The following is a 144,179-nucleotide window of genomic DNA, read 5'->3' as shown; positions in this document are numbered from 1 at the left end:
AGCAGTTTAATTGTATTTATTTCCAGCCATATTGTTTCTCCACAGTGCACTCGTTTCCTTTTGTATGTATTTACTGACCACTGCCATATTGTTTCTCCACAGTGCACTCGTTTCATTTTGTATGTATTTACTAACCACTAATAATGTAAACAACAAGTGCATTGACACTGCCACCTGCATATAAATATTTAACTATTACGATCTGACTGATTGCTGCTGTGTCTTCAATTATTCCACAGCTTACATCATAAAGTACATTTCAACTTCTCATTTCCTCCAGTACCTCCATACTTTGCTTTTTAAAACAGCTAATATTCTCATGCTAGTGGCACAGTACTAAAAGCATTAATTTTATATTGCTTTAAAAATTAAATTATAATTTTTAGTACAGCTAATAACTCACATTAGGCACAAGGCTGATGCAATTATTCACACAGCTTTGATAATGCACCTAGAAAAAGGGAATTCATAAACGCTCAGCTATGCTTTACTATGTACCAGTAATTCTTATTACATATACTGCTGCATTTTCTTTAAATATTGCTTACAAATTAGTATAACAAATACTAAAGCAAATGTTTTATTACTCTATAACAAATATTAAAGCAAACGTTTTGTTACTCTCAAACAAAAATGTGTTCTATAATATCATAATTACACCAAACTCCTGTTTATACTATATGGTTTTGTTGCCTTTTTGTTGTACAGATTCAAAATGATAATTGCAGAGTTAGTGATACATAAGATATGAGCTATTGTGTTTAAGTCCAAATGAGGCAATTTTTTTAAGGGATGTAAATACCTCTAAGTATGTGAACACAAAAATTAGCATTACAATCTGCCACACAAATACTAATCGCACATGTATCATCATCTATCATAACTGTTCTCTTCTGCAGTTTACTTTAGGCACCTAGTGAGCACACTGTTGCAACCTCTATGTACTATAGCTGAAGACAGCTACCCTTCGTTTACTACAGATAACATGACCCTTCAAGGCCAACTAGCGTTCAAAGTTAGAAGTAAAAAAATCAATTCAACACTTTGTATAATACGCCATAACAAAATTAGTATTAGTATGCTTCATAGAGCACAAGACTAACGCAATTATTCATACAGCTCTAATGATGCACTTCAAACACAAACTGACGTACTTATTCACACAGCTTTAATAATGCACCTCAGGCACACAGCTGAAGTAATTAATAACACAGCTCTAATGATGCACCTCAGGCACAACGCTAACATAGTTATTCACACAGCTCTAATGATGCACCTCAGGCACAGGGCTGATGCACTTATTCAGACAGCTCTGATGATCCACTTCAAGCATGGAGCTCACACAGTTATTCACACAGCTCTGATTATACACCTTCAGCACATGCTAACAACTGTTATTATTCACACAACTCTTATGATGCACCTAAGGCACGGACAACGCAATTATTATTCACACAATTCTAATGATGCACCTCAAGCACAGGCTCAGAGCTCTAATAACAATGCCAATAGCTCTACCTTTAATGCTGCCAATACTATTGCATTCCTCTACTTTATACTATCCACACCATACAATTCTATACTATTTCATTTACTGTACTCACACTTTACTTCACTCCATCACACTCCATATGCCACAACTCTACTATGCAGCACTTTGCTCTATAACACTGTATTGTCAAGCACAGGGCTGATGCAGTTATTCACACAGCTCTGATGATGCACCTCAAGCATGGAACTAACACAGTTATTCACACAGCTCTGATGATACACCTCAAGAACATGCTAACAGATGTTATTATTGACACAACTCTAATGATGCACTTTAAACACACACAATGCAGTTATCATTTACACAGCTCTAATGATGCATCTCAAGCACAAGCTCTCAACTGTTATTATTTACACAGCTCTAATGATGCACTTCAAGCACAAGCTCACAGCTGTTATTATTCACACAGCTCAAATAATGCACCTCAAACAGAAGCTCACAGCTGTTATTATTCACATAGCTCTGTTGCACTCTCTAATACTGTTTACTAATAACTCTTTCCTACTCACTATTGACTTTTCACTCAACTACTTACTGGGTGTGTAGATACTAATGCAATTGATCTTGCAGATACACGTAATGAAGCTATTAGCGCTGTAAATAACAATGCCATTTATTTGTAACTTTCGAACAAAAAAATAATGAGCAATGCCAATACTCTACCTTTAATGCTGCCAACACTATTGCATTTCTCTACTGTATGCTACTCCACACCATAAAATTCCATACTGTGTCATTTACTCTACTCTATTGTATCATACTTCACTCTATAACACTTTACTTCACTACATCACACTCCATATGCCACAACTCTACTATGCAGCACTTTGATCTATAATACTGTATTGCACTCTGCCCAACTCTGCTTTATGTACTATTACACTATAAAAGGCCACAAACTCAATTCCACTTCACTTTATGTTACTCTGCTCTATCACACTAAAAGCATCCTACAGCACTCCAACTTACACCAATATACTTAAAATTAAAAAACCTGCATTTATCTCATACCACTTCCTTCAACTTTACAACACTCTACTACACAAAACCTGATGCCTTTCTAATCTACTTAACTCTATAATATACTTCGCTATATAGCATTTCAATAAACGCGACTCTACTCTACCATCCTTAACAATACTACAATCAACTCTCCTATATACTAAAGAACAAGGAGTACCCTTAGTGAGCATGTCCCCTCAAACATTCATACACTCACACTGTGAAACATACTTAATAGCAAATTGGCATAGCTTATCAATATAAAACTATAAAACTATATAAAACTAGCAATAAAGTATACAAGGCACACTATTTTATTTTTCAAGCACTCTCTCGTATACTCTCTCTCTTGCTCTATCTCTATTACAAACAGTCACAAATGCAGTTACTGTCAATAAGATCTTTTTATACTATTACTCTTTTACTCACTCTTTTACTCTTTGTCTACATAGCAATCTCTCTGCAATACTACACTAGTACTCTCTTTTCTCTGTATATTACACTTCCTCACTCACATTCTTTTTCTCACACTCTCTCGCATTCTTTTTTTTATACACTTTAGTGTAAATGCATTCCAAAGTATATTATAGACTATATGCCTCCTCTCAACTTTATCTTACTAACATCATAAATTCCTTGTGAACTACATCATTATAAAGATATACACACACTATCAGTTCTATCATAATGCTATATATAAATTGTAAAATCGATGAATGTAGTACTATACATGCTCTATAAACTCATAAATGTATAACTAAACATGCACTCAAGTTCTATCATTGCACTAGCTATGCACTGTAAGCTCTTTCTAAATAGCAACTCTACATGCACTCTTACCTACATCATTATACACTGTATACATATTCTCTAATGCTTCATCTAAAATGTTGCACACATACTACATGCATTACCATTCTGCTGAATTAATATTGCTTCTAATAAAACAATTTTCCAAGCATAGCTATGTATACTAGGTACTGTGCTAACAAATTGAAATTCATGATTTTTCACACCTGCAACATAATTCATAAAATAACATCCCAGTTTATTACTAATGTTATCAGCTTCACGTTTTAGCTATATTACTCTATGATGAATGTACTATCTGCTGCATTGCCAATGTTTTGCTAAAATTTGATTGCAGTTCATGTTAGATTCACACTATGCAATAAAGCATCAGTGTCATTGCTCACTTATTCAATAAGCAGCCACAAAAATTACATATACTTAAATTACATACACTCTCAGCTTATTAAAATTCTCTAATACTTAGCTCTTACCTATACTATTATACCTTTGACCCCAATATGTTAGTCAAATTCACAATAAATGTGCATGGTTATGAATTAGTATTATTTATAATAATATAATTTTGCAAGCATTCTTTCCACTACAACGCCAATTCGTTGCACTATCTTTGTAGACATGCATGTTTTACTGTATGTTGCTGTATAACAACACATTGTATAAATGCATATATAAACAAAAAATTTATAAAACATTAATTTGTCTTACAGGTTCTTCAAAAAGAAGAAGGTACCAGCAAGGTAAAAATATTATGTTCAAATAAATTAATGTCATTTACAAGTCATTGTATATATACATACTTGCATTGCTTTAACTATTTTATGTTAGCCATACTATACAACACACAATACTAGTAACAAATTACTTGTAATGCATATATAACACAACATTAATTCAACACACACATACATATATGCATTAACACTTACAAAATTACAGATACAAAAACATTTAATACACGAAACAAGTACAATTAAGGAGTAATATTAAATATAGTATCTTATAAAAACATGTAAAAATGCATAACATCGTACAAGCTCAATACCATCAAGGACATGAAACTTTTCAACAACTTCAAGAGGTAAACAATGCTTACCAAACAGTATGTCTGCTATTATTCACAACAGTGATAAACTAGCATATATATGGGATGCAGAAGATTTGCATTATATAATGGACCTTGGAGATGCATTATATATACAAATGCATTCTATTAATAAACAAGATTTTATGCATCCTGATGATCTACCGAAATATATCACTCATGGAAATAATATCTATTCAATTACAGTTGGACAACCCAACTATGGTAACATATTTAAACATTTCAATTTATCATATCCAAACTTACAAGAAGCATTACATTTATCAATAGCACATTCTGGAGTCCTACTTTGCATGGATGTTTATTTTGTTTCTATATTTAAAAATGAAGATAGCTATATTATTTTTGATTCACATAGTCGAGATAATATTGGGATGCCACATCCTAATAGTACATGTGTAGTACTAAAAAAAAAACTTTTCAAGATGTAATCCATTATATTAACAGTTTATCAAATTGCATAAAAGTAATTAATGCAGTAGATGTACAATTTGAATTAACGCCAATCAATGTTAAAAAAAATACAAAAAAATCATTCCAAAAAGCTTTACAAATCGAGCAGAAAAAAACACAAAAAAGACAACTTTTTTTGTACATAGCACAAACATTTGTGTACAGACAAATAGCAATGTAGCAAAAGTGAAGATGCATCAACATCTAAGTTACAAAACAGACAGACTCATACTAGTACACATACACAAGTAGCAACTTCATTATTAAAAGCAATACCTGAAATTATTACACAAACAAAAACACATAAAAAAGAAAAATGCAAATAAAATAAATTGTGAACATCCTAAAAAAATTAAAAGTAGCACAGTATTAGAAAAAAGTACCATACAAACTACAAACACAGATAAGAGAACATATGCAAGTGTAGTTAGCCAAAATTTACCATTTACTGAAAACTTGCACAATGTTATAAAATGTGACCAGAGAGTAGAAAAAAAATAATAATAAACGGAATCTAATTATAAAAAAGGCTTTAGCAACAAATGCAATAACAGATATTAGCAATGATAACGGCAAGAATCATATTAAACAAAGTCATAAAGATAATGCAATACAAAATTCTGCAGTACATAAATTAGATGCTAGTGAAACGAACATTCTTAATAATGACTACAAAGATGATGACAAATTAATAGAGGTAAATCTTAGCATTATAAATACACAATTTGAAGAAAAAGAAATAAATAGCATATATATTTGCAATCTTGTATTTGCTAATCTTTATAGTAAAACTACAAATATAAAAAAATGGACTATACAAGATATACATTATATAATGCAACTTGGCAAAAAATGTATATGGACATGAAAACTTTCTATCCTGAACAAAACATAAACATTGAAGATATACCTAATTACCTCGAATACAATAATACAATATATTCAATTCAGCTTCAAAAGCAACTGATACATAACATGTTGCACAATAACACTTTAGAAGTAAACATAACATTAGCCTTAAAAAATGCATTAGCTATACATGAGGCTGTCATAATATCTTTAGATGAAATTCTGATTGTTATTACTAAAACTAATGACAACTATTTTATTTACTATTCATATACAACACCAACTAAGGAGAAATCACATAATGATTGCACAGCAATAGTTATACACACTATAAAAAAAATGCATATTTCATGCGATATATAACAATGCTTGCAAATAAAATGCTACCCCTTAATAATAATTCAATAATACTGAAAATTATACCTATCACTGTAACTGCAATTCTTAAAACTTCATTTAAAAAAGCTCAAAAAAGACTAGCTGCAAAAAAAACGTAAAGACACTTAAACGAATGCATATACATTATAGTTCAGAATTAGCCACTCCAACTATAGCTCTTATGCCTGCAAATATTAAAAAAATATTAATAATATAGAAAGTGATAGCAATGTACAACAAACAAACATCACTAACAGTAGCATAATGCCTAATATTATAATTAATAACTCTCAAACAAAAGCACCTATTAAAGCAAAAGAAAACATAAATGATACTTGCATTGAGAATATTAATACAGATGCTACACAAAATATCAATGCTAATATATTATTAGAAATACCTGTAATAGATGACTTCCATAATCAAATACAGTATGGCCCAGAATATATATGTACTATTTGTAACCAAATGTGGCATAAGCAAACAGTTAGAAATATCTGTAATATTATTCAAAACAAAACTTTTAGGTTATGTAACATTAGTAATCATCAAACAGATTATATATGTAATACATGCAATCAATACATAAGTAAAAATAAAATACCACCATGTTCAGTTTATAATGGAATGAGTTTTCATGATATACCACCTGAACTATATTTGTATGATTTAGAAGAAAGATTAATATCTCCAAGAATACCTTTCTTGCAAATTAGTACACTGCCATGTGGATTTCAGAAAGCATTAACAGGTGTTGTTGTTAATGTCCCAGCTGATGTTATGACAACTATTACAATATTACCAAGAAAAATAAGTGATAGTATGACCATACCAATTAAATTAAAGAGAAGGTTACGCTATAAATCATACACACATTATGAAAATGTAAGACCTAACATAGTAAAAAATGCAGCTTCATAGTTAGCTTGCAATAGTGATTTGTTTAAAGAATATGGAGTAACAGTAAATATAGATTGGAAATATACTCCATACCAAACAACTAATAATACAAATACTTATGAGGCTAATAATAGTTCAAGTAGTACAGATGACATACCTGTAGGCAATTTAGATACATTATTAACAAATGAAACAATAACAGCAGATAACATCAATGTCTTAAATTTAGCACCTGCTGAACATAACAAACCACGTGGATTATATGAAGATAAAGATTCAGAGTATTTAGCATTCCCAACAATTTTTTGTTAAAACGTAGAGCAGCTAATGAAGATAGACATGTACCAGTACATTATAGTACAATATGTAAATGTGAATTAAGAAGTTATGACAAAAGAGTAGCTAATAGTATATCAAATATGTTTTTCAAATTGAAAAAATTGCAAATTAAACAAATACAAGACAAAATATTTATATCACTCAGAAAACATTTTTACTAACGGTAAAGTTATTACAGTAAAATATATAAAAGATAACTTGCAAAGCATACTGCAATACAATGAAGGATACAAAATATTAAAAACAATACGAAGTTCTCCTCTATACTGGGAAAACTGCAAAAGGGATTTGTTTGCAATGATAAGACAATTAGGTATCCCAACTTTTTTTTTACTTTATCTGCAGCAGAAACAAAATGGTATCATTTAATTAATATACTATTACGTATAAAAAATAAAAAGGAATGCACCAAAGAAGAATTCAAAAGTATGTCTTGGGAAACAAAATGCAGTTTAATTCAGCAAGACATGGGCACGACACTTTGATTATCAAGTAAGGAAATTATTCAACTGTATTTTATTGCACAAAACTAATCCAATAGGTAAAATAGCAGATTACTTTTATAGAGTTGAATTTCAACAAAGAGGATCACCACATATACATGCATTGCTATGGATTGATAATGCACCACAGTATAACATAGACAAAGATGACAAAGTTATAAGTTTTATTAACAAACACATAACATGTCACAAGTCAGAAGACACTTCTTTAGAATGTTTACTTCTATTACAAAAACACGGGCATACTAAAAATTGTCGTATTAAACATAAAAGAACATGCAAATATCAATACCCAAAATATCCTATGTCATGTACTATGATATTAAAGCCATTAGAATTAGATGAAAAAGATACTATCTTAAAGAAACACATAGATATCATTAATTCTACAATGACCACAGAACATTTTCAAAGTTACACATATGAAGAGTTTTTACAGAATATGCAATTAACAGAAGAACAATATATAAAATGCATACGCTTACAAATAAACAAAACAACTGTTGTTTTAGAAAGAACACCAGCTGAATGTTTTATCAATCATTACAATAGAACAATTTTACAAGCATGGCAAGCTAACATAGATATACAGTATGTCCTAGATGCATATGCTTGTGCTGTATATATTGTATCATATATTTGTAAATCACAGCGTGGGCTAGGCAAAATAATAGCACAAGCTGCAAAGGAAGTTTCCCAAAATGTAAACATTAAAGAACAATTAAAGCACATTGGCAATACATTTTTAAATTGCAGAGAAATTAGTGCCCAAGAAGCTGCTTATCTTATATTGCAAATGCCACTAAGGAAAGGTTCTAGATCATTTGTATTTATCAATACAAGTATACCAGACAAAAGAACATACTTAATGAAAGACATAAAGACTATAAATATGATGCCAGAAACATCAACAGAAGTACAATTTGACAATATAATTAATATGTATAGCAAGCGTACAATAACATTAGAACAATGTACTTTAGCTGATTATGCATCTAAATATGATACAACACTAAAAACTAAAAAAAAAAGTTAAAAGCAGCTATGATGATTTACTTTTAGAAACTAATTTTTATAGCTCAGATGATGAAGAACTTCCAATAGGTGAATTAGTTAATAGTAAAACCAGCAAAATATACACTCCATGTAAAAAAACAAAATAATACGCTATCGCAGATTTGAAAAAGTTAATGCCCTGAAAATTATTACAGAGAATTGCTAATGCTTTATTACCCATGGAGAAAAGATAGTAATATAATTTCAGAAAAAATACATACTATGAAAGATACTTAGAAGTACAAACAGAAGCCGATAACAACTATTACTTATATAATAAGCAACATATAAGGCATACTGATGAAGAAACACATAATGATGACAATATGCTAACACTACCAGCTTCACCTATAGCAGCGATATCAATAGATGACAAAGAAATTAATACACAAGATTATCAACAAGATACACAATATGACCTAGCATTAGATTTAGGAATTAGAAGTATAATAGAAGAATTATTAATAAACAATCTACTTTCGCAAGAAGAATACAATAATATTAGGCAAAATTTAACATCTGAACAACTAAATTTTGTATATCACCATTTGAATTGGCTGAAAACACAAACAACAGCTTTTTTTACATTTTGTACTGGCGGTGCAGGAGTAGGTACAAGTTTTCTTATTACTGCACTTTATCAAACTTTGCTAAGGTACTTCAATACTAAAGCAGGAGAAACACAGATCAGCAATAAAAAACAACAAATGCAATGCCCCCCTCACTGAACATTGGCACAACAGCAAACATAAGGCAGAAGACCTGAGATGGTGTGTCATAGAAAAGATAGAACTGTCAAAACGAGGAGGCAACATTGAGAATAAAAGAAAAATAAGAGAACAATTCTACATGTGCAAATTTAAAACCTTTACACATGGACTGAATAACCGAGAAGAATGGGAAAGAATGTATAAATAAACTGAAACATGTAGGTTCCCACGAAAAACCAGATTGTTTAAATAGTTCTTCTCGAGAAACATTAAGAGTGATTTACTATAATGTAGAAGTTAATCACCGAAGGAAGTATAAACTGATCTGTAATAGTAAAAAATTAGGCACAACCAATACTGTAGGCTTTAACTCGGAAACCCGCCCAAGATGGCGACCAAAATAAATGACACTGTAGACATTCAGATCCAACATAGCACTAGATATAGGTTGGCTGAATTGGAACTAAGAATAATAAATACTAACAAGAATTAGGTTTCGAGAATATGATATCCCTCGGATAGGAAATAAAAACGACAGGTGTTTTCTTATGTGTTAAGTAAAAATCAACACGCGTCACAGGAATCTTCGGTAAAAGGCTCACTAAGAGTATGCCTCAATAAATACAAGTTCCCAATATGCATACGATGTATGTAGTAATATTTGTTGAGATAAGCGCATCTTCCCCCATGAAGTGAGATATATGACATCAGTATGTTTACACCACTCTAAGATGGCCGACAGGTTCTCAACATTATACAGCACGTGGTTAATTAAGGATAACCATGGACCGGACTTGAACGCTTAAAAAACAGGAAGCGAGTTAGACGGGTTACCGAACAAGATCCGCAAGAGACGAAAACAAGGAGGGACCAGGTGAGAATGGGTCGCGCCTAGGGCTTTTTGTCATAAGGAAGGAATCCTTGTAACGAGAAAGGGTGGAAAACTATAGAGTATAGTTGATAAGAAGGACCACGCATTTTAGTCCCTAGAAATGCTAAGGGTGGGAGGCACCGGGAATGCTGAGATATTCTGCCGTGAAACCACACTTAAAGGCTAAACTCTTCCTCCTGTTGTAAACATGGCCCGCTCTTTTGTAACATGAACTCCTATATGAGAACAGCCACGGAGAAGGGTACTAATTGTTTTAATTGCTTCTATTCACATAATGACGTGGGAGTAATAAATAAGAAGCATAAGCCCACGATAAATAGTACACCACAACAATCACGTTAAATCAGTGGATTAGAACACAACAACGATAAGAAAGAGGCTCAGTATAAATAAAACCTTAACAAAAATGTCAGTAAGATAGTGCAATAATAGAGGCAATTCAGTAAATATTTTAAGTCGAATAACAATACTCCTGAATCTGGTGTGCAATCATAGGAGTTCTGTAAACTTGTAGTATTAATGCCGCCAAGATGTTTAGAGAAAAAATAGAACTAAGATGGTTAATGAGGAAAATGTAGCATGTTCCTAAACTCAATATCTTGTTTCATGTAGTTACACGCTGAAAGTGGGAAGATTGAAGTACTCCCTGGCGAGAGCACACGAGAAAGGAATGTAATAACCTTAAACTCATCAGGAGATGCCATATTGAAAATCCTTTTAATTCTGGTAAGGAAAGATAACGCTACAATTAAGCAGGAGTATAGTATGAATATCAGAATATAAGAATAGTACCTTAAATAGACCTTATGTTTTTCACAAATAGGTCCAGCCAGAACACAAGCATGGCTATTCCACATTTTTCGTCCCTGCAACTCAACAGGGGAAGGGGCGTCCATCGGGAGGCCTACTTATTTGGATCAGGATAGATCTGAATTGTGAAGTTACTGTTAAACATATCCCCACCAATGACATACTTCACATAACTGTTAAAAGGCATTCCGACGGAAATGTCTTGGAACTCTTCTGTGTTTATGCCAGAGGTCTACCAGGGGGTCAATCTTCACCCATACTAGAGCTGTTAGACAATAGGCTATCCTCCCTCCCCTCTAAATCCTCAGTATTGGTGGGAGGTGATTTTAATTGCACTTTTGAGCCCCTTGATGAGGAGGACCACTTGGGTTCTCATAATAAATTAGGGAACCAGTTCATCCCATCCTTATCACTGGCCCCAATTAAGAAGTGGTCTGCCAGAGCTATTCAGCTAAACGCCCTGGTGTCTGCCCACGACCTATGGGCCTTAAATGGCCGCACTACATCAGACCGTATGGGCGCTATGACCTTTAATCGAATAGGCTGCCCGTCACGGATTGATTATATCCTTTTAGATGTTTGGTCATGGGCTAATCTTGTTGATATGGAGGTCTGTCAGAGGATTGATAGTGACCACAATCCCCTTTGTATGGGTATGTTCTGGGGTGACAATATTGGCAATAATGCCTTAAATGGGCTGATCACTAAAGAATTAGTTCCCTCTAACTGTAACCGCAGGCTTAAATGGAACGTGGTAAGGTGTGATGAAGGGACACTTGACAACATCAAAGTTTTAGTTCTGGCTGCTTCGAGTGCCTTGGCATCAGCTCACCAAACTTCTCTCCAGTCCCGGGGATCCACGTTAGCAGCTAAGTATAAGAATTTAATAGGGGAGATTAGTATGTTCTTTTCTAAAAAAAACAAGGGATGTCCACTGATTAAACACACCCAAAGGAAGGGTAACCTTTGGTATACTGTCTCTTGTAGGGAAAAAAGAAAAGCCATCTCCTAGGCTATAAAAAATAAGGATATACTAGCTGCCAAAACAGCAAGACAAGATTATCGCATTAGCATTGCGAAAGCCAAAAAAGATTGGGAAGAGGAACATTGGCAGGCATTAAAGGAAGCGGCTCATGGGAAAAACGCCACTGTATTCTGGAAACTGATAAATATTCTTGACAGACGTGGTGCTGAGCCCATCCCAAATCATATAACTGAGTGCCAATGGCACTCTCATTTTTCTAAATTATATGGCGAAGGCAGCCTGGACGTTGTGCCAGCCCTTCCAGCACTAGATACTGGCTGTTTGGCTCAACAAAATAGTGACACCATAGATGTGTTGTTTACGCCCCGTGAAGTTCAGGAAGCTATTCATAAAATAACACCTGGCAAGGCACCCGGCCCGGATGGAATTCCGGGGGATCTACTGTTGCATAACCCCACGGTTTGGGCCGATTTAATTGTAAACATTATGAATCTTATCCAGTCTGGCCACCAAGTACCTGACTCGTGGAAAGGCGCCAAAGTCGTCACTATTTTTAAAAAGGGTGAGAGAGAGGACCCTGCCAACTACAGACCAATTAGTTTAATTGATGTCATTCAAAAAGTAGTTGGTAGGGTCATTATAAATCGGATTGAGTGCTGGCTTATGGAAGATAACATCTTGTCCCACTTCCAGGCAGGATTCAGAGGTAATGTAGGAGCAATCGATCAAGTTTTTAGATTTTGTGCAGTTTTTTGGAAAACAGTGTCAATAGCCAGAGGGAGTCTTTACCTGGCTTTTATAGATTTAAAAACTGCTTTTGATGTAATACCCCGTGCCAAATTATGGGACGTTTTATTGGACATGGGTTTCCCATCCTATTTGCTACAATTTATTATCAAACTTCACGAGGGTACCTATGCTAGGATTCGATGGGGGACGCAGGGACAACTCACAAAGAGTATCCCTGTTAACAGAGGGGTGCGGCAGGGGTGCGTGATGGCCCCCACTTTGTTCTCCCACTTCATAAATGGGGTGGTGAAACATCTGCAAGAGATACCGGCAGATGCCCCCATCATAGCCGGGGAGAAAACGCCATCGCTCCTCTTTGCCGACGACACCCTTCTGTTATCAAAAACCCCCAAGGGCCTCCAAACTCTCCTTGACCAGTTTAGTGTTTTTTGTCAGGAACGGGGACTTACAATAAACACTGCAAAAACCAAACTAATGGTCATGACCGCCAAGAGAAACCACAGGAATATACACCTGACTTTGAATGGATCTCTCCTTGAGGTGGTCGAAGAGTTTGATTACCTTGGTGTTAGAATTAATAATAATATGAAATGGGAACCCCATATAAGTAAAATGATTTTAAACCTTAAAAGAGTTTCCGGCACTATTTTAAAAAAACAGCGTCTCTCAGTGAGCAGGCCAATTGCCCCTGCCTTGTCAGTTTATGAGGGAAAAGCAATAGCCTCAGCGGTTTATGGCTCAGAAATATGGGGCATCGAGAACACCAATAATCATGTCCTAACTGAGAATAAGTTGATGAGGGACTTGGTTTCACTACCAACTTCTACCCCATTAAAACCATTATTTGCAGATCTGGGTAGGAGGTCCATTCTGGACATTGTTCAGCTTCGTCCCCTCCTATATTGGGTACGTTTGAGGAGGACTCCCGAATTAGCTAATTATGCTTTAGTGTTGGATGAAATGTTAAAACTAAACACTTCAGGTAAAATCAAGTGGCTAAATGTCTTAAAACAACTTGTAGCTAGCGTGGGTTTAAGCGATGCATGGGCCTCCCAATCACCTCCACCAAAACAAATGGTAAAAAATGTATACTGGGACTGGATTGAGGCCAAGGCTTTACAGAACCCAAATTGGGGACAATTAACTGAGAACTTTTTGACCCATAAGTGTAATATAAAGCTAGAATTGTTTTTGGATTTTATCCAGATTCCTCGGGATAGGACACTTTATCTGAAATTTAGACATGGAACATTGCCCCTTAAAAATTTCACGTCTAGATGGAGTAGAAGGAGGGAAGAGGATACAAAGTGCCCAGGCTGTACAAATCCTGAAGAATCACTAGGCCACTTCTTTTTTGCCTGTAAAGCATAAACCCTACCTAGGAACAAATGGCTAAAACCTGTATTAAAGAATCTTGGAGTCAGGGATCACAAATCAGCATTACGTATCCTCATCTCCAACACCTCTTGTATGGTTACTATTTGTGGGGTTGCAAAGTTTCTATCATGTGCCTGGATCATTAGGTTAAAGTTGTTAAATAATGTTTCTTCAGTCAACATTCCCACATGATTTGTATATGTATCCTTTTAAATGATGAAATGGTTTTTATATTTATGTGTGTATTGTATGTTTGTACTTTTTATGATACATGTGTCGAATAAAAGTATAATGACTGACTGACTGTAAATATTTTAGGTCGAATAACAATACTCCTGAATCTGGTGTGCAATCATAGGAGTTCTGTAAACTTGTAGTATTAATGCCGCCAAGATGTTTAGAGAAAAAATAGAACTAAGTTGGTTAATGAGGAAAATGTAGCATGTTCCTAAACTCAATATCTTGTTTGATGTAGTTACACGCTGAAAGTGGGAAGATTGAAGTACTCCCTGGCGAGAGCACACGAGAAAGGAATGTAATAACCTTAAACTCATCAGGAGATGCCATATTGAAAATCATTTTAATTCTGGTAAGGAAAGATAACGCTACAATTAAGCAGGAGTATAGTATGAATATCAGAATATAAGAATAGTACCCTAAATAGACCTTATGTTTTTCACAAATAGGTGCCCACTTGTATTTTTAAGAATAAATACACCAAATATGCGTATTGAGACTACTAGTCAACATAGAAATTATCGTTTATCTGAGATTCATCATATCTCTACTAGTAAGTATTGAGAATAGAAGCACAGTGAGCTTGAATGGAATAAGACCATAAGACTCCATAATTATAATGCATCTGTCTGTAATCAATACAGGAGCATAACAACCATCTGGAATCAGCGCCTTAATTTATTACGAGGCTTATTACTCATACTGATGAAAGGCAACCAATAAGGTAGGTGTTTACCCCATGGATGAATGATGTTGACTCCAGTGACAACTATGATAGGTTAATAGTTGCCGCAAATGGGCAACAATATGTATGAATGAGAGGATGTATGCAAGACAACGGGAACACAAAATGAGCACAGGGAAAGGTTCGAATGTAAGACCTATAGAAGATAATGTAACTTTGGAATGAAGGTATACAAATTTACAAGACAGAAAAGGAGTAGTTTTGTATTTACAAGCAATTTCTGTATGCGATAGGATAATTTTTAATAGTATGCAGACAACCAGTGCATTGATTGATAACACATATGGTCTTATTAATTCTGTAAACGTATGCCGAGTACAAAGTATGACTTTATTTATTTTTTAATAATTGCTTTTACAGAACTGTTTTTAAATTGTCCTGAGGAAGGTGGTGCGCACAGCAAAGATCCACCGAAATGCGTCGACTTGGATTTGAATGTACTGTTCGTTGTAAATCCTTTTTAAAAAAGAACTTTTGGTTTTCCTGAAAGTGTTACAAACATAAAAATGCACGGGTACAAATAAGAGTATGCGGATATATACATGAAATACTTGCTAAAAGGAATACATATATGTGTATGTTTTTAACTGAAATTTTTTATATATGGAATTGTTTTTATAAATAATAAAAATCTGTTGTCATAACACATAACTTACCGGCTACGTAGTATATATGATTTTAGACTGTAAGTGCTTTTTGTTGTTCCATTGAAGTCTGAAATAACTGATTGTTTGCATGTCATTTACATTATAATTAGATCCGTAGAAGGGATAGGCCATAGGATTTCTAGTCCTATAGCTAAATGAGGACATAAGGAACTCAAGGGAAGGGGGGGCGTGGCTAAGCGCGCGATGTGAGCAGACGCGCCCGGGCTGAGCTCCGAGTGAAGCTCCCCTACCACGGGCCATTTCTCCTCCATTATCGGCAGTGGCGAGCCCAAACTTGCAACGAGTGCACCCGGGAGCCTCATCCGCCGCCAGGGCGATTTTCAGGCGGATTGGAGCGACGGACCCTCCGACCGGCCACAACCCCGGCACCTACCCGCCCTGGGCTCACTTCCGGCCGGCGGACCCAACTACTAGAGGCCGGGGATCCGGGCCTACGAGGTAGGCCGCGAAGCGTGCATCCTCCCCTGCACACCCTGGAGCGGGGAACAAGATTGTGCCACAGCGCCTGGTGTCCCCGGCAACCCCACCACTCGGGGGCCCCGGAGGCTGACGGCGGTCACGACACCCTGGCCAACCGCGAGCTGTGACGCCAGCCCACCTCTGCCTGACGAAGCTGGGAACACCCAACCGGGCCCCCACTGACATTATTGCCCCCCTGGGCCCCGGCGACCACCAACGGAGGCTGTGAGGTCCTGTTTCCTGGGCCCCTGTCCCTACCCTCCGCCCTGCAGCAGCCGCTAACCGGCGACGGACCTGGCGACACTCAGGGACCCAGCCCACGCGGCACACAGAACGCGACCACAACTAAACAGCCACACCGGCGGCCGGCCCTACACAGAGGAGACTACCCTGTGCCAGCGTGAGCGAGGAATCAGTGTGGCCCTGCACTCATCACCACTGCTAGTCCCGAACTGAACCACTCGGAGCCCCACACAGCGCTAGGCGGTGTCCAGAGTCGCCTAGCCAAGCGTACCCTTCCAGGCCCGAGAGGCGGACACGACCGGAGAGACCACGCGGCCCGGCCTAGCGGACCAACACGTGGCGCTGCCAGGGGGGCGGTCCGCCATTGAGACACTTACAGTGACGGCCAGCGGCACATGAGGGCTCCCACATCAGTCGAGACGCCGCCATCTCGCCCTCCCCTGACGGTGTCATAGAGCAGGATCCTGAGGGCCTGGCAGCATAACGGTCCCCCCCCGCCAACCGCGCACCGCCCGTTACGAGTGGAACAGAGCGCCTAACCTTGTGGCCATCACGCACAGGACTCAACAGTGTTCATTGCGGGGGCCTACCCACCCGGCTGCCTTGCAGCGTCGACCAGCCCCATGTCAGGGGGGACCAGAGCGAAGACCGGCACCGGCGGGACACTGAACAAAGGGAAGATGGTGAAGAACTCTGAGGCTGACCAGACTGCCTCCAAATTGGACACTATGCTGGCGGCCATGGAGCACCTGGAGGAATCCATGCAGCTGACCCGTACATCGCTGGAGACCAAGATCGATAAGGTGGCGGTGGACCTGACGCATCTCCGAGCGGACCACAAGAAATTGTCCGAACGCACCACGGCCCTGGAACAAACGATGACGGAGACCTCGCCCAAGCTGGCACAGACGGACAAGCACGTACGTGACCTGCTCAACCGGGTGGAGTTCCTCGAGGACAGGGCGGAGGATGCGGAGGAACGGGCCAGGAGAAACAATGTACGCATAGTAGGCCTGCCGGAACGATGGGAGCGGAGGGAGACAGCGGAGCACATGGAGGCCTGGCTCCGAGAACTATTGCCAGAGGGCACACTTTCACCGCATTTTGTAGTGGAAAGAGCGCACAGAGTACCGTCCCGTCCACCCCCGGAGGGCTCCAACCCGAGACCAATGCTTATGCGGGTACTAAACTACCGTGATCGTGACGCCATCCTTCGCGAAACACGGAAACTATCGGATATAAAGGTGGACAACGCCAAGGTGATGTTCTTCCCCGACTACACAGTGCAGGTCCAACGACAACGTCAATCGTTCTTAGCGGTGAAACAACGCCTCAGACGTCTGGCTCTCAAGTACTCACTACTGTTCCCGGCACGCCTCCGAGTGGTGGCACAGGACAAGACCCACTTCTTTGATACTCCTGAGGCAGCGGAGACCTGGTTGGATTCTGGGGTAGATACGGGTCACGGGTCCGCACCGACGGAGCAACGCAGGAACCGAGGCACCCGCAGACGAAGACACCGGCGCACCTCGAGGGCCGGATCACCAGCCGCGGACACCGAGATAGGCCCCACACCGGAGCAAATTCAGAATGAACAGCAAGAGGCCCTCCGGATAGCAGCTGAGATCAGTGGATCACAGTCACCCATCCTGATCTCCAACGCAAGCCCGCGATCACGCGGGAGCGAAGACGACGAATATTTGTACGGACTGCCAGATGATCTGAATACAGAGGGCCTACCAGATGTCACACCCCAAATGGCGGACCTGATAGCATAGCAACCCTCCTCACCCTAGCCCTGGCTGGGCCACTGCAACTGGCGACACTCAGCAGTTTGTACCCTACCATGGTTGACCCACTTGGAGACCCCCACCGGCACTTCTAGAGACCCCGGTGGCCACAGCCGGTTCTATCCCCGGGGCCTGTGCTCTGCTTCCGACCCCCCCCACCTCCCGGATGGGCCATGTGCTGCCACTGCCGCTGGGAAGGGGGGACGGAGCCGTTCCACTCGAGTAACATCGGAAACACTGTGTTGGAGGGGTGGACGGACCCCTAGAGGTGAGTGCCCCCCCGGGGGTAAAGCAGATAAGGTCCCCCTGGAACTAAACATCCGAGTCATGTGACATTAGACACTCTGGCCCTGCTTGAGGGCACTGCCATTGACTTCTGCTGCCATTTGGCCCACTGCCCGTGGAGGGGAGCCACCACGGCTCCCTTGGCCTAGTGAACTACTTTGTTTTACCTACGTGACGTACTTTGTCATCCCCCCACTGAACTCACAGATTGATTGAGCTCGTTGGAGCGTTTGGGCGACGACTTGTTTTGTTGTTGCCCTTTTGGTATTATGGTTCTGTTCCTGTTCTTTTTGAGACTAGTGTCGGCACTGCAGTGTTACAGTGCGCATTCCTGGGTCTGTGTGGGATGGCGAGTGGGAAAAATGGCCATTGATAACTGCTGCTGTGCGTGTGTGGGCGGGGCGGGCTGGGGGTTGGGGGGGCGAGTGCTTGGGCGAGATGGATACTGTGATGTCTACGGTTAAATTTTGTACTTGGAATGTCAGGGGCATGCACACACCCTCGCGTAGATACCAGGTGTACTCCTATCTTAAAAGACATCAGATACAGATTGCACTACTACAGGAGACCCACCTGGTCGCCACTGAGGTAGCCACACTTCGCCGTAGGTGGAGGGGGAAAATATTCGCCACGACCTTTTCAGCGTTTGCACGAGGGACTCTGATCTGGGTACGGCCGGGGGTTTCCTTTGCACTGACACACAGCAGCGTTGACACTGAGGGGCGCTATGTTTTCATACAGGGCAGACTAGACGGGCAACAGATTGTTATAGCCTCCATCTACGCACCTAATGTCGAACAGGGAAAATTTCTAACACGATTATCGGCAGTGATTGCACTTTGGCCTGATGTACCCCTGCTGCTGGGTGGGGATTACAACAGTGTGCTAGATGTCTCCCTTGACCGCTCGTCCCCCCCGACGATGATCGCCCCTGCGCAAGCAACCTCCAGGGCCCTACTTGATTGGGCGGCGCAGTGGAACCTACAAGATGCCTGGCGAGTCAGAAACCCCACCGCCCGGATGTATTCCTACTACTCTGGGGCCCATTTGTTGCACGTCAGACTAGATAGATATATGATGTCCCGCGACCTGATCCCTTCCGTGACAGACACTGATTATCTGGGGCGGACACACTCAGACCACAACCCACACACTCTAGTTTATGGATGGAGGCGACCACGCCCTCCTGTACCCACATGGCGCCTACAACCGGATCTCCTTCTCGACACCCCATTCCGAGAGGAGATATCTAGGAGGGTGATACAGTACTTTGAGGACAATAGCGACTCGACCTCGTCCCCGAAAATTGAGTGGGACGCCTTCAAGGCAATGATCAGGGGGAGCTGCCTCGGAGTACAGGCGGGCCTACGGGGACAGGTGGAGAGAGACCTGATACGGGTGGAATAGGCGCTACTAGACAAAGAACGGGAGGCGGCGGAGGGCGAGGACTCCCGGCTGGCCTCGGCCAGGGTGGATCACGCTCTATTGATGGAGAGGCTGAAGAACATTAATTTCGCGGCGCACTCCGCACGCACCCATAACGCAGGTGATAATGCTGGCAGGCTCTTGTCGTGGCTGATACGACAGGACACCCAGTCCATGTCGGTGCTGTCGATCCGTACGACTCAGGGTGTTGAAGTCTACACCCAGAAACAGATACACGAAGCGTTCACGTCACATTACAGGTCCTTATACAGCTCACGGCTGCGGGCCACCGTGGTGGAGATCACGGACTATCTGGCGACACTACAACTTCCGACAGCCACTCCTGCCCACCAGACGGAGCTCGGTGCTGCGCTTACCAGCGAGGAACTACGGGAGGTGATTTTTTCCCTCTCCAATGGCAAGGCACCGGGCCCTGACGGGCTCCCGGCTGAATTCTACAAGGCCTACTCATTGGTGTTAATACCGGAACTGTTGAAGGTGTATAAGGCGGCATCGGAAGATGCTGAACTCCCAGCGTCCTTGAATGAAGCCAACGTGATCTCCCTGCTAAAACCAGGTAGAGAGGCAACCGAGCTCGGCTCGTACAGACCATTAGCGCTCCTCAACACCGATTACAAAATCTTAGCAGTGACATTGGCCCGGAGGCTTGCACCACTAGTCCCCATGCTGGTACACTCTGACCAGAATGGCTTTGTGCCCTCCCGGAGCACGTCTTACAATCTGCGCCGCTTTTTCAGAGTCCAACGGTATGCGACTCCCACCTGGCCACGTTCAGGATGCATAATACTTGATCTGGAAAAAGCGTTTGACTCGGTGGAATGGCCCTATCTCCTCCGAGTCCTCGAGAAGTACGAGCTGGGCGACGCCTATGTCCAGATGGTGGGGCTCCTCTACCAGGCACCCGAGGTACGAGTCCGGACTGGGCGATTGTTCTCTGACAGGATTCGGATTGGGAGGGGCACCAGGCAGGGCTGTCCCCTCTCCCCCCTATTATTTGCCCTTGTGATGGAGCCATTGGCAGAACTGCTCCGTGCCTCCGGCGACACCTGGGGTATCCCGCTGGCAGATGGCATCCACTCGGTGTCTCTGTATGCCGACGACTTGTTGTTATATATCAGGGACCTCGCCCATATACCCGCGGCAATCACGGATATCTTTCAAACGTTCGGAGACATGTCAGGACTCTGCGTTAACTGGGTTAAATCGGGAGCTTATGCGTTCAGGGACACGATGCCACAATGTGATGTGCGCATGATGGGAGAGACGCTCCGATGGCACCCGACGGTATTCAGGTATCTAGGGATCCTCATATATCGGGACCCTATAGATCTCCTGGAGGGCAACCTCGTGAGAGCCATATCCTCGCTATCGGCCCAGGTCACGTTCTGGAACTCCCTCCCATTGAATGTGCCGGCCCGAGTGGCGCTAACCAAGATGATAATGCTCCCCCGGCTCCTCTACTTTTATGCTAACCTACCAGTGTATGTACCGGCACGCATATTCAAGGGGTTGGAAGCCCTCACCAGGCGCCTCATCTGGAATAAAGGGCGCCCCCGAGTAGCATTGAGGACCCTCTACGCGGCCTCAGACTCTGGTGGCTTGGCAGTTCCCAATCAGGAACTTTATTATTTAGCGGCCCAGCTACAATGGGTTGCCTACTGGCTGAGTGGTAAGAACCTGATGGATACGGCCACGATCGACACTACCCTGTCCCCCGTACAAGTGCTGACACTCTTCCACCCCCTGACGCGGGGCCGACCCCCCGTTCAGATCCATGTGGCAGTCGCGAGGCAGTGCTATGTGCGGAGCCTCAGACTCACCAACAGTACGGTACCCTATGCCCCGAACCTGCCTCTACTGGGGACCCACCTGGGTACTGGCGCGCTGTCTTCAACCGAGCTACGCAGCTGGACTGCGACAGACTTGGACGAACTAGGCGGCCTGTATAGTGACGGAGAGCTGTTGCCTTTCGAGACCTTGGCCGCAGACACCGGCCTGCCAGTGGGCCAATTTCTGGCGCACGCCAGGCTTCTCCGCGGGCTAACGAAGGCATGGGGTGACTTGGCCCACGAGCCGTCCACACATATGCTAATCCAGTATCTGCATGTGATGGGCGACGGTTCCCATATAGTGCATTGGTTGGCACAAGCGCTACACAGTCATACTCAATTCTCCTCCCAAAGGCTGAGAGAGAAGTGGACGACCGACCGGGTTAGTGTCTGGTCAGACAAACAGTGGGCTGCGGTATTGGCAGGCGCCAGAAATATTCCACGCAACGCGGGATTTAAGATCATCCAATATTACATAATACACCGCGCGTATTTGTCCCCAGACAAACTGAATCGCTACTTCGGACTCACGTCGTCGGCGTGCCCCAGGTGCGGCCTCCAGAACTCAGACTTCCTACACGCACTCTGGAGTTGCGCCCAACTCACCTTGTACTGGTCGGCGGTCGCTGACACATTGACGGCGGCCACGGGCGATACCCTCCCCAAGACGTGGGAAGCATGCCTACTGGGGCTCTACAAGAGAACCAAACAGACCAAACTAAGGGCACGTTTCTGGGACCTAGGACTCATCACAGCTAAGCGGCTCATCACGAAACGATGGAAGAGTGCCACCCCCCGCCCCCTGTTGACTGGCGCCGCTCTTTTGACAACTGGGCTTGCGCGGAGAGTGTGTCTCTACACAGGGAGGAGACCGCGGGCCTCCGGAAGTACCCGATTGCCCAAGACTGGGACGCTGCCCTGACCGCGTACCACCGGGCGTGCACCCGGGTCGGTATAGGGTAACCGCTCCGACGCGGAACCGTGAGGGTCTTGTCGTCTACCGTCTGGTTGTGGAGCGAGCCCCCCCCTCCCTTCCCTCCCCCGGCCACCGAGGTCCTGCCCAGCGGGAGGAGCCCCCTGTCGTTTCTCCCCCCCCCCCGCGACCGCAGCAGCCATACATACTCAGCCGCCCCCGCCCCCACACGGCCCACATAGGGTGCAACACACACAGCTAGGATCACTGATACATTACTGTACACGCACATGCTAGTCCGACTGTTGTTTAAATGTTTCTCCCTCCCCCCATCTTTTACTTCCCTGTTGTGTTTCCTGGTTGGCAGCGTGATTGTTTCTACTGTACCCATGATGATGTCCGATTTCCCCTCCCCGTTTACTCTTCACACAATGCCTGTTGGACACTGCCAAGATCAGGAGACTGTAACCCAGCGACCCATGTAACAGTGTGGGATGTGATCCTGCCTTTGACTACTTCTGTGCCGACCAGGAAAAGCGGCCTAAGACAATGGTTGTTGGCTTACGAGACCACCTTGGTCCTTTTGCAGTGCTGCGGGCTACGAGCACCGCAACCCGAGACTTTTTCTGGCACTGCCGTTTGCGGACTAATGCATCTCCCCTGGCTACTGTTTATTTCCACTTATGTATGACTGACATGTCAAAGCATGCTACTAGCTGGGTAACGTTTGTAGTAATTGTTCTTTTTTATGACATTGTGTGATCAACTGCCTTATTACCTGTGAAACTAAATAAAGTTTGGGACCATTGGTCTTAAAAAAAAAAAAAAAAAATAAGGAACTCAAGGGAACTCTCTTTATTTGTTTGTCTCTACGCACCCTGTTCCCTTGACACGTAAGGGTTACTCTCCTTTGATTTACACTGAAAAAACAAACAACAGCTTTTTTACATTTTGTACTGGCGGTGCAGGAGTAGGTAAAAGTTTTCTTATTACTGCACTTTATCAAACTTTGCTAAGGTACTTCAATACTAAAGCAGGAGAAAATCCTGACAATATTTATGTTTTACTTACAGCACCAACAGGAAAAGCAGCACATAATATAGATGGACAAACATTACAAAGTACATTTAAAATACCAGTCTCTCAAACGTTAACATATAAACAATTAACACATGAAAACAGAGGTGCACTACAAAGTAAACTAATGCATTTAAAGGTATTGATAATAGATGAAATGTCTATGGTAGGTACAAATATTTTCACCTTTATCACAATAGAATGCAAGAAATAAAAGCATCAAACAAGCCTTTTGGAGGAATATCTATATTAGCTATTGGAGACTTTTACCAATTAAAACCAGTATTTGGTACATATATATTTGAAAACTCAAAGAACATGTATGGACCATTGAGTACAAACTTATGGCAAACACATTTTAAATTATATGAACTCACAAAAATAATGAGACAAATAAATGATTTGCCATTTGCAGAAATGCTTAATAGACTAAGAATAGGTGAACATACAAATGAAGATGTAAAACAATTAAAAGCTCGCCAAATAGAACCTGACTCAAGTATAATACAATCCATACCCTATATAATGGGTACAAACAAAGAAGTTAATGAAATAAATAATAATGTTTTAACGCAACACATAAAACACTATCCAATGTATACAGCAGTAGCAATAGATACAGTAGCAGCAGACCTAAGTAAAGAAGTAAAAGAAACAATAATAGAAAGATTACCTACAAACTCAACACAAACAATGGGCTTGCAAAAGATATTACATATTGCCATTAACTTACGTTATGATCTAACTTCGAATATTAATGTTAATGATGGTTTAACTAATGGTGCAACAGGAATAGTTGAATATGTAGATAATACAAATGATATTCCAATTGTTATTTGGATACATTTTGACAATCACAAAATAGGTACACAGACAAGACAACAAAACAAGCACCTATACCATACAAATATTTCTCATACATGGACACCAATATTACCAATTTCTCGACATTTTCAATATAGCAAAAAGTTTATAACTATAATACGAAAACAATTTCCATTACGACAATCATCTGCACGCACTACACATAGAACACAAAGTGAAACAATAGAACCATTATATATACATTTTAATAACAACAAAACACATCACTTACATTATGTAGCAATTAGCAGAGCAAAATCTTTAAAAAACATATACATAAAAAATTTCAATGAATGAAAATAAAATAGTAACACATCAAAAAGTACATAAAGAAATGTTCCGCTTAAAAACATATATGTTGTTAGAAATATCTATAACACAAATACAACAATATAACAAACATTTTACAATTATAGTACATAACATAAGGTCATTACAAAAAAATTTCAAACCAATGAAAGCTGATACTAATATATTAAATGCTGACATATTATGCTTAACCGAAATCAATATAACACACAAAACACCTGACAACACATATTGTATTGACCACTATAATTGTATGTTATTTGACCAATTTTTTAACAAACTTACAAAACATGGAATTGCTATATATCACAAAAAGCAACATATAATACATCCCATATTTACAACTCAACAACAAATTGACATTGTGCAAATGACACAAACAATCAACAACACAGATTTGATACTATTTATATACAAACCACCCAAAGTTGCAATACAAGTATTTTTAACAATTTTGACAACTACATTAAATGCATACCCAAATCATAAATATATCATAATGGGTGATTTAAATACTAATCTACAACAAACAACACACAATACAAAATTGCTCCTAACTTACATGAAAACACATTTTAATTGCGAACAAAAAATGACCACACCTACAACAGACTTCAACTCTTTGCTAGACCACATTTTTACAAATGTACACCTTACAAATTACGGAACATTAGAATCGTACTATAGTGATCACAAACCAATAGGGCTAGCTATTTGAATAAATGCATTAAATTGTTTGCTGTACAAATTGTTATTTTTCAATTATTATTTAGTATGTTTCTCTATTGAAGAATTAAAGAACATCATAGAAAATGATACAAAGCCATACCAAAAAGCAATACGTGTCAACATTATTAGATGTTCATCAAAGACTTATTATTGAAATGCAAAACAAGAAAATAAAGTTTTATACCATATGGCTTTTGGCAGATGAAACTGGCTGTATAAAAGCAACATGTTATAATGAAGATTACTATAATCAAACTAAAGAGCAAAATGGAATGATGATTCGAAATTATATTATCAAAAATACTATATTGTTATTAACAAAACAAACAAAGATTGCAAGGATGCCACCACTTACAATTTCGTCAGCTGTTATCCAGGAGGCTGAATACATTTTACAGCCACCAGCACCACCAGTATCTCCAATAAAGGCTGCACGAGGAGCTACTGTGAAGACACTACTGAGTGTGTCAGGGACAGTAACAGAGGTAAGCTGCATTCAATTACTTTTTTTTAACTGCAAACATTTGCCTATCTTTCTCTATTACCTCAAAGAAATGAAAATTTTAAAAATGTATAGCTATAACTAATTGTCTCTAATAAGGATGCACTTTACAATGTTTTCATATATGGATTTTAGCACACAACTTGTAAATTACAATGCCCAAATTCATGGATCTATTTTATAATGTTTACTATAGCCTGTAAAACAATGTTTTGGTAAACATTAACTCAACATCCTATAAGATACGGAAAACCGCAATTAATTACCAATATGAAGTAAGTAAAGCACTTTATATGTCTACCTATATACAAAATATTGCTAAATACAATGGAACTTACCTATAAGTAGCATTTACCTGTTTCAAACAACTACTTCTACAACAAAAGAAAATTGTACAATGCTACTTAAAACAAGTAATTGCTATAATCATATTTTTTAAAACACTATCTTATAAAATAAGCATTTTTTGCATTTTTGCCATATTTTATGCTACTCCCAAAAATTGCCTCAATCTTGACCGCCAACTACCCTTTTTTTCACACAGCTTATACTACTCCAAAAAAAACCATCTCAATCTTACCCCCAGCTTCCCTTGTATGCCTCAAAAAGAACTACAACTAATATATTACATGTTAACAACTAAACAACAAAGTATAATAGTTGTCTTTTTTTTGCATAGTACATTTATATTATTGCACACAACTAAATTAATTGCTATACATTCGCTTTTGTAGCTGTTGTGATTTCCTCAATTATTATTTCTTAACCTCATAGCTGCTATTACACATTTCTCCCCAGTGCTGCGCTGTCCATTAGAACTAGTGCTGAATGGACGTTCAATGGTCGTGCGCAGCACTGGGGAGGTAGCGCTGCTGACGACCATTGGCCGTCAGCAGCACTTAAGGGGTTAACTTACCATCTGCTTGTTATACTACTACAAGTCTTGCAGTAAAAAAAAAATATAAACAGCTTACACCATTGCAACTACTGACATTCCAACAATTAAACAACAATATAAGGTAAGTAAAGCCGTTTATTTATTTTATTATTTGCAAAAATGCCTAACTATACACAACTTGTAACTTACAATGCCCATGTTCATGGAACTATTTTATAATGGTTACTATAGCCTGTAAAACAATGTTTTGGTAAACATTAACAGAACATCCTATAAGATACGGAAAACAGCAATTAATTACCAATATGAAGTAAGTAAAGCGCTTTATATATCTACCTATATACAAAATATTGCTAAATACAATGCAGCTTACCTATAAGTAGCATTTACCCGTTTCAAAAAACGACTTGTACAACAAAAGCAAATTGTACAATGCTACTTAAAACGAGTAATTGCTATAATCATTTTTTTAAACACTACCTTATAAAATAAGCAATTTTTGCATTTTCCCATATATCTCTACTCCCCAAAATTGCCTCAATCTTTACCCCAACTTCCCTTTTTTTCACACAGCTTATACTACTCCAAAAAAAATCTCAATCTTTCCCCCAGCTTCCCTTTTATGTCTCAAAAAGAACTACAACTAATATATTACATGTTAACAACTAAACAACAAAGTATAATAGTTGTCTTTCTTTTGCATGGTGCATTTATATTATTGCACACAACTAAATTAATTGCTATACATTCGCTTTTTTAGCTGTTGTCATTTCCTCAATTATTATTTCTTAACTTACCATCTGCTTCTTATACTACTACAAGTCTTGCAGTAAAAAAATATATAAACAGCTTACACCATTGCAACTACTAACATACCAACAATTAAACAACAATATAAGGTAAGTAAAGCAGTTTATTTATTTTATTGATTGCAAAAATGCCTAACTATACATAACTTGTAACTTACAATGCCCATATTCATGGAACTATTTTATAATGGTTACTATAGCCTGTAAAACAATGTTTTGGTAAACATTAACACGACATCCTATAAGATACGGAAAACAGCAATTAATTACCAATATGAAGTAAGTAAAGCGCTTTATATATCTACCTATATACAAAATATTGCTAAATACGAATCCTGTGAAGGGTTGGGGGAAAAACATGGCGGCCGGCTAGGTAGCGGGTCGCGGGTGTAAGGAGAGTGGCGGTGCTGCTGAAAGTGCTGGGCGTTCGGTGCTGGTAGTTATTTTTTGAAGCTCTTACCTTGGTGCTGCTGAGCTGCTTCTTTGTCCTGTTGGAGGCTTAACAGCCCTGCTGAAGCTCGGCTGCGGCTCCGATATCTTGTTTGTCTGGCCGCCATGTATTGCTCCCGCTAGGAGGCAGCGGGAAAGAGGGACGGTGAGCTGTTCGGAGCTTTCGGCCGACCGCGGTCGCGGACAGCCTGTCGAGTGTTGGGCAGCAGTGGTTTCGCCGGGGCTCGGTTCCGGCTCGGTTACTACGTTATCGTGCTTGTTTGTTCTGCCGCCGAGCACCGGCAGCCGCTGCAGAGGTCCCGAGGAGAGGAAGAGCCGTAAACTGCTCGGCACGGTTCGGCTCTGCAAGCTGTGTTGTTTTCTTGTTCAGCTAGTTACTGGTTGTGGCTGGCAGATTAATGGCCATTGTTTAGAAAAACAGCCACAGTAACGTTACCCCTGTAACGGGGGCTTGGAAAGACAGGAGTAGCAGTTTGTAGCTGCTTGGTTATTTGATTTTCAGCGGTGGCGGAGGACTTGCTTGGAGGTATCAGATGTACTGGAGGCACTGGGAGGAGGTATGGACCTACGGAGCACACTGTTTGATAATCTGGATGTGGTTTATTCTGTGACTACAGCGTTTCTCTAAAGAAGTACTGTGACCGGGGGGTGAGGAATTGGGCACCAGCCAGCAGGCAGTGGAGGAAGGGATGTGACTGGGTTCTCACTTTTCTCTCCCTGCTGTTTAGTACGTATCTCATATTCTTTTTGTTATTGCCGTTGTGATCCAGTGGTTCAGACCCTCTGCCCCGTGTCGCATGGCAGAGGCTGAGGGATCTGCACAGCTTTGGGAGGAGCTGGATGAAGATGAAAGCGTCACATCTACACGGACTGCTACTTGGAGAAGAGCAGCATTAGAGCTGAATAGAGGTCGGCGAGCCGTGGCCAGGTCTTCTCCGAGAGGAGTTGGTGGGCGAGGGAGAGGTGTGGAATCCCTGGAAGGGCTGTCACTTAAGTTAGCTGACACTAGGAAGTTGGCAGGCAAGACGGGGGCACCTGAAAAGGAGCTCGAGGTGGAACAGAAAGCAGGTAGTGGGAAGAATAAAGTAACAAATAGTGTAGAGCCCTCCCGGTACCCGTTAAGAAGCATTAAGAAAGTAGAGTTGGGGATTTCCTCAGATAAGCTGAAGAATTCGCAGAAGGAGGTTGACCGGGGAGAGGAGAATAGAGTGGAGCCAGTTATAAAAAGGAGCTGGAAAAAGAGGCTTAATCACCAGTTAGTAACGACACCTTCCCTCACTACTTTCTTTAAACCTGTTCCAAAAATTCTGGTTTTAAAACCGCAAGACACTCAAAATAATCAGCTAAAATCCCAACTAGACTCAGAAGAGGATTTTAGTTTAGTAAATAACTTAGAGAATATTGCAGCTCAAGACTGGTCACGACATACAACTCCCAATAGATTTCAGGTCTTCACTATGGAGGATGAAGGAGAGCTGGTGCAAGTAGCTGGCACGGACAACCTGGATATGTTAATACAGTCAAGCGTAGTCTCAGCAGCGGATAGAATTGATATCTCACCGCAGTTAAGTGTGGGATTAACTGCTGGAGCAAGCTCACAGGGTGAGGTAGCGGGAGGGGGTGTTGATTTAATCTACACAGACTCAGAGAAGAGTCATGTGGATCCTGAACTTGATACCTAGGATCTCTCGGTAGTGGCGCTTCTCAGGAAGCTGGAGAAGGATATTCATGAGGGGTTTGAGGCGTCGAATAGAAGTTTTGAAGACTCAAAGAAAAATCAGGAGAGTATTAGAGCCTCTTGCAGCCAACTTGAGACTAAGTTTGATATTTTGAGTGCCCGCACAGAAGTCCTGGAGTCAGAAGTAAAAGTGATGCGGGAGAGGGTCTTTGATAATCACAAGGAGATTGTGGCTATTAAGTCTAAAGAACGTGAGACAGAAGATAGGGTCGAAAGGCTAGAAAATATGCAGAGGAGGAATAATCTGAAAATCTTAAAATTACATGAAGGAAAGGAGGGGTCGGATATCAAGACTTATATAGTACACTTGTTAAAAACAGAGTTAGAGTTGGAAGAGTCAGAAGAAATTTTACCTAAAGATATACAGAGGATTCACAGAGATCCCTTCCAGTTGAATCCGAACCGCTCCAAACCTAGGAAGATCCTGGTTAATTTTTTGACCTACAACTAAGCCTGTGGAGCTAAGGTTCCTTACATGGAATGTTAATGGTTTGCGAGTGAAGTCTAGGAGGCAGCTGATTTTTTAGTATCTTGAAGAGTCCCCGGCACATGTGATAATTTTACAGGAGACGCACCTGTCTGCAAGTGAGAGTAGGGATATCTTTTCTTCTCAGCAGTGGATTTCTAATGCTTTCTATACTCCTCAAGAGATCGTGACAAAAGGTGTCGCAATATTGGTTAGAAAGGGGGTTAATATCTCTATGGAAGATAAGGTGGCGGATAAGAGTGGAAGATGGGCAATAGTGAAATTGAGGGTGGCCGGGAACAGCTAGTAGTGGTGGGTTATTATGGGCCAAATGTAGATGATGAAACCCCTCTGGATGAGTTAGCTGCAGAACTGCTGGATTTCTCTGGTAAAATAATCATGGCGGTAGATTTCAATGTTGTGTTAGATCATAAATTAGATAGGTCAAATAATAGCAGGGCAGTAGTAAATAGCAAGATGGCAGCTAGGATAAAACTTCTTACTGCTCAGCAGGGTCTTTGTGATATTTGCAGAATAAAAGCAGGGCAGAAGGTAGGGTACACTTTCCATAATAAGAAATATAACCATAAGTCCTGTATAGACTATTTTTTGGTTGATGTAAGATTGAAGGATGAGGTTGCAGAAGTGGAACATCTGGGGGCGCACCTCTCTGACCATTCGGCTGTGGCCTTGAAGTTAATACTAGGAGCGGAGGGTTCGACTTCAACTTGGCGGCTGGATCGGACAGTCCTCTTAGATATGGAATATGTAGGTATCTTGAGGAGTGAGATAAAAGCATTTTTTGAGGTTAATGAGGGTTAAGCTAAAGCGGAAGTTGTTTGGGACACCTGTAAGGCTTTTTTGAGAGGGAGGTTGGGAGCACAGGGCGCCAAGAGGAGAAGATTATACCGGAGGAAAGTTTTGGATTTGGAGATGGAAATTCGCACATGGGAGGAGGCAGGTGTAGGTTCAGGGGGGGAACACTGGGTGAGGAGGAGGTAAAGAACAAGCTGTTTGAGTTAAAGCTAGAATTAACATCTATATTGTCACAAAGAGTTAAGGAAAAATGGGAGGCTAGTCAGTTAGCGCATTTTTCCTATGGTGAAAGGTGCAGTAAACTGTTAGCTTGGAAAGCTAAAAAGGACTTGCTTCGGAATCAAATTAAGGGGGTTAAGACTTCAGTTACGGGGTCTCTGATTACTGATTACCGCAGCATCTAACGACATCACTCCCTCCCAAGACCTCTGCGATGCGTTATCCTCCTTCTTCTACAACAAAATTGCCGACATTCACAACAGCTTCGAGAATACTCCCGGCGAACAACCCTCCCCACCCCCCTCAGATCCTACACCGCCAACTAACAACCTCAGCACCTGGAACCCAATCACCACCGAAGACACCATCTGCCTAATGAACTCAATCCACTCTGGCTCGCCAACCGACCCCTGCCCCCACCACATCTTCAACAAAGCTGACTCCATCATCGCACCCCATCTCCGTGATGTCATCAACTGCTCGTTCAACTCTGCCACCTTCCCAGAAAGCTGGAAACACGCCGAACTCAGCGCCCTCTTGAAGAAACCCACAGAAGACCCCTCTGAACTTAAAAACTACCGACCCATATCCCTCCTCCCCTTCCCCGCCAAAATCATCGAGAAAGCCGTCAACAGCCAACTCGCCGCCTTCCTTGAATCCAACAACTCCCTCGACCCCTCACAGTCCGGCTTCCGAGCCAAACACAGCACCGAAACCGCCCTCATCGCAGCTACAGACGACATCCGAACGCTACTGGACAACGGAGAAACAGTGGCCCTCATCCTACTCGACTTCTCCGCCGCCTTCGACACAGTCTGCCACAGCACCCTTATACAACGCCTCAGCAACATCGGCATACAAGGAAAAGCCTTGGACTGGATCATCTCATTCCTCGCTGGGAGAACTCAAAGAGTCCGACTTCCCCCATTCAACTCAGAGGCCACTGAAGTCATCTGTGGAGTACCACAAGGATCATCACTCAGTCCCACCCTCTTCAACGTTTACATGAGTCCACTCGCCTCCATCGCGCGTCAACACAACCTTAACATCATCTCCTATGCCGACGACACCCAGTTAATCCTTTCCCTCACCAAAGCCCCTAACACCGCCAAAACCAATCTTCACGAAGGCATGAAAGAAGTAGCCGAATTGATGAAACATAGCCGCCTAAAACTCAACTGGGACAAAACGGAGGTGCTCATCCTAGGATCCTCCCCCTCTGCCTGGGATGACTCTTGGTGGCCTTCCGCTCTGGGCACAGCACCCACACCCACAAACCATGCACGCAACCTGGGCTTCATCCTAGACTCCTCTCTCTCGATGTCCAGACAAGTCAACGCAGTCTCATCCTCCTGCTTCAACGTACTTCGTATTCTCAAAAAGATCTTCCGCTGGATCCCCCTCGAAACAAGAAAGTCCGTCACCCACGCACTGGTCACGAGTTGAATGGATTATGGTAACACACTATACGCCGGAATCACAGCAAAACTACAGAAAAAACTCCAACGCATCCAAAACACATCAGCGAGACTCATATTGGACATCCCTCGCCAAGATCACATCACCGGACACCTAAAAGACCTCCACTGGCTTCCCGTCAACAAGAGAATTACATTCCGTCTTCTCACCCACGCACACAAGGCCCTCTACAAACTAGGACCCGAATGCCTCAACACTCGACTGTCCTTCTACACACCCACCCGCCAACTTAGATCGTCCAATCAAGCCCTCGCCGCAGTCCCGCGCATCCGAAAATCCACCATGGGTGGCAGATCCTTCTCCTTCCTGGCGGCCAAGACCTGGAACTCACTCCCCACTCACCTCCGCCTTACTCAAAACCACATCTCCTTCAGAAAAGAACTTAAAACCTGGCTATTCGAAAAAAATTGAACTCCCCTTCCCCAAGCGCCTTGAGACCCTCTGGGTGAGTAGTGCGCTATATAAATCCCTGAACTTGAACTTGAACTTGATAGTAAAGGGATAGCAGAAGCCTTCCACACATTTTTTGAGGATATATATAGGGAGGATTTACAATCGAGGCTAGAGGAGATAGAGGGATGGCTGCTGGAGGTGGAGCCCCTTGCTGAGGATTTGAAGGTGGTGTTAAATAACGACATAACGATAGAAGAGGTGGTCAAGGTCATTAAGGAGAGTAAAAGGGGGAAGGCATCAGGACCAGACGGCCTCCCGTCTGAAGTCTATAAGACCCTAGTAGAAGAATTGGCTCCGGTATTGTGTAACTTATTTAATCAAATCTTTATGGGTGGAGCAGCTATACCGAGTACATGGAATGAGGCTATTATTTCTTTGCTACTTAAACCTGGCAAATCCCCTAGATCGTTAGATTCGTATAGACCTATATCACTCCTTAACTGTGATTATAAGTTCTTCACAAAGATTCTCACTGATAGGTTAAGTCTAGTGATTCCTAAGTTGATAGATCAAGATCAAAAAGGCTTCATTAGGGGTCGTTATCTAAAAGAACTAACTTTTGCTCTTATTGGCAATATAGATATGGCAGTCATAAACGATCTTCCCTTGGCGGTAATCGCTTTAGATGCCGCCAAGGCTTTTGATCGAGTTAATTTTGTTTTCTTAAAAACTCTTTTACAACATCTTAATTTGGGAAAGAGATTTACTGACTCTATCTTTTCTCTCTATGACTCTCCGACATCCAGGGTTCTGGTTAATGGATTATTAACTCCACCAGTGCAAATTATGCGCGGTACGAGACAAGGGTGTCCTCTGTCACCACTACTGTTTAATTTATACATAGAACCACTGGCTTGCAGAATAAGGAGCTCAAACAGGATTCCGCTTTTTGGGGTGGCAAATTGGTAAAAAAAAATAGGCCTCTATGCAGATGATATTGTTATTTTCTTCTCAAATTTGCATGCCCTATATTTACAACAAGGGGTGGTGAGGGACAGAGTCTCTGAATTAAGCAGAAAGCTCTCACCCAGTCAAGAGATCAGGGCTAGATCCAACACCGTTTCTTAGCTCACTGCACCATCCCAGTTTCAGAACCTGGCTGTATGCAAATTAGTCTGTTCCTGTCCCAGTGCATGATGGGAACAGGGCAAACCAAACTACAAAAGCCAATTCTTACACTGGGAAGGAAACAAGCTCCCGGGGACCGGTTTCTGGCATTACAGCCGTCTTCGGCCCGGTTTGCTTGAATCCTGATGGTGCAATGAGCAAGGGTCTCACATCTGAAAATACCCTTCCACGCTTAGGGTGGACAAAAATATTTACAACAAGGGGTGGTGAGGGACAGAGTCTCTGAATTAAGCAGAAAGCTCTCACCCAGTCAAGAGATCAGGGCTAGATCCAACACCGTTTTTTTTAGCTCACTGCACCATCCCAGTTTCAGAACATGGCTGTATGCAAATTAGTCTGTTCCTGTCCCAGTGCATGATGGGAACAGGGCAAACCAAACTACAAAAGCCAATTCTTACACTGGGAAGGAAACAAGCTCCCGGGGACCGGTTTCTGGCATTACTGCCGTCTTCGGCCCGGTTTGCTTGAATCCTGATGGTGCAATGAGCAAGGGTCTCACATCTGAGAATACCCTTCCACGCTTAGGGTGGACAAAAATATTTACAACAAGGGGTGGTGAGGGACAGAGTCTCTGAATTAAGCAGAAAGCTCTCACCCAGTCAAGAGATCAGGGCTAGATCCACCACAGTTTTTTAGCTCACTGCACCATCCCAGTTTCAGAACCTGGCTGTATGCAAATTAGTCTGTTCCTGTCCCAGTGCATGATGGGAACAGGGCAAACCAAACTACAAAAGCCAATTCTTACACTGGGAAGGAAACAAGCTCCCGGGGCCCGGTTTCTGGCATTACAGCCGTCTTCGGCCCGGTTTGCTTGAATCCTGATGGTGCAATGAGCAAGGGTCTCACATCTGAGAATACCCTTCCACGCTTAGGGTGGACAAAAATATTTACAACAAGGGGTGGTGAGGGACAGAGACTCTGAATTAAGCAGAAAGCTCTCACCCAGTCAAGAGATCAGGGCTAGATCCAACACCGTTTTTTAGCTCACTGCACCATCCCAGTTTCAGAACCTGGCTGTGTACAAATTAGTCTGTTCCTGTCCCAGTGCATGATGGGAACAGGGCAAACCAAACTACAAAAGCCAATTCTTACACTGGGAAGGAAACAAGCTCCCGGGGACCGGTTTCTGGCATTACAGCCGTCTTCGGCCCGGTTTGCTTGAATCCTGATGGTGCAATGAGCAAGGGTCTCACATCTGAGAATACCCTTCCACGCTTAGGGTGGACAAAAATATTTACAACAAGGGGTGGTGAGGGACAGAGTCTCTGAATTAAGCAGAAAGCTCTCACCCAGTCAAGAGATCAGGGCTAGATCCAACACCGTTTTTTAGCTCACTGCACCATCCCAGTTTCAGAACCTGGCTGTATGCAAATTAGTCTGTTCCTGTCCCAGTGCATGATGGGAACAGGGCAAACCAAACTACAAAAGCCAATTCTTACACTGGGAAGGAAACAAGTTCCTGGGGACCGGTTTCTGGCATTACAGCCGTCTTCGGCCCGGTTTGCTTGAATCCTGATGGTGCAATGAGCAAGGGTCTCACATCTGAGAATACCCTTCCACGCTTAGGGTGGACAAAAATATTTACAACAAGGGGTGGTGAGGGACAGAGTCTCTGAATTAAGCAGAAAGCTCTCACCCAGTCAAGAGATCAGGGCTAGATCCAACACCGTGTTTTAGCTCACTGCACCATCCCAGTTTCAGAACCTGGCTGTATGCAAATTAGTCTGTTCCTGTCCCAGTGCATGATGGGAACAGGGCAAACCAAACTACAAAAGCCAATTCTTACACTGGGAAGGAAACAAGCTCCCGGGGACCGGTTTCTGGCATTACAGCCGTCTTCGGCCCGGTTTGCTTGAATCCTGATGGTGCAATGAGCAAGGGTCTCACATCTGAGAATACCCTTCCACGCTTAGGGTGGACAAAAATATTTACAACAAGGGGTGGTGAGGGACAGAGTCTCTGAATTAAGCAGAAAGCTCTCACCCAGTCAAGAGATCAGGGCTAGATCCACCACAGTTTTTTAGCTCACTGCACCATCCCAGTTTCAGAACCTGGCTGTATGCAAATTAGTCTGTTCCTGTCCCAGTGCATGATGGGAACAGGGCAAACCAAACTACAAAAGCCAATTCTTACACTGGGAAGGAAACAAGCTCCCGGGGCCCGGTTTCTGGCATTACAGCCGTCTTCGGCCCGGTTTGCTTGAATCCTGATGGTGCAATGAGCAAGGGTCTCACATCTGAGAATACCCTTCCACCTTAGGGTGGACAAAAATATTTACAACAAGGGGTGGTGAGGGACAGAGTCTCTGAATTAAGCAGAAAGCTCTCACCCAGTCAAGAGATCAGGGCTAGATCCAACACCGTTTTTTAGCTCACTGCACCATCCCAGTTTCAGAACCTGGCTGTGTACAAATTAGTCTGTTCCTGTCCCAGTGCATGATGGGAACAGGGCAAACCAAACTACAAAAGCCAATTCTTACACTGGGAAGGAAACAAGCTCCCGGGGACCAGTTTCTGGCATTACAGCCGTCTTCGGCCCGGTTTGCTTGAATCCTGATGGTGCAATGAGCAAGGGTCTCACATCTGAGAATACCCTTCCACGCTTAGGGTGGACAAAAATATTTACAACAAGGGGTGGTGAGGGACAGAGTCACTGAATTAAGCAGAAAGCCCTCACCCAGTCAAGAGATCAGGGCTAGATCCAACACCGTTTTTTAGCTCACTGCACCATCCCAGTTTCAGAACCTGGCTGTATGCAAATTAGTCTGTTCCTGTCCCAGTGCATGATGGGAACAGGGCAAACCAAACTACAAAAGCCAATTCTTACACTGGGAAGGAAACAAGCTCCCGGGGACCGGTTTCTGGCATTACAGCCGTCTTCGGCCCGGTTTGCTTGAATCCTGATGGTGCAATGAGCAAGGGTCTCACATCTGAGAATACCCTTCCACGCTTAGGGTGGACAAAAATATTTACAACAAGGGGTGGTGAGGGACAGAGTCTCTGAATTAAGCAGAAAGCTCTCACCCAGTCAAGAGATCAGGGCTAGATCCAACACCGTTTTTTAGCTCACTGCACCATCCCAGTTTCAGAACCTGGCTGTATGCAAATTAGTCTGTTCCTGTCCCAGTGCATGATGGGAACAGGGCAAACCAAACTACAAAAGCCAATTCTTACACTGGGAAGGAAACAAGCTCCCGGGGACCGGTTTCTGGCATTACAGCCGTCTTCGGCCCGGTTTGCTTGAATCCTGATGGTGCAATGAGCAAGGGTCTCACATCTGAGAATACCCTTCCACGCTTAGGGTGGACAAAAATATTTACAACAAGGGGTGGTGAGGGACAGAGTCTCTGAATTAAGCAGAAAGCTCTCACCCAGTCAAGAGATCAGGGCTAGATCCAACACCGTTTTTTAGCTCACTGCACCATCCCAGTTTCAGAACCTGGCTGTATGCAAATTAGTCTGTTCCTGTCCCAGTGCATGATGGGAACAGGGCAAACCAAACTACAAAAGCCAATTCTTACACTGGGAAGGAAATAAGCTCCCGGGGACCGGTTTCTGGCATTACAGCCGTCTTCGGCCCGGTTTGCTTGAATCCTGATGGTGCAATGAGCAAGGGTCTCACATCTGAGAATACCCTTCCACGCTTAGGGTGGACAAAAATATTTACAACAAGGGGTGGTGAGGGACAGAGTCTCTGAATTAAGCAGAAAGCTCTCACCCAGTCAAGAGATCAGGGCTAGATCCAACACCGTTTTTTAGCTCACTGCACCATCCCAGTTTCAGAACCTGGCTTTATGCAAATTAGTCTGTTCCTGTCCCAGTGCATGATGGGAACAGGGCAAACCAAACTACAAAAGCCAATTCTTACACTGGGAAGGAAACAAGCTCCCGAGGAACGGTTTCTGGCATTACAGCCGTCTTCGGCCCGGTTTGCTTGAATCCTGATGGTGCAATGAGCAAGGGTCTCACATCTGAGAATACCCTTCCACGCTTAGGGTGGACAAAAATATTTACAACAAGGGGTGGTGAGGGACAGAGTCTCTGAATTAAGCAGAAAGCTCTCACCCAGTCAAGAGATCAGGGCTAGATCCAACACCGTTTTTTAGCTCACTGCACCATCCCAGTTTCAGAACCTGGCTGTATGCAAATTAGTCTGTTCCTGTCCCAGTGCATGATGGGAACAGGGCAAACCAAACTACAAAAGCCAATTCTTACACTGGGAAGGAAACAAGCTCCCTGCCACTATAGGTGTGGCAGGGTATACTCAGACATGAGTCCCTTTCTCACTGCTCCATCAGGATTCAAGCAAGCCGGGCCGAAGAAGGCTGAAATGCCAGAAACCGGTCCCCGGTAGCTTGTCTCCTTTCTGGTGAAGAATTGGCTTGGTAGTTTAGTCTGCCCTGTTCCCATGATGCACTGGGCCAGGGTCAGACTGATTTGCATATAGCCAGGTTCTGAGCTGGGATGGGGCAGTGAGGTAAATAACGGTGATGGATCAAGCCCTGATCTTTGGACTGGGTAAGAGTGGTCTGTTTAACTCAGACACTCTGTTCATCACCATCCCCTTTTCTAAATCGTTTTTGGCCACTATAGGTGTGGCAGGGTATACTCAGACATGAGTCCCTTTCTCACTGCTCCATCAGGATTCAAGCAAGCCGGGCCGAAGAAGGCTGAAATGCCAGAAACCGGTCCCCGGTAGCTTGTCTCCTTTCTGGTGAAGAATTGGCTTGGTAGTTTAGTCTGCCCTGTTCCCATGATGCACTGGGCCAGGGACAGACTGATTTGCATATAGCCAGGTTCTGAGCTGGGATGGGGCAGTGAGATAAATAACGGTGATGGATCAAGCCCTGATCTTTGGACTGGGTAAGAGTGGTCTGTTTAACTCAGACACTCTGTTCATCACCACCCCCTTTTCTAAATCGTTTTTGGCCACTATAGGTGTGGCAGGGTATACTCAGACATGAGTCCCTTTCTCACTGCTCCATCAGGATTCAAGCAAGCCGGGCCGAAGAAGGCTGAAATGCCAGAAACCGGTCCCCGGTAGCTTGTCTCCTTTCTGGTGAAGAATTGGCTACGTAGTTTAGTCTGCCCTGTTCCCATGATGCACTGGGCCAGGGACAGACTGATTTGCATATAGCCAGGTTCTGAGCTGGGATGGGGCAGTGAGATAAATAACGGTGATGGATCAAGCCCTGATCTTTGGACTGGGTAAGAGTGGTCTGTTTAACTCAGACACTCTGTTCATCACCACCCCCTTTTCTAAATCGTCTTTGGATGCCCTGACAGGTATCACTAAGGACTTTGGAGCTGTCTCTGGTTACACGATCAACCAGGAAAAAACTGAGATTATGGCTTGGAACTTGCCCACAGAGGGGTTAGTCACTAAGGCGGATATGAGATACCTGGGGGTGAGGGTTACTCATAATATTGCGGATTTGGCGAAAACAAATTTCTTTAGAGTTAAACAAGAAGTTTCGGCCATGCTTAAAGGATGGATGAATTTACCTTTGTCGTTATATGGCAGAACCAATTTAGTGAAGATGATGATCCTGCCAAAGGTAACTTTTCTGTTTGAGGTTATTCCGCTTGGATTTCGAAAGGAGTGGTTAGCCAAACTCCAGAGCGAGATAGCTTCTTTTATTTGGGCATCAAAGGGGTCACGACTTTTGTGGAAAAAAATAAGGAGGCTTTGTAAAGGAGGATTGGCTGCCCCGGACTTGCAAATTTATGCATGGGCTTTTGGGTTGAAAAATTGTAGGATGCTATTGGGTACCCGCTTTCAGTCACCAATAGGAGATATATTTGGTGTGATGTTAAAGAATGGTGGTTATACAGACTTTGGTTTTTTGTATAAGTTCTCAGATCCTAGGTTTTTAAAAAAGGTTAGGTTGAAAGTTCTATATGATTTGGCAGAGATGTGGTACAAGATTAGGAAATTCTTAAAGATACCATATTTGAGTTGTATGGCTCCAATATGGGACCCACCAGGTTCTCCGCCTTGGACAAAGGATTTATTGGCAATTCCATTAAAGAGAGAGGGTTCAGTTCGGAGATGGAATGACCTGTTTCAGGAGGGGAATTTGTTGGCATGGAGTGAATGCCAACAAAGGTGGGGGCAAGTCTTCTCAAAGTATAAATACTTACAGATTCAGAGCTGGGTGAAGGGCTTCGAAAATCGAATTGGAATACAGAATGACTTTGAGGCAAAACTGGCGATGGAGGGGTCTTTTAAGAAGGAAGTGGCCTTGTGGTATTGGTCAATGTTGGAGATGGAAGATGGCCCCTTCTTACTTCCGGAGGTCCTGTGGGAGCAAAGCTTGCCAAAGATTGCAACGGAAAACCAATGGCAAGTATCTATGGCTATACTATACAGAGTGGTTAAACCTGCGAATTTAAGGAGAAACCTTCTGTTCACAATCCACAGGGCCTACTGGACTCCGTGCAGATTGACGAAACTTAAATCAAGTGGAGTGGTGGAGTGCGCAAAATGTAAGACCCCCAACACCGATGACCTCCATATGTTTGTCTTTTGCTTGGAGATAAGAGGCTTTTGGCAAGATGTGAGTAACTGTTTATCTCAAGCTCTGAACCTGCAAATAGAGGTAAGCCCCGAACTTATAATTACTGGGAGGAATGACCTAGAGGAAGATAGAATTAATGACAATGTGAAATTGATTTTTTATGCTATACTACTGGCACGTAGAGAACTTTGTAAGTTGTGGGTCTCTCCCCTCTTTCCAAATGATTTGGACTGGATAAAGTCAATGAGATATACAGCCAAACTAGATATGTTGAATCACACCAAAAAAAAACTAGCATTTTTGGTACCCTTTCTTCTACGTTTTGGGTGATTGGTATGTGGGAAATTTTTAATTGTTTATCGAACAAAGCAACATCAATCCTATGATTAAGCCCCACGCCTATCTCGCTAGTATTTGGGTTGACACTCAGGCTCCAGGAATGAGGATGAGATGGGCACACCGGATGGGTCAAATGGAATCAAGGGTTTGGATAATACGCTGGCCGGACTCTGTGGAGGTGAGCCCGATGCCTCTTCCTCGACATACTAGCGTATGAGATACAAAAAACCCAGCAGGTGGAACAGTTAGTAAACTGGGTGGCGAGTTGGCAAATGAGGATAAAAAAGAAAAAAATATATATATATATATTGCTAAATACAATGCAACTTACCTATAAGTAGCATTTACCTGTTTCAAAGAACTACTTGTACAACAAAAGAAAATTGTACAATGCTACTTAAAACAAGTAATGCTATAATAATTTTTTTTTAAACACTACCTTACAAAATAAGCAGTTTTTGCATTTTCCCCATATTTTATGCTACTCCATAAAAATGCCTCAATCTTTACCCCAACTTCCCTTTTATTCACACAGCTTATACTACTCCAAAAAAAAACATATCAATCTTTCCCCCAGCTTCCCTTTTATGTCTCAAAAAGAACTACAACTAATATATTACATGTTTACAACTAAGCAACAAAGTATAATAGTTGTCTTTCTTTTGCATGGTGCATTTATATTATTGCACACAACTAAATTAATTGATATACATTCGCTTTTTTAGCTGTTGGGATTTCCTCAATTATTATTTCTTAACTTACCATCTGCTTCTTATACTACTACAAGTCTTGCAGTAAACAAAAATACATAAACAGCTTACACCATTGCAACTACTCACATTCCAACAATTAAAAAACAATATAAGGCAAGTAAAGCAGTTTATTTATTTTATTATTTGCAAAAATGCCTAACTATAATGTCACTCATGTACAAACAGCATTTATATATACAACTACTTGTAAGCAACTTTTCATTGTTCTCTTATATGCTAAACTAATAACTATCAATTTGATTATTTTATTACTATGATTTTATTAAAGCAAATTAAGAGCGCTTTCTTTAATATGTTTTTACAAAAAGTAACCATTTTTCTATAAAACATACAAAGAACATTCTGTTTTTGCCTGAATACAACTATGTACAAGAACAGCAACCAATCACAATTTTATGTACAACAGGTAGAAGCTACAAAAAATATATTCGTCAACGGACAAGAAACAAAGATTAAGAGTATAACAATTAATGATGCTACCGACTCTGTGAAAGTTAGTCTCTGGAGAGAAGCAACAGATTTTGCTTTACAAATTGGAAAATATGTACAGATAACACATCTGACTGTACATGAATTCAACGGAGAAAAAATACTGAATACAACTAGACACACTACAGTACAAGTAAGTAATAATTTGAGAATATGTCATACTGCCAAAAAAAAAAAAAATGCTTTAACTTAAAACACTTTCTCTATAGGTCATACAGCCACCAAAGGAAAACATTACCGTAACATTGTATGGAATCGAGAAAACATACCAAGAAAAAAGCACAATGACAGTGCAAATAGAAACAAGTAAAAATGTTCAATCGATGGACATAAACAATATAACTTTGATGGACTTCTTAGACATTGAAACAGAAACAGAAGACTTCGAAGATGCACTAATGCTGCATTTACCAATAACACTAAATGTATTGTTTTGCAATGGATGTATCACAGACATAATTAAGCAAATATAACAACCTAAAAAAAAATGTGTGTACTGCAAAAAGTGCGTATTTCAAAAAGAAGAAATGCAAACACATAATGTTCTTTTTTGTTTCATGCTGTTGTATATTTCATATTTTGTATCACAATGCTAAAGCACAACTATATTTGCTTTACTCTACGTTACGTATTTAGGATTGTACACATTATTAAAAGTACTGCACATTAAAATTTTTGACTTTACAAGCAATGTCCTGAGAAAATGTATATTGGACAAAACAAAAACACTATTGGAATGTTTATTTGCATAACTTTCTTACATAAAATGCTTTATATACAGAACAAATTGCATTGATCTATATTTATGTTATTACTTGCTATAACAACAACAATGTATATACAATTGTTTATATTATTTACAAGAAAAAAAGTAAACGCCGCATATGTAAAAAAAAGGTTTTACACGCCATGTTTGTGAGTTACTACATTATATAGTATTGCCAATTGCATGTACATATAGTAAATTTTTGCTGTACATCATTAAAATATGTACCATTTCTACAGACCAATATTTCTACTGTTTCTTTTATACAAATAATATTGTCACATTAATACAATATATATTGCATTACAAATGCTATAGGTGTCACATTTGCGAAAGTTAAAATTATTAACATTGTAAATGACAAAGCTATTAATTTCACTATTTTCAAAACCAACACATAAATACCAAATTTGTCATTTACAATACCAATAGCTCAAACTTTCCTAATGCGAGACCTATTGCATTGCAAATGCTTGTTATCTCAAGTTGGTGATTTCTATTTCTGTAGATGCTTACAAACAACAAGAGAGAAAGGGAGAGTCGCGGACACTCTTAGTCCCCAAACTATAATATGTATCAACAACAGAAGAGTGTTCTTGTTCTGGTTAACCCTCACTCACCGTCGGTGAGTGAGGGCTTTCCTAACAAACCTATTGGGCTTTGTTGTTTTCTTGTGCTCTGTGCTTCTTTCCACCTTAACCAGAACAAGAACACTCTTCTGTTGTTGATACATATTTCTGTAGATGGTCAGCAGCTGCTTTGTTTTGAGTCCCTCAATGTGCCCGTATATTCTACTAGAGTGAAGTAGCACTTTGTAGTATTTCGTTTCACTCCATGCCTGTATAAATGTTTAACAATGGGATGAGCATATTTTGCTCCACTTTCTTTGATAGCCCTTTCAGGTACTGTACTCATGCACTTAAGGATATGCTATGGGAAGTTGTTTATTTGTATAGTGCATTCCTAAACAAACATCTATTTATTCCCAGGAGATAAAAACTACAAATATTTTGTACATTTTTTTGAGTTAAATATACATTTTTACTTTTCCCTATACTTTACCATATGGAGTCTTGACAGAAGGCCTGCGATCTCTGTATGGTGAAGTTTAGGGAAAAGTAAAAAAGTTTATTTAACTTTGAAAAAGTTTGTAAAAATATGTTTATGTTAAATATAATTGTAAATTATTTTCTATATTTATTTCCATTCATTCATTACCTTAATTCTGCTTACACATGTAAAACCATAAATGCACACATTAAAAACAGTACAATTAAAATAAAAAAAACAAGAGTCTCATGTCTCAATGTCCACTCCCAGTGGGTAAACATAAACATTTAAATGTAGCAGCACAGACTCTTTAAACCTGAAAGCAAAAACCTTCTTAATGGTCCTCCATGTTGAAGGTTATAAGAACCTGGTGCCACCCTCACATGTTCAAGTCAATTCATTTCAGGATAGGTTGGTAATAAGTCTATAAAGGTGTGAAAGAGGCATAAAACATAGGAAAGCTTAAGAAAACGCAGTCATAATAAATAAATATTAAAATAGAGCTTTGCACAGAGCCAAATATTAAAACTTTTAATACGAAAGACAAATAAAATACATGATTCTTTTCAGAATACCAACCCATAAAGAGACTAGTGCCATCACATGTTTTAAGTACAGTACATAGTTCTACCTGATCGAGCAGCAGCACAAAGATAACGAGTTACAGCAGCACATGTTGCTTCATCTGAGAGACATTGGAGGAACAGATGAGCTTTGGCAGTGTCTCAAGTTTCTAGATCTCATTAGTGGGACTCAGAAACTTTTAGTATATAATACATAAAAAGTTACAGAAGAAGAGTGAGTCATAGATTGACTGACATCATTGCCACAAGAATATTTACAACAAGGGGTGGTGAGGGACAGAGTCTCTGAATGAAGCAGAAAACTCTCACCCAGTCAAAAGATCAGGGCTAGATCCAACACCGTTTTTTAGTTCACTGCACCATCCCAGTTTCAGAACCTGGCTGTATGCAAATTAGTATGTTCCTGTCCCAGTGCATGATGGGAACAGGGCAAACCAAACTACAAAAGCCAATTCTTACACTGGGAAGGAAACAAGCTCCCGGGGACCGGTTTCTGGCATTACAGCCGTCTTCGGCCCGGTTTGCTTGAATCCTGATGGTGCAATGAGCAAGCGACTCATGTCTGAGTATACCCTTCCACGCTTAGGGTGGACAAAAATATTTACAACAAGGGGTGGTGAGGGAGAGAGTCTCTGAATGAAGCAGAAAACTCTCACCCAGTCAAAAGATCAGGGCTAGATCCAACACCGTTTTTTAGCTCACTGCACCATCCCAGTTTCAGAACCTGGCTGTATGCAAATTAGTCTGTTCCTGTCCCAGTGCATGATGGGAACAGGGCAAACCAAACTACAAAAGCCAATTCTTACACTGGGAAGGAAACAAGCTCCCGGGGACCGGTTTCTGGCATTACAGCCGTCTTCGGCCCGGTTTGCTTGAATCCTGATGGTGCAATGAGCAAGGGACTCATGTCTGAGTATACCCTTCCACGCTTAGGGTGGACAAAAATATTTACAACAAGGGGTGGTGAGGGACATAGTCTCTGAATGAAGCAGAAAACTCTCACCCAGTCAAAAGATCAGGGCTAGATCCAACACCGTTTTTTTTTTTTTTTGCACTGGGCCAGGGTCAGACTAATTTGCATATAGCCAAGTTCTGAGCTGGGATGGTGCAGTGAGCTAAAAAACGGTGATGGATCAAGCCCTGATCTGTGGACTGGGTAAGAGTGGTCTGCTTAATTCAGACACTCTGTTCATCACCACCCCCTTTTCTGAATCATTTTTGTCCACCATAAGCGTGGAAGGGTATACTCAGATGTGAGTCCCTTGCTCATTGCACCATCAGGATTCAAGCAAGCCGGGCCGAAGACGGCTGAAATGCCAGAAACCGGTCCCCGGAAGCTTGTTTCCTTCCCAGTATAAGAATTGGCTTGGTAGTTTGGTCTGCCCTGTTCCCATGATGCACTGGGCCAGGGTCAGACTAATTTGCATATAGCCAAGTTCTGAGCTGGGATGGTGCAGTGAGCTAAAAAACGGTGATGGATCAAGCCCTGATCTTTGGACTGGGTAAGAGTGGTCTGCTTAATTCAGACACTCTGTTCATCACCACCCCCTTTTCTGAATCATTTTTGTCCACCATAAGCGTGGAAGGGTATACTCAGATGTGAGTCCCTTGCTCATTGCACCATCAGGATTCAAGCAAGCCGGGCCGAAGACGGCTGAAATGCCAGAAACCGGTCCCCGGAAGGTTGTTTCCTTCCCAGTATAAGAATTGGCTTGGTAGTTTGGTCTGCCCTGTTCCCATGATGCACTGGGCCAGGGTCAGACTAATTTGCATATAGCCAAGTTCTGAGCTGGGATGGTGCAGTGAGCTAAAAAACGGTGATGGATCAAGCCCTGATCTTTGGACTGGGTAAGAGTGGTCTGCTTAATTCAGACACTCTGTTCATCACCACCCCCTTTTCTGAATCATTTTTGTCCACCATAAGCGTGGAAGGGTATACTATGATGTGAGTCCCTTGCTCATTGCACCATCAGGATTCAAGCAAGCCGGGCCGAAGACGGCTGAAATGCCAGAAACCGGTCCCCGGAAGCTTGTTTCCTTCCCAGTATAAGAATTGGCTTGGTAGTTTGGTCTGCCCTGTTCCCATGATGCACTGGGCCAGGGTCAGACTAATTTGCATATAGCCAAGTTCTGAGCTGGGATGGTGCAGTGAGCTAAAAAACGGTGATGGATCAAGCCCTGATCTTTGGACTGGGTAAGAGTGGTCTGCTTAATTCAGACACTCTGTTCATCACCACCCCCTTTTCTGAATCATTTTTGTCCACCATAAGCGTGGAAGGGTATACTATGATGTGAGTCCCTTGCTCATTGCACCATCAGGATTCAAGCAAGCCGGGCCGAAGACGGCTGAAATGCCAGAAACCGGTCCCCGGAAGCTTGTTTCCTTCCCAGTATAAGAATTGGCTTGGTAGTTTGGTCTGCCCTGTTCCCATGATGCACTGGGCCAGGGTCAGACTAATTTGCATATAGCCAAGTTCTGAGCTGGGATGGTGCAGTGAGCTAAAAAACGGTGATGGATCAAGCCCTGATCTTTGGACTGGGTAAGAGTGGTCTGCTTAATTCAGACACTCTGTTCATCACCACCCCCTTTTCTGAATCATTTTTGTCCACCATAAGCGTGGAAGGGTATACTCAGATGTGAGTCCCTTGCTCATTGCACCATCAGGATTCAAGCAAGCCGGGCCGAAGACGGCTGAAATGCCAGAAACCGGTCCCCGGAAGCTTGTTTCCTTCCCAGTATAAGAATTGGCTTGGTAGTTTGGTCTGCCCTGTTCCCATGATGCACTGGGCCAGGGTCAGACTAATTTGCATATAGCCAAGTTCTGAGCTGGGATGGTGCAGTGAGCTAAAAAACGGTGATGGATCAAGCCCTGATCTTTGGACTGGGTAAGAGTGGTCTGCTTAATTCAGACACTCTGTTCATCACCACCCCCTTTTCTGAATCATTTTTGTCCACCATAAGCGTGGAAGGGTATACTCAGATGTGAGTCCCTTGCTCATTGCACCATCAGGATTCAAGCAAGCCGGGCCGAAGACGGCTGAAATGCCAGAAACCGGTCCCCGGAAGCTTGTTTCCTTCCCAGTATAAGAATTGGCTTGGTAGTTTGGTCTGCCCTGTTCCCATGATGCACTGGGCCAGGGTCAGACTAATTTGCATGTAGCCAAGTTCTGAGCTGGGATGGTGCAGTGAGCTAAAAAACGGTGATGGATCAAGCCCTGATCTTTGGACTGGGTAAGAGTGGTCTGCTTAATTCAGACACTCTGTTCATCACCACCCCCTTTTCTGAATCATTTTTGTCCACCATAAGCGCGGAAGGGTATACTCAGATGTGAGTCCCTTGCTCATTGCACCATCAGGATTCAAGCAAGCCGGGCCGAAGACGGCTGAAATGCCAGAAACCGGTCCCCGGAAGCTTGTTTCCTTCCCAGTATAAGAATTGGCTTGGTAGTTTGGTCTGCCCTGTTCCCATGATGCACTGGGCCAGGGTCAGACTAATTTGCATATAGCCAAGTTCTGAGCTGGGATGGTGCAGTGAGCTAAAAAACGGTGATGGATCAAGCCCTGATCTTTGGACTGGGTAAGAGTGGTCTGCTTAATTCAGACACTCTGTTCATCACCACCCCCTTTTCTGAATCATTTTTGTCCACCATAAGCGTGGAAGGGTATACTCAGATGTGAGTCCCTTGCTCATTGCACCATCAGGATTCAAGCAAGCCGGGCCGAAGACGGCTGAAATGCCAGAAACCGGTCCCCGGAAGCTTGTTTCCTTCCCAGTATAAGAATTGGCTTGGTAGTTTGGTCTGCCCTGTTCCCATGATGCACTGGGCCAGGGTCAGACTAATTTGCATATAGCCAAGTTCTGAGCTGGGATGGTGCAGTGAGCTAAAAAACGGTGATGGATCAAGCCCTGATCTTTGGACTGGGTAAGAGTGGTCTGCTTAATTCAGACACTCTGTTCATCACCACCCCCTTTTCTGAATCATCATTGCCACAAGGGCATGTAATTGCGTCTAAGTTGGACGGATACCCGAACGGAAAGCAAAGTAGATACTTTACTGTGTTGGCTCTAAAGCTAAATAACAGAGAACGCCCCCGGGTCATCCCGGGTTTCCATATATAACTGTCTAATTTAGCCTCCATATTCAGGGACAGATACTTTTTAATGGTTGTTTTTGTGATTCCTCCTCAACCCTCTTATCATGCAATTGTGCTAATAACAAGGTAGATACCTGTCTTTTGTTGATAAAAGTACATGAGGCGGTATCGGAGAAAACATGTGAAAAACCAACCTCGTAAAGTCTAGTTTTAAGGTAGGCCAGCCATGGAATTGACATGCAATGTCGCAATTCAAACAGTCACTAATTATGGCCTTTGATAGCAGGGTATCCTCATTTCGCTAAATAGAAAGCCACAGTATAGGCGGTTTAATGAATATAAAGTCACTCAAATAAATAAGCCCCAATTCACTGTGGCAAATACCATTATATGAGGATGCTGGGACAGCCAAGACTCTCCTACAAATGTTATGTAGCTCTGTAATAATGTACAGTCACCAAAACCCCATGCGCCTGCTCCATAAGAAGCTGTTGGGGAGCATTGCGTGGTATAGATTTGTATATATTTATCTTAAACGTAGAGCAAAATATAAAAGCTACAGCACTACTAACTTAATTTTGAATTAAACCTTTAATTAATTTAAATATATTAAAATGAATTTAAATAGTTTGACTGACGTTTAATTTAAGAAAAATTCCGACCTAAACTAAAAAATAAAAACATGTTTATATGCTTTAATAACAGATCGATCACAATCAGTCGAAAAAGGGGATCTATGGAGTTCCTATGTATCTTAGGAATCCCATAAATACATGGCATTCTAGGATCTTTGATGTTGAGATAATCAAACTCCTTTTTGCAAATGTCACGTTCGATAAGGCCTCATTGGTTAAAAGTTGAATTTTAGAGGTGATTTTAGCCAAAGGATCTCTGTGAACTTTGATGTAGAAACTGGTATCACTTAAGAGGGCAGGCATTTGGACTCATATTGGTCAGTATCTTTGACTACAATACCCCCACCCTTGTCGCAGTTCTTAACTGTGAGGGATTTATCCTTCGATAGTTTTGAGAGCGACATAGACTCGTTTTTTTCAAGGTTAGGGTGAGGTCTTGGGATGTACTTAGTGGCTGCATCTAAACGATGCAAAACAGCCTTTTCAAATATCGCCACTTCTGGACCAATCTGGTACAAGGTAGGAGTAAATGGCGATGGAGGGGAAAGTCCTGATAGATTGGTGTTATCTGATGTTGATTTATCTAGCTTAGAAAATAATTTTTTGAGACGTACCTTACTAAAGAAAGTGTGGATGTCTTGATACAGTTCAAATACATTGGCTGTTGAATTGGGTACATATGAAAGGACTTTCGACAGTAAGGTGGAACAAGAACTGTCCAAAGGGACAGATGAAAGATTGAATATAGGAATCAAGTGGCTTGTCTCCAGTATTGGCGATTGCGTGTTTGTACCAGATGTTGATTAGATTTAATTCTGACAATTGCCCCTGTAGTTGGACTGACATTGTGTTTTCTGTCTGCCTCTGCGTGTGCCTCGCTGGGCCAAAAAAGGTTGCATTTATATATTTCTAATGGTACATTAAGTCACTTTTGTCATCAGTCCACTTTTGTTTAGGCCTTACGGTATCTGTTTATGGGCAGGGTGCCTAGTGATTTTTTTTGACAATAGTAATTTTCCCTGCCCTAGGAAATTTCCATTGATTACAGGGGGTCCCTATTTTTAGCACTATATATGCTTTAAAAATTAATAAAAGTGATGGAAGAAATTATGCAGGTTGGTAACCTCAGAAACTAAGATTCATAATTACAATGCATCACGACATTCTCCACTCACATGGATCTTTTTCGCTACAAGTGACTCAGCTTCAGAATATCATAGGCGGCAGAAATATTTCAAGAAACAGTGAGACAGGTGATCCGGCCCGTTCAGAACAGCCTAAACTGCAGCTATGATATCCTGGTATTCGAACGCTCAGATGAGGAGCACAACAAGGCCCTACGAGAGGTCTACAGCCAGCTGGAACAAGCTTCCCTGAAGGATGAACAAATTTATGGAACAATGGCACCTCCCTCTGTCGTGATGCTGCCCCCAGGTCAGGCCATCAACTGAAAAATCATTTAGGAACTTCCAATCGCCCTGTACCAAACGTCTCAGCCCCTGATTATAACCAAGTTGTCGATCCATCTAAGATAGTCTTGGACCTTCCTCCCGCTGTGACCCCATACACTGTTATCCTGGCTAATGTACCTTGACTACCTGTCGGGGTAGTAGAACACTGGGATACATTAAGAAACAAATCACTATTTTGGTTAGGCTCCAAAACTAGCCCCACAGACAATCTTTTCCATAACTTTAAAATGGCCAGAAGAGTCAGCTGGTTAGGGAAGGGCCAGAAGTCTATGCCATGGGACTGTGTGATATTGACTTTTAAGTCAATAGAGCTGGTCCAGCACATTTTGTATAGGGCCGGACTGTCTCCTATTACCTTGCATGACATCAATGTGGTCCCTCTGGGTTTCTTCTATCAACCTCCTTATCCTACATGCCCATACCCATATGATAGGAATACCCAATGGGGCACACATCATATAATGTCCCAGTTCAAAACCGCTATGATCTCTTCTCCCATTTGGAGCAGGTGGATTGACTCCCTAAGAACAGAGAGGGATCGAACTCGCCGAGCAGGGTCGTCACTATAGATATGAGACCATTAGCAAAGGGAGAAAGTTATTCGGGCCCCATAAACGTTATGGCAAGTACATCTTTAATTACAGAGAATGCCTTAAATGAGAACTATAGGAACGATATTCATCTGCCAATAACCAGCATAGCCGTTGAACCTGCAGGTAAAAGTTCAATCCCAGGTGCCCCTTCTGTGCATAGCTTAGATAATGGCCTAATAGCGTCCCTCAAAGCGCCCGTTGTTACAGTACCGGGTACAAGCGCGAGGGATGCAAAGGAAAACTCTAAACACTGCGCTTGTAACGCCCTGTTTTGGAAGGCTTAGACATACTCAGAACTAAACGCCGAGCGCTTGGGATCTACCTAGGACTCACTTGGGAGTCTATCTACACCGGAAGCCGATGGGCACATTTAATTCACCCTAGAAACTGCGATTTAATCTTCCAGCTGGTCGATTGAAGGGGCTGTCTAGTTAGATAACGGGACCAAACTAACCTCCATGAGAACCAAAGAAGCAGAGACCTTGAGCCTGCAACACCTGGTTTAACATACTAATCAGGCCCGCCTTATGCAAAAGGTATTCATTTCCTAATTCCGTGAACAAGAGTGAAAACATTACCACCTTGTCCCCTACCTCCATTAGGGCTTGTGCTACTCTTCTGGCTGCCCACAATTGTAGTCCTGATGAAGACTCGCATGGCCACGGTCTAATTTGCCTTAAGGCCTCAAGAGGAGTCGAAACGCCAACGCTGTATAATCTCTGTCCTGGATGGTGTTACACACCTTTTTGTGCAATATAAATTTGGAAGCAATGTCTCCATAAAAAAGTGTCTAGAATCTATACTACACGCCAGGTCATTTGGAAATTGTATATTGTGCGAATTTACTGCATGTATATAAAAATTTTTTTACTCTATGCTCTTTTTCTACTTTTCTATTTTAGCACTCTACATTTCAATTTTCTGCACATTCCTCTTTTGGGCAACCAAAACTTTTTATATATTGAGATAGCCATGACTGCAATGAATTAAAATTGCCCTGAATCTATAATTATTGCTGTTGCTCTTTGTTTGGTTGTATACAAACATTCATTGAATGTTTTGGGCTGATCTGTTGGACATGTCCCACAACTAAGAGAAGGTTTTGAATATTCACTTGATTTATTTATCTTGAGTAAAAAATAATTGTCTGAGACCATTGTTTTTGAATAACATTTACTACCCGGGTCTTTTTGACACTTTGGGTCACCCCATTTTCTTAATGGCCTGTTTTGGAACATTGCAGGTTTAAAACCTAAGATTGTGAACCCACAGTGGACAGAGTTTGTACTCAGGTTCGATATTTTGTGTCTGCAGGAAACATGGGCGGAAGATGCGATCCACAATAATGGGTTTAAGACCTTTCACTCGCCTGCAGCAGAATCAACGTACATGAGAGCAATGGGGGGGCTTTGCATCTATGTAGCATACCATACAAACCTGATGAACATTGCAACATTGGAAGTTGAGCTCTACTTTCACATAATTGGGGCGGACTTGGATAGGACAACTGGTCTACTGATAGTGAATTTTGCCCCACGCGAAGACCAGGCAGACGTATTGGGGGCTATATCCCTACATATTAATAAGATCCAGGCAACCTCCCTAAAGACCTTCTAATAATTTTGGGCGGAGAATTTAACATCAGTCTCTGTCAGCACTGGTGTCTGTGGTCTTGGATATAACAGTGAGACCAGTCTCCCTCACTTTAACCACTCTGGCCCCAGTGAGATTTTAAATTATATAATGCTCACAGGCGACATGGGCTTTGCAAATAACTTATGTAGTTTAACGGTTCCATTCAGCACAACGTTTAATGGGCGTGGACTTTCCTCCATTATTGATTTTATTTTAACTTCATCAAGACATGCCTCTAGAGTCACAAGTTTTCAAACTTATGACATCGCCCTAAGCGATCACTACCCGCAGAGTATTGGAGTCAAGCTGGATCGCAGACCAGGTAAAGGGAAGGACTCCTCTACTTATTGTATAAATGACGTCACTCTGATGAGACAAAATGGCTACGCACTGAGCTGGAAAAAAATAGACCTAGACTCATTTATGAATAAGGTTACATCTAACTGCAGTGAAGCAATCAACAAATGCACAGGAGAAGGCCATCCCGCGTCAGAAATAGTGGAGGGGTTTTGCGTGCTATCTGATTTTATTGGTAATTCTCTACACGTAAACTCAAAAAAGAAATCCACACAAAAAAGAAAGGGTGGTTTGATCATAGTTGCATTAGAGTTCTCTCCAATCTTAAATCTGTACTTCATAGAAAGCCTACAAATAATGAAGAAATAAAAGAAGCGAGAAGGGCATATCGACACGCTTTAAAAGCAAGGAAAAACAGCCTAAGGGAGGAATAATGGAACGACTTCTGAGCGGCATCCAAAATGAAAGACTCCTCAGCGTTCTGGAAAGCAGTCAATGGTCCATTTCTAGTTGACGCAGGGAGTGCAAGCATAGAGATAGCGGTCTCTAGGGAGGAATGGGTAGACCACTATTCCAAATGATATTCTATCCCTTCCCCTGTACCAAGAATTAGCAACTTGGCGGGGGACAGGATAAAACTCTAGATTGCTAATCACCACTCGTATCTTCAACTGGATCTTAATGAAATTGAGGAGGCGATTAGATTGAGCAAGAGTGGTAAAGCTCCAGGGCCAGATGGCATCCCTGTGGACCTCTTTAAATATAATACAGACTTCTGGGGACCTGTTTTAATCCCAGTCATCAATGCATGCATTTCATCCAGCCTTATTTCTACCTGGAGTAAATCTATTCTGGGCCCGATTTTTAAAAAGGGGGATAGGCACAATCCAGCATGCTATCGCCCTATCTCGCTCCTAGACTCCACGGTTTAAATAATTGGAAGAGTAATCCTATCTAGATTACAGGTCTGGGCAGATGACCATTCCATTATCAGCAATATCCAATATGGATTCCGAAAGGGACTGGGAACGATAGACCAGTGCTTAAATTTGAACAAATTATCACCAAATATACTAAGACCAAAAGGGGACCTCTTTACTTAGTCTTTGTGGATTTGTCCGCGGCCTTTGACTGCGTCATCCACAACAAACTCTGGCCGATTCTAGAGAAGCTGGAAATAGAACACTCTTTAATCTCCTTAATGCAAGAATTTTACATCAAGGCCAAAGCTAGGGTGCGATTTGGCATGGGGTGAGTGTCCCGACCATTTTCCTGTAGGAAGAGGAGTAAGGCAGGGCTGCGTCCTGGCACCCTTCCTACTTGGTATATTAATAACTTAGATCTGATTTTGAGAGAGGAATGCCCGGACCTCTCAAAAATAAAAGATTAAACACAGAGATTCAAAAAACCTCAGTCTTGGCACACCAAAACATTCTGACCACTTTTAAAATGCAGCCTTATTTAACATATGTAACTCTTGATTTTGAAAGATTTTTATTAAAGCGTTTTAGGATGAGCATTCTTCATAGGTTATTTAGTTTTCCAATAATTAATGACTGGTCCAGGCAGTTGTCTAATTGTCCATGTGATGACCTGTCTGCACAATCTACAATGCATGTCTTATTTTTTTGTAAATTTGATACACTTCAGAGGAAAAGGTGGATACTCCCGGTGCTCAGAACATTAGGCCTGAAACAATGTCGCCCAGCTTTCCTAGTCATGCAATCTTTGGGGGAAGAGCTCATAACCTTATCTGTTACATTGTTTTTAAAGTCTGTTTTTAATTGTAGAAAGACTATTCTTATGTAAGATCTTGTATTGTAAAATGTATTCTATAACTGTGGTTTTTCTTTTATTTATTAGTAACATGAGCTCTTGGCCCCTTATTGCTCTGTATTTTTTTTAATGTGCTCTTATGATTATTTTTTTAATCGAATAAAGCTCGATTGATTGATTGACAGACAACATCTCTTTATCATGTCTATTATAAGATTAACCACATCATGGAATTGTGGCATTGCTTAGGCTGTACACCCTCATCATTTGTCCTCCATTTGTCATCTGCCTTGCCCCCGACACTAAGAGCTCCATCCATGCTTGGAGATAAGCACTCTGTGTGGAAACTGCCAGTGCCGCTTAATCAGTTTCAACACCCTCAAAGATCTATCTGCCACAACTTAGTAGGGATCTCTGTTTCCTACGGATCTGCCTCGGAGACAGGCCACCTAATCACTGAAAATGAGCCAATGTCATTGTTTACTCCTGGGACATAGCGTGCCCTAAATTTAATATTGTGCTGCAGGTACCCTAAGACAAAGACACTCAACAGCTTTAACACTCTCACATCTCTTAGTAATGGCTTATTCCCAATGTGCACCACTGCCATATTGTCAGTGTTAAAAGCTACTCTATTATAATGGAAATATCTGCCCCATCGCACCAGTGCCTATGCCAATGGGAACATTCCAAGAAGGCAATACATCTCTCCTCCCTCAGCCATTCCTTAGACCAAAGCTCTATGCACCATCTCCCCCGCCAGTACAGACCAAACACTCACACACCCGCTGCATAACAACATTCCACTCTGCTACATCTCCTAGGTTCTGCAGTAACACAGCATTATAATGTCTCAAAAATGTAAGCCAAGGGGTCGTGGCTTGGGCAACCAACATGGCGGATGCAGCTTGATTGAGCTCTGTGCCTCTACGCCAATAATCCTCCATAATCCGGCTGAAATCCTACCTTGTGCAGTCCATCAGACATCGGTGCTATCCAGTTAATCCCGAACTGGAGGTGTGAGACAGAGGACACCGGTCGGCGTGCTGCCTGCCAGGGACGTCCGAGGCGTGATGTGGGACTATGCCCGTTGGATCCCCGACCTCCGACTTGGTGCCTGCGGCTGATTGTGGAGCCGGATCAGGCTACGGAGGTGAGGGGAGACGCCCTGACGTGCGAGCGGGCGGCGGCTGTGCCGCTCATACGGCAGGTCACCTGGGACTGCTGTGAATCCGCTGCGACAGTGGATTGCCGGACGGCGGCTGCCAGGTTCTACGCCATGGTGCCGGCTGGGTGGGTGCCCAGTTGGATCCTGGAAAGTGGCGGAGCCTGCCTGGCCTAGCGTCAGCCAGGGGCGGTCCGCCCTGACGAACACTGAAGAGCGGGTGGCGCTTCACGCCGGCCCTGCAGGTTTCTCCTGGGCTGGTTCGCCCCACCTCTGGGGCATGCCTGGGTACAGCTTCTTGACTGGGGGATATATTGCTTGGCTTCAGTGGGGGTGGACGGTAGCTACGCACTGGCCGTAGACAGTAAAGATCCTCCGGGCCTCAGGCCCCTCCCCAGCCATAGTGTGTGTGGATGAAACACCGTTGGGTTTGAATTGCAGTGGTGGTGGGGCCGCCCCTCCCCAGTAGACCCCTGAATCCCCCCCCCCCCCGTTTTGAGGGCATACCTGGCGGACTTAGCCTGGACCCCAAGCTGGGCAAGTTGTACATCCTCCGTTAGGACTACATGAAGAGAGGGGGCCCTGCATTTGTGCTCAAGAGTAAGGGGCTGGGCCCACATCGAACGGCTTGGTGGGGGCACGTGGCGGACTGGTAGTCCAGCGAGTCTGGTCCTAGTAGGGAGGCCTACTTGACTGGCTGCTGAGGCGGCAGCCTGTGGTGTCCCCTATGTGGCAGCTGGCAAGACACATTGGCGACACCTGGTAACCTGCAGCGATCCTCCTTCTAGAGCAGGGCAACCCCCCTGGCAGCGGACTTCCTGAGACCTCTGACCGACCATACCACGGTGGGAAACCAAGGGCTAGGATAAGCCAAGCGGGGCAGGCGCCAAACAGAGCACTCTCAACCACGACACCCAGGGCCCCTGTGGAGGGGCGCGAGTGGGACCGTGCCAGACAATGCGGCGCTCCTGGCAGCTATCACAGAGGCAAGAGATATGCTCGGCGCTAAAATCAGTGCAGTGGGATCTGAGGTCTCCTTCCTGCGCCAGGATCTTCAAAAGGCGGTAATTCGCTTCACGGAGGTGGAGACGCGAGTCTCATCAATGGAAGACACCAAGACACCATGACTACCCTGCAGAAAGAAGTCAATAGGTTGACAGTAGTGTCACATGAGCTGGCATGTCGGGTGAAGGAGGGCGAGGGCCGAGCCAGGCACAACAATCTCCTTTTCGTGGGCTTCCCAGAGGGCTGCGAGGGCACCTGCATGAATCGCTCCCTCACCCAGTGGCTCAGAGATCTCCTACAGGAGGACATGCTATCCCCCTGTTTAGTTGTAGAGAGAGCCCACTGGGCGTTGAAAAAGAAACTGCCCCCTGGGGAAAGCCCATGGCCAGTCATTGCTAAACTGCTTAACTACGCAGACCGAGAAGCCGAACTGCAGTCCGCCAGGACACAAAAGGACAAACTTATATATGAGTCCCGGCATATAATGATCTTTCCAGACTACACCAGCCTCGTACAACAACAACACCAATCCTTCAAGGCGGGAAAGCAGAGGCTACAAGATCTTAATATTCAGTATATGCTCCTCTACCCTGCCAGACTACGTGTCATTTTTAATTCTAAGTCTCTCTTTTTCGACACGCCCAGAGCGGTCTTTGCGTGGACGGATGAACATACTCACCTGAAGCCTCATACTCCGCTGCCGCAGGAGTCAGATTCCTTCCATGGCTCGCAGAGGAATAGACGTAGACGGACAAAATCAAAGCGGTGACACAGGTCTGGTTCTGACCGGCGCTCCTCCAGTCCTGAACGCACATCCTGAACTGCATCAGCCCACGGGGCTCGTTGTTCTCAGATTTCTATTGATAGCCCGATACCTGAAACATCCTGTTTAATGGACAATCAAGCCACAAAGCTGCACAGAGCCAAGACATTAGTACCCCATGTTGAAGTTCTATGGGAAGATGGGGAACCATTGGCGGAGGGACTCTGGGCTCCACTGTTGGGGGCTGAGGGTGTCTCTCACTGCAAGAGATGCTTCTTGTTCATAGCAGTATCGGGGAAGGGGGGATAGGGTGTTCACAGGGATTTGTTTAGTTAGATTAGCATTGGTTTTCGCTTGAGCGCAGGCACATGATCCACATCCCAATATTCTAGGTTCCCTGAGCGCGTGTACAGAGGATAGATGTCTAGTCAGGCTAACATTGCTTCACTTGGGGATCGGACTGTGGTATCCTGGAATGTCAGGGAGCTACTCAATAAAATAAAGAGGGGCGCCATTCTTCGTCAGGCCAAGCGTCACAGAGCCGATAACATTCTCCTACAAGAGACACACTTGTTGGGCACCAAGGCTCCCTGTCTGGTGAGGTTCGGATGTCCCTTGATATACCATGCGGGGTTCACTAGGCGTTCCGGGGGGACTGCTGTTCTTATTCATCGTTGTGTCCCCTTTGTGCACACAAAGAATTAGATAGATCCAGGAGGACGATACATTATAATATCATGCACAATATACGGGGAACATGTGAACATTGGTAGTGTACTACGCCCCCCCCCTTTAGGGAATACGTTCATTGACAAAATTTCTCACCTTTGGTGCGAACTCCCAGATGGACTGACCATTCTGGGGGGAAACTGGAATGATGTCATGTCATCATTAGATAGAAAGCAGGGGTCCAACACAGGTCCCTCATTAGATAACTCAGAATTATGTCTGCTCGCGACCACACTGGGATGGTCTGGAGCGAATACCACCCCAACGATCTGAGCTACACTTACATGTCTGCAGTTCACGGCTCCTTGTCCCAGTTGGACTACATGTTCATGCCGTATAGCCACATTCATAGATTCTCTCAAGTTTCCCACCTCCCAAGGGGGCTATTGGATCACTCTCTGGTCCACACACGCTCCCAAAAACCTCCCTTTAGGTGGCGTATGTCCCCATGGCACCTCTGCAACCCAGACTACCAGGAAACCCTCACTAGGGCAATCCAGGAATATCTTGACATTAACTTTGCATCAGACCCGTCCAAAGCTATCCCATGGGATGCCCTGAAGCCTTCAGTCCGAGGGGTCGACATCAGCTATCGTTCAAATGAGAAACGCAAACATTCCTCCCATTGGGCTAAATTAGATGCCCCCAATATATCCCTAGAAGCACAATATGTGCAGGAACCCAGCCCCCCCCCTCTGTTTCAGCTTGCTTCATATGCAACAGCAGATACAACAACACCTCACGGGGGAGGCAAAAGAAATCTGGTTGGCGTCGCAACATCGTATTTACCAATGGGGGGACAAATCCACCAAAATTCATAGACTATATCAAGTAGGGAGGTCCCAGGCCACTATCCCAATTATTCGAGGCACGGATAGGGATCTGCATTCATCTCCAGGGGCGGTTGTTAGGGAATATCGGAGCTGCTCATCGCGGAGTTCCTTAGAAATATCCCTCCTCATAAACTTATGGACCAGATGCAAGATCACCTAGACGCCCCTATTCCCATGGACGAATTAAGCGTGGCACTTGTAGCGATGTGTCCCGGGCGGGCTCCAGGCCCCAATGGATTCCCCATGGAGTTTATTCGGCCTCACATGTCCACATTGGGCCCTCACCTGCTAGAGGCAATACATGGTGCCTTTGAACAAACCCTGTTATCTCAGGATTGGAGGCATGCAGAGTTTATCCTCTTCCTTAAGCCTGGCCGCCCACCGAAGGGTCCATCCTCATATCGCCCCATTTCCCTTATCAACTTCGAGCTTGGGCAAAATCTTGGCCAATCGCCTGTTGGCTTGTATACAAGCCCTGATTCATCCAGATCAAACTGACTTTATGCCGCCACAACATTAATCAGGTCCAGAACGCCATGGCTATGGCCCCTGAGCTAGGGCACCCGGCAGCCATATTATTAGCCGATATCGAAAAAGCGTTCGATTATCTCAACTGGGTGTACCTTTCCTAGGTTCTCGAAGCAGTCAATTTCAGTCCGTGTTTTTTGGCATATGTCTGTCTATTATACACAAATCTCACTGCCTCAGTCAACATGGCAGGACATCGTTCATATTTTTACGTCACCCTACCCAAAAACCTCTTGGGTACACAATATTAATCCACTAGTCGCCAGCCTTCGAGATGAGACAGCAATATGGTCCTATCACAGTACGGATGCGCAGCGATTTTTAAGATGGTCTTGTTACCTTGAGTACTGTACCAGTTACAGAACTTCCCATAATATATACCACGATCATGGTTTGTACAAGTAAACACCATCCATGATAAATTCCTATGGAATGGTGGAGCGATTCGTATGGCACTACAAACTTGCGCCCAATCAACGTATTGTGGCGGCATTACTGCCGCAGATATAAATTCATATCACGCTGCCTCACAATTATTGATTATAAATGAATGGGGGTATAACTCACCAACAGACCCGGCGTTTGCTTTGGAGCATGCAGCGATGGAGGGAGTTCCCCTACTTTGTCTGTTATATAGTGCACAAAACCTAAACTTCTTACCCCACGCCATTAGAACCGTAGTCCGGCTCTAGAGATGCACAGTAAGACAGATGGGCTGGTGTTGGTCCCTGACCCAAGCGACTCCCCTGTGGTATGGTACCTACCTGCGCCAGGGGACGGCTCTGGCGGGCTTTTGTAGGTGGGACCTAGTAGGTATATCTACACTCGGAGATGTTATGCAGGGCTCCACTCTAAAGGCCTTCCGCCAGTTACAGGTGGAATTTCAGCTGCATAAGATGCAATTTCATAAATACCTTCAGTTATGTCACGCTCTTACCCCATTGATCCGTTCTCTAGACACCCTGCCTGAATCCATCCCCTCGAAGGCCGCCTCCTCATGGGAGACCTGGGTGCTCATAAAATCAGTCAGATCTACCAGACCTTAAAAACACATGCCAGAACCACGCTGCATAAAACTAGAAAGGCGTGGCAGGATGACATACCAGAGTTGACAGATGATGATTGGGTCGAAGCATTAGCTAGCCCTCGGGGAGCGGCCATATCTTGTTGATACCGCTTCATCCAATATAAATACACACGTCGTGTATACTATACACACGTTCGCCATTGGAAGATGGGAGACATCAAATCCCCCCCAGTGTTTAGACTGCAGAAGGGAAGAAAGATCATTCATACACACAGTGTGGAGCTGCACCGCACTGCAGACCTTCTGGCGCAAAGTCTCAACCTGCCTGGGTAGGATACTCTCTTGGGATCTTCTGTTCGACCCAAAACGATTTATTTTGCACAGTACCAACGGGATAGGAGGGAATCTGTATAAACAGCACCTTCTCTTCTTGGCCCTCACAATTGCCAAGTGTGACATTGCCCAGTTATGAAAAGGGGCCTCTCCCCCGACATTAGGGAAATGGAGGAAGGGCCTAGACAGTTTAATGAGCGCAGAGATTGCAGTATTCCAGGCACGAGGCTGCCCCAGAAGCATAGGAAAATATGGTCTCGATGGGCAACATACGGGGGAATAGATTTACCCGCCCTTCCTTCTCAGACCCCCGAACGAATGATAACGTCCACGATCCGAGACAACATCATATACATCGTAACTAATCACCGCTCATACACGTACCTAGTTGTATTTCCTAAGATACACGAGTATTGGATCTGTTTGCGCCAAACTGTTTTTGTTGTAATGTATATACGTTCAGCATTAATATGACATATATGTCTGGTACACCCAAATTATTTTTGTCCTGCTTTCGTATACGTTGGGCTGCGGCCTAGAATGCACCATGGAAAGTCAATAAAATATGTTGTGAAAAAAAAAATGTAAGCCATACTCTCAGATCTGCTTTAACATCTGCTGTAAGTGGTACTCTGCGATGAGATAAACTGCTCTGATAAGGCTAAGCCACATCTCTTGCGAAACATCCTGCCCATTCTCACCACTTAACACATAAAATTCAGATGTCACAACAGTACTTCTATTGTCCTCACCTCGATCTTCCTTCTCCTTAGGGCCTTAACTAACAATTTTACCAATGTCTCCAATGTGTTCTGTGGCAACCTTGCCTTGGTGGCAGCGTAATCAATTTCATACACCAGACATGAAATCACTGTTGCTGGCCCAATCTTCACCAGTTGATTATTCTTCACGTTAATGCTCAAGGAATGAAATCTTCGACCATCTATATAGTATACCATATAGTTGATCTTATTGATGTAGTTCACTGACTCATTGTCAGTGAAATTGCTCTCCCACCCTCGCAGCTCCACCATTAAGTGAGGTGCCCCTGCCCCTGCACTCTTCAGTGTTGGTGATCGAGGCCCTCCTCCACCCGCAGGTTTCCCTGCGCCTCATCCCTGGTGGTCCAGTGGACCTCTGTCTCCTTTCTTTCTTTCTGCTCCTTCACTCGTTTTTCTCCCCTTTCTATCTTTCACCTTTCTGCACCTCTGCTCTTTTGCGCCTTATTTCTGCCCATTCTCCCTTTCTCTCCCTCTGCTCCTTCACTCGTTTTCAATCGTTTTTTCCCCCTTTTATCTTACACCTTTCTGCACCTCTGCTCTTTTGTGCCTTATTTCTGCCCATTTTCCCTTTCTCTCCCTCAGCTCCTTCACTCGTTTTTTTACCCTTTCTATCTTTTACCTTTCTGCTCTTTTCTGCATCTCTGCTCTTTTGTGCCTTATTTCTGCTTATTTTCCCTTTTTTATTTATCCCTTCTTTCCTCCCTTTACCTTTCCCCGCCGCTGCTGCCCCCGCGGCCCCTCCCCCCCCAGCACGACCGGCCCAATCCAGCTCCCCTCCCCGCCACCCAGCTGTCCAGCCCTCCCCGACCCCTACTTAATGGCGGCCACTGCGGGGACAGGCGAGCAAGACCACTGACTCATTGTCAGTGAAATTGCTCTCCCACCCTCGCAGCTCCACCATTAAGTGAGGTGCCCCTGCCCCTGCACTCTTCAGTGTTGGTGATCGAGGCCCTCCTCCACCCGCAGGTTTCCCTGCGCCTCATCCCTGGTGGTCCAGTGGACCTCTGTCTCCTTTCTTTCTTTCTGCTCCTTCACTCGTTTTTCTCCCCTTTCTATCTTTCACCTTTCTGCACCTCTGCTCTTTTGCGCCTTATTTCTGCCCATTCTCCCTTTCTCTCCCTCTGCTCCTTCACTCGTTTTTTCCCCTTTTTATCTTTCACCTTTCTGCACCTCTGCTCTTTTGTGCCTTATTTCTGCCCATTTTCCCTTCCTCTCCCTCTGCTCCTTCACTCGTTTTCACTCGTTTTTTACCCTTTCTATCTTTCACCTTTCTGCTCTTTTCTGCATCTCTGCTCTTTTGTGCCTTATTTCAGCTTATTTTCCCTTTTTTTTTCTTTATCCCTTCTTTCCTCCCTTTACCTTTCCCCGCCGCTGCTACCCCCGCGGCCCCTCCCCCCCAGCACGACCGGCCCAATCCAGCTCCCCTCCCCGCCTCCCAGCTGTCCAGCCCTCCCCGACCCCTACTTAATGGCGGCCACTGCGCGGCCGCGGGCTCGCCGCTGGTGCACCGAAGGCGCGTCAAAGGCAAGCACGTCTGCGCCCGTCTGCGACCCGTCCGCAACCAGCACCAGGAACCCTGGACCTCCGCCCGCCAACGCTACGACCCAGCAGCACTCCACGCACTCAACCCAGGCTGCAACAACAACTGCAAGCTAGCATCACCAGCCGACACCCATGGACCCTTCAGCTGTCACCGCTGCCGGCACACCTGCAGCACCGCCAGGAACACGGATCCAGCACAACCCGCCCACAAGAACACAACCGAACCGAAGACCCTGCAATGCATCCTCCTCAACGTCCGATCCCTCCACAAACACACAACAGAAATCTGGGACCTCCTCGACAGCACCACCCCAGACGTAGCATTCTTCACCGAAACCTGGACCAACACCACCTCGGGACCGGACATCGCCATCGCCATCCCACAAGGATACAAGATCTCCAGGAAGGACCGCCCCATCCACCCAGGAGGAGGAATCGCCATCGTCCACAAATCCAGCCTCCGCCTGAGCACACTCCCTGACGAGTCCACAGAACTGATGGAACACCTTCACTTCAAGATACTGGCCAGCCCCACCGCCGCCCTCCGAGGAACCCTCATCTACCGACCCCCTGGACCCCGCGGACCCTTCGCCAACTCGATCACGGACATTATCTCCCCGCAGGCCATCGCATCCACCAACTACACCCTGCTGGGAGACCTCAACTTCCACCTCGACAATCAACTGGACCCCAACACCACATCCCTCCTGGACAACCACCACAACATTGGACTCCGCCAGATCGTGACCGAGCCCACGCACTCAGCAGGACACACCCTCGACCCCCTCTTCACTACAGGAAACTCCATCACCTTCAGCCACACCACCAAACTCCCATGGACGACCATCGTTGCATCCACTTCACCTTCAGAACACCCACCATCCACAGACACCAGCACCTGCTTCCACAAAGAAACTGGACCAAAATCACCGATGACCAGCTCACCTCCTCACTCAACAACTCCACCCCAACCATCGCGGAAAACGACGACCCCAACACCGCAGCCCGAACCCTGCATAGATGGATCTCGGACAGCTGGATCTCGGACAGCACCAACAAGAAAAAAATACCCGTGCCAAGAAAGCCAGATGGTTTACCACTGAACTTCGAGAGTCCAGGCGCACATGCCGCCGCCTTGAAAAGGCCTGGAGAAACACCAAATCCATAGAAGCCCACAACAACTTCAGAGCCGCCACCAACGCCCACCATCAACTCATCAGAGAAACGAGGAAAAAAGCGATTGAAGACAGAATCTCCACCCACGCACACAACAGCAAGGAACTCTTCAGCATCATCAAGGAGTTCGCCCAACCCACCAGCGAGTCTACCGACATCCCTCCCTCACAAGACCTCTGCGACAAACTCAGCATCTTTTTCCACCACAAAATCAAGAGCATCTACGACAACTTCGACGAAGACAACCAACACACTGAACCCTCACCAACCACCCCCGACACCCGGAAACCAGCGATTGATGACTGGACAGCCCTCATCACCGAAGACACACTCAAGACAATGAAGTCAATCCACTCAGGGGCCCCCACGGACCCCTGCCCCCACCACATCTTCAACAGAGCCGCCAACACCATCGCACCCATGCTCCTCCAAACCATTAACCGCTCCCTGGCGACCGCCTCGTTCCCCGACGACTGGAAACACGCCAAGGTCAACCCCCTCCTAAAGAAACCCTCAGCGGACCCCACCGACCTCAAAAACTACAGACCCATCTCCCTGCTCCCGTTCCCAGCGAAAGTCATCGAGAAAGCCATCAACAGCCAACTCGCCACATTCATTGAAGAACACAACATCCTCGACTCCTCCCAATCCGGCTTCAGAAAAAACCACAGTACGGAAACCGCCCTCCTCGCCGCACAGACGACATCCGCACCTTACTGGACAAAGGAGAAACAGTAGCCCTCATCCTCCTCGACCTATCAGCGGCATTCGACACAGTCTCCCACCGCACCCTAATATGCAGACTCTACGATGCAGGAATCCAGGACAAGGCCCTCGACTGGATCTGCTCCTTCCTCTCCGGCAGGACGCAGCGGGTCAGACTCCCCCTTTCCTCTCGGACCCCACACCGATCACCTGCGGAGTCCCCCAGGGCTCCTCCCTCAGCCCGACGCTCTTCAACGTCTACATGGCTTCACTTGCCCCCATTGTCAGAACCTACGGACTCAACATCGTGTCATATGCAGACGACACCCAGCTCATCCTCTCCCTATCCAACGAGCCCAACACCGCCAGACGCAACTTTCGAGAAGGCATGGAAGCCGTCGCCAAATGGATGAAAAACAGCTGCCTTCAACTAAACACCAACAAAACAGAAGTACTCATCATGGGCCCAAACCCCCACTACTGGAGCGACACCTGGTGGCCCACTGCCCTCGGAAACCCGCCAACCCCCACAGACCACGCACGCAACCTGGGAATCATCCTTGACTCCGAGCTCAAAATGGACCGCCAGATCAACTCTGTCTCATCTTCCTGCTTCCACACCCTCCGCCTCCTTCGTAAGACCTTCAAATGGATCCCCCTCGAACACCGAAAGACAGTCACTCACGCCCTGGTCACCATAAGACTCGACTACCGCAACGCACTCTACGCCGGAATAAACAAAAACCTCATCCGCAAGCTACAGAACATCCAGAACGCCGCCGCAAGACTGGTCCTCAACCTGCCAAAACACTGCCACATCTCCCAGCACCTGCGCACACTCCACTGGCTCCCCGTCGAGGCGAGAATCACCTTTAAGATGCTCACCCACGCACACAAGGCCCTCCACGGCACCGGACCAGCATACCTGAACAGCCGACTCAAATTCCACGCACCCCAAAGGACCCTACGATCAGCCCAGCTTTCCTACGCCGTGGTCCCCCGCACCAGAAAGACCAGATCGGGAGGCCGCTCCTTCTCCTTCCTCGCGACCAAAGCATGGAACGCCCTTCCGCTCCACCTCAGACAGACAACATCGCTCCCCATCTTCGCAAGAAACCTCAAAACCTGGCTCTTCGACAGACCCCCTCCTTGATGGAATGGAACCTGCATCCCCCCACCCCTAGCGCCTTGAGACCCTTACGGGTGAGTAGTCGCGCTTTAACAAACTCCTGATTGATTGATTGATATATACAGAAAGGGCTTTTAAACTTTAGATTCAAATTGTGTTTATATATTCCCTGTTTAGTAACCACTGGTACGGAATCCTGTAGAAGGCCTAGCCGAAACGCGTTGGTTTTCACCATATGTCACCAGTTTCTGCATATTTGGACTTTAATACATGTCATCAATTTTGTTGTAAATAATTGTGTAAATACATCACTGTCAGACTATAAATCATCAATCATATTGAATCATTAATTATGCTAGCAGAGCAAGAGAATTATCATGATTATTGAATTGATTTCCTGAAGAAAAATACATTTCTGGCTTAAATCTACTTCATTAATCATATATATATATATATATATATATATATGTATATATATATATATATATATATATATATATATATATACATATACATATATATATACATACATATATATATACATATATATATATATATATATACATATATATATATATACATATATATATATATATATATATATATATATATATATATATATATATATATATATATGGTTCAATTCTAATTATATTGCTGGGACTGTATATTTATTCTCTATTCGTGAAGTCTATATGTAAAATAAAAAAATATTTTTTTACCTAAAAACATAAAAAGAATAACTCAAAATAAAATATTCATTCTAATGACACAGTTGTTATGATATCTATAATTGTATTATGTGCATGTATATCTATAATTTAGAAGCCCTTCGATAGTAAATAGCACCGTGCCCGGTGTCTTTTGTCTTCCCAAATAGTGTATTTCCCTGGTAGGGTTTTATCCTTTTTCAGGGGTCCGTTCTTTTTCCAGAAAGCCCATCTTCACCGGTGCCAGCAGTGTCCTTATTTCATCCATCAGAACCTGAAGACCTTCTAGCGCTCACTGACAATCATTTTACTCCACTGATTCCACAGAAGCCACATTATCCAAGTATTCGGTTATAGACCTCCAACCAGAAGCATTTGTAAAGAGCCATTGTAAAAATCTGCTCAACGTTTCAAACAATGAACAAGGCACTGAATATTCCATGAGTACTGCTTTGTTTCCATAAAACTGTTCTTCAAATCGTATGCCATCAACTCAAAATCATCTGGGTGAACTGGAAGCAAGCAGAATGCTAATTTTATGTTGCACTTCACCACTATGCCTTCACTAAATCAATGGCCTCATCAACCGATAATATACAGATGTGAACTCTTGTGAAATATTTATGCATGATTCCTCTGGCCATGACAAAGGTCTAATCAATCTAAACTGGCCTTTCTGTTTCTAAGGAACAACACCAATTAAGGATATCATTAATCAGTCCAGTAGACAGTGCAACCAAGAATTCAAGACCTTCACTTTAACTGGCATATGAGGTTTTCCCCATTTTCCATTGACCACCCTTAACTCTCCCTCTTTGCACATGACCTAGTCCATCATGAGTTCCCAGAAATCCTGATCCCCATCCTTGACCAGAGCACTGGGTAAGCAGCTGTTATGATGCACATCTAGAAAACCCAGGCTTAAACATACAAAACTCTTTATTGCAAAAGTCTGTTATAGGCCCAACAAACCCCTCCCAGTGCATTTTGGCCCTTGTCAGCCACTCTCACTACGCCTTGGGTGGGATGACCCTGAAAGTGGCAATAAAATAAAGGCAGGCTGCTAGCCGTATAAGCCTTGGGTGCTGGCCTCGCCTCATAGGTGCCATTCACTGCAACCAAAGGTCTGTGTCTAGTCTCCCTACTTACCTTCTGCATCCTCTGCAAAGCAAGCTCTAAATTCCTCATCATACCTGACTCAAGCTAGGTCACCAAAAGTGATCTGTGCTTTCCTGGTCACTTCAATGTATTTAAACAGTGCTCCTGGTATTTGCTCCAGAAAGATTTCACAATATACACTAGCATATATAACAAATGCAGTCATCTTGTTTTCTATGATAATGGACACCCACAGTCTACTGGACAACTCCTATTCCTTCGCCTTTAAACCTTCCTTCACCACAACCTCTCAATGCAATAATTAAAATACTTTCACATTTACCCCTTTCAAATGGTTTTTTAGTGGACACCATTAAATGGGCTACAAAGGTTTGGTTCTACCCATAAATGGCATCTTCTTATGCTTTATCGCTGTACTCTTCGTATTCTCCAAAGTTTTACCCTCCTTCTCCTTCATTTCTTTACTTACCAGAACTTCCTCCTCTGTAGCAATGTCTTTGTCTATAACATACCAGCCTTTCTTCAACTAGCCCTTGAACTTATCTTCTTCACACTTAACACCCAAACCAATTGAGCATCACTGGTAAGTCCAGTTTCTTCACAGTTAGTCTACCTGGATTCAGTATTGGGGCCATAACCAAAGCCATCTGTCCATGAAAAGTCTTCCTTCGATTAGGTCTATTTTGCGTCAGCAGCTCCTTCTGCGATTGCAGGGGCTGTAAAACAACAACTGTGCCGCCACTATTAACTTCTGTAGGCCGCCCACGGCCCAAAACTCACTCAGATCACCAGCATCATTCCTCCTGCACAACATCATTGCTTTGCCTTCTCACTGGCTAAAAAATCTTTCAGAAAATGTCCTCTTCCTCTCTGTGTCATTTGATTAGCCATCCCGCTCATGCTTGACACTTCGCCATTCCCCACGCCCCATCAGAAAATCTTGGACAAGCAGAAATCTTAGATGTTTTGGCCTTTTTGAGAGAGGCCACAAGAGACCCACTTCCTGCTCATTCAGCACAGTCCATCACTGCTGTCTGGCAGGACGCATATGACCAAACCCTCTCTTTGTGCCGTTGTAAAGAAGCCACACGAGTCTACATGGAGTTCACCACTGCACTGTCTGTATTTCACCATCCTCCAGGCCCCTGCTTTTAATACACCTCACACTTGAGAGCCTATCTGCCTCTTCTGCCACTCCCCACACACCAATTTAGCATTTTCTGCCCCCAAAGCAGCATCTTGTCCTCTTCTTGTCACACCTACCCATGTACCCTCTAACTGATCCTACTACTCTCCGCTCTCCCTAAATTGCTTGTCCCCTTGACCTTCTTTCCTGCTGGCCCGCCTCTATTGTTGCTTTCCATCACAGTATCAGCTCCGTCCCCACAAACTGTAGCATGTCAGCCGGGTACACCTAATTAACCCCGTGCTCACCCCCATTGTCTCTTCAGGTCCTCATGTCGTCTGCCACTTTTCTGTAGATTGACCAAATCACTGCCTAGAATTCCTTCCTCTGCATCCCTTACATCTTTTAGCATCTTAGCAGCCCACCCTGCTCTTAACATCACTCTTTGTGCAGATAATACATCTCCTTTAAAACAGACCTCCCAAATAACTGCTCCTCTTCTGTCACAGCGCTCCACACACCAGTTTTACCCACCCATTGCAGCAGCAGATAAGTATTCATTGCTCCCTTATTCACTGCAGCCCTGCCAGTCAAGCCAGATGCCTGCACCGCTACTGCCTCTGCCACAACCTTAAAGTCCCCAGGTGTGGGAACTGCTCCTTTGCGTCCCACCATCCCAGCTTTCTCCGCAGCAGCCCTAATATCCTGACGAGGTCTCTCGCTCTGCGTGACCCAGGCTTCATTGTGCTTGGTTGCTTCCTCCGGCCCGGTTTCTTTTCCTAAAAACTTCATTTTGGATTTGGATTGCAGCAGTGACCCCCTCGGCTGACCTTCCCGCTAGTCGGGCCCTCTCTGGCACCAACATCTGCTCCAGGTTGCCGGGCATCATTAGGTCTTAGTTATTTGCACCCATGAGCACCAACAAGGCCTCAACTACTGCCTTTGTCCTTTTTTGCTTCATCGCAGCTTCGCCACACCTTTATTACACTTGATGCTTACCTAAACCCAGCAGCACTAACTTCACCATATTTACTTTAGCCTCCACGAACTGCCCAAATAACAAATTGATAAATGAACTAGCTACTTACTCCCAGTTATACCCACCAGCACATACCTTAGAAGAAAAGGGAACCCTGCACAAAAACTCCTAACCTCGCCCCCACCCAGACCACCAGCCAATCTGTGACCTCCTCAGTCCCTGGCCTACATTACTCACTAAAAAAGTCTATGGGAGATCTCCTACCGTCATCTCCAGCCATGTCCCCATTGTTACACAATAGGAGGGGATGACCTTAAGATTATGTGGTTCCATTCTGACTCGTAGGGTCAGAGGGTACCCTTAACTGACAATGAATACAAACGTTTCCCATATGGCACATTTCTCATGTAAAGGTGTGCCTTCTGTATTAGACCAGAAAATTATGTCGTCCACATGAATGACAAGAATTTATTTCAAGACATCACAAAACAATATTGATAGCATTTTGGATTGCGGTAACACACGATACTCAAACAAACCATAATTAATGCAACGAGCTTTTTTTCTACTTCTCGTCTTCTTTTATATGGATGGGATTATATAAACAGCTCTTGTCTAGCTTTGTTTAAACTCTGATTATTACGGCTTAGTTGTCATCAAAAGTTCGCAATTCTCCACCATTATTTGTATTGAAAGAAAGCAGAGAAGCCACTGGCGATGACGAATGAAGAACTTGCAGGGGCAGGGTGAAACACAATGGCACATTGTACAAAATCATTGAACCAGTTGTATGGGTAATGATAATTTAGGTTTCTCCTTTTACCTTGATTAAAACATATACAAATCACCTAAGAGATATGGATGATTCAGAATGAGAAGAGGAGTTGCTATACCCACAGGCGCTAGCCCTCAGGGCAGGACCTAAATTAATACAGTTAAAGATCCTACACTTTGCATACTACATACATACCAGGATGACAAAATAGGAAAACTGGTGCTGGATTTCTGTGTCAGAGGATACAATCAAACAGGTGATTTTCTGTAATTGGCTTGACTCTGCCCACAGACATGGGGATTTTAGGCAGCGGTTGGGCCAATAGCTGAATGGTATGACCGGAAATAAACGGATATTAATTATCAAGCTGGAAGCATAGATAGGGCTTCTATTTAGCCGGCTAATTCCTTTGCCAAGACATGACAAACTGCTGGATAAGTTGGGACTGATGACTGGGTGGGTTTTTTAGCCAGGATGATTGGAGTTTCTGGGTCTCCAAGTCTGTCAGAATGTTGCTCCAATATGGGGTGGTGTATGTAGGCTGAAATATCCATGCACGAGGGGAGATGATACCCTAAGAAATGTGGAAACAAAATGAATCTATGAATGATTTATATAAATGTGCCACAGAGTATGCGATATTTATGTGTCCCCAGTATCCCCGGTAGGGAATGCTTATGGGGAGCACCATGAAAAATTGAGTGAGATTCCTCTCTGCTCCTCCCCCCACGACATGGGACAAGCTAGGATAATTGACCACTTTCACGTTCTCTTTGCTAAGGACTGAAAAAATCTGAACAAATCTAGAGGTGGAAAATGTCTCTGAAGGAAATGTGTGCATGTTGATGAATTATGTGCATTGTTTGGCGTTAAAAGGTTAACAGTATCAAAAAGAAATGTGAAAAATAATTTAAAAAAAATGTTTTAAACAGTAACTGAGATGTGAGTCGCCAACTAAGGCAATCCTAGAAGCCATACTGGGAAGCATGATTCTAATGAAAGATATGCATTCTGAATGATCATTCGGAAAAACGAAGTGAGAGGACATAGTACGGCCTGGAGTGGACTTCAAGTAGGTGCAGAGCCATTCAATGCCCTTACAAGCTCAATACAGCATCCTGGACAATCAGTATCTGCAATTTTTAGGCATATTTGATTTCCATAGAATTACTATAAGCTCCTGAATCATTTAAGATAATCAAGTTATGACTTTCTGATTATATTATTGCATTTCATGTGAACCACTATGTATTGTGTTAGCCCAGAGTCTAATATGTTGCTCTCAACAATTGATTCTAAGCACCGTCTACAGCACTCACTATGAGAGATCTCGTTGGAACACCATTTGAGATTGTTCAGAAAAACATGCATTTGATTCAACATATTTCTTTGCATGTCTCTAATAAATTCTTAAAAGAAAGTGCGACTCCAACACAGTGTTGTGCTATCTGTCTTGCTGCACCACTTCTCTATTCCCTGTTGCTTTGGAGCATGATGGTTCATTTCATGCAGCCTGCGGGGTCTCACATTTCATACAATGGAAAGCAAGGGGACATTTGAAGCTAGCTTTAGCAATTTTTTCCCCATTGTTGAAATTTCCTTCTGATGGTTGGTTTTAGATAAACTCCTCCTTTCTCTGTTTTTGTCAGGAGAGGCAGATTAATTTTTGCACACAGAAAGAAAAGAGGGGAAATTATGTGAGAGCAATGCAGCAGTTTTAAGGCTTGAAAAGTCTCTTTAAATTTCTGCTCTACCATAAGCAGGGTCTTATTCTCTCACAAGTCTCTGTTTCATTGTACAGGATCAGGATGCGTCCCATTGTGTTCCTAATGGGCAACCAAAGGCAGAGACCCAGGCCTCTCCTTAGTTCCTGGCTTGTATCAGAGATGGCCTTCGTAACTATGAGGGTCTCTTAGTGTCCCTCATAGTCCAGAACAGGCATAGACCCCAATACCCTAGTTCCCCTTTAGCACTTGAACAGGATGAGAACTTTGAGACTGTGACAGTCTATTAGTTTTTTTTTTAATAACACAATTTTATTGGCATTGAAATGACAAAAAGCAACACCAAGCTACAAAAGCATAACATTTAGGAATACGTTAGGACATTTGACATCTCGCCACAATGTGATCATATTCAAGTTATACACACTGCATCTCAGGCCTCTTTTTTACTTTGATAGTCCCCCAATGGCAGCCCACTTTCATTGTCAGGGCAAGGAGAATCTTTGATTGTGCACTTCCGAAGAATCACAACGGAGCTAAACCAATCTTTTCACTCCACCATAAAAGGCTGAGGTATGGGAAGGCTCTCATTGCAGTCTATAAAATTATGTTTTTTTGTATGAATTATGAAATGTCAGCAGCCCCTGATCCAGAGTGTTTGCATCTTTATCGGAAACCACACTCATGGGACACCTAGAGTGATCACAGCATCCTGTGGCAGAGGAGGAGTAGCAAGTATTCCCCTGCATCCAGATATGCAATCATTTGAAGAAGTACAAACGCCATTGGTGTGGAATCCACGAATGACACTAATGAATCGCTTACCCCATCCGACGAGAGAGATGTAAAATCAGAGGCGCAGAAAGCCTGGGACAGGAAAGATAGTGGAAGCTTCTAAGGCCGGCTCAGGGACATGGGAGATGATAAGACGTTGCTTCCTACAGGATCCAGAATGCTCTAACCAGCAGAGAGCAAAAACTAAACAACTAGCACTCGGAGTCATCCCATGACCATCACCAAGGGGAGCAGGGTTAACCTGGGTTGGTTATGCAGTAGACTCTAGAGCATTAATGACTGTCTAACTTGCCATTAGCATTTGGTGCTGCAAAAAAGTTAATTTTAATCTTTTGTGCACAGAAACCAAGAACGCTCCATCTACAAGATTTTCACCAGTACAACCAATACGAGCAAACATCTTTACACTAAAGAGACACAAATCTACAGATTTCCAAGGTAAGAAATTCTCTTCTTCATAAATGCGTACTATCTTACTGGACCCACATACTGGTGGCCTTAGGCAACTGTGCAAGACAAGGATCTGAAGTTCAATCATATACGCAGAACTTATATAGTTTCATTTCTTTGTAACAAAATTTCTTCTCAGGCCTCATGTCCTTTGAGGTTATGGAAAAATTATCACAACTTCTTATTATTGGGACTCACAGCTAGGAGTGTCATATTTAGGTACACCTAGAAGGCTTTGTGGATGGATCCTCTTACACAATCTGGTTTATTCTAGTTAATTACTTAAAAATATGCTTGCTGTGAGTGTTTCCTCTCTTCTTTTATTTTAGGTGCAGGTGTAGATATTTTGAATCAATACTTCCATAGACAATAAGCAAATCTGGGTTTGATTATAACATTTTTAAGTGAATACACCAGGACTCAATTCATTTATGGTTTCCACTACACTAGTGGTTAATAATATTATTGGAATAACCAGATTTGTTTGGGCTTTCCCAGTTTGTGTTAAACAGGTCTTACCTGTTTTATGTACACAACTTCAGTTTAAGCAAGGATCTACTTTTTATACATTGTGTGTATTCTTGTCAAGATATGATGACAAGAAGGACTTCAATATGGAGTCCTTTTAGGTTAAGATAATGCTCTGTATTGCAAGTTGAAGAACACCAGCTCATTCAGACTTCAAATGATTGTGCTCAGTTGCCAGCACTGTGCCCTTGGTCCGAGACTTCAACTGTTGTAGTAAAGACACCAAACAAAAACCTAAAACAGACATGATGTCATTATTAATAAGTTTGACACTGTGGCAAACCTTCTTAAACAATCCGCAGAGCTATTGTGGTGTTCGGATTTATTTTCTGGTGTTAATAAACAATCACTGTAACACAGCATTTTTATGTGCGTCAAATTAATATGTTTTTATTCCCATGGGTTGCTTTATATGATATTAAGGTGATACTTGTTAGTTGGGGCTTGTTCTAGAATACACTGCATGCGTTCTCTGGTGACTTCTGAGGTGCCCCTTCTGACTGAATCTTTTCCCACAGTCGAGACAATGATACGGTCTTTCTCCTGAATGCGATCTTTGGTGTCTGATAAGATCGCCATTCTGAATGAAGCTTTTGTCACATTCAGTACATTGAAAAGGCCTCTCTCCAGTGTGTGTTCTTTGGTGCCTAGTGACACTTGTTTTTGCACTGAAACTTTTCATGCATTGAGTACATGAATATCGTGTCCTATTTTGCTGAGTTTCAGAACGATATGTGAGCTTTAAATAATCTGGATGACTCTCATATGTATTATAGCTATTTGGTAAGTCTTCTGCAGGGTTTCTCTGATGTGAAATGGAGAGTGAGCTGTTGTTAAAATGTGCTTCTTGTTGAGCCATTTGGTCCCCTTCCAATTCTGGTTTATTTCCAGTCCACAACTGACTTTCACAGTTTGTTTCGTTCTGAGAACTATGCACCATTTTCATTTTGCCTTTTCTTGATTGAACGTTCCTTGGTACGATTTCTTCAGTGCCTTTTCCAAAATATCTACGTTTCCTTTCTCTTTCCATGTTTTCATTATCTGTTGGAAAAGGAAAAAATAAGGCATTAGCTTTTTAAATGTGAACGCATAGAAATATACTGTTTTCATATAGAAAGACTTTGTTAGCCGAAACATGTCTGACATTGCACTTTTTGTGATCCGCCGGGCGAACAAAATTTGAAGAAAGACTATGCGGAGTGCAATTCCATTTTTATATATGACGGAAGAGTTGCCAGGTTAATACGGCCGGGCGCGGGAGTTTTACGAGCAACCCCAGCGATTGGGCTGCATGTCACTTTAACGCAGACATTGGATGAATATATATATATATATATATATATACATATTGATGGAATAACCCAACACCTAAACAATGTATTGCACGTAGGAACATTCCATCCATAAACATGGTAAAAGAAAGAATTGAACTTTCAGCATAATTACTTACTAATAGAGTGCATGCATTGTGGGACTTGTACTTTTTACGTACTGTCAGGTGACTGATATTTTAAAAAGCTCGCAACATGCACTTGCCAATTATCAGTCCTTCACTTCCTGCTGTGAACAAGGCTCCAGCCGAAACGTTAGTATTTGGAAGTTTGCTGCGCTGCCACTGCCTGAATAAAACCTAGTTTTCCAGCATTGGGCCTCACTTTCTGTTACACTGATTGGTGTCTTTTGATGGGTTACTCCGAGGCCATTTCTCCGTGAGGCCGCCTTGAAGGGTCGGGGGCTCCTGATTTGGGGAATCTTTGTGTGGGTTTGAAACGAGGAGCATGACCCACCCACGCACCAAGCCTACTTAGGAAAGCTAAAGGAGTAAAAAACATGTCTGCGTGGTGGAAAGGATTCGCGAGGGATGACTTCCTTCGGCGATCTTGCTGGACTATGATGTTTGTTTCTAGCAAAATGAAAAATCCGAAATACATCGCAGAAACTGCTAATTCGCCTGACACCTTGATGGAATAACCCCACACCTGAACAATGTATTGCACGTAAGAACATTGCATTCATAAACATGGTAAAAGAAAGATTTGAACTTTCAGCATAATTACTTGCTAATAGAGTGTATGCATTGTGGGACTTGTATTTTTGATGTACTGTCAGGTGACTGATATTTTAAAAAGCACGCAACATGCACTTGCCAATTATCCGTCCTTCACTTCCTGCTGTGAACAAGGCTCCGGCCGAAACGTTAGTATTTGGAAGTTTGCTGCGCTGCCACTGCCTGAATAAAACCTAGTTTTCCAGCATTGGGCCTCACTTTCTGTTACACTGGTTGGTGTCTTTTGATGGGTTACTCCGAGCCCATTTCTCCGTGAGGCCGCCTTGAAGGGTCGGGGGCTCCAGATTCGGGGAATCTTTGGGGAATCTTTGTGTGGATATATACATATATATACAAATATATGTGTACATATATATATATTTTTTCTCTGGAGGATCACATTGTATGCAATATATATATATACATATATATATATATATATATATATCACGCTCCAATTCCTCCTCTAATACGAGAAAGATGACAGCACTCGGGGGTTACTTATGAAAAGTGCAGATTTATTGTTCCTTGCAGGCACCCTCCACAAACGCGTTTCGGCGTGCTGCCTTCGTCAGTGTGGTAACAGCGTTTTTCATTACTAGGTGGCTTTAAATAAGACATTTGCAGTTTCTAGTTTGATACATAGAAAGCGACAGAGGACAACCCCACTGTGGTTTCTGTAGGCGCCATCTTTGAATGTTAATGGGCGCAACCTGAAGTGTATATATATATATATATACACATCTCCCCTTGCTAATTCTCCACAACACAAGGCACCAAAACACCGCAAATTGTGTAGGACTCCCTTAATCTCTAAATAGAGTCTGCCCTGACGTGTTTTGGCTGTATCCTAAGCCTTGTGAACACAATGGAGTGCCATTTTTAAATCAGTTTTTAAAGTGTGTGCGTACAAAACCATTCATAGAAATTGACAACATACTAATCACAGTTTAAGTCCAACACTAAAGAAACATTTCATTGTTACAAATACTTATTGCTAATCCTACCACCGAATTTCTAATATTATTAATTATTATCTCCAAATTAATCTTAAATTGTGCAAAACTTATCGAATTTCCTATCTTATTTCCATACAAAATATAATTTAATTTCATATACATTATTTACATGTTGCAGTAAATTTTATTGAGCCATCAATGTCTGAGGCACATTTTCAATTCATTTGTTGAAAACCCTCGTTTTCAAAAATCTTTCTTCATGTATGTTGAACTTCATGAATATAGAAGTCAAACTTAGATTACAAGACATTCCATTCTAAAATTTCATAAATCTTGGACAGTGCCCTAATACCACGAATTATACATTTCCATTGTCCCATAGCTGGTACTGTAATATTTTTTGATTGACTTTCCACAGTATCACCTAAACCGTGTCATAACCACTGTAGAGAGGCAATATTTGATTGAATGTCATAAGCTATGGCCTTTTACTAAAGAAAAGTTAGGTGGGGGTTTAATGCAATCAATGTATATATCTAAATCATTGTTTTATCTTCCATATGCCTTCTGCTCACACGTTGTACAGCTTTTTAAATTCTAGCTCCTGATGCTATGGGAAAGTTGCCTAACAATATTTCTTATTTTCCATCAAAGATGTGTATGTAAATATTCTTCCGCATTGAAGCCAAATGAAATCTTGGTGTTGAGTTCTAATATATAGAGAGATTCATGTCTCTTTAACTGCTGTTCCCGATCTCATGCCCTCATGTTACTGCGGACAGAATCTATTACATAATAGTTTAACAATTTATTGTTGCTATTATGCACTTCTTGGAAGTGTCTGGCTAGTGGATATGTTTTATCTTTATTCTTTATGGCTCTGTAGTACCCTTTGTGTACGTACAGGGTGGTGCGCCATACATATGACAGTCCACATGGACATGTTAGCATATAAACTACAAAATCACTTTTACAGTGAAAAGGGCCTCCAATCTTATGCAGCTTTGTATCAAATGGGCAAAATAAATAATTTTTATTGTTTTCATAATTGAAGGCATTACATCTGTTGCATTTCTTTAAACCTGGACAGTTTTGTAACCAACTACTTTTTTTATAGCATCTCCGGACTCCTTTTTACTAACATGTCTTTTATGGATTTGGTGCTTCTAAAAGTAACCTCTGGTTTCCTTGGGAATAACGTCCCTAATACTTGGTCACTTCTTACCAAAGGCCAGTAATTTTGCATTATTCTTCTGATATTTCCTTTCTCTTTTAAGAACCTTGTGAATAATCTGAACTCTGAAATTCGTTTGTCTTTGTTTATATTGCCTCGAAATAAAACTGTTTCCCTTCTCTTCTGGTTGGCCTTTAATCTTGCTTGTGGGATCAATTCTGTTGAATAACGTCTTCCTCTAAATCGTTTATCCAATCTGGTGTGTTCCGGTTCCCTGCAATTTCCTACTACTCTCAAATGCTCCCCATGTGGTATGCTATTTATTAAGTTTCTGGGGTGAAAACTATTGGCATGCGATACCGTATTACCTGCAGTTGGTTTACTGTACATTTTGGCTTCCAATTTATTATTTTTTACATTCATAGTTATATCCAAAAAAGTTACCCTGCAATGCACAGTATTGTCATCCATTATGTCATTTCAGATGTCGCAGTGATGTTATCAACAATGTCATAGAATATGTCATGAGTGACATAATATAAGAGATAATTATCAGTGCATGGCGAGGCCGTGAGTTATAGTTACTTTAGGGCACGAGTTATAGTTACTTGAGATGAATATAACTGGTGAATTTAAGTGGTATATTTGATTTAAAACTGTTCTCTTGCCTGCTCATGGTGTCCGTGGTGCCTCTCTGCTGCCGCTGCAATCCAGCAATCTCCTGACTACCCCTGGTGGGACGAGGGTCCCAGGAGCAACGCCGCCACTGTTGCGCCATCCGCACCACTCGAGCCTTTAAACTCTGGGGTGGACTGCAATCCCCAGAGTGTACCGCTGTACTCCGCAGCTGCGGCGAGTGAGGGGGAGGCGGGGCCAACGCGCTCATAGCGCAGCCTCTCCCCCCGTGCCCGGGACGCAGCCCGGATGAAGCCCGGACCAAGGGAAGGCCCATCTGTGCCTGTCCGGGACAGTCAGAGGCCGTGCCGGGCCACCCCTCTGACAGCTCTTATAATTCGTGCTCTGCAGTGGTGCGTGCTCTGCAACGCACATTGCATTTTTGGGACTATCGTCGCTGGGGCACCGGAGTGCATGTCGCACCTTGCACCCACTCCCTGGTCCTCGCTTTTTCTTCCAGATATCCCCACGCAACGCTGGACGCGGGTAGGCCCGTCTTAGCTCGTTAGAAGAGACATACGAATGAACTGGATGAATAACATTACGTGTAAGATACAACTACTATCGGGGGGGGTCTAAACAAGATTGTAGAAATGAGTAAAAGGAAAATGAGCCAGATAACTAAAGCGGCTAATACAAATCTGAAATTAGCTGGTCATACATCACTGCTGACTTACCTATCTGGTGCCATGGGGGCCATAGAAGAACAAATAAACACAGTAGAGGAGACGATTACCAAAGGGAGGCAGGGGGTAATAACGGAAGACTTGTCGCTCCCAAGCACATTGAATCTTTCTATCCCCTCCTTAAACGAGAACCTAGGTGCACAGGGAAAAGTGAATGGGTGCATACAGGAGATTTCTGATCACGTAGAGGTGAGCGATCAAGAGGAGGATTCTGAACCACCTCCGAAACGTATTAAGAATCCGGGTGGGAGCAAGGACGTGCTAATTACGGAACTTGCAGGAAAGAGCACGATAGACCGGCCCAAATAACTATTATTTAAGAAAAGGAAATCCCCTGCACATAAATCAACTGCACATAGAAACCTGGGTAGCTCAGGAAAAGCAACATTGAACACGCAAATCGAGGGACAAACATTAGACTTAGAAAATATAGCAAAAAAAAAAATTGATGAAATGTATGCCCATATGATACGAGTACTAGGGAAATTAACTGATAGAGTGGCAAATTTAGAGGGTGTTTAATTGGAAGAAATAAAACCGCAGCAGGGGTTAAGAGTATTCAAGGCAATGGTAATTCATCTAATTTAAATACACAGAACATCATGCTGGTGAGGGGGAGGATCAAGTCGTTTGAAGTGCTACAGTCTGAGTTCCAGCTGGCGGCGACGGAATATTTCCGACACGCCCAGCTTAGCCATGCCCTCTCCCCTCACATATCGGGAGAGGAAGCGATCCCTGAGTCATCACCCCTGGAGGATCGGGTGCTGGACGGTCACATGCCGGACAGCGCTATCTCCTTGACGTACAAAAAGCTTATTAATGTGAGAGTGGATTTGCTTGAGCGACTGCGACTGCACTGGGTGAATGATGGTATTGAGATGGACGACGAGGAGTGGCAATCAGCGGTCTCCTCCCCCAGGGAGGTGGCCATATCAGCGCGACTCCGCCTTGTTCAGTTGAAGATACTACACAGGGTGTATGTAACCGGCCCCAGACTCCTACATATGGGACTTTCAACGGATGGCCTGTGTCGGAGGGGTTGTGGTATGCTTGCTACCTTCCTGCACATCATATGGGAATGTCCTGGAGTTGCCCGGTATTGGACACGAGTGCATGAGGTGATGGAAGAAGTGACTGGAGTGGCCCTACCGGCTGAGGCCCGGCGATGCCTTCTCAATGTCTGGTGTCCGAATGACTACAGTGTAGCCCAGACCCGTTGGGTCACCCTGGGCAACATGGTGGCCAAGAGGGACATCGCCCAGAAATGGGGTGCGCCTGCTCCCCCCTCGCTCAGTTTGTGGGAAGCCAATATGGACTGGTGCATGCTGCGGGAGAAGACGGTGTATATGGCCAGGGGCAAGCCTAAAATGTGGAGGTCTGTGTGGGGAGCCTGGAACTCCTATAGAGGTGATATTTGCGACCCCCCAGTAGAGATTGACCCTGATGTCCAGCTTTCCCCATAGGACCCCTTACCCGCAGTTCCAGATAGGTTATCCTGGTGTGCTACCCCCCACGTGCCTCACTGTTGTCACTGTTATTGTGTGCTGAATTGGGTGTACGGCCCTCGACCCCCTCCCGCTACACAAGTCCACTGCTTCTGTACTGTCCTCAGCTTTCCTTTCTCCTCTTTGACTCTCTTTCGTGCCTAGTGCACACCTCTTTTTCCTAGCCTTTTTTGAGGCTTTCTTATTCTTGGTTTATTTATTATTAAGTTCAATGCTATTGAAAATTAAACCTGATACTTCTGCGAACAGTATTGTACACGATTTTACTTGCTACCAAGATGCTGCCTGGCCTCCGGGATGTATGGCTGAATAGCAGTGTACTTTTTCTACAAATAAAGGTTTTCCAAAAAAAAAAAAAAAAAAAAAAAATACACAGAACATCTCAAGTGGGAATAATGGCATTAACCCTTCCGCCACCCCAGTTTTAGACCAGGTACCTAGACTGCTTCTTCAAAAAAGAAATCCCAGTGGATATGAGGAGCTAGGAAAAACCGGTCACAATATACAGGATGTGGAAAAAAACATTAACCCAGGGAGTAGTTCATGGGCCCCCAGAGACATCGATGAAACATCCATTAGCAATCTCATCGGCTGATCAATTAGACCTACCCCCGGCAGCCACACCCTACATAGTAATCCTGGCAAATGTCCCTAAGATGCTTACATCAGGGCAGGTAACATGGGAAGAACTTCGCAATAAATCATTTTACTGTTTAGGATAACATACTGGCCTAAGTGATGCATTGTTTAAAACTTTCAAAATGGCGAGACGGGTCAAGTGGGTGGGAAAAGAACATAAATCCTAGAGGGTGATTGTATAGTTTTAACATTCAGTGACCCCAGGTTAATGCGTACAATCTTGAACAGGAGAGGGAATTCATCTTTTAATTATAGTGAATTTAATGTCTTGCCATTGGGGGCTTTCTATACCCCTTCACCCATGTACCCGCAAAAAAAAAAACTAGGAACCTGTGTAATGATGCAATTAAACCATGGACCGTGCCACAACAAAATCGATTTGATTTATTAGCGTTGATGGAAGACTTAGATTGACCAAATGCAGAGTACAGGAGGAGGAGTGGGGTAAGGAGGGAGAAACGGTCATCAATAGCCGATAACAACTTGGATGCACAGGGACATGATCACCCTACTATACATGAGAAAGCGAGACAAAGTATATTGAATAAAGAAGACAGCCGGGCGGGAGGGGATATATTGGAGGTGTGTTGGACTTGGCCCTTCTGGCAGGTTCACCCCTAGACTTTTTTGCTTGTAATGGTGACCTGGTGATGGTGATTTTTGGGTTCTGCGCACTTTCACTGTGTCCCAGTGGAAAGTGCGTGCGCACTCTGAGTGCATGTGATGAGATGAATGTCTGACAAAATATCGAAATCAAAAATATCGAAATACAAAAATATCAGAACAAAAATATCGAAGTCAAAAATATAGGAATCCTATCCCTAACAAGGTAAGTACAAAAATATCGAAAAAATAATATCGTAGTACAAAAATATCGAAATTAAAAATATCGTTTTTTTTAAATGTATTAATAATAATGTAAAAATAATTATAAAATACATATAATGTTACAAATATTAAATAAAAATATTAAAACATAATTAAAAAATTAAAACTAATACATATACATTTAAAATAAATTAAAAACTTAATAATTTAATGTAATTTTATATTTTTTTATTTCATTTAATTGATTTAATTTAAATTTATTTTATTTTTACCCTGTACGACTGTAACCCAAAAACCCAAAACTGACCCTGAACCCTAAAAATATCCCTGTACCCCAAAAACACAAAACTGACCCTAAACCCTAAAAATACCCCTTTACCCAAAAACTGAAAACTGACCCTGAACCCTAAAAATACCCCTTTACCCAAAAACTGAAAACTGACCCTGAACCCTAAAAATACCCCTTTACCCATGAACTGAAAACTGACCCTGAACCCTAAAAATACCCCTGTACCCATGAACTGAAAACTGACCCTGAACCCTAAAAATACCCCTTTACCCAAAAACTGAAAACTGACCCTGAACCCTAAAAATACCCCTGTACCCATGAACTGAAAACTGACCCTGAACCCTAAAAATACCCCTGTACCCATGAACTGAAAACTGACCCTGAACCCTAAAAATACCCCTGTACCCAAAATTAATTAATATTATTTAATTACCAATTAATTATTAATTAACAATAACAATAAAGTAAATATATTAGCACATTTGCTGTAATTAATTTAATTTAATAATTAATATTATTTTGCACAATTAATTAATTAAGAATAACAATAAATTATATATAAAAAAATTACTATAATTAATGTAATTATATAATTAATAATAATTAATTACCAAGTAATTAATAATTATAAATATGTAAAAAATTATAATAATTAATTAACTAATTAATAGAAATTAATTACCAATTAATTATTAATTAAAATATGTACAAACATATATCAATTAATTAATTATTATTAAATTACTTCCCACCCTATTCCCCTATAAACCCATAACCCGCTACAGAACATATTTATCAATTAATAAATTAATTAAAAATTAATTCTCAATTAATTAATTAATATTTCCTACTAATTAATAATTAATTTAACATAATTAAATTACTTCCCACCCTATTCCCCTATAAACCCACAACCCGCTACAGTAGTAAAAGACAATATTTAATAAAATAACATTAAAAATAAATAATAAAACATAATAAATACAATATAATATACACTAAATTTATTTAAAAATTGATATTAGTAACATCAAAGTTATTAATTTCGATATTATTAACATCGATATTTACAACTTCGATATTACTGATATCATACCAATATCGATATTTAGACTGTCGATATTACTTACCTTCGATATTTTTGTATTTCGATATTTAAACTTCGATATTTTTGCATATCGATATTTAAAAATCGATATTTTGTCTGTGTACCGATGAGATAGGCCTGCCCTCCCATAGGAATGCATGGGGAATGTATGTGTCCCTGGTAGTTCCTGATGCGTGGAGTGTACAGGTTCGAATTTGATATGTGCGAACTCGTGAGAGTGAATGCTTCGCAATGATGTATGTGGCATGAGTGTGTCTTGTGTACAAATGCTACTTCTAGGAGTTGGCATATTAGTGTAAAATATGCCTGGCGTGTGATTGGCTGGAGCTGGCTGTTGAGCCTGGCTCCAGGAAGGCTGGATGGGTCTGCCCGGTGGTGAGTGTGATATTAGCATGTTGATGGCTGGGGAGGAGTGCACCTGGTCCCTGATGGGCCTGGACTTTCCCCACACAATGCTGGCTCCACCCGCTGGGGTGCGACTGATGACCCTAGCCCTGCCAGTGAATGAAATGGGTGGTTGAGCTATCAAGGGTACTTCAAAACCAGCTGCAACTGGTTTCCCCCCACCCTGCACCTACAGACAAAGGATCTATGTGTATAAAAATGGGGCTGTGTCCCCACAGATGTTGTTCTCTTCCAGGATCCTGCCTGAGGGGGCTGCTGCTATTGCTGGGCCAGAGGACCGCCACTTGGACTGTCTTCCTGTCTGGAGACCAGGTGAGCTGGCTCTGGGCCCAGCCTTGCCCCCCACCCCTGCCTTGCTACATTCCAAGGACTTTCTCTGGACTTGTGCTGTCCTCTAGCGCTGGAATTGCCTCCTAGCGCTTGGGAGTGCTTTATTTCCTGCCCTAGCGCCTGGAAGCGCTTTTATTTGACTTACAGCGCTTGGGAGCGCTGTATCTCTCTGCCGGTGCCCACCCGGCATTTGGCCGCTTAATTGCCGCCCTCGAGGGATTCCCCGGCGTGGGGATCCCCCTGTTTGGCCTATTTGCGGCGCGGGAGCTCACCCCGCTTATTTGCCGACTTTAAAGTCCCCTGGCAGGTGCCCACCCTGCCAGGGACATTGCCGCTAATTCTTTGGCCCCCACAGCGAGTGCCCACCTCGCTTTATAGCTAATTAACACGGGAGCCCACTCCGTGTTGAAATCACCGCCGCAACCCGGGAGATTCTGCCGGGCCGCCACGCTGCCTACGGCGACCCGGAAGTCCCGCCTCCCTTCTCCCAGTGCCGCGCTGCTATTGGCCGCAGCCGCGACCCGGAAGGCAGGCACAAGACGCCCAGACGAGGGCAGGACCGGCGAGTCTCCCTTCTGCTTCCCCCGGTCTGGGGAAGCCTAGGAGTGTCTCCGGGGAAGACAGAGGTTTGCCAGCGCAGGCGGGGCTCCCGTAGTGCAGGGAGAGCCCCGCAGGTAGCAGAGAGCCAACGCGACATCGGAGCCTCCGCCCTCGACCCCGGTGAGTGTGCACGGGCAGGGGGAGGCTCAGGGGGCATTTCCTTTCCGAGTCCCAGGGAAGGACTCCACCGGCGGGGGCATTCTTCTTTGTAGAGTCCAGGAGGGACTCCCAGGGCCCCACAGTGATCTTAGAGCCTGCGAGGCTCCGGGGGCAGTATTTGTCTTTTGAGTCCCCAGGAGGGGGACTCCACCAAAGAAGGCACCACTAGTGAAAGAGCCCCGAGAGGCTCAGGGCCGTTTTGTACTCAGAGCCACGAGGGCTCCAGGCGGCATTCCTCTGTTTGGTGAGCCTGAAAGGCTCAAGGGGGCATTTTTGGATTTACTGAGAGCCCACAAGGGGCTTAGGCGCCACAAGTATCTTTGAGAGCCCAGAGAGGCTCAGGGGCCATTTGTTTATTCAGAGCCTGCGAGGCTCCCACGTTGGCCCATCCTTGCTTGCACCAGTTGCCCAGCACTTTGTGGGCAGCTGTTCCGTTTAGGCCTGACATTGGGACACAGGGCGCCCTAGCCCCAACAAGGCCAGAGGGCCTAGGGACTGCCACAGGTTGTGGCTCATGTGAGTTTTGCGCAATTGCTTGTGTCTGCACCTCTGAATGTGTTTAGGCGTCATGTGTTTTCTCTTACACTTCTGAATGTTTTTATGCATCATGTGTCTTGTTCCTTACACCTCTGAATGTATGTTATGCATCATGTGTTATGTGTTTACACCCCTACAGGTATTGTGATACTTAGGTGGTTGTTCTCCTAGTACAGGTGGTGCTAGTGAGGTCCTGGTTACCAGTAGTTACTGGTTGTGTACTTTATGTTCTACTTTTGTGCTACAGTGATTTACACTCTATGTTCTAAGTGCTAATTCTACCTAGTGCTAAGTTCTAAAAGTGCTGATTCCTGACAGTGGTCCAGGTGGCCCTATCTTGTACATATCCCCTGTAAAATCTGCCCGTGCCTGTTGGCACATTGTAAAGTGTGTGTTTTATCTAATGTGTTTTGGTGTAATACAAAGGCTATTTGTATATACAACCTTGTGTGGAGTTTCTTTTGTGGTGGGCCTTGGGTGTTGTTGCTGGGGTGCGTGTGCAAATACTTAACTCACATCGCCTCCAAGTTTAGCCTTGCTGCTCGCGCCACGTTACCTAGAGGGTGAGCAGGGGTTATCTTGGCGTGTAACTCCCTTGCCCTGACTTAGGAGTGGTGGTCTCTGACTGACTTTGGCGCAAGCCCTGGCCAGCCAGGGATCCCATTTCTAACAAGGTTGTAATGGAAAGGCAATATACATATGAACACAGACTTAATAAATATGCAATCTCGAGAGAGATAGGGAGCATGTCAGGAAATAGTAGGACTGTAGCTGACTCAAGGGTAGGAAATAAGAAGCTGGAAATAAGTAAAACTTGTAAAATAGTATCTTGGAATATTGCAGGGCTCTCGTCTAAGGTGAGAAACCCCTTGTGGTTAACTTTCATAGAGGATTATTCCATAGTCTGCCTACAAGAAACTTGGGTAACCGCAGAAATACATAATAATGGTTTCCGCACCTTCCACACCCCAGCCAGTTATAGTGGGATGTGGCGTAACAAAGGGGGCTTATGTACTTATGTGTCCAATACGGCGGGGAAGATGAATGTGAAGCTTGAGAATGGGACTGAATTTTATCAGATATTGTCAGTGAGTTTGGGGGGAGAAAAGGGCACAGTTTTAAGACATTTCTATAACATCCCTAAAACCCAAATCACAAAGGTCCTAGTGGATTTATGTCAAGCACTGAGACACATACAAGAACATTTGCCAGGGGATATGTGTATTATATGGGTTGGTGATTTTAACTGTTCCTTATGTCGACATAGCCAACAGGGCATTTGCGGCCCAGGCAAAGACAAGGAAGACACATTAACCCATTTCTCCCACAAAACTATGGGGGATCTGTTGAATAAAATAACTTTCCAATTCGACTTGGGCTATGCGAACAAATTATGCACACCCCCTGTACCCTTCGAGCCCACTTTTAATGGGAATGGGTGTAATTCAGTAATTGATTTCGCCCTTATGACAAACAGGTATTCCTGTAAGGTCTGTATCTGCAAAGCATGTGAAATAGTGATGAGTGATCATTACCCGATCAGGTTGGACCTCTATGTAGAAGGGGACACACAAACTTCCAAAGAGAAAGAAACAACTTTAATTGTAAAATAAATCTCGCGAGGATAAACGGAAACACTTTAAACTGGCCTAAAGTGGACCCTGTGGTCTTCCTTGAAACCTTGGTTAATATGATAAATGTGAAAGTCCTAAAAAATGAAACTAAAAGTAAGGAAGAGGTGAGACTGGCCAGAAAAGATTACCGACTATCAATAAAAAAAAGCGAAAGACCCAACTGAAAACGGAAGCATGGCAGGCTTTGCACCAGGCATGTATAACTAAGGATAATATTGTTTTTTCAAAAGCGGTTAATGCCCTCTTTTTCGGAAATAGGGAAACTGATATTATTGATGCGGTAATTACTGAAGATAAATGGGTCAATTTTTTTAAAGAGCTTTACATGGATGAAGTTTTAAATCAGAGTGAGGGAATCGTTGCTGCAGTTGAGGGCGAAGCTAACGCACAACTCACATCCTTTCCCTTGGATATTGAAATGTCCTACGAAGAAGTCATAATGGCCATAAATGAGAGTACCGCAGGGAAAGCTCCAGGACCGGACGGCGTCCCCTTGGATGTTTACAAGTCCAACATTGAACTATGGGCCCGCTCCTAACTAATGTTTTGAATAGCTGCAATCGTTATAGGTTTATCCCGACTTGGTCAGATGCAATTGTGATCCCTATTTTCAAAAAGGGAGATAGAAACGAACCACGTTGCTATTGCCCAATCTCATTATTGGATGCACTCATGAAAGTTGCCAGGAAGGTAATCTTAAATAAATTACAACTTTGGGTAGAAGATACAGGCTTATTAGCCAAATTTCAATACGGGTTTCGGGCAGGGTTGGGAACGACCGGGCAGGGACTAAACCTAGTATTAATTATCGGTAAATATTCATTAGCAAAAAGGGGAAAGTTTTTATTGACTTTTGTTGACTTAGGCTCAGCCTTTGATTGTGTGAATCATGACAAGCTATGGAGCACCTTAAGAGAGATGGATGTCGATCCCAATTTGCTACTATTCGTTAAGGAATTGTACAGGGGAGCGGGGGCGAGGGTTCGGTATAGGAAACAGGGGGAATGCTCAACTAAATTTAGCATAAAAAAGGGGGGAATTCAAGGTTGTATACTTGCCCCTTTTTTGTTTTCCCTATACATAAATAGTGTAGGACATTACCTGACAGAACTCAGGCAGGATTACCCAATCATTAAGAATACCCCTGTTCCTATTTTATTGTATGCGGACGACGCAGTCATCAAGGCGCGGACGCAGATAGGCCTCCAAAGAGATGTTACTAACTTCGCTACCTACATGAAAGATAGAGGATTTAAAGTAAATATAAGTAAGACCTATACCATGAGTTGTGGGGTAAAAAGGAGCAAAACATGTAAAATTTTAATTGAAAAGAAAAAAATAGAAAATACGGATAGATTCTCCTATTTGGAAATCAATTTTGATAAGACAGGTTCATGGTTAGCGGCCGTGAATGCGAGAACATTGTCTTACTCTAGAGCAATAGGTGCAGTGCTGAATTTCTCTAAACAACTGGGTGGTAGACCAGTCTCGGAGCTATTGGACATTTACAAATCTAAATGCGTATCTACCGCGACATATGGGGCAGGGATCTGGAGAATAGCGGATGTCCAACAAATTCAACGCTGTGAAAACGCCTTTTTACGTTATCTCTTAGCAGTCCCTGGTTCTACTGCTATGTTTGTATGCCACAGGGAACTTGGTTTGTCTTACATATCTGATATCATCAAAATAAATCCCCTTTTATTGTGGCATAAGGTGTGGACATCCACTGAGACTGGTTTTAATAGAGACGTAATTCGGAATTGTCTCAAATTAGACGGGGTAGCCAGCATACCATGGATTAAATATATAAAAAAATTATCGTATGATATTGGCCATCCCGAATACTTTGATTTCCCAAATAGTCTGGAAAGGATATCGAGAAAAATTCTGAAAGTAAATTGCTTAAACTACCTAGAGAATAAGCGTTGGCTTTCTGAAAAAGTGAAGAAAACAGTTATGGAGAATCACTTGATGATGCTATGTCAAGGTATACAAACCTATCTGTTATAGGTTCAGAGTATCTTTTCCCGCATGCTTTTAACACGGTTTCGTTGTGGGTCCTTTTTTAGAATGGTTACCTTCTCAGAAACAAATACTTGGTCTAGAAATCTGTCACTATGCCCGTGTGATGATATTTCCGCACAATCCACACTACACTGCATGTTTTTCTGTAAATACTATAATCTACCAAGGAGAAGGTTTTTAATTTGTATCTCAAAGAAGTGGGGTCTTAGACAATGTAGAATAGCATTTCTGAGGCTACAAACCCTAGAAAATGAACAGACAATCATGGCTACTTCGTCTTTTTTAAAGGCAATCATCAGATATAGGAATACTATGTAAAAATCTATTTATCGCATCCCTTGTCTGTGTTAAAAATCTCTTTTATAAATATTATGAGCTGCTTTTATAAATTTAAAAAATGTGGTAATACAGTATCAAGATGTGAAATATTAGTGTGGTTGTTATTCTGTACTGTGCTTTTATGATTTTTTTTTGGAAAACATATTTTATTGATAGATCACATAGACAATTGCAGATCTCTGTAACCCAGAGATATCTGCCAGACATAAGTTCACATGTAGAATAATGCAATCCATCACGACTTTTAGCTGCAGTACAACGGGATCATTGCAAATAACTAACCCCCCCCCAACTATCCCCAACTCCCTCCCGCCCGGACCCCTCCCCCCTTGCACGGTTTCTGACAAGTCCAACCATTCGCGTACACACATCTTGCGGCATAGCTCATTCACACCTCTAATTCCGGGTCTTGTTCCGGCGGGGGCTCCAGCCATATGCCCCTGTAGTCGGCCCATCTCTTCCAGATCTTGTAATGCTTACTGGGGCAACCTCGGGCAAGAAATATGGGCTTCTCCATCCCCATGCAAAAATCTAGGCCCCTTTTCCATGCTATAAGTGACGGGGCCCGCGGGTCCTTCCACGCCCTCGCAATGTCTCGTTTGGCCACTGTGAGTCCTAATAGTAACAGATGTCTCTTATAGAGGTTGCCTCCCACTCCTTCCAACACATGCAACAATCCCAGTCGCAGTGTGCGCGGGAGCACCCAGCCCAGCGCTTCATCCAAACCATTCCAGACTCCATTCCAGAACAGATCTAGACGCCCACAACTCCACACTGTATGGAAGAACGTGCCCTCCTCACATCCACACCTAGTACACTCTGGGGACGCAATAAGGCCCGCCCGCCACAGCCTCCGCCGTGTATAGTACGCTCTGTGGAAGTATTTAAATTGAATCAACCTCAGGCGGACCGGAATGGCCGCACCTCTGGGGCCTTCCAGAGCCTCATTCCAGTCTTCCTCCTCCAGTGTCCCGACCTCAGCCTCCCAGGTCTCCTTTAGTTTGTGTAGATCAGAGGAACAGTGTATGACCAGGGATTGGTATATGCGGGAAATCTTTTTATTTTCGATATCCCCCATGAAGACCCGTGTCTCCAATGGGCTAAACTCGGGAAGTGAGGTCAAACCCTCCAGATCCGGGGCCAGGGCATGGCGAAATTGTAGGTAACGAAAGAACTGCGTGCGGGGCATATTATACTCGATACTCAGGGCTTGAAACGACTTGTCGTCGTCCCCGTCACAACATCACCCAACCTAGTAATACCAATAGCGTCCCACCCCGCAGAGCCGGAAGGGTCGCCAATCCCGGGAAGCGGCCATTTCACCAGAGGGGGGTTTCTTCAGTCAAGGGCCGCCACCATCCCATCCGCCGCAGCGCTCGCCTCCAAACCTCGAAGACTACCTGTGTCACCGACGGCAAGGCCTTGCGCCCACCCGTCATGTAAAGCAGCTCATGGAGCGAGTGGGGCTCCTTCAAGAGCCTCTCCAGTGCATAGGCCGGGACTCCCCTGTCCCCATACCATCATTCATTCAATACTAGAAGATGCGACGCTTGGTAATAGGAAAGAACATCTGAAGTCGACAACCCCCCACAGTACGTTGAACGAAAGCATGTGCGTAGCGCCACACGAACGGAACTGCCCACCCAAAGGAAATGCCCCAGGACTGAGTCTACTTGCTTGAACCAGGAAGGCTGGATGGAATACGGGTGATTTTGCAACTGATATAGCAGTTGGGGCAAGGCCACCATTTTAAATATGGCTGATCTACCATAGATGGTCAGTGGCATGCGGGACCATATTTTAATATCTGCCCGGGTCCGTTCCCAGACTGGTACCACATTTCGCTCCCATGCAACTGCGGGGATCTCGGACAGGAATACGCCTAGATATTTGATGCCCCCGATTGCCCTCTGGAGCTCCGCTGCCCAATCTCCAATCGTTGGGCCACTCCCCAGCACCCAGAGCGTAGATTTGCGTGGGTTCATGTAGAGGCCTGAAGTCTCGCCGAAGATCTGCAGAATGCGTAGAAGACGAGGCCCCGACCGATTGAGATCTGTTAGGAAAAATAGGACATCGTCTGCGTATAGCGCAATGCGGTCTGACAGGTCTTTCGTGCCTAGTGCACACCTCTTTTTCCTAGCCTTTTTTGAGGCTTTCTTATTCTTGGTTTATTTATTATTAAGTTCAATGCTATTGAAAATTAAACCTGATACTTCTGCGAACAGTATTGTACACGATTTTACTTGCTACCAAGATGCTGCCTGGCCTCCGGGATGTATGGCTGAATAGCAGTGTACTTTTTCTACAAATAAAGGTTTTCCAAAAAAAAAAAAAAATAAATAAAAAATACACAGAACATCTCAAGTGGGAATAATGGCATTAACCCTTCCGCCACCCCAGTTTTAGACCAGGTACCTAGACTGCTTCTTCAAAAAAGAAATCCCAGTGGATATGAGGAGCTAGGAAAAACCGGTCACAATATACAGGATGTGGAAAAAAACATTAACCCAGGGAGTAGTTCATGGGCCCCCAGAGACATCGATGAAACATCCATTAGCAATCTCATCGGCTGATCAATTAGACCTACCCCCGGCAGCCACACCCTACATAGTAATCCTGGCAAATGTCCCTAAGATGCTTACATCAGGGCAGGTAACATGGGAAGAACTTCGCAATAAATCATTTTACTGTTTAGGATAACATACTGGCCTAAGTGATGCATTGTTTAAAACTTTCAAAATGGCGAGACGGGTCAAGTGGGTGGGAAAAGAACATAAATCCTAGAGGGTGATTGTATAGTTTTAACATTCAGTGACCCCAGGTTAATGCGTACAATCTTGAACAGGAGAGGGAATTCATCTTTTAATTATAGTGAATTTAATGTCTTGCCATTGGGGGCTTTCTATACCCCTTCACCCATGTACCCGCAAAAAAAAAAACTAGGAACCTGTGTAATGATGCAATTAAACCATGGACCGTGCCACAACAAAATCGATTTGATTTATTAGCGTTGATGGAAGACTTAGATTGACCAAATGCAGAGTACAGGAGGAGGAGTGGGGTAAGGAGGGAGAAACGGTCATCAATAGCCGATAACAACTTGGATGCACAGGGACATGATCACCCTACTATACATGAGAAAGCGAGACAAAGTATATTGAATAAAGAAGACAGCCGGGCGGGAGGGGATATATTGGAGGTGTGTTGGACTTGGCCCTTCTGGCAGGTTCACCCCTAGACTTTTTTGCTTGTAATGGTGACCTGGTGATGGTGATTTTTGGGTTCTGCGCACTTTCACTGTGTCCCAGTGGAAAGTGCGTGCGCACTCTGAGTGCATGTGATGAGATGAATGTCTGACAAAATATCGAAATCAAAAATATCGAAATACAAAAATATCAGAACAAAAATATCGAAGTCAAAAATATAGGAATCCTATCCCTAACAAGGTAAGTACAAAAATATCGAAAAAATAATATCGTAGTACAAAAATATCGAAATTAAAAATATCGTTTTTTTAAAATGTATTAATAATAATGTAAAAATAATTATAAAATACATATAATGTTACAAATATTAAATAAAAATATTAAAACATAATTAAAAAATTAAAACTAATACATATACATTTAAAATAAATTAAAAACTTAATAATTTAATGTAATTTTATATTTTTTTATTTCATTTAATTGATTTAATTTAAATTTATTTTATTTTTACCCTATACGACTGTACCCCAAAAACCCAAAACTGACCCTGAACCCTAAAAATACCCCTTTACCCAAAAACCCAAAACTGACCCTGAACCCTAAAAATATCCCTGTACCCCAAAAACACAAAACTGACCCTAAACCCTAAAAATACCCCTTTACCCAAAAACTGAAAACTGACCCTGAACCCTAAAAATACCCCTTTACCCAAAAACTGAAAACTGACCCTGAACCCTAAAAATACCCCTTTACCCATGAACTGAAAACTGACCCTGAACCCTAAAAATACCCCTGTACCCATGAACTGAAAACTGACCCTGAACCCTAAAAATACCCCTTTACCCAAAAACTGAAAACTGACCCTGAACCCTAAAAATACCCCTGTACCCATGAACTGAAAACTGACCCTGAACCCTAAAAATACCCCTGTACCCAAAATTAATTAATATTATTTAATTACCAATTAATTATTAATTAACAATAACAATAAAGTAAATATATTAGCACATTTGCTGTAATTAATTTAATTTAATAATTAATATTATTTTGCACAATTAATTAAGAATAACAATAAATTATATATAAAAAAATTACTATAATTAATGTAATTATATAATTAATAATAATTAATTACCAAGTAATTAATAATTATAAATATGTAAAAATTTATAATAATTAATTAACTAATTAATAGAAATTAATTACCAATTAATTATTAATTAAAATATGTACAAACATATATCAATTAATTAATTATTATTAAATTACTTCCCACCCTATTCCCCTATAAACCCATAACCCGCTACAGAACATATTTATCAATTAATAAATTAATTAAAAATTAATTCTCAATTAATTAATTAATATTTCCTACTAATTAATAATTAATTTAACATAATTAAATTACTTCCCACCCTATTCCCCTATAAACCCACAACCCGCTACAGTAGTAAAAGACAATATTTAATAAAATAACATTAAAAATAAATAATAAAACATAATAAATACAATATAATATACACTAAATTTATTTAAAAATTGATATTAGTAACATCAAAGTTATTAATTTCGATATTATTAACATCGATATTTACAACTTCGATATTACTGATATCATACCAATATCGATATTTAGACTGTCGATATTACTTACCTTCGATATTTTTGTATTTCGATATTTAAACTTCGATATTTTTGCATATCGATATTTAAAAATCGATATTTTGTCTGTGTACCGATGAGATAGGCCTGCCCTCCCATAGGAATGCATGGGGAATGTATGTGTCCCTGGTAGTTCCTGATGCGTGGAGTGTACAGGTTCGAATTTGATATGTGCGAACTCGTGAGAGTGAATGCTTCGCAATGATGTATGTGGCATGAGTGTGTCTTGTGTACAAATGCTACTTCTAGGAGTTGGCATATTAGTGTAAAATATGCCTGGCGTGTGATTGGCTGGAGCTGGCTGTTGAGCCTGGCTCCAGGAAGGCTGGATGGGTCTGCCCGGTGGTGAGTGTGATATTAGCATGTTGATGGCTGGGGAGGAGTGCACCTGGTCCCTGATGGGCCTGGACTTTCCCCACACAATGCTGGCTCCACCCGCTGGGGTGCGACTGATGACCCTAGCCCTGCCAGTGAATGAAATGGGTGGTTGAGCTATCAAGGGTACTTCAAAACCAGCTGCAACTGGTTTCCCCCCACCCTGCACCTACAGACAAAGGATCTATGTGTATAAAAATGGGGCTGTGTCCCCACAGATGTTGTTCTCTTCCAGGATCCTGCCTGAGGGGGCTGCTGCTATTGCTGGGCCAGAGGACCGCCACTTGGACTGTCTTCCTGTCTGGAGACCAGGTGAGCTGGCTCTGGGCCCAGCCTTGCCCCCCACCCCTGCCTTGCTACATTCCAAGGACTTTCTCTGGACTTGTGCTGTCCTCTAGCGCTGGAATTGCCTCCTAGCGCTTGGGAGTGCTTTATTTCCTGCCCTAGCGCCTGGAAGCGCTTTTATTTGACTTACAGCGCTTGGGAGCGCTGTATCTCTCTGCCGGTGCCCACCCGGCATTTGGCCGCTTAATTGCCGCCCTCGAGGGATTCCCCGGCGTGGGGATCCCCCTGTTTGGCCTATTTGCGGCGCGGGAGCTCACCCCGCTTATTTGCCGACTTTAAAGTCCCCTGGCAGGTGCCCACCCTGCCAGGGACATTGCCGCTAATTCTTTGGCCCCCACAGCGAGTGCCCACCTCGCTTTATAGCTAATTAACACGGGAGCCCACTCCGTGTTGAAATCACCGCCGCAACCCGGGAGATTCTGCCGGGCCGCCACGCTGCCTACGGCGACCCGGAAGTCCCGCCTCCCTTCTCCCAGTGCCGCGCTGCTATTGGCCGCAGCCGCGACCCGGAAGGCAGGCACAAGACGCCCAGACGAGGGCAGGACCGGCGAGTCTCCCTTCTGCTTCCCCCGGTCTGGGGAAGCCTAGGAGTGTCTCCGGGGAAGACAGAGGTTTGCCAGCGCAGGCGGGGCTCCCGTAGTGCAGGGAGAGCCCCGCAGGTAGCAGAGAGCCAACGCGACATCGGAGCCTCCGCCCTCGACCCCGGTGAGTGTGCACGGGCAGGGGGAGGCTCAGGGGGCATTTCCTTTCCGAGTCCCAGGGAAGGACTCCACCGGCGGGGGCATTCTTCTTTGTAGAGTCCAGGAGGGACTCCCAGGGCCCCACAGTGATCTTAGAGCCTGCGAGGCTCCGGGGGCAGTATTTGTCTTTTGAGTCCCCAGGAGGGGGACTCCACCAAAGAAGGCACCACTAGTGAAAGAGCCCCGAGAGGCTCAGGGCCGTTTTGTACTCAGAGCCACGAGGGCTCCAGGCGGCATTCCTCTGTTTGGTGAGCCTGAAAGGCTCAAGGGGGCATTTTTGGATTTACTGAGAGCCCACAAGGGGCTTAGGCGCCACAAGTATCTTTGAGAGCCCAGAGAGGCTCAGGGGCCATTTGTTTATTCAGAGCCTGCGAGGCTCCCACGTTGGCCCATCCTTGCTTGCACCAGTTGCCCAGCACTTTGTGGGCAGCTGTTCCGTTTAGGCCTGACATTGGGACACAGGGCGCCCTAGCCCCAACAAGGCCAGAGGGCCTAGGGACTGCCACAGGTTGTGGCTCATGTGAGTTTTGCGCAATTGCTTGTGTCTGCACCTCTGAATGTGTTTAGGCGTCATGTGTTTTCTCTTACACTTCTGAATGTTTTTATGCATCATGTGTCTTGTTCCTTACACCTCTGAATGTATGTTATGCATCATGTGTTATGTGTTTACACCCCTACAGGTATTGTGATACTTAGGTGGTTGTTCTCCTAGTACAGGTGGTGCTAGTGAGGTCCTGGTTACCAGTAGTTACTGGTTGTGTACTTTATGTTCTACTTTTGTGCTACAGTGATTTACACTCTATGTTCTAAGTGCTAATTCTACCTAGTGCTAAGTTCTAAAAGTGCTGATTCCTGACAGTGGTCCAGGTGGCCCTATCTTGTACATATCCCCTGTAAAATCTGCCCGTGCCTGTTGGCACATTGTAAAGTGTGTGTTTTATCTAATGTGTTTTGGTGTAATACAAAGGCTATTTGTATATACAACCTTGTGTGGAGTTTCTTTTGTGGTGGGCCTTGGGTGTTGTTGCTGGGGTGCGTGTGCAAATACTTAACTCACATCGCCTCCAAGTTTAGCCTTGCTGCTCGCGCCACGTTACCTAGAGGGTGAGCAGGGGTTATCTTGGCGTGTAACTCCCTTGCCCTGACTTAGGAGTGGTGGTCTCTGACTGACTTTGGCGCAAGCCCTGGCCAGCCAGGGATCCCATTTCTAACAAGGTTGTAATGGAAAGGCAATATACATATGAACACAGACTTAATAAATATGCAATCTCGAGAGAGATAGGGAGCATGTCAGGAAATAGTAGGACTGTAGCTGACTCAAGGGTAGGAAATAAGAAGCTGGAAATAAGTAAAACTTGTAAAATAGTATCTTGGAATATTGCAGGGCTCTCGTCTAAGGTGAGAAACCCCTTGTGGTTAACTTTCATAGAGGATTATTCCATAGTCTGCCTACAAGAAACTTGGGTAACCGCAGAAATACATAATAATGGTTTCCGCACCTTCCACACCCCAGCCAGTTATAGTGGGATGTGGCGTAACAAAGGGGGCTTATGTACTTATGTGTCCAATACGGCGGGGAAGATGAATGTGAAGCTTGAGAATGGGACTGAATTTTATCAGATATTGTCAGTGAGTTTGGGGGGAGAAAAGGGCACAGTTTTAATACATTTCTATAACATCCCTAAAACCCAAATCACAAAGGTCCTAGTGGATTTATGTCAAGCACTGAGACACATACAAGAACATTTGCCAGGGGATATGTGTATTATATGGGTTGGTGATTTTAACTGTTCCTTATGTCGACATAGCCAACAGGGCATTTGCGGCCCAGGCAAAGACAAGGAAGACACATTAACCCATTTCTCCCACAAAACTATGGGGGATCTGTTGAATAAAATAACTTTCCAATTCGACTTGGGCTATGCGAACAAATTATGCACACCCCCTGTACCCTTCGAGCCCACTTTTAATGGGAATGGGTGTAATTCAGTAATTGATTTCGCCCTTATGACAAACAGGTATTCCTGTAAGGTCTGTATCTGCAAAGCATGTGAAATAGTGATGAGTGATCATTACCCGATCAGGTTGGACCTCTATGTAGAAGGGGACACACAAACTTCCAAAGAGAAAGAAACAACTTTAATTGTAAAATAAATCTCGCGAGGATAAACGGAAACACTTTAAACTGGCCTAAAGTGGACCCTGTGGTCTTCCTTGAAACCTTGGTTAATAAGATAAATGTGAAAGTCCTAAAAAATGAAACTAAAAGTAAGGAAGAGGTGAGACTGGCCAGAAAAGATTACCGACTATCAATAAAAAAAAGCGAAAGACCCAACTGAAAACGGAAGCATGGCAGGCTTTGCACCAGGCATGTATAACTAAGGATAATATTGTTTTTTCAAAAGCGGTTAATGCCCTCTTTTTCGGAAATAGGGAAACTGATATTATTGATGCGGTAATTACTGAAGATAAATGGGTCAATTTTTTTAAAGAGCTTTACATGGATGAAGTTTTAAATCAGAGTGAGGGAATCGTTGCTGCAGTTGAGGGCGAAGCTAACGCACAACTCACATCCTTTCCCTTGGATATTGAAATGTCCTACAAAGAAGTCATAATGGCCATAAATGAGAGTACCGCAGGGAAAGCTCCAGGACCGGACGGCGTCCCCTTGGATGTTTACAAGTCCAACATTGAACTATGGGCCCGCTCCTAACTAATGTTTTGAATAGCTGCAATCGTTATAGGTTTATCCCGACTTGGTCAGATGCAATTGTGATCCCTATTTTCAAAAAGGGAGATAGAAACGAACCACGTTGCTATTGCCCAATCTCATTATTGGATGCACTCATGAAAGTTGCCAGGAAGGTAATCTTAAATAAATTACAACTTTGGGTAGAAGATACAGGCTTATTAGCCAAATTTCAATACGGGTTTCGGGCAGGGTTGGGAACGACCGGGCAGGGACTAAACCTAGTATTAATTATCGGTAAATATTCATTAGCAAAAAGGGGAAAGTTTTTATTGACTTTTGTTGACTTAGGCTCAGCCTTTGATTGTGTGAATCATGACAAGCTATGGAGCACCTTAAGAGAGATGGATGTCGATCCCAATTTGCTACTATTCGTTAAGGAATTGTACAGGGGAGCGGGGGCGAGGGTTCGGTATAGGAAACAGGGGGAATGCTCAACTAAATTTAGCATAAAAAAGGGGGGAATTCAAGGTTGTATACTTGCCCCTTTTTTGTTTTCCCTATACATAAATAGTGTAGGACATTACCTGACAGAACTCAGGCAGGATTACCCAATCATTAAGAATACCCCTGTTCCTATTTTATTGTATGCGGACGACGCAGTCATCAAGGCGCGGACGCAGATAGGCCTCCAAAGAGATGTTACTAACTTCGCTACCTACATGAAAGATAGAGGATTTAAAGTAAATATAAGTAAGACCTATACCATGAGTTGTGGGGTAAAAAGGAGCAAAACATGTAAAATTTTAATTGAAAAGAAAAAAATAGAAAATACGGATAGATTCTCCTATTTGGAAATCAATTTTGATAAGACAGGTTCATGGTTAGCGGCCGTGAATGCGAGAACATTGTCTTACTCTAGAGCAATAGGTGCAGTGCTGAATTTCTCTAAACAACTGGGTGGTAGACCAGTCTCGGAGCTATTGGACATTTACAAATCTAAATGCGTATCTACCGCGACATATGGGGCAGGGATCTGGAGAATAGCGGATGTCCAACAAATTCAACGCTGTGAAAACGCCTTTTTAAGTTATCTCTTAGCAGTCCCTGGTTCTACTGCTATGTTTGTATGCCACAGGGAACTTGGTTTGTCTTACATATCTGATATCATCAAAATAAATCCCCTTTTATTGTGGCATAAGGTGTGGACATCCACTGAGACTGGTTTTAATAGAGACGTAATTCGGAATTGTCTCAAATTAGACGGGGTAGCCAGCATACCATGGATTAAATATATAAAAAAATTATCGTATGATATTGGCCATCCCGAATACTTTGATTTCCCAAATAGTCTGGAAAGGATATCGAGAAAAATTCTGAAAGTAAATTGCTTAAACTACCTAGAGAATAAGCGTTGGCTTTCTGAAAAAGTGAAGAAAACAGTTATGGAGAATCACTTGATGATGCTATGTCAAGGTATACAAACCTATCTGTTATAGGTTCAGAGTATCTTTTCCCGCATGCTTTTAACACGGTTTCGTTGTGGGTCCTTTTTTAGAATGGTTACCTTCTCAGAAACAAATACTTGGTCTAGAAATCTGTCACTATGCCCGTGTGATGATATTTCCGCACAATCCACACTACACTGCATGTTTTTCTGTAAATACTATAATCTACCAAGGAGAAGGTTTTTAATTTGTATCTCAAAGAAGTGGGGTCTTAGACAATGTAGAATAGCATTTCTGAGGCTACAAACCCTAGAAAATGAACAGACAATCATGGCTACTTCGTCTTTTTTAAAGGCAATCATCAGATATAGGAATACTATGTAAAAATCTATTTATCGCATCCCTTGTCTGTGTTAAAAATCTCTTTTATAAATATTATGAGCTGCTTTTATAAATTTAAAAAATGTGGTAATACAGTATCAAGATGTGAAATATTAGTGTGGTTGTTATTCTGTACTGTGCTTTTATGATTTTTGACAATTGCAGATCTCTGTAACCCAGAGATATCTGCCAGACATAAGTTCACATGTAGAATAATGCAATCCATCACGACTTTTAGCTGCAGTACAACGGGATCATTGCAAATAACTAACCCCCCCCCAACTATCCCCAACTATCCCCAACTCCCTCCCGCCCGGACCCCTCCCCCCTTGCACGGTTTCTGACAAGTCCAACCATTCGCGTACACACATCTTGCGGCATAGCTCATTCACACCTCTAATTCCGGGTCTTGTTCCGGCGGGGGCTCCAGCCATATGCCCCTGTAGTCGGCCCATCTCTTCCAGATCTTGTAATGCTTACTGGGGCAACCTCGGGCAAGAAATATGGGCTTCTCCATCCCCATGCAAAAATCTAGGCCCCTTTTCCATGCTATAAGTGACGGGGCCCGCGGGTCCTTCCACGCCCTCGCAATGTCTCGTTTGGCCACTGTGAGTCCTAATAGTAACAGATGTCTCTTATAGAGGTTGCCTCCCACTCCTTCCAACACATGCAACAATCCCAGTCGCAGTGTGCGCGGGAGCACCCAGCCCAGCGCTTCATCCAAACCATTCCAGACTCCATTCCAGAACAGATCTAGACGCCCACAACTCCACACTGTATGGAAGAACGTGCCCTCCTCACATCCACACCTAGTACACTCTGGGGACGCAATAAGGCCCGCCCGCCACAGCCTCCACCGTGTATAGTACGCTCTGTGGAAGTATTTAAATTGAATCAACCTCAGGCGGACCGGAATGGCCGCACCTCTGGGGCCTTCCAGAGCCTCATTCCAGTCTTCCTCCTCCAGTGTCCCGACCTCAGCCTCCCAGGTCTCCTTTAGTTTGTGTAGATCAGAGGAACAGTGTATGACCAGGGATTGGTATATGCGGGAAATCTTTTTATTTTCGATATCCCCCATGAAGACCCGTGTCTCCAATGGGCTAAACTCGGGAAGTGAGGTCAAACCCTCCAGATCCGGGGCCAGGGCATGGCGAAATTGTAGGTAACGAAAGAACTGCGTGCGGGGCATATTATACTCGATACTCAGGGCTTGAAACGACTTGTCGTCGTCCCCGTCACAACATCACCCAACCTAGTAATACCAATAGCGTCCCACCCCGCAGAGCCGGAAAGGGTCGCCAATCCCGGGAAGCGGCCATTTCACCAGAGGGGGGTTTCTTCAGTCAAGGGCCGCCACCATCCCATCCGCCGCAGCGCTCGCCTCCAAACCTCGAAGACTACCTGTGTCACCGACGGCAAGGCCTTGCGCCCACCCGTCATGTAAAGCAGCTCATGGAGCGAGTGGGGCTCCTTCAAGAGCCTCTCCAGTGCATAGGCCGGGACTCCCCTGTCCCCATACCATCATTCATTCAATACTAGAAGATGCGACGCTTGGTAATAGGAAAGAACATCTGAAGTCGACAACCCCCCACAGTACGTTGAACGAAAGCATGTGCGTAGCGCCACACGAACGGAACTGCCCACCCAAAGGAAATGCCCCAGGACTGAGTCTACTTGCTTGAACCAGGAAGGCTGGATGGAATACGGGTGATTTTGCAACTGATATAGCAGTTGGGGCAAGGCCACCATTTTAAATATGGCTGATCTACCATAGATGGTCAGTGGCATGCGGGACCATATTTTAATATCTGCCCGGGTCCGTTCCCAGACTGGTACCACATTTCGCTCCCATGCAACTGCGGGGATCTCGGACAGGAATACGCCTAGATATTTGATGCCCCCGATTGCCCTCTGGAGCTCCGCTGCCCAATCTCCAATCGTTGGGCCACTCCCCAGCACCCAGAGCGTAGATTTGCGTGGGTTCATGTAGAGGCCTGAAGTCTCGCCGAAGATCTGCAGAATGCGTAGAAGACGAGGCCCCGACCGATTGAGATCTGTTAGGAAAAATAGGACATCGTCTGCGTATAGCGCAATGCGGTCTGACAGGTCCCGCGTCCACTCGAACCCCTTCAGCTGTGCGTCCACCCAGACCCAGGCAGCCAGGGGCTCCATGGCCAAGGCGAACAGATAGGGCGAAAGGGGGCAGCCCTGTCTAGTTCCCCTCTGGATGGCAAAGCTCGAGGACACCGCCCCCGCCACCAAGATAGAAGCCGTTAGATCAGTGTACAGTAATTTCACATAGGACAAGAATACGGGCCCTAGATTCAGGCGCGGCAGGAGCGAGAACAGATATGTCCAACTGAGCGAGTCAAACGCCCTGTCCATATCGGCCAGGAATAGCGCCGCCTGCGTTCCAGAGGACTGAATTGCCGCTACTGCGACATAGGCCCGCCTGATATTGTGCCGTGTCGCCCGCCGGGGCATAAACCCGGCCTGGTCAGGATGTATAAGTTCAGTGATATACGGCAATAACCTATTGGCCAGCGCCTTGGCCAAGACTTTGGCCTCCACGTTCAGTAGGGAGATTGGACGATACGAAGCGTACTGCCCGGGAGGTCGACCAGGTTTGTGAAACACCACAACCTCAGCATGTCTCCAGTCCGGGAGTAGGCTGCCATGCTCCCTTGCCTCCTCCACTACCGCTCTATAGTGGGCCCCCAGTTGTAGATGGAATTTCTTAAAGAACTCACTGGGGAAGCCATTAGGGCCAGGAGCCTACCCAGTGTTCAGTTCTCCCAGGGCGACCCCCAGCTCGTCCTCCGTTAGTGGACTATCCAGGCGGTCTCGGGCCTCATCTGAAACTGCTCGTGGCGGCACGTCGGCTATAAACTTAGCAATTAGGTCTGCAGAAATGCATTCGTGCGGGGAATATAAGTCAGCGTAGTAAGCCGCAAATCCCTCCGCCAGCGACTTGGGATCTGTCATCGGGGAACCGGAATCATCTAAGATCCTCAGAGGGGTCTGAGCCTGGAACTGACCCTGACACAACCTATGGAGCATCGTCCCAGCCTTATCCCCCCCATTGATAGACCCTGCTGCGGGTCGCCAGCCACAACTGCCGCGCCTCATCCAGTAACAATGAGGTATAAGACTGCTGCGCAAGCAGCAACTGCTCCACCGTCCGGTCCTCCCCTCCCAGGCCACTGTGTTGCTCCAATTCCCTAATTCTGGCCTCGGCCAGATCCATGGCCTCCCTACGCCTCCTCCTAGCTGCCGCACACCAACCAATGTAAATGCCCCGCAGCGTGGGCTTCATAGCCTCCCAGAGCGTCGTCGCAGTCGCTACTGTCCCGACAATCTTAGCAGGCGTCATCCAATCGTAGAGAGGCCAGCTGGGTTTAAAAGGTGGACATTGAAGGCATTTCTTAATCCATTGGGCATTTGAAAAAGTCAAAACGACGAAACGCGTCATGCCTGAAATGCTGAATAAAGCGCGATTTTGACCTGCTGAACTGGTGTGACTTGTTCTTTTCCTTTGGAGGGGAACTTGGTTTTGGATATATTTATATATATTCACTTAAAAAAAACAAAGGTTACAGAGACGTTATAGTTAGGAAATAGATTTTGAAAAACCTTGGAAATTCACTTAAAAACAAAGTTTAAAGGGACTTTATAGATAGGCTCCGATTTCATTCATAAAAAAACAGTAACATTCAGCAGTTATAGTTACCTGAGCTATAACTATAATTTATGCCCCCGCAATGCACTGCTTATGACCTCACATATTACATCACTCATGACATGGTCAGAGATATAACTGATGACATCACTGAGGGAGTCAGCACTGCTTTTACAGAGAGGGAGCTGCTAGCAGTCAGCACCCTGTCTGTAAAAGCAATTATGCTCCGCTTTCAGCAAGCGAGAGCTGCATAATGCTCTTGCTTGCTGAAGCCGACCACAGTATGCTATGGCTTGGCTGGAGCAGTAAAGCTCCTGCTAAGCCATGGCAAACAGCTATGCCCTGCGGGGGGTCACCCCAGGACATAGCAAGAGCTGGCCCTGGGGGGTGGCGGTCCCTGGGGCTTTGGGTGACCACGCGCCCCCCCTTACTTTAAATGTCATGATTTTCCCTGCGGAGGTGGCGGTCCTCAGGGCTGACGGTGTGTCACACAGGCCCCCGGCGTTCATTTCACTTTAGACTCAGGAAGGTGGCAGTCTCCAGGGGTGTGGAGGGGCCACCTGCCCCCACATTAATGACATATTTAGCCACGGGAAGTGGCAGTCCCCCAGGCTTTGAGGGAGGCTGCATATTCCACCCCCGCATTAATTCAACATGTACCCTCTGGAGGTAGCGGAGCAGGCAACCCTTCATAAAATATAAACAATGCCACGGGGAGGTGGCGGTTCCCGGGACTTTATGAGCCATAGGAGGGGGCCCCTTGTGACCCCCTCCTTAATATATTGTACATGCCCCTGGGACCTGGTCCACCTGGGGGCTCAAGATTACAGAAGTTCGGGAGACCGCGCTCTGTTTTTGTTTTTTTCTGCGAAATCCACAGGTCCTGTGCAACTCAAGACAAATTCTTTTTTTAATGCTTTATTGTCCCTGTGGGACCCCCCCCAAGAGGGCTAGGGGGTCAGGCTTTTTCTACCCTGCCCCTTTTCAATTTGTAATCAATGTTACTAGATGAAATAAACAATTAGTCACTGCTTAGCAATTGCTTTTTTTAAACCAGCAATATCTGAACTGAAAGGTTTGTTCTTATGAGATAGAATCATGGTTGAGTCACTATTTTTGACACCTCATTAAGTAGCATTTTTAAAATGAATAAGCGGTTCTTCACTAATTTTCCTACTTGACTGGCCATGGACAAATCATAATCTACAAAGACTCCAAAGTTCCAGGACTTGGAGACAAGAACAGGGACAGTTCTCAATTCTGTAGGCCACCACTCATCAGTCCAAATCAAATACAGATTTGTATGTAAGCAAAAAAAACTCAGTTTTATCTTATTTTAGATGGCCACAGCTGGAATGCATCCAGGTGGCTACTGCCTGCACATGCGATTGAAAACCAGCTGTTTTCATAAATGGTGACCATAATCTGTGTGTCATCCACATATGACATACCTCAAAGTGAAAAGAGTGAACCCGCCCCACCAGGAGAGACATATAGATGCTAAGTAACGCATGGCTCAAAGAGAAACCCTGATGAACATCTTGGGCTATTGAAACAGCTGCCAAAGTGAGAGGGGCAAAGGAAATTGCCTGTGTTCTGTCAGCTAGAATGGACGCAAGCCATTTAAGGGCCTGGGGCCAGTCCCCAATCTTATAAAGATACTCAATTAAGATGGTTATGAGAGACATTATCAAAAGCTGCAGAAAGATCTACAAAGACAAAGGCTGCAGATACCCCTTGTGCAAGTTATCCATGGCCACCTCCCCCCAGCCGTTCCTGTACTGTGAAAGAATATCTGATTCTTTTCACTATGCTGTGAACTAGTGTGTCATCAGAAACCCGTGCATAACAAACATGATTATCTCATGACTTTAAATGATACAAGCAAAGCACTAATTACTTACCTGAGGAACAACTGCTGCTTCCCTTCCTCTTAAAGTCTTCATGTTCCATTTCACACGCCTCTTCCTCATCCTTAATCCGAAATGAAAAAACTGATGCAGCAACTTCATGTCCTTTTTAGAAAGTAAAACAAAATTATACAACACACATCTTATTGTAACATCAACCCTTCTTTTTTAATGCAAGGATCTAGAGGGGGTTGTGAACCAGCAAAATGAAATCCACATGGAGGCCTTTCAAAGGCTTGGAATGCCCTCCAGAGGGATTTGCTTCCCTCTGGTGTCGCAGAATTCATTCATGGGCCGGTGAATTCCTATCCCTGCACAAACCGTTGTTTATGCAGGGATTGGATTTTGGGTACTATGGCACACAAGCGCTCCTGGAATTTTTCCCAAACGAACTTCGACAGGTCAAACCTGCCAAAAATTACCAGAGGGGAAGGAAGGCAAATTCCCATACATGCAGAATATAGTGTGGAAAACATCAAATTCTAAATGTAATTCTTCATTTTCCTCAGGAAAACTAAGAAGAGGAAACATTTACTGCACCACATAAATACAACATCTGCAGTACTTATTTTTCATTATTCCAATTTCCCCAACTCATCCAGTACTTACTGCCTCCAGACACCATGTGACGTAGCTAAAACAATACCAGCCCTCGTACTCCTTTTCTCCTCAAGCCCCTTCCCTCGCTAGGCACAATTAAGAGGATGGAGCCCAGCAGTACTTCCTGTAATCCCCAAGCAGCAGGGGTTGAGGCTGAGATCACAAGAAGGGATGGTGGGACATAAGTACTGGAACAAGGAAGTGTAATCAGAGTAAGATTACCACTAAGTAATTTGCACATTATCTCTTCAACCTTTCCTCACACCAGTCCTTACTATATGAGGATACGCAGGAAGCTCACAATCTGAAGTGCAAAAAGGTCAAACAAATCTTAAGCAACACAAGATGCTCCAGACAATATCACTGTAGGTAATGCAGGCATGCAGGTGATTTAACCAACAGGAATAGTCCTTTGAGTAGCCTCAACTCTAACTGAACAGCAGAGAAAAGAAGAAGTGGACCTAAAAAAGCCCGATGGGAATCCCAGGACAAAGGTCCAACCCAGTCACAGCCAAACGTAAGCAGAACCAAGGCAGACTGCCTCACACAAGTAATGGATAAAGAAATCCAAGGCAAACTAGCTAAAGACAAGAAAAGACTTGAATGAAGGGACCACCTATGAATATGATGGAATAGACTATCCATCCAATTAACACAAAGCCATAGTAAGAAAAGTCTCACGCACGCCTCAGACACTCTGACAGAGGCACACAGGAAGACAGCATCCAAGACCGCAGATACAAGAGGATCCAGCATGAAAAAAAGTGTGATATCATGTAATTGGATCTCAGTTCCGCCCTCTCTTTTTTTTACGGATTTTTATATAGCACAAACTTGACCCAAAGGTATCGGATATCAGAGCGCTTTACATAGCACCAGTTGCGTTACATGAGGACACATTCCTTTCTGTTAGGCACAGGGAGATTAAATGATTTGCCCAGAATTACAGGACGTTCAGCATCATTGCCGAGACTCGAACCCGGTTCCCGAGATTCGAGGTTGACTGCCCAAGCCGTTAGGCCAACTCCTCTCCCCTTCATTCACATAAAAAAGAGGAGGCTGATATAAAATAGAAGGCTCAGAAGAAAATGACTCTATAGCGAGTATGACTGCTATGTAAATCTGTAGCTAGCACACCTAGATAGTCCTATTCAACGTATCTTTCTAAGGTTAAATCTGGTATTTGGAGCTTCCCAGTATGAGTGGTTGTGCCCATATATATACATATAGCGAGTATCCCATTGAATGAGTGGGTAACCAGGGAGCAAGCGGGTCCAAAGATTTATGAAAGTCACTGATTTTAGAAGTCTTCAAAACACCTTATGGTAGAGCTGACCCTCTAGGAGGCATATGGTCACAGCAGCAGCAGGACTTGAATCCTTATCTTCCGACTGAGTGTCACAGACCATAACCACCTGGCCAAGAGAGCCTCTTCAAACTACAAACTGGCCATAATGCGATGTTCGGTAGCCCTACTTTCTGCAACGAGCATTTGAAGCATCCCAGGACCACCGCTGACAACAAAGTTCACAAGAAGGTCTGTTCTTCCTGGAACCAAACATGTAGAGCTGGGGCAAACCAATAATCACAAGATTCCACACTTCCCACTTCTAGATACAGTGACCCAAAACATTCATAACAAGAATAAGCAGTGAGAAAAGCCAGGCAGACACTGCCTTCCACCAACCATAGCAACCTGGAAGAAGCAGAGAGGAAGGCTCATAAATATCAGCCTGATTCACCTTCCACAACAGTAAGGTGGAGAGAAAATGCAGCAGAGCCGGGCAATGAAGAATAAACAAACTTTACCTGCACACCCCTACAAATCAAATTACAGGAATCCACGGAAAGAGTCCCAAGTCCTGGCTCCCGGCAGAGAGCTGTGCACACCTATCTTAGTCCAAGAGAAACTTGATACAATCAGAAAAATAAATGCTAAGTAAGAGGACCTGCCCCAACCATGTCCACACAGCAAAGTCTGTGGTAGCAGACACAAGAAAAAAGGAAGAAATGCTTGACTCTACCTCTTCTGTGGTCTTTCGCGAGGGAAGGGCTCTAGAGCGAGGGAAGCTAAGAAAAGAAGCAGGAGGACTGTTTTTGGTTTAGATTGGACACGTGGTGTCAGTAGGGAGTTAGATGCACATCAAATAGGACTTGAACGAGGAAGGATTGAGGAGGTAATGTGCCTTCTTGCAGTGAGTGTTCTCACAGTTAAGAAAGGTTCTATCTCATCACTGCAAGAGGGTTCTAGTCTAGAAAAGCAAATGCTCACACATTTCAAGAGCTTCCATATTCTCACAGTCCATGTGCTTGCACGGTACAAGGGTTCATCTCACTGCTGAGGGTTCTTGCCCCGCATACTCGTGCTCACACTACAAGGCTGTTCATATTTTCTCACAACCCATGTTATTACCTAGAGGTGTGTGCGATGTAGTCCTTTCTTGTCGGATTATAACACACAGTGTGTCCAATCATCTGTTCTTATCAAATAATTCATAGAAAGTGTCACCCTGCATCATTCACCTGGTGAAACCTTACTTGATAATTATATTTGTCAGTTTAAGGTCTGCACCAACAATCTAATTACTGGTAGTATTAGTGTATGAGAACCAGACAGTAGGTGTCTAGGCAACTGATATTTTGGTTTTTAATACCACAAAGCTGTCATTCTGTGTATCTGCATGGAGGAATTATTAGTAGAAACATCTGGAGCTCCTCACCGCCTTTCAGAACGGACTTCAGTTTGGATTGAAGGAGCTGTTCTTAAAGGAAAGTCTTGGTTTTCTAAGGACCACCGATTTTCTAACTAAAGTGAGGATTTTGAGAGAAATATACAATCTCCATTTTTTTCTCAGGTGATGATTACTTTTGTCTTTTGAAAGTAGACCAGAATAACTGTTGGCAGAAGGACACAAGTTACTACCTCTATGGCCCACTAAATATAGTTACCACCTCTAAGGCCCACTAAATATACTGAAGCTTCAAACGGCGTGGCTTCCTCCTAAATGGCATGTGATGTACTTTCCTGTGATGACATAAGAGGGGCAACAGTTAAATAATCTCTTTTCCATTGATATCCTTATACTAACTAATCATTTAGGCATCTGAAAATATCCTATCTCATTTTGGTCACAGAATGTTGGTAAGTATGCCTTAAATACTTCCTCGGTTCTTCCTGAATTCTATGTCTGGAATACTGTCCTTTTAACCGTATCTGGACATGCCCTGCCAACTCGAATTAACAGTTCTGCTTATCAAAGACCTAAGGGTTCTAGGCTTATATATTTTCCCTCTACTGAAAAGCTAATGGCTAGTTCCTATCTATTGTCAACCTGATGTTACATGGTGTTCACCGGTTACTTAAACAATTCTGCATGCAATCCCACGTATTAGTCACATATCCCATTTGTTATGAACATCACTTTGTTGCGACGTGGACCAAGTTCAGCGATCCATAAACAAAATTTAAAAAATAACTTAGGAGGCGTTCCACTGAGAGCAATTGATTGAACGGACACAAAAATGCTTATTATTTATGTCACCCGATGTGCACGATAATGGAGCCTGATCAAAGAACTTTGGGTTTGATTATGATCTTGGCGGATGGGATGCTCCATCAAATGTGATGGATATCCGATCCACCATATTACAAGTTCCTTAGAATATAATGGAATTTTGGGAATATGACAGACGGGATTTCCGTCACATTTGTGACAAAGTATCCAATCCGGCAAGATCGTATTCAGGCTCTTTGTAACATTTTTTATTATTTTTGAGGAGATCGGAGTGTAGGAGGAAGTAGGGAGCTCTCTTTAAATAGATCTTGTCGGAATATCCTTTCCATCAAGCCAACGCACTCAGACTGGTGCTGCTTTGTGAAGCTTTTGTCAGGCAAATGTCTCAGTTTAGACGATGCTGGGGTTTAACGCAGCTGCTTTTTATAGGATTGACTTCTTAAAGTCCTTCTATTACCATGATATGCACCACAATCTTCCCAATTAAGGGAGCAACCCAAGGGCAGACAGACACAATTATGCAGCTGAAGCATGAATACACGGTGTACACATATCTGGAAGGTATGAGTGTTCGGCATCAATACATATAGAGTGTTGGCAAACAATTTCTGTGCTAGCCACTAGGGTGGACTTTTCCATACACGTGAGATTGCAGACGGCTGCAAATACTGAACACAGGAAAAGGAAAAGTTACCTTGCGGTCCTTTGTAGCAGATGACTGACTATTTTCAAGCAATGTCAAAAATGAGATGATGAGCAACGTTTTATAAGTTACTAAGTAATTAATCACTTTTAAGACTCATTTAATTCAATAACGTAGCAGCATTTTTATCATGCTAGATCATGGTCAAGTATGATACAGGCCAGTAACTTGCATTGGTTGGCGGTAAGTAACAAGACCAATCCTACCCATACCCTCCATGCGATTTCCATGGTGATACCCATATTTGGAAGAGAAGGAGCACATGGTGAAAGAAAGTAGGGATACACAACTTCTTCCAAAAACCAAACGTACCAAAGCATACTTACAAAATGTCAAACAGGAAGACCAAGAAATAAAGAATAGACTACTAGGGACGAACGCTCTCAGGTTCATGCAGCATCATTCTCGATAATAGGAGTATGCAGACACAAGCAGAGATTAAGGGTCAGGAGACCTAATCTGCCCTTGAAGAACGGTCTGTTTTGGGACAACTCTTCTACAAGATTAATCTCCAAACACAATCAAGGGTTTGTTGGAAAGGGTGGGTGTTGCACTAAATAAGATACTTTGCAACTTAAGAAATCATTTCAGGTGTTAAAAGGGTTGCTCAGAAACTAGACCCAAAACTGTGAGAAACCCACCTGCACTGGGGTCGGCGCTGCTTTCTCCAAGATGCTCAATAAAAATTGAAACCGCCTCTTCTTCTTTCCTCAAACAGCCATCGTTCCTGATAAATGGAAATCCAGTGGAACACACTGGAAATAATAATGCATGTAGGAGAGTGAAGAATTATGAATGTGTCATGAATTCTTAACCAACACTGGTAGCATGCTTTTTCTCAAAAATGAATTAATAAAATCCACAGTGAACATCTGGCATTTCTCCTGCCCAGGATCAGTTATTTGGATATGTTCCTGTTTCTTTGGGTTCCATTAAATTGGTTAATAGTACGGCTTGGTATATGTAGCACTTAGCAATGGCAAAAAAACAGTAGCATTAAGTGCTATGCAAAACAAGCTATCATTCTCGTTAATACTACAATCATATGTATCTGAAAAGGGCATATGGACCTGTTCACAATTATACTACATGCATTCTTTGCCAATGATTTCCTTTCTGTACTATTCTGAATTTTAACCCACATATATCATTTGTGAGAACGTGTGCTATTTTTTTTGGTGAGCAGTATTTCCAATACAGAAGCAGAGGGTGGCAGCCATTGCATGCATTGTTTAGCAGCCTAAAGGGATCGAGATGAGCCCTTTTCACCAACCTGCACTCCTGCAGTCCTTTCTTTCCTTTTCCTCTGACTGTGATGGGTTTATCAGGGCTGGGTTGTCATTTATGTTTATTCTGGATATTACATCATGGTTGGTGGTCGTGTCACCTACAATGAAAAAAAGACAATTCAATATTTAAATTCATACATGAAAATATTTCCCCATTTGAAACTCAAAGGAGTCACCTTTTGGGAGTAACTCCTGGTCTCAATCTGTTTAAATAGCTTCAATTGGTGTTTTGAGAGAGAGAACCCAGGGGCCTCTTTTTGGTTTTCATATAAAAACATTTATGACGTCAATATTGAAAATAGCTCTCTTCAGTGGCGGATTAGTATCTTTATTGAGAAAGCGCGTGCTGACAGAGGAGGTTACACAACATGGCCCATCTCTGCTAAAGAGGTCACCACAGCGGAACAATTGGAGAAAAAGAGAGTTCTAGCAATGCATTGCCTAGGATTGTTTATAACTACCATAATAGAAGCAGTACTTACATCACCAGCCGTATAAGGGTCGGTATGGTCTACTCTTAGGGATGCAGGAGCAGAAGGATACCCGCATCATCCAACCCGGGGAAAGCCCCTTAAGCCATACCAGCTATCATCAGAGGAAAGAACAGACAAACAATAATCTTATTTTTGGCAGACCTAGCCTTTTCTCTACTGGTTAACTAATTAGGCAGTGGACTGTACCAACACTAGAGCCCGAGGGGAGACCCCATGTAAATGGACTTCACAAACAGTGAAGCGACTGGAAATTGGAATGCGCTAAAAAATTATGCTTCCCACTCGCGCCCCCATTGCATAGTAGACGAAAGATCACTTCCAAGTGCAAGCTACCGCCACCCATGAATTATGGCTGTCTAAGTAACTGTGTCCTTACAGACAAAATGTATTATATTTCTAATTTTTATTCTTACTGAAAACCATTCCATTACACTTTATAAGATGTACTTCAGACTTGCAGTCTCTCACAGGTATGTATGCCTGCAGCATGGGAAATGGTAGAAAGCCAGAAGCCGAACTTGCAACTGGCTGGAAGGATGCTTAGTGTATGTCTAGGCCATTCCTCTAGGGCATGCACATCAAATTAGACCTTCCCGGAACTTTCATAATAACAACAACATTTTACTTGATATTTTATTTATTCAATGATTAGCATTGCTATGTGTACCTCTTTCTTCATACTGATGTTTCGATTCAGCTTTTAATCTTTCGGCCAATTCAGATGTTAAGTTCTTATTGTGAATGGCCTGTTAATTCCGATGGGCGAGGCACCAGGAGTTACTGGGCCCATCGGAATTATAAAGATGCAGAAACATTGTGGTCTGTCTTGTTTACACACTCGAGTTTAAACTAAGGGGGAAACTCAGGGGAGGAATGGCAAATAACTGGTGAATCAAAACTGGAATTACTGATCCACCCAGTAATTCCGTATTTCTCATTGGAACCTCAAGGTTCAACTCAGAACACCCACTAATTCTGCACCCCAGGAGTTGACAGGATCACAAGAATGGAATTAATAGGACACCTACTAACATTTACTCTGGGTGTGCTGACTTATCCAGGTACGGGTTTCTTGACACTCATAACGGGGTCCTTAACATCTGCCTTTTCATAGGCCAGGTTTCTTATTGAGGTACCAGCTTCCTTTGTTTATATCCATTCCAGCGTATCTCCTATCAAAATGTGTGTGTCTTTTACTTTAAGATTTGCTACTTTCCACTTTAATTTTTATTATCCTGGGAAATGTGCATTATAGGGTACAAAAAGAATACACATTTAGTGTTTTTCACTGGAACGCAGATACAGTATAGACTATAAGCAGAAATCACATGCATTCGATTCAATAGGGTAAACATACAAAGACTGTGATGCATCATACTTTATAGGTAACCAGGTTGGAAAGGGTGAAAAGAAAATATATATGTTTACCATAACAAATGGGGGTGTACGATCTTTTAAAGGGAAAAATATATTATGTACATTTAATGCTCCCAATTCGTGGAGTTGCTCTGCTGTTGGAGCCAGGAGCATAGGGAAATTATCTACACTTCCATTTAGGTTTACAATCCTTGCATTTTTTGCTAGTACGGTCACAGCAGGAGACACATTTGATTGGTTTTGAGCTGTTCTTCTTTTTGTCTAGCCCATGAATGTTGTTTCTATTTTTTAGTGCCAGGAAGCCTTGTGGTTTTAGTGTGCTGTCTTTAGGAGAGTTGGAGTACATAAAAGAGGCCAGCACCAGGTCAGAAGTGAAAGGGACACAGAAGAAAGACTAGAAGGAAGTGATGGGGTGGAGATCTCTAAAACCCCAGAAAGGACAGAAAACTTGGGGGAGGAGCAGATGGTAGAAGTGGAAGCTAGGGAAAGAATGGTGCATTCAGTGTGGAAATCTGGAACTCCAATGGAGGAGGTAGCAGAAAGGAGATGGTGCCAAGACGCTATCAGATCCAAGAGGATCGTGGTATGAGAAATCGGTGGAAGCCAGAGGAAGGAACAGGACCCACAGTCCATGAATTGACGAGACACTCTGAGGTGAGAAGGCAGAGACTTGTTTTGAATGTGAGGCAAAGGGAGCCAGGAGATATCCAGAGAAGATGCAACTACAGACAGCCTAATTTGCTTGCAGCAAATAATTCGTCACTGGTAGCAATCCAGGGAAGAGATTACACTGCAGAGGAGAATGATTGTCCTGAACAGACTGAGTAATTTCGCAATGTAGGACAATCACATTTGGTGTACAGTTGTGGGATCACTAAACAGTAACTGGTAAATGGAGCATGAATCACTCATGATCGGAGTCACTCACAACTACTTTTAAGCTTTACAGAACTGACCTCAGGTGCAAGCCTTTGTTCTGTTCCTGCTGAGGGAATTCATGGATGTGCGACGTAAAGTCGGAGGGTGAGAATCAGGACCTAGTGACTGAGAAGGGGGAACCAGGAATGAAAGACGTCAGATCTGGATGAGGGACAACCTTGAGGCAAGGAGCCTGGAAAATGGAAATCAGGGAGTGGGAATTTGCAGGGAAGATGGGGCCTTTCTTCCTGGGAGCTTAACTATGGTTTATGGCAAGTTAAGTCAAAAACAATAAACAAGAAACTGTATGTCACCAAAAACCTGAGCCCACAAGTAATTGGCCTAAGGCATGCTCTTTATAAATAGCACAAATAAATGAAGAAAATGCATTCAGGGTGGGAGATGACATTTAATGTGAAGCTGTTGTAATTTGAATTTCCTTTCCATTCTTTTTCTCTTTCTGATGCCTATAGATTGCTTTCTCACTTCTTTCTGTTTTGTTCTCTGGTATGTTTTTTATTGCCATTTTAGTTTTTTTGACTATTTCTCTCTAACTGGAAATTAATTATGCCCCTTGTACCCTGAGAAATACAAAAGCGGTTAGGAAAGTGCACAATTGAACATCAAATTTCTCATTCGCTTTCTAATCCCCAATGTCTCCTATTTACTGTTTCTCCCAGTCTCTCTCTTTATCCCATTCTCATTTTTCTTTCTTTCATATTCCAATTTTCTTGCCCACTTCGGTGTTTCGGCTAATAATTTTTATTATTTCTTGGTAATGCTCCGTTTTTCTTGGGTATTTTTCACCTTCTCTCCTTAGCAAATCTCACTTTCTCACTTCCCCTTGGTTTTCGCAGTATTTCTCTCTCTGCTATTTGTTTTCATAATCTGCTATTGTTGATTCAAACATTTTATATTCGGTGTCTCTCCTGGGCATATCTCTGTCGTTTACCCACCAGATTTCAATACTGATACAGCCCATTATTCCGCGCCTGAACTCGTCAGCTGATGGTTTCATACTCATTTTTTCTAATACAAATGTTTTGGGGCTCCACAGTTCACACTTCTAACCCTTACAGTATTTAGCAGAGACATTTGTTATGGTAAATAGAATTAAGTGTTTACAACATGTCTGATGGCCTACATCACTTCTTGGACATTGGTGTACTGGGAGCATGCATTATAACATGTTTGAACTTTGAACCAGAGCAGCACAGACATCACAACTCTTCCTCACCGGCATCTTGGCCATTGCTTATTTCTTTTATTTCTGAGGACAATGATTTAGTATGGTGTAGATTTTCCCTTTTCCTTATTTTAAGTAGAAGCTCTGGGTCAGTCTTCGTTTCACCTGTAATTAAAATAAAATTTTAAATAATTACTGTATTGCATTAATTTGATATCTTTACCAACCAGGCTTTGGTAGCTACTCGGATTCTCCAGTTACCCTAATATCTTCACGTAATAATTTGTTGACAGTAAATAAAAAACTCTCAGACTACACATCCATCTTAGTTTCTGATTCAAATTTGAACAGTATTAAAAAATCCCCTGATTTCTGAAGGGAGGGCTAACTCGAGTAGAAAATACTCCTGTGAAATTTCTTCCACCCAACTCTTCCCTATGGTGCAGAAATTTCCATCAGTGGATTTTCACACGGGTAGAGCAATTCTTGTGGGACTCAGAGGATTTTTTTTATCACTAGTCAAGTGAAAAAGATGCAAACCAAAGGAGCCAGCATTAAAAGTGACAGCAACTGGAAAAGCAGCTCCTTAATGATGTAAAGTTTTTAGCTACATAAGGGAAAGCAAGGCCTGATCTAACCCTGCATTTCAATAAAAATAAAAACTAGACCATTCATAAAATATGAATTTCATCCAAGTGTACACCTTATGGTAGAAAATACTGTATAGATTCTCTCGCCAGCCTTTTACATGCATGTAAACCAAGAGGTTTCCTACTAAGGGGCCGATTACGATGTCGTTCGGAAACTCTTCCGACCAAATCGGTTTCAGAATCGTTTCCGACCGACTCGGGTTCTGCAAGTCCGACCAACCCATTAAGATGATTCCCAACATTGTTCGGTCAGACTCGCATTGACTTCAATGGGAGCCTGTATTCCGAACGAGAACACAGGCTCTGCTTGAAAAATGGGGTGGTTGGGGTAAACCTTGCACCCTGTGGCGGACACCCCATGGTGCCTGCCACGCTGTGCATGGTTTAACAGGAGGGTCCTTGGGTACCCCCACGGGCCCCAACCGGACACCTCAGTGTGAAGGGGGGGCCTGCCAAGGGCCCCCAAACTCAGATTCCGACAGCAGTTTTGTGTTGGGCTGACTGAATCGGAACGGATGTCCGAATTGGTCATCGTAATCGCTCGCTCGGAAACCGTGTCCATAGAGCTGTACGAATCGGCTCTGAAAGACTCGGGCTGTCCAAATGCCTTTCGGAACTGATTCGGACAGCCCGAATAGTTTCTGTGCATCATAATCGGTCGGTTGGAAATATCTATGATTTGGTCGGAAACATAGGTTCTGAATCGGATTCTGAGATTCCGAATCCCATTTCGGAGCCTTTCGGAACGGCATCGTAATCGGATCCTAAAAAGGATAATACATGATCCATGTAAATAGAGAAGTGCTCTTTACTGAATTTTTCATATGAATTTGAAAGTGTATTTCAAACAAAATATGTTTTCATGTTTGACACACACAATTGATTTATAACATGCCGAATTATACCATGGATAAGAAACGGTACATAATAAGTTAAACCCTTACATGTAAAACATTTTATCCCACTTTCTAATTCATCTAGCCCCTGTATTTGAGATTATCAGTCATAAGACAAATGTATTTTAGCCACAATGCTAAACAACATCTAAAGTGCTATCTGAAATTGCTGCAATTTTTATTTCAAACCGCAATTACTTGTTAAATGTCTACGATTTGTCCATAATTCCACACATTTTTAAAGTATCTCAAAGAGGAAATAAGTACATGCAATTGAATTTATTAAAAATAGTTTTCTTTCTGAAAATGTATCAACAGAGCTCTTACATTTGCTAGTGCCTCAAGACCCTCAAGGGTGATTTGCCTTGCTCCATGAATGTTTGATTGATTGATTTGTAATTTAGTATGTCCTAAAATACCTGCAACTTGAATTATCTTCTTTTTCACAAGTACATGATTATTTTTGTAAAGGTTATCACTTTCTCATTTTACTATATGCAAGCCTGCATGTGGAAATCAATATTCGAACTTAAAAAGATGGGTTTGTTTTAAGAAAATTTTTAATTCAGGAAGTAGTCAAGTATCTATTTTTAGGTCTTGCCCACACAGCACATGTGCTGTGCTGCAAGACGTACTATTTACAATTCAGTGGACCCTGCCCACAACATACCATTAGTTGTTTATGTTGTCACTCCGATTTGAAATCCTTTGATTGTGAAGCTCCTGTAGGCTTCCCTTCCTTTGTTGTGTAATCTCCTCCCTGGAGCATGTACATGTGTTCTTACCCGCCTTTTGTAATGCGCTATTTTTTTAAATGTTATAAGCATTTTGGTATTCCAGGAGGTGCAATGTGCCTAGAGCACACAGGTTAGCTACCAAACAGTATACAAGAAACATATTTTAAAGTGCTATTTGCCTGATCCTCCACATGGCCATTAGAAACCTGCAAATTGCAAAACCTAGCAAATTTTCTATTGTCAGGCTTTACAAACAATGAGCATTACCTGACTTTGCCGTTTGCCCCCAAATGACTGAAAACGAGCCAAGTGGTAGGGTCCCATATCTAAAGTGCAGGTATAGCTTCCTGGTAATACAAGGCTCTATTTTGTTCAAGAACTGCTCTATGTGAAATTCATCTTTTAACATTAGAAAGCCCAATGTCAGGGGACCCATTTTGGGTTGGCGTCCCAATACGCCTATTTGGTGTTGCCACTAGACCCTCTTTATCTGCACTTTGGATATCACACTTGCCTCTTCAGGGACAATTTACAGGTTCCCAAGCCCAATGTCCGTTAGTGTTGATCTCATGTGCCTAATCCAAGGAAAGTCACCTGCTCCTGGGAGACACAGAATCTCGGCCAGCCCCTGCTGGTAAGTACTCAGTTGCAGGGTTGCCCCAACCTTCTCCAGAACAATAGGGGTTGAAGTCTAACTACATCTGTTATATCTCTAACCCGCAGATCTAACCGCAGGGGGAGCAACAGTGTGCTAGTCGGCAAACCTATCAGTTGTTCTATAAAGCATATTTTCTATGGTGGCTAGGGATAAAACATCTTTATGTCCCCAGAGTTCAGTCATGCAATGCAGACCGAAGCGCCTGATGGTTGTAGGCCTGCAATACCCGCAAGATGGGACGGTATTGAGAGGCCTTGGTTGTCTTCAACACACCCCCAGTAGCTTGCTCTAATCTAAGTTTGCACCTGGCAATATAGGTCTGCCAGTGGAAGTGCTCATTCAAAACAATACCCAGATATTCAAAGGTGTTGACTCGCTCCAAGAGGGTCCCTCTCAATATGGGACATGATTGGTGGAGCGGGAAGGGTTGAACACCATGAACTTTGTTTTTGCCAAATTGATGTCTAGTCCCCTTGTCATACAAAAGTTGTCAAACCTATCTAAAAAAATTGCATTCCTATGGGAGATTTAGAAATTAGCAAGGTATCATCGGCAAACATCAGGGCAGGAACCCATAGGTTTTCCATGCGCAGTGCGACCGATTTATCTTGATCCACAAAGGCTACCAGGTCATTTATGTAGATCAAACAGAGTGTGGGTGCCCCCCTACTAACTGGAAATTGGTCTGTCAGTTTCCTCAACTGGCCAAACCTAACTTGGGAAAAATTGCAGCCATGGAGTCTTATAATTAAATGTAATAAATAAGGTGGTACCCCCCTGTAGGGTAAAATCTGCCACAGGTTGGGTCTGGGGACACGGTTGAATACTGACCTGAAGTCAACAAACACCACGTACAGCTGCCCGCATCCTAGATGTACAAACTTCCAGTACAATAGCTGGAGCCGAAAATCCTGAACGATTGTGCAGGTACGCTCTCTAAATCCTGCTTGCAGGGAAATCAGTATGTTTGATGCAGCATCCAATCTTACAATCGGCTCAAAAAAACCCTTGCAAAGAGCTGTTGGGAACTATCTATTAAGCTTATAGGCCTATAGTTCGAGGGGAGATCTCTAGATCTCTTCTTAAAAATTGGAACAATCTCAGTGCCCGTCCAAGTAGTGGGAATAGTAGCCCCTTTCAATATAACGTTAAATAATACAGCAAAATAAAGAAGAGATCTCCATGTACCTTGTCAAACCCTGTTGCTTTATGCCTCACTATTTGTTTGATGGCTTGCCTAATTTCCCCACAACTGAAGCTCATTTCTTCCGGAGGGCCGCTTACCAAGGTGGGCAGTCCCAGTGTAGTTCCTGACCCATCTAAGCTTGCCAAACTTGTATCGCTGGTTATCAACCCAGTGCCTAGACTCTGCTCCTCTGGGGAGTATGAGCTGGTAAAGTGGGCAACTAATTCAGTCATCATAATATGGTTTTCAACGGGGGAGAACACTTTGCCAGAGCCAGTGGAAATAATATTCCAGAAGGTATGTGAGTCTCCTCTTTTGGCTGCTGGTAGCATACTTTCCCACTTCTCAGTCTCCCATTCTCGTTTTGCTCCTCATATGGCATTTTTATATGCCTTTCTAGCTTGTTGGACTAGCAGCCTATCATTGGCCTTAATAGCACCCGTCGGAACCCCACGACCCTCGCTGCACCGGTTATTATACCAAGGGGGCGCACTGTTTCTCCTAGCCATTCAACTGACCTCAGCCAGAAAAATAATCTCTCAGCTTCTGGATATGTGGGTGTGGATTTCACTAAAATTCGACAGTACCCCACCATCCTCCTGGAACAAATGTTTTACTGGTAGTAATTCCCCCCCATCCCATCCCATCAGCTACCACTCAGTACATTTGAGCTATTGAGCCCCTTAAGCGAGATAGCGAGCTCCATTTGCTCATTCGCCAATTAGAGGCCACGGTTTTCCTTCTATTAAGGGATAATTATGATTTGGCAGAGCTTCACGAGCAAGGCTCCCCAATTCCAGGGCAAGCACGTTATGGTCACTATCCTGGCAAAGGAGTACCACCATATCAACTAATGTAGGCCACGTCAGATGTCCAGTAAAATATAGTAAATGAGGCTTGTATTCTGGGGTTGGTTAAATGTGTATTTGCTGTATTCGTCCAACCAAGTCTTGCCATTACAAGCTCTCAATCATGATTTAACACAACAGAGTGGAGTTAGTTAATTCTATCCACGAACCAATCGGGAGGTATATTGATAAACATCTGCAACCATTGGTACAGTCCATGACAACATGCATCAAGGACACAACTCATTTTCTAACCATTCTGGAAGACCACAACCTACAATTCACCACCGACATGCTCCTTTACACGATTGATGTTCAATCATTAAACACTTCAATCCCACACAACCTGGGATTAGATGCGACTGCATCCTTTTTGATGCTGTCTGACATGGACAAATGTCTGAATCTATTCATCATGGAGTTGCTGAATTTCACACTATACCATAGTTATTTCGTGTGGCAAGACCAATATTTCATCCAAAGCTCTGGAACTTCTATGGGCAATTGCGCAGCACCGGCGTATGCTAATTTATTCATGCACAGGTTTGAACTAGATAATATTTTGAGCAAGGACCATTGGATAAAGAACCTCTTATTATATAAGAGATATATCAACGACATATTTATCTTATGGAAAGGAACACAAGCTGAACTCTTGCAAGCAATAGAGACCTTAAATCATGTAAATGACCGGATAAAATTCACCCATAACAAACAAAAACACCAAATATCCTTTCTGGATGTACTAATACAGAGCAATGAAGGAAGACTGGAAACCAGTGTTTTCACCAAAACCACAGACCGTAACAATCTATTACACTTTCAGAGCTTCCATCAACCCTCATTGAAAAGACATTTACCCTATTCTCAACTGTTGAGAATTAAAAGAATTTCTTCAACTGAAGAATCTTCAAAAGTGAGTGTTCAAACATGTATCAACAAATTTAAAGAGCGAGGATATCCCATGGAGATTCTTGAAGAAGCAAAATCAAAAATGATGAAAACAGATCGACGAGTATTACTACAGGCTCATCCAAAACCACCTAGCCAAGAACGAATGGTTTTCGTTTCAAAATACTCCACTGAAAGTTCCAAGATAAAACGAATAATACTAAAAAATTGGCCACTCTTGACAATGGAAGATGATTTTAATAACATATGTCAGCTTACTCCAAGATTCGCATTTCAAAGTTCCCAGAACATCAAATAAATACTTAACAAAAAAACGCAAGAACGATCAGAATCACATAAGGGCACATTACCCGGCCACAATTGTGGCAATTGCAATGCTATAATTAAGGGCAAAGAAATCAAACATCCAAGTAAAGGTACCACCATCTCATTGCGTGTCACTGGCACTTGTGACAGCCGGAACGTTATTTACCTCATTAAAAGCCCGTGTGGCCTGGCTTATGTTGGAAAGACTGAGCGAAAAATCAAGACGCCTATAATTGAACATAAGAGTAATATTCGGACAAAAAATTCCAAATCACCATTGGCAAGCCATTTCAACAACTACAATCATACTCCAAGCCAGTTGAGATTTTTGATCTTGGAAATAATACCTACACTACCTGGCAGAGACAACACACAATATCTATTACGCAGAGAAGTATTTTGGATGACCTTTTTAAACACCTGCCAACCAAAGGGTCTCAATGACCGTATGGATTTGAACTGTTTTCTATGAACTATAACTGGACTCGATGAACTACAAATATCTGTTATTTCCCTTTTTTTAATGTTCAAATCATACCAGTATTTGATTCTAATGATGATTCTGATATATATTTATCGATGTGTATCTTTGTTTGATCATATATGACTAACCTATGAGGTTTAGACTATTGGCTTTGACACTAGAGTGAGTGCAGACTCTTTTAACACAGTTAAGTACTACTTTCATCTTGCCCATTACAACGTACCCTCGAGGCTTCACTTTTCTTCTTTTTTTTCAAACATATCACCTTTTTTCTGTCACCTTCGTACACCCTTTATATTTTACGCCACCCCTCGGGCATACGCGTTCCGACCAAGGAAATCAGTCCGTCCCGACTCTAACTATCTTGACCACCGGAATAGTAACTTGCACTTCCGGGTTAAAAGAGGCAGTATCGGCGGCACTAACTAACTCGCTGCCTACCTTGGCGTGTTCGGCAAGAAGACTCCTCACCGGGGGTTACTTTGAATTCTCAACGGGTGAGTGGAACGCTGATGACCTTTTGTGCACCGTTTTCCTAAATAATCTTATCGTACCGATGTCAGTTCAGTCTAACGGTTGGGTTCATTATTTTTTAGAACTCGGCCCGTAACACCGATCACTAATAATTCTGACAGCCGAACAAGCTGGCGTTGCCGTAATCTAGGGTACGTTGATTTACCAATCCGTAACTTTCACGCTTTACTCTGTTTCTCACTAAATTGTTTGCTACATATTCAATACTGTTTTTTACAGCCCTTTACGAATCTTTCTCAACTTTCCATGAGAGTTACTAATAACCAAGGTACAAACTTGTTCCCATTAGCTTATATTGTTTTTTCCCAAAAATGAGGGATCACTGTGTTTTCATTATTATTTAACATGTATGCACGTCATTGCTCTTTTGAATTGAATTGTCCTTTACACCATTTGGGCAACCATGTATGATTGTGATTTCACTTTTCTGACGCTTTTCATCGGATACTCAAAGGGGATATAAGGTTTCTTACGGAGTTACATGAAACCTAAAATTGCTTTAAAAATGTTTTCTAAGATGTTAAAGAAGCTGTTATAGTTGTGTTTATTTTCCTTGCACAGAATAACGATTCCCCTGAAGAAGGGCAAATTGCCCGAAATGCATTGGGCTATGTATTATAAGTTATAAACAATGAACTGCGAAAAGAAATGAACAATTCAATGAATAAAATTTTTTGAATAAAACTTTATTTGAAAGGTACAAACTTCAAAGGAAATTGCTTTTTTGAGTGCGTTTGAGGACATCATTCCCAGCTGGAATAACGCTACCATTCTCATATTATTTGCTAATTGTCAAGCACACTGACAACCTCCGGGAAGAATAAAGTCTTATATAAAAATTCTAAATAAATAAATACATCAAATCAAGTCAATCATCTGACGGAGGTGGGAATATAAGTCCTGCTATCCTTAGAACACAATGGGCAGTATTGCAGAACCCCAAATGAAAGCTACACAGCAGTGGCAGAAATAGAGTTGGCAGTAGAAGATACTTTAAATATGTACCCTCTTACCCATAATAGAGTGCCTGTTTCCCACTTCATTAAATTACGATTACGATGGGGAGAGCTGTGGATCTAAGATAACTTGATTCCCACTTACCTGTGAAATTAGTCATTTCAGGATGGCTTCTTGCACAGTCCTTGCTGTTGAAAGAGTAGTGCTCTTCCTTGTCTTTAGCTCTTAATGAAACAACAGTTGTGGTAACAAGTGGGCCTGTTAATGAAAGCAAAAAAACTATTATCTGCAGATCTTTACACAATGACAGGAAATATTGACAATACTAATTTACATTATATCAAAGAAAGAGAGTGACAACTAAACTGTATTTGAACTCAATAGGTGAATTGGCACTTCGGGCTGGACTGTTCCCATGAGGAGCAGGGTCAATACTGATTTGCATACAGCTGGGTCCAAACAGGGGTGGTGTGGTGAGCAGAAAAAAATGATGCATTAAACCCAGATCTCTTGACTGGGGGTGAGTGGTTGAAAAATGTCAGCACTCCGTCAATCATCTTGTTGTGTTTGAGGTGCTCGCCCTAGGGGCCAAGGGTATGCTCAGATATGGGTCCCTTGCTTGCTGTGCCATTGGATTCAAGTTAGCCTGGCTGATGCAGGATGATTCCCCGAAACCGGTCCTGCATGCTTGTTTCCGGTACAGTGAGGACCTGGCCTGGCAGGTCGGGCTGGGCTGTTCCCATGAGGAGCAGGGTCAAGACTGATTTTCATATAGCTGGGTCCAAACAGGGTTGACGTGGTGAGCAAAAGAATGATGGATTAAACCCAGATCTCTTGACTGGGGGTTATTGGTTGAAATGTTTCAGCACTCCGTCCATCATCTTGTGTTTGCTGAATTGCCAGAAACACCAAAAGGGTCTCTTCCCTCTTCATTCTCCCCTTATCCCTCCCCTTCTTCTGTCCGCTCCTTCAGCAAATAATGGGATGACAAGTACAGGAATTGATGCACAGATGCAAAGTAGCCATACAGTGCCACAGAAAGTGATCATAAAACATTTTTATTTTTTAAATAGTATAGGCATAGTATTGGTAAAATAATGTACCACAAGTTAACTTAGTGTAGGTGACAGATGCAGTTTAAGGCCTTTAGTTAATGTGGAGGGCCCTCTTCAGACACCACTGCAAAACCAGCATTCTGTAGCACAGCACCAGACCTCAGGAGTGACAGGAATTCTTTTATCCACTTCACTGTGAAGATCAATTTCTGAAAGTTTATTGAAGGTGAAGGATTCTGAGGTTGGGCCAGGGCAGATAATAGACGAAGAAGGAAGATGGATGTCTCCTGTCTGAGAGAGATAGTCTCACCCATCACTTGGTATTCATGGCTGTCAAGAGGGAGATGCTTTCTTCACATGAAACAATTCTGTGCTCTCATACTCTTCCTGTCCCTTTAATACAATCTAGCCTGTTGTCATCTTGGCTGCAGAATCTTGATGTGTAACTGTGATTCTAAGACGGTTGTGACTGGCTGAGATGGACACCATACTTAGGCTGCTCTTAAATAAAGGTCTTTCTCTTCATTACTAGTCTCCAGTCACCGACATCACATTTGAGCAACAACCTGAAGCCAGCAGCTTCAAAGCATCATCTAAGAGGTGGTGTCACAAAGAAGAAACGTGCAGTTGAGGGTTGGATCTGCGAGTACCACAGGCTACCATTCCTACTGCGAGAGCATCACCGTACTGGCAAACATCTTGCAGAGCTTGTATCATACACTTTCATGAGACCAAAACCCCTTTGAACCATTTTAGGTCCAAACAGTGAGCACAGCAGCGACGGCTCGTGGAGGGAGTTACAGTGGGGCAGGAGGGTGGGGAGGGGGAGGGGCAGGGCGGAGGTTGCTAAAAACCGGCATATGGATAATTGCAGGTAAGTAAACAATTTAATTAATAAAACGAATTTCGTAGTGCGCCTTGCATCGCAAAATGCAATGCAGTGCGAGCTACGAAATTCGTTTTATTAATTAAATTGTTTACTTACCTGCAATTATCCATATGCCGGTTTTTAGCAACCTCCGCCCTGCCCCTCCCCCTCCCCGCCCTCCTGCCCCACCGTAACTCCCTCCACGAGCCGTCGCTGGAGCACAGAGACTATAAAACACACAATTGTGCACTTGGGGTAGGAGTCATCCACTGCCAAAACAAGTGAATCCTTTTGACATCAAACGCCGTTAGAATTTCTGCCCCAACTAGCTCTCTCTTCCTTTAACAAAACATTCTTCCGACATACAGACACTCCTACCAACAGCAATGTCAAGTGTGGCAAAACCATCCCTAACGCCATCCCCCATATCAACATCACAAGTTAGGGCAGCCCCTCTCCCAGGCAGGGGTGCGCTTCCATTTACAGCCTGACATGATAAAACATCCTCAACACAATCCAAGCACCCACATACATATTTTTCAACTTGAAATAGATCAGGCCATAGCGTTGTAACGGTTGTGCGTTGGGATCACACACTATTTTCAACAAAGTTCATCTCTGCAGCCCCTTGTTGCCCCCTCATTCCCTCTCCCCCTGGGTGGATGTTTGGTCTATTGAAGTAACCCAGGGGCAATTGGGCAAAATTTGCTATTGTCCTGCTGGTAATCCGAATGTCCAAGGATCAATTTCTGTACTGACTGTGGTGATCTGAAATTTACAAGGATATATTCCCCTTGCCTATCCTTGGGTCACCCAACAATCCAAATCACCCTTCATGTTAGCCAGATGTGGCCAGTCATGGGTATGGGGACATTTCTGTGGCAGCCCTGCCAGTTCAGGGTCTTATTTAATGATTCCCCCTGGGAATCTCTTGTTTCCAATCTCAATTGGGGTACATGAGAAAGAATCGCCACATACGGGCAAGACGCTAGGGGTAGATTAATGACTGGCTGCATTAAAAAGTTAGAGCGGCATCGCTGACCAACACTATTCGAGACCAGAGGATTGGTGTTGACAGCAGCCTCATTTTGAGCATGGTTTTTGGGCTTTGCGGTGCGATGGTCTCTGATTCCCTTAGAGTTCAAACTATTGGGTTCCGGGCTAGGCAGGTTAGGCGATGGTCTCTCTCAACAGTGGCATTCCCCCCTTTATTACAGTGATCTGGTTACACACCCGGGCTCCCTTCTTTCTTTTGCACTGATTAATTCTCCCTCAACCATTAAAAAACAATTTCAAAAAGAGGTACAAAAATCTGGAGGGGTCTTTTGTTGTACAAATCCCAAAGTAATGTCTTTATAGATAAGAGAAACAACTGGAACAGATCTGGTTAGCAAATGTATACCCTTCAGGTTAGAGCAATACAAATGAGAAGGATCCAACAAGCCTCCATTCTTTTTAAACCACACAAGTAAAGAAGTTCTTTGTCTCTAATCCAATAGATTCGATCTCACTGGGCTGCAACAAAATCCTTTGCTAGGGCAGCTCAATTATTGTGGAAGGGTCTACCTGAGAGACTAATATGCAGAGTTATTCAACAAAAACTGAAAACACTTTAATTCAGCTCCTATTTCACTGTTTAGCTCATGCCTCCCCCTCCCCAGTCACTCACGGACCAAGACCAACATATATCTCTCTTACCTCTTACTCACTACTTCACCCTCTTCCACTGTCTCACTACTGCTTACTTTCTACATCTCTTATATTTGGATATTTTAACTCACTTGTTGCTTACTATGTTTAAATAAACCTTAGAGACATGAGTCTCATATTATTTGCTAATTGTCAAGCACACTGACTACCTCCGGGAAGAATAAAATCTTATATAAAAATTGTAAATAAATAAATACATAAATAATTCAAATCAAGTCAATCATCTGACAGAGATGGGAATAGAAGACCTGCTGTCCTTAGGACACAATGGGCAGTATTGCAGAACCCCAAAGAAAACCTACACAGCAGTGGCAGAAATAGAGTTGGCAGTAGAAGATACTTTAAATATGTACCCTCTTACCCATAATAGAGTGCCTGTTTCCCACTTCATTAGATTACGATTACGATGGGGAGAGCTGTGGATCTAAGATAAGATGATTTCCACTTACCTGTGGTTTTACTCATTTCAGGATGACTTCTTGCACAGTCCTTGCTGTTGAAAGTGTAGAGCTCTTCCTTGTCTTTAGCTCTTAGTGAAACAACAGTTGTGGTAATAAGTGGGCCTGTTAATGAAAGCAAAAAACTATTATCTGCAGATCTTTACATAATGACAGGAAATATTGAAAATACTAATTTACATCATATCAAAGATAGAGAGTGCCAACTAAACTGTATTAGAATTCAATAGGTGAATTGGCAGGTCGGGCTGGACTGTTCCCATGAGGAGCAGGGTCAATGCTGATTTGCATACAGCTGGGTCCAAACAGGGGTGGCGGGGTGAGCAGAAAAAATTGATGCATTAAACCCAGATCTCTTGACTGGGAGTGAGTGGTTGGAAAATGTCAGCTCTCCGTTCATCATCTTGTTGCGTTTGCTGTGCTCACCCTAGGGGCCAAGGGTATGCCCAGACATGGGTCCCTTGCTAGCTGTGCCATTGGATTCAAGCTAGCCTGGCTGATGCGGGATGATACCCCGAAACCAGTACTGCATGTTTGTTTCTGGTCCAGTAAGGACCTGGCCTGGCAGGTCAGGCTGGACTGTTCCCATGAGGAGCAGGGTCAAGACTCATTTGCATATAGCTGGGTCCAAACAGGGGTGGCGTGGTGAGCAAACAAAATGATGGATTAAATCCAGATCTCTTGACTGGGGGTTAGTGGTTGAAACATTCCATCATCTTGTTGTGTTTGTTATGTTCGCCTTAAGTTGCCAAAGGTATGCCCACTCTGATTAAAGCAGCACAGTTCTCCACAGAATCTCAGTGTGCAGTCTGCCTTCTTGGTGATAACCACAGGTGAAAGCCAATTTGATGCTTCTACTGGCTTAATCATGTCATTTTTAACTCATCTCTTCCAACTACGCCTATACTGCATTCTGAACTAACACTGTAGCATGCATTGACAAATGTAGCAGTGACATAATAATAAAGGTTCCATACCATTACTATTTCATCTGTCTTCCTTGTCACAATTCTTACTTATGAGGAGAGTCCGCAACCAGGAGACAGGCAATTGACTTTCACCATTTCTATTAGAAAGAAAGTCAAACTCTTCTGGTGCTTGAATGGAACGTTGATGTATTTATTTTCTTTTTTTTTTCAAACTACATCTCTTTTCCTTTGTACAACATCTTCTTGTCCTAGATCCACTTCTTAAATTAGTCTGTCTGCACTTAGATCTAATTAACTTGATGAGGCTGACTTCTAGAAGGTGTTAAGAATGTTCACAAAGAAACAGGTGCAGGGAATTAATTTGTTGAGGGCTGTCTACCGGTAGGTTCACATTGAGGTAATCTATGTCGGTTGCTTGATGCTTATTTTGGTGGATTTTCTGGATGTTTCCGTGACCCCTGAAACCGACCTTGCATATGCATGGTAAAAAGTTTGTCAAAGCTGTTAAGCCTTTTCAAACAAACCGGGGAACACCAGCTGCAGCTTGCTTATACCAACAGCATGTTATATGGTCAAAAGACAGGGTACAAGACGTTTGTTTGTTCATGAGTGTTGAGAGAAATTATACGAGTCATACCAGTATACTATGATAGTCAAGAGAGGTGAGCTGTGGCAGCAATCCTGACAGACAAATATCAGGCATGTATGAGTTGTAGCCTACTTTTCAGCTGCATTGTCAGAGCACTAGGGCACATAAGGACAGTCTGGGTCATTGCGTGCATGAACCCTGGATAGGCAGGCACCTTTTAGGTTTAAATCATTTTTATTGAAGTTATCATAATCAAACAGTGCAGTTGATAACCGAGCAGAAGTAGCAATGAGACAATGCATGGCCTTTAACGAAATTACAAAATACATTTTACAAAAAGACAGGCGAAATAAAAATCAAAAGGAAAGAAGAAGTGAAAAGGAAAAATTCTCCTGGGTCCTATTCTGTTACGTGTCGCCACTCCCTCCTCCAATCCTTCGCACTGGCCCGCCTATTTTAGAGGCTCAGTTGGTAGTTTGTGGCTTCTCTGTGTCCGGGGCGGCAGATGGAGGGTGCTTGTGTGGTTTCTACAAGTCTCAGCACTCAAGTCTCAGCACTCGCAGATACTTAGGGCAGGTTAGTTCCCTCATCTCTGTACCAAGTATAGATAAGAATGGGCGCCAGTAGTCTGCAAACGAGGCCCCCTCACCCTGTAGCGTGAGTGGAATGCGCTCCATGCCTAACACAGTCCATAACCTATCCAACCAGGCTTCGTGGGTTGGAATCCTGTTGGTGCCCCAGTGGGCCAGTATGTTCTGGAGTGCTGCTCCCGGCGCCAATCCCACCTGCCTGCCTCTGCGAGGGTAAGCTTGTTAGGTAAGCATAAAATAATATATGCTTGGAACCGTGGGATTTGCGTATTAAAATTATTATCAATATCTGATAGGACTTGTTCCCAATACTCAGAGAGTGGTGCACACCACCACAATAAGTGAGTTAGGGTGCCCTCCTCTCCACACTGTCTCCAGAAGTGTGAGTGGCGGTTGGGATTGTATCTATGTAGTCTTGGTGAGGTAAGGTACCAGTAGGTTACTAGGTTACTATTTTAGTCGCAGTTTCGATCCTAGAGACGTTTGTGCTGTGTGGCGCGCGCAATAATAGAATTCCCCCCATTCTTACTGCGAAAGTGTTTGACAAAATTCGGTCTCCCACCTTCGTTGCCCTGGCGTAGAGGCCGCCTGTACTGGATGCCGCAGCATATGATAGAGTTCAGTGATAAGGTGTGCATTGGTTGTCTTTGTGATAAGCCACTTCTTGTATGGTGTTAACCTTCTCTGGGCCCCTGAGAGTACCTGAGGGTGCATCACCCAGTGTCTCACTTGGTGGAAACCGTACCGTTCAGTCTCTGGCAGAGCAAATGCAGATCTGAGATCTTCAAACGTCAGGGGGCCCTCTGCATCGAACATATGTCCAATGGACTGACAACCCCGGTTCTCCCAGTGATGGAACACAGGGGGGAGAATTCCTCATTCCCAGTAATGGGGGTAAGGGGTGACAGAAATGAGGTTACGTCGTACTTGAACGCCGTGGAATCCCATGCTCTCAGAGTCGTGTGAATGATTGGAGAGTTATATATGCCTTCTGGGTGCTATGATTTGCGTAAAAAGGGGACCCCCACAGAGCCGGATCCGCAAGCGCCATTTCCATGAAAAGCCAGTGTTTTTCCGTCTCGCTACACGACCACTCCAAAAGGACACGCAACTGGGTGGCCCGGAAGTAGCGGGTCAGATTCGGTACCCCCAGTCCCCCCTCTCTAGGCGGCCTATAACTCTGCTCCCTACTCATTCTGCGTTTCTTGTTAGCCCAGACGAACAAACTGATCTCCTTCTGCAATTGTTTATGAATTCCGGGAGGGGGCTCTACGGGGAGAGTTTGAAAGATGTATAGGATTTTGGGTAAGATGTTCATTTTGATCGCTGCCACTCTTCCCAACCAGGAGAAACCAAAGGGTCCCCATCTGCCCAGCTTTCCACGCACCTGGAATAGAAGCCGTTTATAGGCTGCTGTGTTCTGGGTAGATTTTGTAAGTTGGATCTCCAAATATGGGATGGATGCTGTGTCCCACTTTACATATCCCAAAACGCCAGCAGATTCTCGCCAGTTATTGTTAAGATCCATCCACTGTGCGGCTCCTTCAGCTCGTTCCGAGCCACCGCGCGCCTAATGTGTTCCAGCACGTAAATCCAAGGCACTTTTACAATTCAGGCTTGTAACTTAACTGTCCTGGTGATGATCCTACTATTGTTTTGAAAGGATCGAAACGTCGTCGACTAATGAAAACAGTATGCACATTAATCCAATGTGATAAAAGAAGTGCATTGACTGTTTTTCTAAGCTTGCTACAATTCTGCTTAATATTCCACAAGCTACCTTTGTCTTGCCTGAAATGTTTTTGTCTTAATGTACTTGTCATGTGTTCGTGTAGGATGCAGGACTGTGTCCCACTATATTGAGGTGCTCTTATTTGTGTTTTTGACAATATTGATTCATTAAATTGAATGTCCGGCTGGACACTCACAATATAGCACTGATTCTAGTCTATATTTTTCCTATCCACTTTGTTTTGTTTAAGGACCATTGTTCTAATATAAAACTGTCCCCCGAGGTCCTTATTTACCTTTTGGGTTCCCTTGTATTTTGGAAAATATAGTCAGTACACTCTCTGGTACCTACAAAACTGGACTGGTCAGGGTCTATTAAGAGGGATATTGGTCTACAGGAGGCACAGAACATAACATCCTTTCCTGGTTTCGGGATTACTACAACTGAAGCTCCAAGCATTGTGGGAGGTATGACCCCTGTGTCCCTTATTGCATTAAATCTAGTGAGGATGGGGGCCAGAGATGTGCAGATGGTCGTGTAAAAGATATTAGAGAAGCCACCCGGCCAGGAGATGTATGCAATTTGAGGTGAGATATGGCCGAGATCACCTTCTTAATTCTTATGGGATAGTCTAGACTAGTCGCCTGCTCTGGGGTAAGCCTTGGGAGGTTAGCTCCTTGTATGTAAGGGAGTGAGTCCTGCTCTGTTAATTGTTGTGCAGGTAAAATTGGGCATAGAAATCCCGAAACACCCGGGTTATAGCACTATCTTTTGTACACTCATTACCAGCCTCATCACATACCGTGTGAACTGCAGTCAACTGGCGTTGTGCCCGCAGTTTTTTTGGTCAAGAGGCGCCCGCACTGATTACCCCCCACATAAAAAGAGTGACGCAACCTGAGTGCAGCATATTCTGCTGTATCTAAGTCAATGCCCGCGAGCTGTTGGCGGACTGCCTCCATCTGTCACCACACCAGTGGGGCTCCAGTCCGCTTATGAATGCGTTCTAATTCTTGTACCTGACCAGTGAGATCCCTTCAGCTCTCCTTCCTAATTCTATTGTCAGCGGCGGAGATAGCTATGAGTTCCCCTCGGATGTATGATGTTACAACGCGTACTTTTAGCACGCATACCATTACCACAGATTTTTTACAACGCAGGTCATTTTACAACGGATACCTTTACAACGCAATACACTACAACGCAGATACTATTACAACGCATACCATTACAACGTAAGTATAATTATAGGTAAGTATATAATATTAATATATAATGTAAATATTTATTTTTTAATTATTAAATTTAATTATTTATAATTTAATTAATAAAAAATATATTAATACAATTATTTTTAATTTTTTATTGGTAAATATATATAAAAAATAACCCTTTACCCCAAAACCCAAACCCAGCCCTAAAACCTAAAAATACCCCTGTACCCCAAAACCCAAACCCAGCCCTGAAACCTAAAAATACCCATGTACCCCAAAACCCAAACCCAGCCCTAAAACCTAAAAATACCCCTGTACCCCAAAACCCAAACCCAACCCTAAAACCTAAAAATACCCCTGTACCCCAAAACTCAAACCCAACCCTGAAACCTAAAAATACCCCTGTACCCCAAAACCCAAACCCAGCCCTAAAACCTAAAAATACCCCTGTACCCCAAAACCCAAACCCAACCCTAAAACCTAAAAATACCCCTGTACCCCAAAACCCAAACCCAACCCTGAAACCTAAAAATACCCCTGTACCCCAAAACCCAAACCCAACCTTGAAACCTAAAAATACCCCTGTACCCCAAAACCCAAACCCAACCCTGAAACCTAAAAATACCCCTGTATCCCAAAACCCAAACCCAGCCCTAAAACCTAAAAATACCCCTGTACCCCAAAACCCAAACCCAGCCCTGAAACCTAAAAATACCCCTGTACCCCAAAACCCAAACCTGAAACCTAAAAATACCCCTGTACCCCAAAACCCAAACCCAGCCCTAAAACCTAAAAATACCCCTGTACCCCAAAACCCAAACCCAACCCTAAAACGTAAAAATACCCCTGTACCCCAAAACCCAAACCCAGCCCTAAAACCTAAAAATACACCTGTACCCCAAAACCCAAACCCAGCCCTAAAACCTAAAAATACCCCTGTACCCCAAAACCCAAACCCAACCCTAAAACCTAAAAATACCCCTGTACCCCAAAACCCAACCCTGAAACCTAAAAATACCCCTGTACCCCAAAACCCAAACCCAGCCCTAAAACCTAAAAATACCCCTGTACCCCATAACAAAATACCACTAATAAATGTTTTTTAAAAAAGATAAACATACCTATAATTATACTTACGATGTAATGGTATGCGTTGTAATAGTATCTGCGTTGTAGTGTATTGCGTTGTAAAGGGATCCGTTGTAAAATGACCTGCGTTGTAAAAAATCCGTGGTAATGGAATCCGTTGTAAAAAATCTGTGGTAACAGTTACATACCGTTCCCCTCTGGCGCATATCTTAAGTGTTTCCCATAATGGGATGATGGAAGTATCAGGTGTATCGTTGAATGTAAGGAATTCCTTTATGGCAATGCAACAGGGTATCGTGCAATCGCCAAGTGAACAATGGTCTTTCGGGGGGTGGGTTGTTGAGCATGAGGGTCAGCTTCGCGTGGTCGGGGTGTGATCGCAGCTCGATGTCTGAAGTTTGCGTTTGGAAAAGTAGAGTGTGCAAAGCAATAACATAGTCAATCCTAGCATACGTTTTGTGAGCATGTGAATAAAAGGTGTAGTCTTGATCGTTGGGGTACATGGAACGCCACATATCCACTGAACCTAGATCCTGCACCCACTCCCGCCTGCTTGTGTTAGGGCCCCAGTCACCCCATGACGCTGTGCAGAGCGATCTAGATGGTTTTCCAACTCTAGATTAAGGTCACTGCCTAGTAGGAGCAATCGGTCAGGAGAGGCAGCAAGATCCATCACCGCCCTTCTTAAGAATGCCTATTCAACCTCATTGGGCGCATATATGGAGCCAAGTGTGTAGTCACATTCGTTAACAGTGATCATGTGAGCTAGGAGCCTTCCCTTTATCTCTGCCTGCTTTGCCTCCACTTTGCCCCTGAAAGAGCGCAAGAAAAGAATAGCCATACTTGCCGTTTTGGTAGTGTGTGAGGAGAAATATTGTTGAGATAATGCCCGCGATCTAAGTCGGTGGGTGTCTTTAACTATGAGGTGTGTTTCTTGTAATAAGCAAATTTGTGCTGCCGAATGTTCTAGATAGGACAGGACGGCCCTCCTTTTAATCGGGCCATTTAGACCCTTCACATTCAGGGTAAGGATTTTAATCTCATCAAGTGGGCCTGTAGAACCCTAAAAGGTCCTGCGGAGTGAACTGGTGGTCCCTCGTGTGTTCCCATCTAGCACCCCCCAGGATGTCCGGTGCATTCCTATCGCGGGTGACAACTGCTTCAAGCAGGACAATAAGGGTCCATGATCCAGGAGAGAAACCGAATTTAAAAAAGTAAAAGTAAAGAACCCCAACAAAGAAACCTCTGCAATAAAGTCTCAAAGGACAAACGTCCAATATCGTGGAATGTGTATTGTCCGAGGGGACACCCTTAGCTGCTGATCTTGCCTGGAGTAGAGGAATAGCAGAACTGCATCGCTGCCTGCTCCTTACTGTTCACTGCCCGTCTTCTGCTGCTTGCCGGCTTCGCAGGATTAGGAGGAAGAGAACAGAGTCTGCGTTTGGTTTACCGCCTGAAGCCCCAAGGATTTGGACAAGTGAGGGCTTGAACGCCAGCAGGGCTGCGAGCGCTGACGCTGGGACTCAGTATTCCAGGAGCCCCAGCGCGACCAATTGATACCACCTGGTCCGCTCTCCCTGACTGCCCCGCCCCTGACCACGATGGTCTAAAAAAACTGTTGTGCTCGTATTGTCCGAGGCCTGTGCCCCGGCTCTTGACGGGGAAAGGGGAGTTGGAAGTGGTGTCCGTGGCCAGAGTATCTACGCCCCCTCCTCCTTCCTCCCCCCCCCCTCCCCCCCCCCCCTGGACGGACCAGGCGTCAGTGTGTGAAACAAGCAGAGGTGGATGCACAGAGTTCGCTTGTTACCTCTTATTACTCTGAGTGTCCGTCGCCTGATGTTCCCCCGGTGAGGGACTCCAAGATTGCTTGACGCTCTTTGGGAACAGTGGCCGAGTCCGGTTTCAGTGAGCTAGAAGGGGATTTGATCCGATTCCATCCGTGGCCGCTTCTCCTATTCCTGGTTTGCTTACTTGACAGTGTCTCCTCTTCTGTAGGGTCCGCAATGCACAGGAGCTTGCTGTCCTGAGCAACGGATCGAAGTTGGCAAAGTTCACCATTATGAGAGAAAATCAGTCTGAATGATCGACCCCACGAGTGTGCCACTCCAATAGATCGTAGGTGTGTGGTGATGGGTCAAAACACCTTTCTTTTCAGTAGGGTTGAGGCAGCCAGGTCTTGGTAGAAAGTAGGTTTTTGATCTTTATAAATGGAGGTGGGGGAGTCTCTAGACGCGTGATAGATCCGTTCCTTCAACTGGTAAACATGGACGCAGGTTAAAATATCTTGAGGAACTGACTGGTCCCTCCACATCTCCACCCCCCTCCGTCTCCGTCGAGGGCCCCTGAATAGGTGGACATTTTTCGGAGCATGTCTTTGACCAATCTGTCCTTCTTTGATCTGCCTGCTCCCATGGCTGGGGGGCACCTCTGGGGACACCTCTCGCCTCCCTTTGTCTGATATAGGCGTAGGTTGCGGGGTTCACTCAATGACTATGGATGTGGCCTTTATATCCCTGACTCTCATGTGTCTGGTCTAGGAGGGGAGGGCCGCTGTATGCTAGGCCGAAGTCTCATTCCCACAACCTTACCTGGCTTCCGATCTGGTGGCTTAACGTGCAGTTTTAGTAGGGCTCTAGGTGTCGTGGTCAGGGCCCAGCCCCCGAATCGATCTTACCAATGCTCTTTTGCCACCAAGTCAGTCCACTTCCGTTCTATTATCTCAAGGGTGTATCCACGGAGCTCCAGCCACACCGATGGTTCAAACGCGGCTCGCTGCGGTGTAAACGTGCCATAAATCATGTAGGCCATGTCCTCTCTAGGCCTCGGCACGCTGTCAGCAGCAAACTAGTCCTGCGTGGCGAGCGTGCTCACTGTGGTCTTTACAGTCTCCCCTCTGCTGCCCTTGAAGGCGATCCTCCCCAGTTCCCAGCTAAAATGCCCGGCCCAAAGAGGGAGTTGGGCCCCGTCCACCGCTAGGTCGCCAAAGCGCCTCGCATAAGTGGCTGTCGGAGGGCACACTTCTGGAGGAGGTGGGGCAGTTAGATGCACGCGTGCAGGCAAGCCAGGCCGCACCCGGTAGCCACAAACCACACCCGGTCTAACCGGGCCGTCTCTGCCACACCCAGGGCCCACACTCTGCGCTTGCCCGAGGCCACGCAGGGGCCATCAAGAGGGCGGGCTCCTAGTCACGGAGGGCTGCCCCCGCCCACCTTGTGGCCAGCCACTCCTCATCTGGGCAGGTATCGCCCAGTAGGAGGTAGGCGGGTCACTGACGCACGTCTGGGGCGGCTGGGAGGAGCCTTAGGGGGTACATTATTCCCTTGCACCATTGTGGAGGCATCTTTGCCGCTCCGGACGTCGCGCTACAGCTTCGGGACACTCTTTTACGGGACACTCTTTGCGGTGAGTGTGGCCTACGGGCCTAACCCCCCCCTCCGCCTACTCCCTCCCGGCGGAGGTATGAGTCATGGCCAGGCAGCCCGCTTAGCGACGGGCCGCTGTGGAGGTGGGGGTTGCGACTCGGCAACGAGATTCTCCTCTGGGAGCGGGCTGAGGCCTACAGGTATGCGCCCCTCCTAGTCCCCCACCCCATCCTCGCTCCTCCTGGGTGTGCGGGCATGACCGGTCAATCCACGTGGCCGTTGAGGCTGCTCCCGGGGTTGTGTGTTTCTCCCCCTCCTCCATGCCTCTCTCTGCTCTGTGAGTCGGGCGTTTACGGGGGCTCTTATCCTAGGCCCACATGGGTGGAAGAGCCCGAGCGCTGGCCAGGCGGGTTCCCCGACGGGTTTAGCGCGTGGGAGGGGGCAAGGTGCAAGCACCTTTATCGTAGGGCGCATTGTGTCGGTCTCGGCCCGGGCCCTGAGTGGACGTGTGTATCTTCTTCGTCCACTCGGGCAGGGTTGGGACCGTGAGGTGGCGTCGGTTTGTTCTTAGCTCCCCCTTTTGGTCCCCGATCGAGCCTAGAGGCGGCTCCCCTGCTGGATGCCTATGCGGGGCTAACGGAGTTTGGCCCTCCCCCCCGCGGTGTCTAGTATCCAAAAAAAAATGAATTATGTATGTTTTGCTTCTGTGCATCGGCCGACTAGCATCCTCCCCCACCCCTCCTTTAAAGGATCCGGGGTGGGGGCGCGGCTGGTGGCACGGAAAGCAGTCGCGGGACCCGTTCGGGCCGTGGTGGGGCCACTGTGCAGCGCTTTAAGTTGAAGGCGCTTTTGGTTAGGCTGGGGGCTTGTGCTCGTCTCCCTTGTGTCCCAAGCACACCTGGTGCCCGTACATCACGATTTCCCCGGGAGTGAGAATCATGGCAGAGGCGCAGCAATGGCTCACGCACATGACTATATACTGCATACGCCTAACCGTTAGTAGCAGTCACCCGGGATCAAGTATTGCCAGTGAAACCGAATCCCAGCCACATGACGTGACCTTCCCGGGTCTAATGTAGGCGGTATCGGAATGTGTACAGAGCTCTCCCCAAGAATAACAGAGTTGAGGGTGTTCCCAGGAAACGCATCTAGTACGCGCCCTGTTAACGAGGCTCCTAGACTAGTTTGCGCCATACACAAAGTAATGAATTCCACGGTACCGGTGTAGAGCGTATTCTCCCCGTGCCTAACAGAAATGATAGTGTGCGCATGGAACACTTAGGGTGCTCAGGGTAAGCGCTCTATTCCTGATGCCTCTGACCTACTTTGCGCCTTACACAAGGCATGGTGTCCTTCGGTACCGGAACGAGTGCAGTCCGTAACCTGGGAAGGGGGGGGGTTGGGGGGGGGGGACGTGTCCAACAGTTATGAATGTGTCCGCATGTAAAGCAACTGGTGCTTAGGGAAAGCAAGCTGATTCCCGGTGCCCCTGGCCTAGCCTGCGCGAGGTAGAATGACGATACGAGTGTAGTCCGTATCCTGGGGGGGGGGGGGGTGGGGGGGGGGGGGGGAGGGGGACGTGTCCAACAGTTAGGAATAGCTCTGAGTCCTACTCCTAATGTTGGCTGCGAGGTACCCTCCCTTCGCTAGGGGACTCGATGAATGTGCTGGGATTCGACCTTAGGACCCATGTGCCACCCTGCTAGGTGTTACGGGTCATTACTACATGCGTAGTCCCACCATAATTCTAGCACCATGGGTCATCCTGAATAGGAACAGTACTCCCACCGTGGCCCGGAGGACCAACTCTTGAGTTTGTGCCCCCCCCCCCCCCCCCGGGCCGAGCGCTGTATGTCACTTGGAGTCAGATTGAGTAGAATCCTCGGTATCAGTTCTGCTCCTTTGGTGAACCGCTCCAACGGCTGCGGGTAAGGTCTGCGTACTGTAATGAGGGACGCCTTATTCTGCCCCGCTCGTTATGGTTTTACGTGGGCAGTGTGTGGGTCATTTACCGGCGCATGTGGGTATTGGCGGCCGCGTATGGCCATCTGCTTGGGGCAGCTTGTTTTTTCAAGTATGGCGCACGTGGTCTATGGCGCCAGGGTGCGGCCATCTCCTTGGCCAACAGGTTCCATTGGTTCCATATGGTCGCCATACCTGATACGAGGCAGCCTTGCGCCTCTAGCCGTTCATCGTATGATGACACGGCCCGTTTTTAATGGGGGCCCGCCCTCATGGACTGTACACTCTGATCTGGTGTGCCGCGCATCACAGACTCACCGGGAGCGGGGTCAGACGCTTGCGCTCTCGAATTTCTTATTTAACAACAAGGGGTGGTGATGGACAGAGTTTCTGAATTAAGCAGAATACTCTCACCCAGTCAAGAGATCAGGGCTAGATCCAACACCGTTTTTTAGCTCACTGCACCATCCCAGCTCAGAACCTGGCTATATGCAAATTAGTCTGTACCTGTCCCAGTGCATGATGGGAACAGGGCAAACCAAACTACCAAGCCAATTCTTACACTGGGAAGGAAACAAGCTTCCGGGGACCGGTTTCTGGCATTTCAGCCGTCGTCGGCCCGGCTTGCTTGAATCCTGATGGTGCAATGAGCAAGGGACTCACATCTGAGTATACCCTTCCACGCTTAGGGTGGACAAAATATTTAACAGCAAGGGGTGGTGATGGACAGAGTTTCTGAATTAAGCAGAATACTCTCACCCAGTCAAGAGATCAGGGCTAGATCCAACACCGTTTTTTAGCTCACTGCACCATCCCAGCTCAGAACCTGGCTATATGCAAATTAGTCTGTACCTGTCCCAGTGCATGATGGGAACAGGGCAAACCAAACTACCAAGCCAATTCTTACACTGGGAAGGAAACAAGCTTCCGGGGACCGGTTTCTGGCATTTCAGCCGTCGTCGGCCCGGCTTGCTTGAATCCTGATGGTGCAATGAGCAAGGGACTCACATCTGAGTATACCCTTCCACGCTTAGGGTGGACAAAATATTTAACAGCAAGGGGTGGTGATGGACAGAGTTTCTGAATTAAGCAGAATACTCTCACCCAGTCAAGAGATCAGGGCTAGATCCAACACCGTTTTTTAGCTCACTGCACCATCCCAGCTCAGAACCTGGCTATATGCAAATTAGTCTGTACCTGTCCCAGTGCATGATGGGAACAGGGCAAACCAAACTACCAAGCCAATTCTTACACTGGGAAGGAAACAAGCTTCCGGGGACCGGTTTCTGGCATTTCAGCCGTCGTCGGCCCGGCTTGCTTGAATCCTGATGGTGCAATGAGCAAGGGACTCACATCTGAGTATACCCTTCCACGCTTAGGGTGGACAAAATATTTAACAACAAGGGGTGGTGATGGACAGAGTTTCTGAATTAAGCAGAATACTCTCACCCAGTCAAGAGATCAGGGCTAGATCCAACACTGTTTTTTAGCTCACTGCACCATCCCAGCTCAGAACCTGGCTATATGCAAATTAGTCTGTACCTGTCCCAGTGCATGATGGGAACAGGGCAAACCAAACTACCAAGCCAATTCTTACACTGGGAAAGAAACAAGCTTCCGGGGACCGATTTCTGGCATTTCAGCCGTCGTCGGCCCGGCTTGCTTGAATCCTGATGGTGCAATGAGCAAGGGACTCACATCTGAGTATACCCTTCCACGCTTAGGGTGGACAAAATATTTAACAACAAGGGGTGGTGATGGACAGAGTTTCTGAATTAAGCAGAATACTCTCACCCAGTCAAGAGATCAGGGCTAGATCCAACACCGTTTTTTAGCTCACTGCACCATCCCAGCTCAGAACCTGGCTATATGCAAATTAGTCTGTACCTGTCCCAGTGCATGATGGGAACAGGGCAAACCAAACTACCAAGCCAATTCTTACACTGGGAAGGAAACAAGCTTCAAGGGGACCGGTTTCTGGCATTTCAGCCGTCGTCGGCCCGGCTTGCTTGAATCCTGATGG

The 144,179-nt window shown here is 43.8% G+C and overlaps 2 protein-coding genes across 2 annotated transcripts; one reads left to right on the top strand and one right to left on the bottom strand.

Moving 5' to 3' along the window:
- The first annotated feature begins 26,406 nt into the window (after window positions 1-26,406).
- On the top strand, window positions 26,407-43,617 carry LOC147659112 (uncharacterized). Its single transcript, XM_086951967.1, has 3 exons — window positions 26,407-26,550; window positions 43,062-43,277; window positions 43,354-43,617. Exons 1-3 carry the CDS (start codon window positions 26,407-26,409, stop codon window positions 43,615-43,617), a joined length of 624 nt encoding a protein of 207 aa, XP_086808093.1.
- Window positions 43,618-72,147: 28,530 nt separating this feature from the next.
- On the bottom strand, window positions 72,148-132,072 carry LOC147659111 (uncharacterized). The gene is made up of 7 exons (XM_086951968.1): window positions 130,681-132,072; window positions 126,743-126,856; window positions 118,482-118,595; window positions 114,440-114,553; window positions 113,808-113,921; window positions 108,343-108,453; window positions 72,148-77,012 (listed from the first exon to the last, which is right to left on the bottom strand). The coding sequence occupies exons 1-7, from the start codon at window positions 130,694-130,696 to the stop codon at window positions 76,405-76,407; spliced, it is 1,191 nt and encodes a 396-aa protein (XP_086808094.1). The 5' UTR covers window positions 130,697-132,072; the 3' UTR covers window positions 72,148-76,404.
- Between the last annotated feature and the right edge of the window lie 12,107 nt (window positions 132,073-144,179).

This window comes from Lissotriton vulgaris, unplaced genomic scaffold, assembly GCF_964263255.1.
Source record: "Lissotriton vulgaris unplaced genomic scaffold, aLisVul1.2 SCAFFOLD_4167, whole genome shotgun sequence".
Taxonomy (NCBI): Eukaryota; Metazoa; Chordata; class Amphibia; order Caudata; family Salamandridae; genus Lissotriton; species Lissotriton vulgaris.
The sequence above is the reverse complement of the archived record's forward strand: the minus strand, read 5'-3'. Positions and strand labels throughout refer to the sequence as shown.

What these genes read in the sequence shown, in the direction of transcription:
- LOC147659112 (XM_086951967.1), top strand. Translation starts at nt 26,407, where the DNA reads ATGCCACCACTTACAATTTCGTCAGCTGTTATCCAGGAGGCTGAATAC. An exon ending in TGTCAGGGACAGTAACAGAG is followed by an intron (nt 26,551 to 43,061) that starts GTAAGCTGCATT and finishes TATGTACAACAG; the next exon opens with GTAGAAGCTACAAAAAATAT. An exon ending in CTAGACACACTACAGTACAA is followed by an intron (nt 43,278 to 43,353) that starts GTAAGTAATAAT and finishes CTTTCTCTATAG; the next exon opens with GTCATACAGCCACCAAAGGA.
- LOC147659111 (XM_086951968.1), bottom strand. An exon ending in AAGCAATGGCCAAGATGCCG is followed by an intron (nt 114,554 to 118,481) that starts GTGAGGAAGAGT and finishes TTTTCATTGTAG; the next exon opens with GTGACACGACCACCAACCAT. An exon ending in AAAGGACTGCAGGAGTGCAG is followed by an intron (nt 113,922 to 114,439) that starts GTTGGTGAAAAG and finishes TATTATTTCCAG; the next exon opens with TGTGTTCCACTGGATTTCCA.